At 47.1% G+C, this 120611-nt stretch overlaps 2 protein-coding genes across 2 annotated transcripts; both read left to right on the top strand.

The window, feature by feature from the left end:
• Positions 1–49397: 49397 nt before the first annotated feature.
• CCDC82 (coiled-coil domain containing 82) lies at positions 49398–117888 on the top strand. The gene is made up of 8 exons (XM_088456730.1): positions 49398–49590; positions 68752–69337; positions 93280–93439; positions 101925–102017; positions 102806–102930; positions 115324–115494; positions 115782–115961; positions 117514–117888. Exons 2-8 carry the CDS (start codon positions 68786–68788, stop codon positions 117589–117591), a joined length of 1359 nt encoding a protein of 452 aa, XP_088312856.1. The 5' UTR covers positions 49398–49590; positions 68752–68785; the 3' UTR covers positions 117592–117888.
• LOC148477442 (uncharacterized) lies at positions 56946–59817 on the top strand. The gene is made up of 2 exons (XM_088456731.1): positions 56946–57326; positions 58480–59817. Exons 1-2 carry the CDS (start codon positions 57021–57023, stop codon positions 58783–58785), a joined length of 612 nt encoding a protein of 203 aa, XP_088312857.1. The 5' UTR covers positions 56946–57020; the 3' UTR covers positions 58786–59817.
• Positions 117889–120611: the final 2723 nt, after the last annotated feature.

Genomic DNA, 120611 nt, shown 5'->3' with positions numbered 1-120611 from the left:
CAGTTCTCCATAGGGGCTGTGTCCACTCCAAAGTCCTGTGCAGTGTCCCAGTCCTAAAGGAGTGCTGTAGTGTTGTCCAGGGGGTGCTCTGTCCATCAGGGGTGCTCCCCCCAAGTGCTAAAAAAATAATATATTTTCTGTGTTTGTGAATTGTGTGCGCAGTAGCCGCACGTGCATCAACAAAGTAGTGCCAAGCGTGCGCCTGTGTCATAAGTAAAGGGCCGGCTGGCTTGACCGTTAAGGGTGCTGTAACCCCCGAAAGTACACTCCAGTCCAAACCAAAAAAAAAATTATTTTCTGTGTTTGTGAATTGTGTGCGCAGTAGCCGCACGTGCATCAACAAAGTAGTGCCAAGCGTGCGCCTGTGTCATAAGTAAAGGGCCGGCTGGCTTGACCGTTAAGGGTGCTGTAACCCCCGAAAGTACACTCCAGTCCAAACCAAAAAAAAAATTATTTTCTGTGTTTGTGAATTGTGTGCGCAGTAGCCGCACGTGCATCAACAAAGTAGTGCCAAGCGTGCGCCTGTGTCATAAGTAAAGGGCCGGCTGGCTTGACCGTTAAAGGGTGCTGTAACCCCCAAAGTACACTCCAGTCCAAACCAAAAAAAAAATTATTTTCTGTGTTTGTGAATTGTGTGCGCAGTAGCCGCACGTGCATCAACAAAGTAGTGCCAAGTGTGCGCCTGTGTCATAAGTAAAGGGCCGGCTGGCTTGACCGTTAAAGGGTGCTGTAACCCTCAAAGTACACTCCAGTCCAAACCAAAAAAAAAATTATTTTCTGTGTTTGTGAATTGTGTGCGCAGTAGACGCATGTGCATCAACAAAGTAGTGCCAAGCGTGCGCCTGTGTCATAAGTAAAGGGCCGGCTGGCTTGACCGTTAATGGGTGCTGTAACCCCCAAAGTACACTCCAGTCCAAACCAAAAAAAAAAATATTTTCTGTGTTTGTGAATTGTGTGCGCAGTAGCCGCACGTGCATCAACAAAGTAGTGCCAAGTGTGCGCCTGTGTCATAAGTAAAGGGCCGGCTGGCTTGACCGTGAAAGGGTGCTGTAACCCCCGAAAGTACAGTCCAGTCCAAACCAAAAAAAAAATTATTTTCTGTGTTTGTGAATTGTGTGCGCAGTAGCCGCACGTGCATCAACAAAGTAGTGCCAAGCGTGCGCCTGTGTCATAAGTAAAGGGCTGGCTGGCTTGACCGTTAAAGGGTGCTGTAACCCCCAAAGTACACTCCAGTCCAAACCAAAAAAAAAATTATTTTCTGTGTTTGTGAATTGTGTGCGCAGTAGCCGCATGTGCATCAACAAAGTAGTGCCAAGCGTGCGCCTGTGTCATAAGTAAAGGGCCGGCTGGCTTGACCGTTAATGGGTGCTGTAACCCCCAAAGTACACTCCAGTCCAAACCAAAAAAAAAAATATTTTCTGTGTTTGTGAATTGTGTGCGCAGTAGCCGCAAGTGCATCAACAAAGTAGTGCCAAGTGTGCGCCTGTGTCATAAGTAAAGGGCCGGCTGGCTTGACCGTTAAAGGGTGCTGTAACCCCCGAAAGTACAGTCCAGTCCAAACCAAAAAAAAAATTATTTTCTGTGTTTGTGAATTGTGTGCGCAGTAGCCGCACGTGCATCAACAAAGTAGTGCAAGCGTGCGCCTGTGTCATAAGTAAAGGGCTGGCTGGCTTGACCGTTAAAGGGTGCTGTAACCCCCAAAGTACACTCCAGTCCAAACCAAAAAAAAAATTATTTTCTGTGTTTGTGAATTGTGTGCGCAGTAGCCGCACGTGCATCAACAAAGTAGTGCCAAGCGTGCGCCTGTGTCATAAGTAAAGGGCCGGCTGGCTTGACCATTAAAGGGTGCTGTAACCCCCAAAGTACACTCCAGTCCAAACCAAAAAAAAAATAATTTTCTGTGTTTGTGAATTGTGTGCGCAGTAGCCGCACGTGCATCAACAAAGTAGTGCCAAGCGTGCGCCTGTGTCATAAGTAAAGGGCCGGCTGGCTAGACCGTTAAAGGGTGCTGTAACCCCCGAAAGTACACTCCAGTCCAAACCAAAAAAAAAATTATTTTCTGTGTTTGTGAATTGTGTGCGCAGCAGCTGCACGTGCATCAACAAAGTAGTGCCAAGCGTGCGCCTGTGTCTTAAGTAAAGGGCCGGCTGGCTTGACCGTTAAAGGGTTCTGTAACCCCCAAAGTACACTCCAAACCAAAAAAATATATATTTTCTGTGTTTGTGACTTGTGTTCACTGTGGCTGCACGTGCATCAACAAAGGAGCAGCGCCAAGCGTGCGCCTGTGTCCCATAAGTAAAGAGCCGGCTAGCTCATTTCTTAAAGGGTGGTGTAACCCACAAAGTGCACTACTCTCCAGCAAAAATAAAAAAATATTTTCTGTGTTTGTGTGCGCTTTAGCCGCACGTATATATATCAATATAACATAAATGGAGGACCAAACTTTCTCCGATAAAAATAAAATAGGGAAAGATCAAGAACCACTTCCTCCTAGTGCTGTTGCTGCTGCTGGGAGTTGTTCATCATCCCAGAGAGGAAGTAGGAACATCACTACTTTTACTAAACAATTGACCCTCCAACAGTCCCTAGCGATGAGGATGAAGTACGACAGCAGTCATCCTGAAGCAAAACGTATAACTGAGGCCTTGACTGCTATGTTGGTGTTAGACGTGCGTCCGGTATCCGACATTAGTGCAGTGGGATTTAGACAATTGATGGAGGTAGTGTGTCCTCGGTTCCAAATCCCGTTTAGATTCCACCTGCATCCTCAAAGCAGCAGCGACAAGCGTGCGTCTGTCTGTTAAAGGGTGGTGACACCCTCAAAGTGTGCTACACAAACAATTAAAATATTGTTCTTTTTTTTTCTGTCTTTGTGAAATGTGTGGGCTGTAGCCGCACCTGCATCCTTAAAGCAGCAGCGACAAGCGTGCGTCTGTCTGTTAAAGGGTGGTGACACCCTCAAAGTGTGCTACACAAACAATTAAAATATTGTTCTTTTTTTTCTGTCTTTGTGAATTGTGTGGGCTGTAGCCGCACTTGCATCCTCAAAGCAGCAGCGACAAGCGTGCGTCTGTCTGTTAAAGGGTGTTGTAACTCTCAAAGTGCTCCAAAAAAATCAAAATTTTTTTTTTAATGTGTTTGTGACTTGTGTGCGATGTAGCCACACTTGCATCCTCAAAGCAGCAGCGACAAGCGTGCGTCTGTCTGTTAAAGGGTGGTGACACCCTCAAAGTGTGCTACACAAACAATTAAAATATTGTTCTTTTTTTTTCTGTCTTTGTGAAATGTGTGGGCTGTAGCCGCACCTGCATCCTTAAAGCAGCAGCGACAAGCGTGCGTCTGTCTGTTAAAGGGTGGTGACACCCTCAAAGTGTGCTACACAAACAATTAAAATATTGTTCTTTTTTTTTCTGTCTTTGTGAATTGTGTGGGCTGTAGCCGCACTTGCATCCTCAAAGCAGCAGCGACAAGCGTGCGTCTGTCTGTTAAAAGGTGTTGTAACTCTCAAAGTGCTCCAAAAAATCAAATTTTTTTTTTTAATGTGTTTGTGACTTGTGTGCGATGTAGCCACACTTGCATCCTCAAAGCAGCAGCGACAAGCGTGCGTCTGTCTGTTAAAGGGTGGTGACACCCTCAAAGTGTGCTACACAAACAATAAAAATATTCTTCTTCTTTTTTCTGTCTTTGTGAATTGTGTGGGCTGTAGCCGCACCTGCATCCTTAAAGCAGCAGCGACAAGCGTGCGTCTGTCTGTTAAAGGGTGGTGACACCCTCACAGTGTGCTACACAAACAATTAAAATATTGTTCTTTTTTTTTCGGTCTTTGTGAAATGTGTGGGCTGTAGCCGCACCTGCATCCTTAAAGCAGCAGCGACAAGCGTGCGTCTGTCTGTTAAAGGGTGATGTAACTCTCAAAGTGCTCCAAAAAATAAAAAACTATTTTTGTAATGTGTTTGTGACTTGTGTGCGATGTAGCCGCACTTGCATCCTCAAAGCAGCAGCGACAAGCGTGCGTCTGTCTGTTAAAGGGTGGTGACACCCTCAAAGTGTGCTACACAAACAATAAAAATATTCTTCTTCTTTTTTCTGTCTTTGTGAATTGTGTGGGCTGTAGCCGCACCTGCATCCTTAAAGCAGCAGCGACAAGCGTGCGTCTGTCTGTTAAAGGGTGGTGACACCCTCAAAGTGTGCTACACAAACAATTAAAATATTGTTCTTTTGTTTTCGGTCTTTGTGAAATGTGTGGGCTGTAGCCGCACCTGCATCCTTAAAGCAGCAGCGACAAGCGTGCGTCTGTCTGTTAAAGGGTGGTGACACCCTCAAAGTGTGCTACACAAACAATAAAAATATTCTTCTTTTTTCTGTCTTTGTGAATTGTGTGGGCTGTAGCCGCACTTGCATCCTCAAAGCAGCAGCGACAAGCGTGCGTCTGTCTGTTAAAGGGTGGTGACACCCTCAAAGTGTGCTACACAAACAATAAAAATATTCTTCTTCTTTTTTCTGTCTTTGTGAATTGTGTGGGCTGTAGCCGCACCTGCATCCTTAAAGCAGCAGCGACAAGCGTGCGTCTGTCTGTTAAAGGGTGGTGACACCCTCAAAGTGTGCTACACAAACAATAAAAATATTCTTCTTTTTTTTCTGTCTTTGTGAAATGTGTGGGCTGTAGCCGCACTTGAATCCTCAAAGCAGCAGCGACAAGCGTGCGTCTGTCTGTTAAAGGATTACATCGGTGACAGCATCCAAGTAGGCATGTCAGACAGTCCGTACCTGTACTGGCAGGAAAAAGAAGCAATTTGGAGGTCCCTGTACAAACTGGCTCTATTTTACCTGAGTTGCCCCCCCTCCAGTGTGTACTCCGAAAGAGTGTTTAGTGCAGCCGGGAACCTTGTCAGCGAAAGGCGTAGGAGGTTGCTTCCACAAAATGTGGAGAAGATGATGTTCATAAAATGAATTATCAACTCTTCCAGGGAGACCAGCCTCCAGAACGTACAGAGGGACCTGTGGTTCCAGCAGGGACAAATTAATACTCTGTGAGGATGAGGATGTACACACTGAAGAGGGTGAGGAATCGGTGGATGAGGAGGATGAGGATGACATCTTTCCTCCGTAGAGCCAGTTTGTGCAGGGACAGATTAATTGCCAGCTTGTTTTGTGGGGGCCCAAACGAACCAATCATTTCAGCCACAGTTGTGTGGCAGACCCTGGCGCTGAAATGATTGGTTTGTTAAAGTGTGCATGTCCTGTTTATACAACACAAGGGTGGGTGGGAGGGCCCAAGGACAATTCCATCTTGCACCTCTTTTTTTTCTTTGCATTATGTACAGTTTGGGGCCTAGTTTTTCAATGCCATCCTGTCTGCCACTGCAGTTTCACGCCTAGATGGGTCACGTGGTTGTGCCGCCCACTCGTGTCGCTTAGCATAGTCATCCAGCTACCTCGGTGCAACCTTTTGGACATAAAAACACTATTGTGAGGTGTGAGGTATTCAGAATAGACTGGAAATGAGTGGAAATTAAGGTTATTGAGGTTAATAATAGCATAGGAGCAGAAAAAGCTACAAATTCTGTGATTTTAGCTGTTTTTATGCTTTTTTTCAAAAAAATACAGATCCAAAACACAAAACCCAGAACCCAAAACACGGAAGGGTGGTTTTGGCAAAACCAATCCAGATCCAAAACACGAAGAAAGATCCAGATCCAAAACCAAAACACAAAACACGAAAAGTGGCCGGTGCACACCCCTAATATATTCGTGAATTGCTGATGGAACGTGTACAGTCCACATATTCTTGTGTTATCACAGGGGATCGGTGAATCGGCCGGTAGATGTATGGGGCCCTTTAGGCAAATCTGACCAGTAATATACGCATATAGCGAGTGCAAGAGTGTTTTAGGTTAGGTGATTAAGGTCATGAAACCAATTGCAGAAATTCAATATTTTTTTATATTTTTTTAAGTGATAATTGCGTGATATTCAGGGATCTATTTAATAATGTTATGCGGTAAAGCTGGCCACACACTAGACCAACTTGCATCCAACCAGCCAACTAGTTGAGTGGTTGGAATGAAAATCTGGTAACGGATGGGAGTAACTGATGATCACCAATTTGCTCCTAAATGCCAGAAAACAGCTGAAAATGGCCGTCAGACAAGATTTTTAAATGTTTGATCTAAACAATTTGTTCAAACAACAGTTTTGGTCCATTTTCCAGTGTTTGGGAGCAAATTGCTGATTGTCATTTGCTTTCATACCTTACCAGATTTTCATTCCAACCAATCAACTAGTTGGATGGTTGGATGTAAGCTGGTCTAGTGTGCGGCCAGCTTTAGGCTGGTTTTCTCTCCGCAATAAAATCTGTGTTATCACCAGATCCGTTACTGTGACCTTTTCCACCTGGTATGAAAGTGCTTTGTTCTCTAATATATACAGTACCTTGATTTTCTATACCTCCCAACATTCCTGATTTAAAGGACTATCCCTAGAATGTCCCTATTTTTCAGTATTGACCACTATAGTTCTAATTTTCTGTATATTACAACCAATTCCTTTTAGATTTGTCTGCCGGACCATTTTTGCTGGTTTTGGTTCTACTTTGTCAGCCAGTTTTGGTTTTGCCAAACCGCCGTGACTGGTTTTAGGTTTGATTTTGTATTTGTTTCCAAACATTGACAAAAATCTATAATCACAATTAATTTGATCCTTTTTTTTGTTCCTAGAGTATTATTATCCTCAATAACATTAATTTCCACTCATTTCCAGTCAATTTTGACCACCTCACAGCTCACAATGTTGTTTTCATCTAGTTTAGGCCAAAAGGTTGCACCAAGCTAGCTGGCTGACCAAGCTACGCTGCAGCAGTGGGCGGCACAAATATGTGTCAGTTCAACTTCAAACCTGGCACATGGCTCACAATTTGGCAGGATGCATGACACATCGCACTCGTGATGCATTCCGCCAGTCATCGCATGCATACCGGCATTCGTAACGCCGGTATGCATGACGATCACCGCAAAAAGGACCGCTCTGTTGGTAAGAGAGGCCCTTTGCGGTGGAGGGACTTCCGGGTCTATGACCCAGAAACTCCTCCGATGTCCTTCTGCGCATGCTGCGGGGGGTGCTGGAAGGGATCTGATCGGATCCCTCTATCAGCACTCTGCGGAAAGAAGCCCATAGGCTTCTATGGGTAACGTTACCCACCGCAACCAAGCCCCAGAGTGTATCGCATTCCAGGGCTTAGTGCATATGAGAAATGTGTTCAATGTGTTCAAACCCGCATTTTCGGGGTTTGACCACATTTTTCCCATTGATGCATCTCACCCACTGCATGGAGTCAGACCGCTTTTACGCACATACTCTGGGGTACTACAGCGTACTGGGGTGCAGTGCGCAGAACAATACAAATTTTTAATTTGTATTTATTTTTACATTTTTTTGCTTACAAATATGGAGTCACACTGTGAACGCAGTGGGTGGGGCCTGTGGAGTCAATGCAGAACCACTGTGGTGGGATTAGATTAAGGGGACTGGGCAGCAGCACAGCTAGTTTGGCACAGTGACAGCAGCACAGCCCCTTAGATGGACACAGTGACAGCAGCACAGCCCCTTAGATGGACACAAGGACAGCAGCACAGCCCCTTAGATGGACACAAGGACAGCAGCACAGCAGCTTAGATGGACACAGTGACAGCAGCACAGCCCCTTAGATGGACACAGTGACAGCAGCACAGCCCCTTAAATAGACACAGTGACAGCAGCACAGCCCCTTAGATGGGCACAGTGACAGCAGCACAGCCCCTTAGATGGACACAGTGACAGCAGCACAGCCCCTTAGAAATTGCAGGAGGTGTAGCCACATCCCCTTAAAAAAAAAAGAAAGCCCATATTTGTAGCACCGTGAAGCTGGGGAGGGGGGCGCTGTGAGCCCCTCAGCCTAGCGCAAATCAAGGGGGGGGCACGATCACTGTGATCGCTCCCCCTCACAGGGGCTGGGTTGTACTAAATGGAGAATGCAGTAAAAACCCGTTTTTGGGGTTTTACCGCATTTTCAATATGTATCATTGGATGATTGCCGGGTCTTTGATGCGGAGGGTAATGCCAGGTTTTGCTGGCGTTACCCAATAGAAACCTATGGGCTTCTACCACATCGTGCTGGTATGAGGGATCCGATCGGATCCCTCCCAGCATGCCCCGCGGCCACCACGTCACTCTGCGCATGCGCAGATGGACTCCCGGGTCATAAACCTGGGAGTACAGGGCGCAGCACTGATCGCAAAGGACAGCTCTTACTGAAAGGGCTGTTCTTTGCAGTACTGATCGAATATGTTAGTGCATATGCGATCAGTAACAATGCGATATCTGGTGGGATCTACTCCGCAAGTTTAGTACATCCCGCCCAGGCAGAGGAGACTGCAGCTGCAGTCAAATACAGGGCATCGCTACTATTACAATATACTGCCAAAATGCCTGACCAATGTACCAAACTTGCATTAAGACAGGTCTGATTATGTGGTTGGGATAATGCACACGGTGGTGTTTTTATTGACCAGAGACAAGATGATGCATATAGCACCTTGGTATGTATTTGCCCCATACTTGCCAACTTTATATATTTCCCCTCCAGGTGTTCAGTGACGAAGCGCAGGGCCCACAATGACGCAAATAGCATAGCCTCACCCTGGGAATCACGCAGAAGAGGCTGGGCCACAATGACATCATTTGCATAGAATAAAGTCCCCTTTTTTATTAGAGGGTGGGATATAGGAGCGTGACTTACACTACCAGGAGTCTGTGGGTCCTCCCCGAACTTCGAGAGTCTCACGGACAGTCTGGGAGAATATTACGGCTCTGCTCCCCGATGCCTGAACTTAACCCCCCCCCTTAGTGCCTAACCCTAACCTCTAACCCTCCTCCCTTAGTGCCTAACCCTCCCCCTAGTGCCTAAAGGTGGGTACACACCTGACAGATATATCTGCAGATGATGGTCGTTCACACGCACTGAATGGCCATCTTCTGCTTGTGCCGGGGGGCGGGGCGAGTCCCGCCCCCCTCTTCGCTGTTGCCGCTGTGTGTACATGGGCAGTCTGCCGACCACCCGTACACACCTGCCGATGGACAGATATGTCTGCGGACATATCTGTCCAACAGCTGTGCAGCACAGCCAATGCAATATGTCGGTGAACAACGACGTTCACCGACATATCGCGGGTACACACTGGCCGACGTGCAGCAGATATATTGGCGGATCAATTGATCAACCAATGTATCTGTCAGTGTGTACCCAACATAACCTTAACCCTGCTACTTACCTTCAAAAGTCCAACACTGGCATTCTGACCACCAGAATATTGTATCCCGCTTTTTTTCTAGCCACTTCCATTACCTCCCGCAAAATGCCGACTACCTGTCACTCACTTTGCAAATAAATCCTCTCTGTGTTGCTGTCACCAACCAATCGGGCACAAATTCAGATGCAGTTGCACAAATATAAATATAAGGCTTCACCATCCATCATTTGCACTGCACGCCCGCTAAATTCACTTTTGCAAAACTCTCTTACCATCTCAGTCTGTGACACACAGATGTCATTATTCACCAAGCATTTCTGCGCCATATGGTGCCAGACGCTTGGTGCGACTTAAGGTGGGTACAAACCTAGGATACAGTATATATCTGCAGATCGAGTGATTCATATACACTGAACGACCATCATCTTCCAGGCAGACGTGGGTCCCGCTGGCCGGGGGGCAGGGCGGGAGCCGGAACACACTGGCCGGCGGGCATCGGATATATTGGCCGATTGATTGATCGTCATATTTTTCTATTAAATAAACAAAACTATAGATCACAATATAGAAAATAGATTTGAATGACTTTCTCCCTTTAATACAATTACCATCTTCTCATTATCTGAAGATACTGTAGGAGGCAGCTGGACAAACACCATGAGAAGGAAGTCACTCTGTATATCTACTTCTGTCAAATTAGCATTTGTAGCTATATCTCATGTACAAGTGACCTTGTTGCCTTTGTTTGTTCTGCTCCTGCTCTGATCTGAAAAGATTTATTTCCAAGATAGCTGCCCTCAGCCCCAGGGGTAACAACCTGACCATTTACCACTATTTAAAACATTTGTTTTCTCTTTTATGGACAATAGCTTAGGACAAGCATAGACAAAGGGTCACACGCAGCCCACCTGACCAGCCCTATATTTCTGTGGTTCTCTGATAAGTACAGATGTGTCTCCACATATACCGATCCTCAAATCGCGCCAAATAGCCTCATTTTACACACCACGGACTTCGCAACTTAGCTGCACCAAGCATCCTGCCAGAGTCTTTTTCTCAAAATAAGAGTCTTATTCACATCTCTAGTGCGACTAGAGTACAATGTGGGGTTACCCTGACTGCTGACTCGGGCATTTCATGTAGCTTCTGTGTGCGCCTCAGTCGCTAAACTGGGTAAAAGAGTCGGAGGTCTGAAACGAGTGACCCACACCATGCCTCGCGCTACATATCGTTATGCTGAATCTGCGACTTTGTACCAATTTCTCTGTGACAAAAACACTAATCTTAACGACCTAGGACACTATAATATGTATAATTATTTGTATGGGGTTGGGTTCGGCATCCCGACGGTCAGGGATGCAGAGGGGGGGGAGCAGGTACTATTTACCCGGGCCCGGGCTTCCTGAGGGGCCCGGCGGGGGCCCGGGTCCGGCGTCGCCCCCCCCTTCCCTCACAGCAGCCCAGCACACAGCGTGTTCATCAAGATCTGAAAATAGAATATTGTCTAAGCTTAAGTGCGGGAGCATTTGCCATCTTCAGATGGCAAATTCTCACGATACCAGGAGTCCCGGGTCGCGAAGAGGGAACACGAAAGGATCCCTCCGTCCCTGTCCAACTCTTCCGCTGGACGTCGGGGCTCTTGTGCGCATGCGTGACCTGTAGGTCTCCAAAAGGAGCAATGAAAAGAGCGTTTGAAGTTGACGGCATTTTGACCCTTCGGGATCCTGCAGCCGGTATAGTGAGCGTTAGGATTCTGACTGTCGGAATTCCGACTACATCACTTTGTATGCGGCTACAATGTGAATATGAGGCAACATTCAGGAAGTACAGGAATCGCTACCCGTGGCGAAGCATCTAAGTCGCACCAAGTGTCTGGCACCATATAGCGCACAAATGCTTGGTGAATAGTTACGTCTAAGCAGGGGCGTCTTAAGGGAGGAGGGGGCCCATGTGCACTCCCCTTGCGGGACCCCCTCCTCTCTCCCCGGTGGCCGGCAGCCCTCTGATGCGGCTGGCCATCCACCGGAGCCTTAGTAGACTCCGGGCACTAGAGTGTGCCCGGAGTCTACTGCGCATGCGCAGAACACCGGAAAAATGTCCGCAACTGCCATTTTCCGGTGTTCTGAGCAGCGCTCACACCCGGCGAGGGACCACGGACAGGTAAGTTTAAAATAATATGGGTGCAGGGTGTGCGCTGCGGGGCCCCGCACACACTGCACCCATTATAGATACGCCACTGCGTCTGTGTATCCCAGACTAAGGGCCTTATTCTATTAAGCTAGTTTTTAAGTTTGTCCCCCAACTTTGTACTTTTTCGCCCCCTTTTTCAAAGTCATTTTTGGGGTGCTTTTAAGTTTTTTTTTAAAAACTTTTTAGAAACAGTTTACCTTTAAGGGCCTGTCCCAAGGGTGCAGGGTAGTTCCCACAAGTTTGCACCCCAAAACCCCAAATCTGCATTTTTTGTCGACAGCTTTCATCGGCGAATCTTTTTCGCCTATTTCAATACATTGACTTTCCGCGGCGAAAAGTATTTGGAATTGAATACGGGGATAAGTTTTCGCCGGGCGAAATGACGTCACCGTCGAAACTTTTACGCAGAAACTGGCTTTTTGCACCTAATTGAATACGGCCCTAAGATGGTAAAAGAGTTTTGCAAAAGTGCATTTAGCGGGCGCGCAGTGCAATTGATGGATGGTGAAGCCTTATATTTATTTTTGTGCAACGGCATCTGAATTTGGGCCTGATTCCTAGATGCACGCAATGTCGATGGCGGATGCAGTGGAGCGATTTTATGCTGTTGCTCATGCACCAAGGCCGCACTGCGCACGCACAGCGATTGGTTGGTGACACCAGAGAGGATTTAATTGCAAAGTGAGTGACCGGTAGCAGCATTTGGAGGCGGTAATGGAGGATGGCTAGAAAAATGCAGGCATGCCGGGACTGTTTTCTGGGTGTGCCCTATTGAGCCTCTGCAAATTAGTTTGCAGATGGAGAGGTGGGTGTCTCTGTGCACAGGTCAGCGGCTGAGTTATTGGCATATTTTTGCCCGCATACTGCATACGGGATCGCAGCAGTGATGCACATTGCGCACATCTCTGACTCAGACCCTCACAAGCATAGAATTAAGCCTACATACTGTATGTAACACACTTCTGCTCCCCGGGAGATGCTGAGCAGTGGTATGTAAAGCGTTGGGTATGACTCGATGATGTTATTAGTGTCAACACATGGGCAGGGTAAGTCATGCTTACCTACTCTACCAGATCATCCAGGAGACACCCGGCCTCACAGACTCCTTGTAGTGCCGGTCACCCTCCTACCTTCTCCCTAATGAAAAGGGGACTTAATTCTAGACAAATGATGTCATTGTGGCCAAGCCTCTTCTGCACAATTCCGGGGGTGAGGCAATGCTATTTGCGTCATTGTGGCCCTGTGCTCCGTCACTGCCCACCTGGAGGGGAAATATATAAAGTTGGCAAATATGGGGCAAATACATACAAAGGTGCTACTGTATATGCATCATCTTGTCTCGAGTCAACAAAATCTGACTAAGGGCCTGATTCAGCAAAGATCGCAATAGGGATTACGCACGCAGTCTCACAGCAAAGATATGTTAATGATTGCAATCGCCGCCTAACATAAGGACGCCCACCTTACCTTACACACATCCATAATACTTAGCAAGACTGCGAAACCATCGGTAACATTCAGTACCATCGCAGACTCGCCACACTTGCACAAGGTCTGACCTTACTCAGAAATTGCTAACCTCAGCGCACACAGTGAAAGCCCAAGCTGCGTATGACATCGCAGTGCCTAATATATGCACACCCCTGCAACCACTCCCCCCTATCCTCGGTACTCCCAGGGAATGGGGGTGAAATCCCCCCGTTTACGTAAACGCAGGCCGACGCCACCCCTGCCCCACTTTCAGCAAGTCACTGTGATCACGCAGGGCTCTTCCTGGGCAGGCGCTCCACCATCGGAAATGTATGTAAATCATCAGTTATACGTACATTTTTGAATCAGGCCCTTTATCACCAGTGGCGGAAAAGTGCACCATAGTAAAATTGGAGCTGGGGCCCCACACTCTGGGCCTGATTCAGAGCCGGACGCTCTGACCCACAGCTTATGTGAGCGTCCATGATGATGGTCGCGATGGTCTTGACCATCGCGACCATCAGGCTTGCGACGAGACCCTGCGGTAGGGTCTCGGTGACCGCAAGCCCTGGAGTGCTTTTGGCTCTATCAGAGCCAAAATCACTCCCACTGACATCTTTACTGATGTCAGTGGGGCCGGACTCAGACGGTAGGCATTCCCATGGGAACGCCTCCGTCTGGCAGCCACGCCCCGACACGCCCACCAAAGGGGGCGTGCTGTCACTCACCATCGACAGCACGCCCCCTTTGATGCGAGACCCGGAGCGACGGCCTCCCCGTCGCTCGCCGGGACTCGCGCATGCGCACGACGGAGCAGCCTCCGTCGTGCGCATGCGCATTTGGGTACCATCGACTGAATGAGACCCTCTGCTCACAAAAGGGCAGACTGGGGTCCTCTACTGAGTGTGCACCCACTATGCCTGCGCCGGACCAGCGAATGCTCAGAAGAGGGCACTGTATGGGTATTTTGAGAGCAGAGTAGGTGCTACAGTGAGCTGTGGGGGTAGGAATGTCTGCTTTCCCTGCCAGTGGCGCTGAGGGAGTGGGGGGGCGCAGGTAGTAATTACCCGGGCTTTCTGGAGCAGCCCCCCCCATTCCCTCTTACCTTACAGCAGCTCGCGACAGTCTCCCATGCCCGTGGGGGGGGAGTGATCACACTGATCGTGCTCACCTCTGGCTTTGCGCCGGTCTGCGGGACTCACAGCGCCCCCCTCCCCAGCACCCCTTCCCCCCGACACGGCACGGCTCTCAACTTCCCTGCACCCACTGTAGTTGTGCCACAATTTCCAGCTATAAACCCTCTGCCACCTGATTACAGTCGTGTCAGCCATTTTCTGGTCACTACCAATAACATACAGTAGGATGCAAACAATTAAATATAATTTCCAGGGACACTTTTGCATCTGAGCACATTAGGTACCAAAGTGTTTCTGCAGAATGTGTAGCACAACAATCTCAATTATGTCATGTATACTGAAGTTAATTATAATGGGCTTGCTGCAGATGAATGCAATTCTGTTGGGAGGTAGAGAAAATCAAGGTTTAAGTTTGAGAATAAAGCACTTACCGGGTTGAAAAGGTCATGTTAGGGAAATGGTGATAACTTTATTGCGGAGATAGAAAACCAGCCTTACCGCGTCGTAACATGATTAAATAGATCCCTAAATCTAACATAATTATTCACTTCAATTTTTATTTTATTTTTTAAATAAACTGTGATTTTCTGCAATTGGCTTAATCACCAACCTAAACACTCTTGTACCACTTTTATACCCCTTTTACACCAGAGCAAAAACCTGGGTTTTTGCTGGGTCCACCCAGGTCGCAGCTCGGTGTAAAAGGGTCCCTGAAAAATAACCCAGGTCAAGTGACCCAGCAATCCAACCCAGGAAGCTACCACGGTTGGACCCAGGACGGACCCTGGTAATGGTGCAGTGTAAACGCTGCAACCCGGGTTATCTGACCTGGGTCATGCCTAAAATGAGCTGATTGGTGGTTGTAGGGCATTCACCTCCCACTTTTTATGACCTCACAGGTTTAGCAGGGCAGACCTGAGTTCAGTGTGAACAGGGCTGACCTGGGAGTAACCCAGATCGAAGGTGCAGTGTAATACCCCTTTTACACCAGAGCTAAAACCCAGGTTATTGCAGGGTTAACCCGGGTAGCTCCTTGGTGTAAAAGGGGACAGGGTTGGACTCCCGGGTCGAGTGACCCAGCAATCCAACCAAGGCAACTTGCAGGGTTTAACACGCGAATGACCTTAAGGCGTCCACTAATACACGTAATCTCCAGCAAGTGTATGCAACCATCGGCAACATCGAGTACCATCGGATGCATACGCAGCACTTGTGGCTGACCATACCCTACCGCAAGCACTGCGAGCGCTTCAGTGTTAAATTCAGCCAGGTGACGTGTACTATGACGCTGCGTCTTAATTATGCTGACTCTGAAACGGCGTTAAGACGCTCAGGCACGCCTGTGTTCGCACCACCACTCCCCTGTTTTCATCGACCATCCCGTCACCACCTACAAACTGCTTGTCCTGTCACTCATTCTAGCGAGGTGGCTATGCTCAGCGAGCACTTCGCGTTCTCATGGACTGGTTTGCGCACACGTACTGCGATGCGTACGCATGCGCAGATTGCAAACAATCGGCTGGCTGCATGTGAACGCATCCTTGCGTGCAGGTCTGAATCGGGCCCCATGTTACAACTTCCGGGTCAGACCTGGAATTTAGGTATAAAAGAGGTAGAAATGGGGTCTGACCTGGGTTGGAACCATGGCCCTGATTCAGAGGCGCTCATAAAAGGTGAGCGCTGGCTCTAAATCAGGGCGGGCGCTTGTTTTTTTAGTTGCGGCCTCCTGGCCACTCGCATAGCTGTGTCACCACCCACAGCTTATGCGAGCGGCCAGGTGATGGTCGCGATGGTCAAGACCATCACGACCATCGGGCTTGCGACGAGACCCTTGCGGTAGGGTCTCGTTGACGCAAGTCCCAGGGGACTTCCTGCTCTAATAGAGCAGGAAGTCCACCTACTGACATCACGAGTGATGTCAGTAGGGCCGTCCACAAACGGCAGGCATTCCTGCAGGAACGTCTCCGTTTGCCCAGCCACCCCCCCGCCCCGCCTTCCAAACGGGGCGAGCTGTCGATCAACATCGACAGCCGCCCCTCTTGGATGCGAGCGCCGGAGCAAGTGCTTTTTGAGCTCGCTCCGGGGCTCGCGCACGATCTGCCTAACAGTCGACCCGCTTGCGAGCAGGTCTGAATCAGGCCCCATGTCCAGAAACCCAGGTCGGACCCAGGTTTTTGGTGAAAAAGAGGTATTACATTCTCTATGTGAGTATATCCTGGACAGATTTACCTAACTGCTCTCTGCGTATTGAGGAATTGAAGGAGAGTTTTCGCACTACACAGCGATTAGAAAAAACAAACTGTTGCATATCTCACCTCACGGGAGACAACTAGTTAAAAAAAAGGAAAAGATTGCTGTAATGAGTTTGACCCTTAACACTGCAGGACTACAAATCACCCACATTGTCCTGCCCATAGTCATTCAGCAATAAATTATAACATCTAAGCTGATTACTTATCTATCTCTACACCAACCCATGTAATTAACACTTGTGGCTCTGATGCCGGTCACAGAGGAAGCTCATTTCTGCAGTTTGAATGTCATGAGCTGCTGTAATAATATTTCCTTAGGTTGCATGCTTATCCATTAATTCAGGCAATGCATGTTCTGGGTTCAGACAAATATAGTGGGTCAATCCAGTTAGGTACTTTGGGCTAGGCGGCGCGCTGATGGTACTGCGGGCTATGCGGCGTGCTGATGGTACTGCAGGCTATCAGGTAGTTGCTGATGGTACTATGCGTTACAGTACTGCAGGCTACGTGGCATGCTGATCGTACTTAAGGCTATGCGGCACACTAACGGTACAGCGGGCTATGCGGCACATTAATGGTACTGCGGGCTAGGCAACATGCTGATGGTACTGCGGGCTATCTGGCGCGCCGATGGTACTGCGGGTTACGTGGCATACTGATGGTACTGAAAGCTATGAGGCACAATAATGGTACCACGGGCTAGGCGGCATGCGGACGGTACTGCAGGCTATGTGGCGTGCTGATGGTTTTGCGGGCTAAGCGGGCGCTGATGGTACTGCGGGCTAGGCAGCGTGCTGATGGTACTGAGGACTAGTTGACATGCAGATGGTACTGCGGGCTATGCGGCGTGCTGATGGAACTACGGGTTACGGTACTGCAGGCTACGTGGTGTGCTGATGGTACTGAAGGCTATGCGGCACACTAATGGCACTGTGGGCTAGACAATGTGCCGATGGTACTTTGAGCTAGGTGGCGTGATGGTACTGCAAGCTAGGCGGCCTGCTGATGGTACTGAAGGCTATGCGGCGTGCTAATGGTACAGCGGGCTATGCGGCACATTAATGGTACTGCGGGCTATTTGGATTGCTGATGGTACTGCGGGCTAGGTGACACACTGATGGTACTGCGGGCAATGCGGCATGCTGATGGTACTGTGCGCTACGTGGTGTGCTGATGGTACTACAGGTTACGGTACTGCAGGCTACGTGGTGTGCTGATGGTACTGAAGGCTATGCGGCACACTAATGGTACAGCGGGCCAGACAACGTGCTGATGGTACTTTGGGCTAGGCGGCGTGATGGTACTGTGGGCTATGTGGAGCTCTGATGGTATTGCGGGCTAGGTGGAGTGCTGATGGTACTGCGGGATAGGCGTGTGCTGATGGTATTGCGGGCTAGGTTCAGTGCTGATGGTACTGCGAGATAGGCGGCGTGCTGATGGTATTGCGGGCTAGGTGGCGTGCTGATGGTACTGCGGGCTAGGTGGCATGCTGATGGAACTGCGGGATAGGCGGTGTGCTGATGGTATTGCGGGCTAGGTGGCGTGCTGATGGTACTGCGGGATAGGCGGCGTGCTGATGGTGGACATCAAAGTTAGGGCCTGATTCAGAGGTGGACGCTGCTGTGTCCGTTCTTTGTGTCTGCTGCCGGAGTCTTCCCCTGGCACAGTACACTGCGTCTGAATGTGCGAGCACGGAGACGCCCACTTTCAGCGTCTGTGCACATAGTAACACCATCGGTGATTCTGGACCTGCCACCATCGGTGTACCATCATGTGCACCATCTCACGTACCATCTCGCGCATTATCAACAGCCCCATAGCAGACGCAGCGTCTCCGAACATGGGCCTCTGTGGCTGCGGCACTGCGCCTGAGAATGCAGCTGCTGTCGCTGACACGCCCGCGACACTCCCATAACACGCCCATGAAACAGACTTTTTTTGGTTAATTTCAGGCCACCTCCCAGTAACACCCATCACTTGCCGCCTCATTTCTGATATAGTCTCTCCCGATCGCAACTGCATCTTTATGTAATGCCCTGTGTATCGCATGTGCCGCAGGGGTTCCCAGAACTTTTCACGCATGCATAGTTGCAAATAATCGCTGAACTAATCGCTGGGTCCAGGGGGGGACCACACCGCACATCCTGCACCCATATTTTATAATACTTACCTTTTCAAAGTCTTGCGTCGGGTGTATCAGCCCTGCACGCCGGAAAATTGCCGCCTCGGACTAGTGCCCAGGGTCTACTGCTGCTACGGTCAGCCGTCAGTCTGCTGCCAGCCGCCGGGGAGAGAGCAGAGGGCCCCGGATGGGGAATGCACACGGGCCCCCTCCTCTCTTAATATGCCTGTTACATGCGGATTGTGTGCGTACCCAAAATCAGGCTCTTAGTGTACAGATCGTACGGTCCGCTGGCAAAGATGCACATTGCTCGGTATACAGACGAATATACACTGTATTCAAGCACGTAAAACGGGAGCGCCTGTGTCAGAGTTGCACATACATTCCTACCCTCCCAGTTTTCGTAGGAGGCTCACGATTTTTTGGGTGACCCCCCACACCCCCGGAAGGGTAGGCACTTCTCCCGCATTCTGCCCACTTCCTAGTGAAGTGGGCAGAATGGGGAGAATTTCTGCAGCAATCGTGAGTCCCCGTGTAGGTGGTGGGGCTTAATGACGTGATTCTCCATTTATCGCGTAATTTAGCCCCCCCTATTTAAATTGAAGCCAATTGCGGCAATTGCTGCGAATGGGGCGGGGTTTAATTACGCGAACCATCAGGCCCCGCCCCCGTCACAACCCACCTGCTTCTCCTCCGCAGTCTTCTCCCGGGGAGGAGAAACAAAAGGTAGGTAAGTATGGAGTTGCATAGAACCCTGAATCCGGCCCGTTAGGATTAACTTTAGCATACAATACATAACTAAGATTGTGGTGATATAAACACTAGCACATAATGGGCCTGATTCAGCAAGGATCGCTATTTCGTATATAGCAGCTTCGAATCCTTACGGAATGCAGCTGCAAATGTATACTAATGCCTGCCACATCGCAGCAGGCACAGAGACACCCACCGCTGCTTTCTCACATCCGCACTCCGGCGTATATACATCGTTACCATTGATGCACATCGGCCCCTCATGCACAATTTATACCAGGTCTGACCAGCCGCAGAAACTGCAAGCCTCGTCGCACGCAGTAAGTACTCAAGCTGTGTATACAATCTCAGTGGCTAATTTTACACGCCCATGAAACGGCGTTCGAACTCCCCCGTCAACACCCCCAAACGCTCACAGCCTGTCACTCACTTTGCGATGGCTTCCTCTGTGCGTCCGTGATCTCAGCGAGCGCGCAGTGTGGTGCAGGGAGAGCGGTTCTCTTTATCCCTGCACCTCCCGGAGACACCCACTTTCAAAAGACCATGGCCTCTTCTGGTCCGACGCAAGCATAGTGGGGACATGTCCCAGGCGCACACACAGAAGAGAACCCCAGTCTGCCCTTTTGTGAGCAGAGGGCCTGATTCAGAGCCGGATTCAATTAGCGCTCGCTCGTTCAGAAAAAGGGGGTGGCTATTCAAATGAACCGTTCGCTCTTTGCGGTCTGTTCACGCCTCCATGTCTGAACGAGCGAAGAAAACTTGCGGACGTTTATTTGAAAAATACGCCCCCTGGCCGCTCGCATCATACGTCATGTCCGCTATTTATTGGATTAATCGAGTACATCGATCAGCGTATGAACTGCTCGCTATTCTTGTTGTTGGTTTTTCCTACCACTATATTGCGAGCAGTTCTGACTATAAAACAACCAGGTGACGTGGTCAATGACGCTGCTGTTTTAATTATGCACACCCATAAAACGCCCGTTTTGACCTTTAAGCACGCCTGCATTCTTAGGCCCTGATTCAGAGCCGGACGCTCTGACCAGAGCGCCTGCTCTGAATCAGGGCCCTCCTCCATTAATATGGAGCGTCCTCCTGGACGCTCGTATAGCTGTGGGTCACCACCCACAGCATATACGAGCGTGCAACAAGATGGTCGCGATGGTCTTGACCATCGCGACCATCGGACTTGCGAGTGAAACCCTGTGGTCGGGTTTCTCAACCACAAGCCCTGGAGTGATTTTGGCTCTATCAGAGCCAAAATCACTCCCACTGACATCACTAGTGATGTCAGTGGGGCCGGCTTCAGACGGTAGGCGTTCCCTTGGGAACGCCTCCGTCTGGCAGGCACGCCCACCAAAGGGGAGTGCTGTCAATCAACATCGACAGCACGCCCCCTTTGGTGCGAGACCCGGAGCGATGGAAAGTCCTTCGCTCGCCGGGTCTCGCGCATGCGCACGACGAAGCTCCCTCCGTCGTGCGCATGCGCAGTGGGGACCATTGACCCACTTGCGAGCGTACTGCCGCTCGCGAGTGGGTCTGAATGACCCCCTTAATTCCACTCCCCGTTTTCAAGCACCTTCCCCTGATACCACCCACATACGCCTCCTCCTGTCACTCAAAGTAGCAGGCATTCGCTATATAGCGAACAAACGTTTTTCGGCCGCACTGACTGGTTCGCGCATGCGTATTATAAACCGTAAGCATGCGCAGAAGTGCGAACATCGCTCGGAGCGAGCGTACTGCCGCTTACGAGCGGCTCTGAATCAGGCCCAGAGTGTGCTGCTTGGGAGGCAGAATGGCATCACCAGGCCCCAGCTCCAGTTTTACTCTCCCCCACAGTGCCACCACTGGCAGAAAAGTTACATAGATAATTAAACTAATGCTACGGTGATCCTTAAAATGTGCATATAATTTAAATATATTGTAGAATCTACAATGTAGAGTACATACTTGCCTACTTTTGAAAAAGCACTTCAGGGAGATTGTGAAAGCAACACCTATGAACTCACGTCAAAGTGGGCGTGTACATGTACATGTGAGAGGCGTGTCATAAACCTGACTACATTCAAAAGTAAATGAGCCCAAAAGCAGTTAGTAAGATCTATTTGTTCATGAAAACACACTGATACTTCTCAGAAAATACATGTAGCCATAGGGATTATTGTGCCTCATAACCGATGCAGGGAAATTATACTAATGATCCCATTTAAATGTATATATCTCTGTTTTTCTTTTTAATATAACAGCTTCATAATGGGGGTAAGGTGCAATCAGGGAGATTGGCAGACTCTCCAGGGAAACAGGGAGGTTGCTACTATTTCAGGGAGTCTCCCTGACAATCAGGGAGAGTTGGGAAGTATGTTGTAGATGACTAAAGACACTTGCCATGTCTTGGTCATCATCTAGCTATCAATCACGCCAACATGAGTATTTTTCACTATAGACAACTATCTGCTTTTTTTCACAATTATTTTTGATTGCAATACCTTGCATAATTAGCCGGTGTAAAAGCTGTTTATTTAAAATTGATTTAAAATCAGTACATTAATTTAGCCCAAGTTATTAGAATTAGAAAATAAGTGGCAAAAGTAGAAGTCAAGTTGGCAAATACAGGTCTTTTATTGAGGCTACCACAAAAAATGAAATACCTGACCAATGTATCAAAATGTCCTTAAGACAGGTCTGATTATGGACCTCATTCAGAGCCGCTCGCTATTTGCGGTCGTTCGTTTTCAAAAAAGGGGTGGCTATTCAAATGAACCGTTCGCACTTTGCGGTCTGTTCACGCCTCTAAGTCTGAGCGAGCAAAACTTGCATTCGAAATTTTGATAAATACGCCCCCTTGCCGCTCGCACCATACGTCATGTCCGCTATTTATTAGATTAATCGAGTACATCGTACAGCGTATGAACTGCTCGCTATTCTTGTGGTGGGTTTTTTCAACCTCTATTTTGCGAGCAGTTATGGCTTTAAAAAAACCAAGTGACGTGGTCAGTGACGCTGCTGTATTAATTATGCACACCCATAAAACGCCCATTTTGAACTTTAAGCACGCCTGCGTTCTGATCTCCACTCCCAGTTTTCAAGTACCTTCCCGTTACCACCCACATACGCCTCCTCCTGTCACTCAAAGTAGCAGGCATTCGCTATTTAGCAAACAAACGATTTTCGGCCGCACTGACTGGTTCGCGCATGCGTATTACAAACTGTACGCATGCGCAGTTGTGCGCACATCGCTCAGTGCCAACGAACGGCCGCTTACAAGCGGCTCTGAATCAGGCCCTATGTTTTTTGGGATAATGCGCATGTTCATTTTTTTCCTTGTCAGTTTTTGTGGACTAGAGACATGATGATGCAGTTAGCATGCATATGAAGGAGCTAAAGTGACCGGAAATAGATATATACAGTATGTCCAGCAGCGTCACTATTGGTGGTGGTAACATCTAGTGCAGCACCTAAGTACTCCTCTCGTGCACAAGGGGGAGGATTTTGGTGTGTGACCGCGTGTCTTGGCCTTAGTCTCTCCCAGCACGTGTGTGCTGCCCATCACCACTGCTCTACTAATTTGGTATCACCCCCTTGGATGGTGTCCCTCGGTGTGGCCAGCACCCCCTTAGTGATGCCACTGAATATATTGCAGTTGTTGCTCAGTAATATCTACTTGTTGACAGAAAGATGCTGATAATTGTTTGGGCATGTTCATGTATTGAGTTTTACTCACACGTGGTTCCATATAAGTAGCCACAAGAGGGCTTTATGTGAAAATGCATCTAGCCATAGGGATCATTGGGGTCTATTTACCAGGGCCGTAGCTAGGGTAGTGCGGCCGGTACCATCGCACAGGGCACCACAGGGCGCTGTTTGGGCCTGTCAAATTTCTGTTTATTATCATTCTTGCTTGTAGCTTCCTCTTATTTCATCCCCAGCATCTCCTGGCCTCCCCAATCTCTTGCCTGGTCCTTCCCCATGAAGCCATGGCCTTTTTTTGGGTGCATTATGTCCCTTTGAAAAATGAGGGGGCGCCAATGCTCTTTCTGGCACAGGGCACCAAAATGTCTAGTTACGGCTCTGCTATTTACTAAGCCTTGACTGGAGTTAAAGTGGATCAAGATAAAGTACCAACCAACCAGCTCCTGATATTTTTCAAACGAAATGGGTATGAAGTGCCAGCGACTGACACTGGAAGCCCGATCGTTAGAGATCCCGCAGGGGCACGGAAGTATGTAACCCTACCATTCTCTCCCCCTATCCCTCCCTTGGTGGTGCCTAACCCTAACCCCCCTACCCAACTTCCCGGCTGTCTGTCTTTTAACTACATCCCTTTTCAAACACCGCCAGTGACATGGCAGTTAGGAGCTAATTGGCTGGTGCTTTATCTCCGTTCAATTTATCTCCATCCTAGTTTAGTAAATAGACCCCATTGTGCCTTATAAGCAATGCAGGCAAATGGCACTGGTGGACCCATTTGAATGTATATATCTCTGGTTTCTTTTTTTGCAAGTATATAGCAGCTACATAATGGGTAAGGTGCAATCGGGGAGATTGGTAGACTCTTTAGGGTGTCGGGGGGGGGATGTTGCTACTACAGTATTTCAGGGAGTCTCCCTGACATTCAGGGACAGTTGGCAAGTATATAATAACACCATCAAGTCATGCCCAGCTGTTTGTACCAGTGCTCAAGCGAGTGCCACGCCCGCCGTATTGCACTATTGTGAGACCCTTTTATTTTTTCTCTCTGTTACAGAGTAATTTAGAGAACCACAGAAAAATAGGGCTGGTCAGGTGGGCTGCATGTGCCCCTTTGGAAATATATGTTCTCCTTATAAAGCTAGGTCAACAGTTTGAGCATTCAACCAACCTATCTGACGACTGGTAAGTGTATACACAGGTTGGGTAAGGGATGCCGGCGGTCAGCATCACAACACTGGCATCCCGGGAGGGTTAGGATACCAACACCTGACGGTCAGTATCGTAACCCTCCCCCTCTCCCTTCCCGCTGCCTAAACCTAACCCCCCCAGTGCCTAAACCTAGCCCTCCCCCTAACCCCAGGTCGGGATGACGGCACAGAAAATCTGACAGGTGTCAGGGTTCCAGCTTTCTAAGCATCGGAATCACGGCTTTTGGTATTATGACCGCATCCTGTTTACCCACTTACCAATTGTCTACCCGATGTGCCGGGCTTGACAGCTCAACTGGGCGAACATTTCAATTTCCCCGCCCAGTTGAGCTGTCAATCACCGCCGGGTCCCTGCAGCATGTGTACGAGCGATCGCCCATACACCACACCAGCAGGTGACCGATATATATCTTTCAGATATATCGACCATCTGCTGTGCTGCAGGGGCGATCGGATATATCTGTGAACGCCGATGTTCACAGACCTATCCGCTGTACACACCTGGCGATGCACTATAGCTATATCACCCATTCAATCAGTGTGTACCCAGCTTTAGGTACAGTATTGTCCATTAAAGGAAAAAAAATTATGAAATAGTGGTCAGGTTGTTACCCCTGGGGGGCAGCTATCTTGGAAATGAATATTTTCAGAACAGAGCAGGAGCAGAACAAACAAAGCAACAAGGTTTACATGAGATATAGCTACAAATGCTTTGACAGAAGTAGAGATACAAGACTGACTCATGGTGTTTGTCCAGATGCCTCCTACAGTATCTTAAGATAATGAGAAGATGGTCAATTTATTAAAGGGAGAAAATCATCCAAATCTATTTCATATATTGTGACCTACAGTTTTGTTTACTTAATTAGAAAAATATTATTACATTTGTTGTTTATGCATTTTGTTTTCGTTGCAGCTATTGATATGGGCTGGGTACGGAATGTTGGCGCTAGGATCCCGGCGCACAGAATACCGATGCGGTAATCCCGACTAGGTAAGAATGCCGACACCGGCAGGTAAGTATACTAACACTAACCCTACCCTGCCCCTCTCACAGCCTAAACCTAACCTCCCTTGCAGCCTAACCCTAACCCCAAACCTAACCCTTATACTTACTGTCTGAATGTCAGCGGTTGGGATGCTGGCACTGAGATTCTGACTGGTGCCGACATTCTGAGATAATATTATGTGAACAGGCAAAGTCATGTATAATAATTATTGTAAATGTTCCTTTAAACATCCTAGATAATGTAGTCTAATTTCCCCAGACTTCCTTTATAGGTTTGATGAGATCCCACATCCTACCCATGGTCCCGTATAGATCCCCTGAGTGCATATAAGGGTTGTTTCACCCTCTTGAAACGCATTATCCATGGTCCAGTGACCTTCTTGTGTCACACCGTTTAGAACACTGAATAATACATTATTATACATGACTGGAAAGGTTAAGATCAGAATATGATAGCGTCTTGTTTGCTATCAAAGGGTGGACTGTCGAAATCAAATAATTGGTTATGATCATCATGCAAATTTATAATCTGAACGATTTAGTCATCTATGGTCTGATGACAAATTGCTTGGACGCTGCTCTGTGTCAGCGCATTTCCGATGCGCACAAATACAAGGTTTAGTGTGGAAAACAGGTTTGGTGTGTATGTCTGTGGGTGTTTGCATATGTTTTGGGGACATAGTGCAGTGATACAGTGTAGAGGGTGTCAGTGATATAGTGCAGTGATGTAGTATAGTGTAGAGGGTGTCAGTGATGTAGTATAGTGTAGAAGGTAAGTATCGGGTGTTAGGGAGAGGGTTAGGCATTAGGGGAGAGGATTAGGTTTAGGGTCCGGGGAGGTTAGGTTTAGGCACTAGGGGCGGAAGTTAAGTTTAAGCACCGCAGAGGGAGTGTTAGGTTTAGGGAGCGGGGAGGGGGAGGTTAGGTTTAGGCACTAGGGGGTGGTTAGGTTTAGGCACCGGGGAGGGAGTGTTAGATTTAGGGTGCAGGAAGGGGGAGGTTAGGTTTAGGCACTAGGTGGGGAGGTCAGGCAAAGGCACCGGGGAGGGTTAGGGGTTAGTCTTACCATTTTTCCTTATGGATGTCGGGATTTTGACAAGCGGCATCTCGACCGCCGGGATCTCATACCCAACCCCACTGCACCTCCTCTATACCTTCCACTATACTACATCACTGCATTATACCACTAACCTCCTCTATACACTACACTATACTACATCAGTGACCTCCTCTATACCTTCCACTATACTACATCACTGACCTCTATACCTTCCACTATACTACATCACTGCACTATACAACTGACCACCTCTATGCACTACACTATACTACATCACTGACCTCCTCTATACCTTCCCCTATACTAAATGACTGCACTATACCACTAACCTCCTCTATACTACATCACTGACCTCCTCTATGCACTACACTATACTACAGTACATCACTGTAACTCTATAACCTGCAGAAGATCACCCACCTTTGCATACCCTTGCATTAATAGGTATATCGATGCCCGGGATCCTTTCCGCCGGCATATTAAACGGATCCCATATATATTATTTATTATATATATATATATATATATATATATATATATATATATATACACTAGCAACAATGGACCGGCACTTCAGTATATAGACAGCGGCTACTTGGTTGCCTTCAGCAGTATAAAAGACAATAGAACAAAAAAGCTGCGGCACTCCAAGATTGGTGAAATAAGTAATGCTGTATTTAAGCCGACGTCGGCTTAAATACAGCATTACTTATTTCACCAATCTTGGAGTGCCGCAGCTTTTTTGTTCTATATATATATCTATACATCTATATATCTATATATATATATATATATATATATATACATATGTATTGTATGTAGAATCAACGTTGCTTTCCCCATATATTTAGTATATATTTTGGTTTTGGGCGTGAATTTTCAGCAATTTTCTCTCGTATAGTTTCATATATTATATTATATGATAGGTTCACATGTTATAATAGCAACCACAGCCCAGACTTTGAGAAATTTTAAACTGGTTTATGCAACAATTGATGTCCCCCCCCCCCCTCCTGGTGTAGCTCCGCCACATCTACCAGGGGGGCCTTGCCTATTTTTCAGTGTCGGGCCCCACAATTTCTGAGGCAGCCCTGGCCGTGTTACAGCCGTGATAATCACTGACTAGGATGGCTGCCATCCACAGTTTTCAGTTTGATAGATTGAAAAGAGATTCAAACACACAGCAATAATGTTACACATGGCACAAATGTACATAGGTGAACTGGCTAGCACAATATCCTAGTAGTCCATCCTGGCGAAACTATAGATTCTCTGGGTAGCAGAGTATCATTCAGTTGCCCCGGCGATACATTATTAAATTATTGCGGTGGAAGGTTTTCTTATTGCTGATTTAAGTGGTGATGAAAAACCACCCCAATCACCTATTTTTTTTAATAAACAGCCTCGTATATGACATGTAAATCCTGTAAGAACACAAACACAGGGCCTAATTCAGTTTAGGACGGAATTGCAAAGCTGCTCGCAAGCAGCTTTACAATTCCGTCCTTACAATTACGGTAATGTAGCAGGGGGCATCACGTCTCCTGCATACATGACTTATCCGAGCTGCGTTGTCAAACACTGCATCAGATAATATGCGATAACATTGACACGCAAGCTGGGCGCCGCAGTTACAACAAAGAGGTTAGGAAATCTCTGTCAGAAATCTCCGGAGATCCGGGCCTCTTCCTCCCCCCCCACCCCCCAACGGCGGCAGCACATCTCCGTTTCTGGAAACGGAGTCCGTCGCTGCCCCCTCCCCACCACCAAGCGGAAGCAGACTGCGCAGGACCCGTCATGCATATGTGCAGTAGAGGTCAGGCGCCTGTGCAGATTCCCGTCCATCGGGAATATGCTTTCAGCAATGTACATACTGAATAAGGCCCATAGCACATTATAGAGGGCGGGATGTACTAAAGGAAAAATGCGGTAAAAACCCAGTTTTCGGGGTTTTTACCGCATTGCCATATGTACTAAGCCCCGCCCAGCCTTTTTTCGGTGCGGAGGGTAACGCCAGAAAAATCTAGCGTTACCCTATAGAAGCCTATTGGCTTCTTACCGGACCCCACACCCGACGCTTCGCAGCCGCCCCACCGTCGCCCAGCGCTGGCCCTCATTCACCTGCTGTCCATGGTCACCGGCCCGCACTCCTCCTGGGTCCTCCGGCTCCTCCTCCTCCTAATCTTCTTCTGGGTGCAGGGAGGAGGAGGAGGAGCCCGGGGCTTCCTGCACATGTGACCAGCAGGAAGCTCCCGGGGCTCGGAGGGGACGGGGTCCCACGGAGACCCCGTCGCCCGGCGTTAGCTGCTTCGCAAAGGGCAGCTCTTATCGCAAGAGCTGTCCTTTGCTATACTAATCACATATGTTAGTACATATGCGATTAGTAAGGTTGCAGTGACTGATGGAATGGTCACCGCAACCTTAGTACATCCCGGCCTAAATGAGATTTAACATGAAAGTAGTAACAATGCTTGTTACCAAAAATAATTGAAAAATACGTTGGAGGGGAACTCAATTTGGGCTGTCAGTGCTGGGCACCCAATGGAACAATTACATTTTTCGCTCCGTTCAAGCGCGACAGTTGCCGTTGACGCCGACATTTCTGCTTGCACCCTCGTGAGCTGGTGAGCAGAAATGTGCGATAAGTACCGGTTTGGTTGCCCTAACCAGGACTTTAAACGGGTTTAGCAGTTTTACGCGGCTAAAACCCGGTCTAATTGGGTGCGACAATCTGGATAATTAATGGGCTCCCAAAAACAATTGAATTGCAACATTGGGCGCCCAATAATTAGCGTGCCTTAAAAAAAAAACAATTGAATCGTCCCCATAGAGATATATAACTGCAAAACAGTTTTTAAATAAGATACAAATTAAACACATGAAATAAAATTTCTAAGCTATATATGATGAACTTTGATTGACTCAAAGTTTTTTGGGGTTTTTTTGTTTGTTTTTTCTTTAATAAATCTTCAGCCTGTGCCTGAGCTCCCATAAATTACTCTGGATTGTTCAGCTCTACCATCTGATAACGGGTTCAGTGAGATCAACAACATGACAGTGACAAGACACAAACATTCCAATCTTAAACACAATAACCATTTGATATATGGCACAAACTTTATCTGTTTGGGAAACCTTAACCTATCTTCAAATTATTACCCTGCTTAGACTGTATTCATGACAAGTGCGATTGCTGGACCATTATACCTAAATGTAACCAGCTAGTTCTGTCAAGCATAGGGTAGCTAAATATTTGTATATGAATGAAGTCTTGTATCCGGAAACCAGTCAGCCCAAAAAATTCTGAAATACAAACGACAAGGTAAAAGCTTTAAAGTTACTGCTGGATTTTGGGAATGTTGTTACACGGTACATAAGATCAAGGTTTTCTTATCAAAATGCAAATTGCCGGAAAAAAAAAAATCATATGCATTGCAGATGATTAGTATTTATTATTATAATTTATTTATATGGCGCCACAAGTGTTCCGCAGCGCCTTACAAAGTACATAAACAAATTGTTGACAAGCGACTTACAAAACAATACAATACAGGACATGGATAATATATATTGCTACATTAGCGACCAGAACACCCAGATAAGCAACAGAGCATAAGCAACCAAGTGTTAGGTGCCCTAGTGGGGAGTAAGAAGTAGATGAAACTAAAGTAGGGAGAAGCACAAGAGGGTAGAGGGCCCTGCTCGTTAGAGCTTACATTCTAAAAGATAATGGGCCAGATGCACTAAGCTCTGGGAAGTGATAAAGTGGATAGTGATAAACCAGCAGCCAATCAGCTCCCAACTTTCATTTTTCAAACACAGCCTGTAACATGACAGTTGGGAGCTGAGTGGCTGCTGGTTTATCACTCTCCACTTTATCACTTCCCAGAGCTTAGTACATCTCCCCCAATAAATTCTCATCGTGCAGAGAAAGGTGGCATGGTCACATCACCCGATTGTGACCAGTGCTTAGTTTGTCTAGGTAACCCCCGCACCCCCCCCCAGCCTTTCTCTTTCCCTAAAGTTGCCTTTTGAATGCCACACCTATACAATCCTCGGCCCGATCATTCAATATCGGGTGATCGGGATGATTGTATAGGTGTATATCCGTTACAGGAGAGTTGGCCGATTATCGTCTTATAACGCTCCTGCAACGGTTGGGAGGTTGCATCTTATGTTATTTCTAGCGGTTGCTGGGGACTCTCAGGGAATCGAGCTGGGTGAACACTGCTCAGTGGATCAGGAGTGTTTAACCCGATCAGCTGGGGGTTGCAAAGGTGTACACCCAGCTTAAACCCATGAATTGAGACAGTAGGAGGTATGGATGCCAAACAGGTGACTGACCAAGTGGGGGGTTGGGAAAATTGTAGGTAGGCGTCCCTGCTTCAGAGCTCAGCCCCCTAATGTTGGGGGCGGATACCCAATAGTGCCTCAATGAGCATGTGATGGGCACAGCCACCGCAGACCTCTAATGCGCAATGGTCAGTGCCTGGCGTGAGAAGCAGACTGTACTGCAGTGCTGAGAAGAAGCCAGAAATGGGTGAGATGTGGGCAGGACCCAGGAGGAGTAGTGGAAAGGCAAGTAAGATACTGTAACAGTACCATAGAGGTTCAAGAGAAAGAGGAGGCACGATTACTAGAGGGTTAGGATCACAAAACTCCAGAAAATATTGGGGGTGGGATTACTAATCTTATTATTATTATTATTATTATTATTATTATTATTATTATTAATGACAATATTCATAAAAATAAAAGTGGCACAAGTTATATTGCAAATTATACCAAAGGGGACATTATTTTTATTATACTGAAGAAGAACATATATTTAAAAGCAAAACGTAGTATAGGTTATTACTATTTTAACAGGGGGGGAGGGTACACTACAGTAAACATGAGGGCAAATAATTATAATAAATATGGCAATATTAAAAAGATAAAGATGGCACAGATAATATTGATAAATGTACTAAGGGTGACATTATATTTGTTATTATACTGATAGGACACACATTATATTTGAAAACTAAATGTGGCACAAGTTATTACTATTCTAATAAAGGGGGCACATAAGATTACTGGGTCTCATTCAGACCCGCTCGCGAGCGCTGTACTCTCGCAAGCGGGTCGATGGTGCCCAAGTGCGCATGCGCACGATGGACGGAGCTCGGTCGTGCGCATGCGCGAGACCTGGCGAGCGACGGGGAAGCCGTCGCTCGGGGTCTCGCACCAAAGGGGGCGTACTGTCGATGGTGAGTGACAGCACTCCCCCTTTGGTGGGCGTGCTGGGGGCGTGGCTGCCAGACGGAGGCGTTCCCATGGGAACGCCTACCGTCTGGGTCCGGCCCTACTGACATCACTAGTGATGTCAGTGGGAGTGATTTTGGCTCTGATGGAGCCAAAATCACTCCAGCGCTTGCGGCAACGAGACCCTACCGCAAGGGTCTCGTCGCAAGCCCGATGGTCGCGATGGTCTTAACCATCGCGACCATCATCATGGACGCTCGCATAAGCTGTGGGTGGTAACCCACAGCTATGCGAGCGTCCAAGAGGCCGCTCCAATTTTAGGTAGCCCGGCCCTGATTCAGAGCGAGCGCTCTGGTCAGAGTGTCCGGCTCTGAATCAGGCCCACTATTCTAAAAAGGAAATATTATTCTATGAAAGGGGGAATATTATTATTGTTATAAAAGGGGCCCAGATCACTATGATAAAATTAAAGGGGGTACAGATTACTATTAGACTAAGGGCCATATTCAATTAGACGCGAAAAGTCATTTTCCGCGAAAAAGTATCGCCGTTCACAGATCTCCGTATTCAATTCCAGACGGCTTTCGCCTACGCGGAAAGCCAATAAAATGTAATAGGCGAAAAATATTCGCCTCTGAATAGCAGGTGTAAAGAAGTGCAAAATTTTTATTTTAGGGTGCACAGGTGGGGAAACCACTCAGAACTGAAAGTGGATAAATCAATGGGGCCTGATGGGATACATCCGAGGATACTAAATGAGCTTAAAGGGGTGCTGGTAACACCATTAACAGAATTATTCAACCAGTCACTAGCTCCTGGAGTAATTCCAGAGGACTGGAAAAAAGCAAACGTTGTCCCACTGCACAAAAGTGGAGGCAAGGAAGAGGCAAGCAACTACCGACCAGTGAGCCTTACATCAGTAGTAGGGAAATTGATGGAAACACTCTTAAAAGAAAGAGTCGTAGATTAACTCAAATCCAACAATTTGCAGGATCCCAAACAGCATGGATTACTGGGGGGAGATCATGTCAAACAAATCTTATTGACTTTTTTGACTGGGTGACTAAGGAAATAGATAAAGGGGGGGCCATAGATATAGCTTATCTGACTTTAGTAAGACTTTTGACACTGTTCCACATCACAGACTGTTAAATAAACTGGAAAGCATAGGATTGGATGCAAAGATAGTTGAATAGATAAGATCATGGCTGCAGGATAGGAAACATAGTTGTAGTAAACGGAGTGCAATCTCAAGAAGGAAATGTTACCTGTGGAGTACCCCAGGGATCTGTACTGGGGCCAGTGCTTTTTAATATCTTTATTTGTGACATTGCAAATGGTATTGAAGGGAAACTATGTCTTTTTGCAGATGACACAAAGGTATCCAACAGGGTAGACACACCAGGAGGGGTAAAATAAATGATTGATGATCTAGGTAGACTAGAGGAAAGGTCAAGAATGTGGCAACTACAGTTTAATGCCAAAAAATGGAAGATCATGCACTTGGGTCTCAAAAATCCAAAGGCTAAATATAGTATTAATGGCACTATGCTGGAAAGTACTGAAGAGGAAAGGGATCTAGGAGTCACTATTTCAGGTGACTTAAAGGCAAGCAAACAGTGTAACAAAGCAATGAGGAAGGCAAGACAGATGCTTGGTTGCATAGGGAGAGGAATCAGCAGTAGAAAGAAAGAAGTGATAATACCACTGTATAGGTCATTGGTACGTCCTCATCTCCAATACTGCGTTCAGTTCTGGAGGCCATATCTCCAGAAGGATATTAATACAAAGAAGGGCAACTAAAATGGTGCAAGGTCTACACCACAAAACGTACCAGGAAAAACTAAAAGATCTTAATATGTATAGTTTGGAGCAGAGAAGGGAAAGGGGGGACATGATAGAAATGTTCAAATATATAAAGGGTTTTAACAAGGTAAAGGAAGGAGACATTCTTCAAAGAAAGAGAAGTATTAGAACAAGAGGACATGGTCTGAAACTGGATGGAGGTAAGTTCAGGGGAAATTTGAGGAAAAGTAGTGGTAGTGGACAAGTGGAATAGCCTCCCATCAGAGGTGGTAGAGGCTAAGACAGTAGAGCAATTTAAACATGCATGGGATAGACATAAGGATATCCTTCAGAAGAAGTAAGGATCAATAAGGGTTGAGGTAACAATATTTTTAAAAATGGGGCAGACTAGATGGGCCAAGTGGTTTTTATCTGCCATCAAATTCTATGTTTCTAACCCTTGGGACAGCCCCCAAAGGCAACTGTGTCAAAAAATCCCTGAAAAAAAAAAACGTAAGAACACCACAAAAAAGTACTTCCATTTTGGGGGTGAAAAAACTCAAAATGGGGGGACAAGCATAAAAACTAGCAAAATAGACTTTTGGGGGGGTCTGTAAGAATGGGTCAGGTGTTTTTATGATTGCAGGTGCTTGCAACAGGTACGGTTTTCATGTTTTTTAAAACTTAACTTTAGAGACTTAATGCCATTCTTCACCATTTGTGCAAAGACGCTAATAAGAAGCTATTGAAACAACTTAAGTACCCAAACAGTCCCCAGCTCTCCATCTCCTTTTTTCTTGGATCCATTTTACTGACTCTGACAACCTTCTCCCCTGTGACTTGAGAGGAAGTTAGGGCCCTTATCCAGTCCTCCCCCCCTTCCACCTCTCCCCTATCCCCTCCTGCCTCCTCCGCTACCTCTCTTCTTCTGCCTGCTCCCATCGTGCCCACCTCCCTCTCTTTTGGCACTGTTCCTTCTGCATTCAAGCATGCCCTTGTCTCCCCCATTCTTAAAAAACCTAACCTTGATCCTAACATTCTCTCTAACTACTGACAAATCTCTCTCCTCCCTTTTGCCTCCAAACTCCTTGAAAGTGTTGTTTACAACCGCCTTACCACCTTTCTTTCCTCCCACTCCCTCCTTAATCCATTTCATTCTGGCTTCCGTTCGCTCCACTCCACTGAAACTGCCCTCACAAAAGTCAGCAATGACCTCCTTGCTGCCAAATCCAAGGACCACTACTCCCTGCTCATTCTCCTTGACCTCTCTGCTGCTTTTATTTATTTATTACCAGTTATTTATATAGCGCACACATATTCCACAGCACTTTACAGAGAATCGTTGGCCATTCACATCAGTCCCTGCCCCAGTGGAGCTTACAGTCTATGATCCCTATCACATGCTCACACACATACACACTAGGGTTAATTTTTTATTTATTTTTTTGTTTTGGAGCCAATTAATCTACCAGTATATTTTTGCTTTTAACACTGTGGACCACCCTCAGCTGCTGCATATCCTTCACTCCCTTGGTCTATGTGACACTGCTCTCTCCTGGCTGTCCTCTTGCCTCTCTGACCACTCCTTCTCTGTTTCCTCTGACGACAACTCCTCCCCACCACAGCCTTTTACAGTAGGTGTTCCCCAAGATTCTGTTCTTGGACCTCTATTCTCTCTCTATACTGTACGTCCTCTCTAGGTAAACTCATCCGCTCTTTTGACCTCCATTATCATCTCTATGCTGATGATACTCAGATCTACCTTTCCTCACTTGATCTTTCCCCCAATCTGAAAAGAGAGGGGGGTTTAACCCCCTATTGTTCCTCAGCACACTGAACCATACCAGCAACAATATATGAACACTATATGGTAATAGAATTTCAGAGATATTAGTTGCATGCATTTGCAAATACATGGGATGCTGCTAGGCCTCGTCAAGGCTTCTCTGTCACTAGCAGTCCCTACACTAAACGGTTCACGTCCGGGGCGCAGAGCACCCCAAATTAAGTCCAGCCCAGGACCCCCCAGGGCATCACACGAAAAATGGAAAAAGAGTGACAGTGCAAGTAATTACTAAGTGTTAAGGGGTTAAAATATATGTGAAAAATTACATGAATAATAAACAAACATAAAAAGGTGATGTGAAAAGTAACTATGTGTATTAAGTGGTGATGCCCTCAGGAGGCCCAGCCAGAGCAGCCTCGGGGGCCCTACGCCCAAACGCTCACCCCAAATGTAATGTATGCCAATTAAAGCCTCATAATAAAGGCACATATATATTTTTTGGCAAATGTAAGGCCTCATGATAAAGGCACATACATAAATGCATCCAAATTGAGAGCCAGCTTACCTGGGAGTCACCCCTGGGAACTCCAACTAGCACTACTAGAACCAGCATGCCCTGCTAATGCATAACCACAAACAAAAAAATGGCAGCTGCTCAATCAATCTGGTAGTACTTTTTCAGGTGCATGAAAGGGAGGGGTCATACCAAGTAGAAAAGAGAGGGGGGTTTAACCCCCTATTGTTCCTCAGCACACTGAACCATACGAGCAACAATATATGAACACTATATGGTAATAGAATTTCAGAGATATTAGTTGCATGCATTTGCAAATACATGGGATGCTGCTAGTTTGTTTTTTTTGTTTTTGCTTTCCCCCAATCTACTGACTCGTATCTCTAATACCCCTTTTACACCAAAATCCCCGGGTCTGACCCGGGATTTGGAACACATTTCCAACCCGGATCAGACCCGGGGCAAACCCCTTTTCCACTGCGGTGCCGACCCGGGCTATGCCCGAGTCGGCACCGTTCACACCTGACCCGGGTCAGAACTGACCCGGCTGCCCGGCGAAGGTGAGCAGCGCTTTTTCCCCTCCCTCCTCCGCGACCTACTTACCTTATCCTGCAGTGGTCCGGAGGCAGGGAGAGTGGGTGGGTTGCGCTGCTTCGTGCCACTCGGCCAGGCGCTGCTTGCAGTGGCCGCTTGGAGATGATGTCATCTCCAAGCGCCACTGAAGCCGGCCAATCAGGCGGCATGCAGCGTGACCAGGGACATCGTGACCCGGGCTGCGCCGTTTACATTGCAGGGTGACACGGGAACAACCCGCGGTCAACCCTGCAATGGAGCAGGGACGGATCCGGGTTGATCCGTTCACACCGACGAAATTCCCGGGATTATGCGCGTTCACTTGCATCAACCCGGGATATTTCAGTCGGTGTAAAAGGGGTATAACTGTCTCTCTGTTATCTCTTCCTGGATGTCCCAGCGATTTCTCAAACTTAATATGTCTAAGACTGAGCTGATCGTCTTCCCACCCTGCCGCATAACATCATGTCCCACTATTTCTTTATCAATAGATGGCATTACTATCTCATCTAGTCCCAAAGTGCGCTGTCTTGGAGTCATCCTGGACTCTTCCCTCTCCTTCAAACCACATATTCAGAACCTCTCGCAGTCCTGTCGTTTCCATCTCAAGAATGTTTCCAAGATCAGACCCTTTCTCACCCAGGATGCCACTAAAACCCTTGTACATTCACTGGTCATGTCCAGATTGGACTACTGTAACCTACTCCAAATCTGGTCTCCCCAAATCCCATCTCTCTCCTCTCCAGTCTGTGCTCAACGCTGCTTCTCGGCTCATCTTCCTCTCCAAATGCTCTACATCTGCCTCCCCTCTCTTACAAGCCCTCCACTGGCTGCCCTTCCCTTCCAGAACCAAATTCAAGGTTCTCACACTCACTTACAAAGCCCTCACCCATTCCTCTCCCATTTACATCTCTGATCTCCTCTCCCTTCACTCTTCTGTCCGCCTTTTTCATTCACTTAATACACGCCGCCTTTCATGCTAATTGATTTCTTCCTCCCACTCCCGCCTCCAAGATTTTGCCCGTGCTGCTCCCCACCTTTGGAACTCTCTCCCTCTCCCCATCAGACTCTGCACCTCTCTACAATCTTTCAAATGAGCTCTTAAGACCCACTACTTCATTAAAGCCTTCCAGCTTTCATCCTAACTTGCTGCTACATCTTCCTGCCTCCTAGCCTACCCCATTCTGTATCACTCCTGTTCGTCTGCCCCCCCCTTAAGAATGTAAGCTATTTCGAGCAGGGCCCTCTACCATCTTGTGTTTCTCCCTACTGTAATTTAATTTATCTCTTACTCCCCACTAGGGCAACCAACACTTGGCTGCTTATGTGGGCGTGAAGGTCGCTAATATAGCAATATTTATTATACATGTCCATGTCCTGCTTTGTATTGTATTGTAAGTCACTGGTTATTTATTTGTTCATGTACTTTGTAAGGCATTGCGGAACACTTGTGGCGCCATATAAATAAATGATAATAATAATAATAAGGGCTATTCGGACACATCTACAGTACATTGATCCCCAATTTTTTTTTTTTTTTTTGGGGGGGGGGGTTTCAGGTTGATTTACCCAATTTTGACAGCACTTTCCTCCTGATTTGAATTCGCCGCTTGCCGTTTTTGACAGGTTTGTAATTGAATAGGGCGAATAGCAGGGACGCGCACGATAAGTTTCCGCGTCCAAAACACGCAATGTTGGCGAAAAGAATGGGCAGGCAAAACTTTTCCGCGGATGGACACTGAGTGTTATTCTTCTACTACATGGGTCGCGGGTTATTATTATTAGATTAATGAGGCACATATTATATTATTAGAATATTAGGGCACTGATAATATATATTCCACTCACAAATTATTATTTTACTAAAGCAGCCTTTAAGGGAGGCACATCTACTCTTTCCCCCCCCTTGTACCCACTGTCCAGCATTACCAGAATGGCACCAATTTTACTTTGCATTAGCCTGGGCATGTCTAGGTCTGCGTTCCCTCCCCTCCTCTGCTCACCATGGTATGACAGCCGTTTTCCAGATCATGACTATACCTACCCAATCGCTGGTCAAGGCTCTTCAATGTGCCCCTGCCATTTTAATCTCCTGTTTGACCCTTCGTGTCCCAGTTCATCATTAATCCCATAGAAGGTCTGAAAGTTATAGGAACCACCTTTTTTTTTTTTTCGTGGGTTTGTGATCATTCTGTGTGACATGCCGTACAATATCCGTCTGTGTCCCAATGAATGGGTTACTCATTTGTGGGCTGAGAAGGGGACTTTTTTTTTTTTTTGGAAGCAGAAGCTATTTAAATTTATTTTTTTTATAAAACTGTCCCTGGCACAGCAGTGGAGCCAGATGCTGAAACTGGCAGTAACTCCAGCATGAGGGGAGCCCCCAAACTATCATTGTAAAATGGCAGGTCACGCTTCAATGAAACATACTTACTCTCCCGGAAGTTGCTGGAGACTACCCATTTTTCGGATAGACCCCCCCAGGCCACCGGAAGAGTAAATGGATCTCACACATCCTATCCACTTCCTAGTGACGTGGGCAGGATGGGGGGATAATTGCCGGAATCGCGGGTCCGTAGGGGGGGTTGGGGCTAAAAGACGAATCGAGTAATTTCGTCCCTGCCCTTTCCTCACTGACCCGCAAATCACTGGGCCTAATGACGTAAAGAGCCCGGCCCCGTCCCCTAAGTGGTCAGCTGCATCTCCTCTCCCGAAGAGGGGAATTCAAATATATCGGCAAATATGCAATTAAGAGTTGTTGTAAATATCGGAGCTGTTTCTGAGTTGGGAGCAAAGCAAAGGAAGCCAGTAACTTTGCACCTAGACACACCCTGATGCACTGCATTCAGGGTAAATACTGGCTGCTTTTGCATGTAGCCCACAAGAGCTTTATGTTTACACTGTAGTTTAGATTTGAGTTTGGACACGCCCCTCCCAAATACTGTATAAAGCTTTCTTAGGCATGGCCACCGAAGGTTCACCATCATTGGTGCCAACAGTGCTTTGCATTGCTGGCATGAAATCTTTTCACCCAACAGCATTAAAATTGTGGGGAGCGTGGTATTAAATGGGGAGGCTCTAACCAGCGGGCCAATCAGAGAAGGGGTGGGACCGAGTTTGCGCCCAGGGTGGAGCCAAGCTCCATGTGACTGCACATGTGCAGTCGCATTTGCATATCCATCAGTGTGATGGAGAAGGGCGGCCATTTTCTTGTAGCACGCATCCTTATTCTTTTTCCCAGCATTTCTCCATGGTGAGATGGAGGGAGATTACCGTTTCAAGGATTGTCCCTGACATTTAGGGAGAGACCTGGAACCATGGTTCAGGTCCCATCTGCGTTTGCGTGAATGGGCTTTTCCGGTCATCCCAAACAGTATGAAAACCATGTATAAAACATAATAAACGTCACCAGTGGCTTTCTGGAACACCACTTATCATCATACTTCCCTGTTCTCCTGGAGCGGGCGGGAGGCACCCGACAATAGGGTGCTCCCGATCGCCCCGCAAGAGAGGGGCAAGTCTCCCTGACCGACTGAGGCGCTTACTTTGAGCCTCTGTAGTCATTGAAATATTGCAGGTCTTTAGATGTTCCCACCATCCATCAGCCCCATGCTAGGTGCAGAATCCAATATGAGCGATTAGGCTTCTGAATTTGCAACCAGTTACGCGACTCGCCTGCGACACTCCCATAACACGACCATGAGACTGACCATCACTCGTGCCTCTGAATAGCCATCTCCCAGCACATTTCCGAGGCACTTAGGATACCGTACGTCCATGGGTGTAACTAGCATAGGTGCTCTCAATGGCCACTTCGCCTCTGTGGGTACACCTCGTGATGCGCAGTTGAAAAACATTTACCATTTATGGGACTATCAGCATTGCGTGCTACTTAGAATCAGGTCCACAGAGAGATAACTTCAGTTTGGGAACCTTGACTTAGGGCCTGAGTCAGAGTTGTACGCAAACCCGATGGTGGCCGATTCGCGCATGCGCAGGATCCGTACTGCACATGAGACCGCTCACAGCAGGTTGGGAGCAGGAGGAGGCGGTGGTGGTGACCGGTTTACAAAACGGGGCGTGTTGAAGGCAGGGACTGCGTCTTCCAAAGCAGATTTTCTGGCCCTAAGAGAGGAGTTCCAGCGGCCACTCTGAGTAAGATTAGGCTTACTCAGATGGACAATGGCTATCCGATGGTGATCCGATTCTGTATTTTCGGACGCACCACTCAGATCTGCAATGCCGGCAGTAGGCGTCTTTAGCCTTCAGATGCCTCCTGCAGCATTAGCATTTTCTTACATATCTGCTGCGTTCAAAGACGATGCAAATAGCATACAAATCTGAATCAGGCCCTAAGTACCCTGGTTGTATCTGCAAGGTACTGTACAGTGAGTGACTATGGCTGTGCTATGGTTGTATCTGCAAGGTACTGTACAGTGGGCCATTTACTATGGCTGTGCTATGGTTGTATCTGCAAGGTACTGTACAGTGAGCGGCTTACTATGGCTGTGGTGGACCTTTGATAAAGCTGGGGGTTACCCAGCGAAACGCGTTAGGTGTTCTAGCACCCCTCTATTCCAAAAGGATACATCTGGATCGTTCTGCTACCACTGCTGACATCTCACCTGGAACAGACTCCGTGGACCATACACACTTGTTTGGGCAATCTCCAAGGAACGGATGGACGCATATCATCACATTTAAATCACCATCTGGATTATAAAGTTTCACCACTCCAAGGGACACTATCAGAGCATGATGTCGCTCTAGCATACTGCAGATCCCTAATATCGTGAGTTTGGTTAGAGACTTACCCATTTGGAACATTGATTATCTTACCACTGGCATCCTAAGGAGTTCCAGAGATTATATGCATAAATCTTTCCATTTGTATACTGCAATTGAAGGGGTAGCATTATTATTGGCTAATAATTTTATATTAATCATTTATTCTATTTTACTATTAAATCATTGTATTTTACCTTGATTGCACTTCATCTGGTTAATTATCAGTTCTCATAGCGCTGTAACCATTCATTCTTTTCCCTATATATTGAGTGTGACTAAACTCATTTACTACAGCTGCTGTAGAAAAATTGCCCAAGTCAAGCGCCCGTTGTGAAGTTTTGTCTTCACTTTCCTCTGGTTTTTGCTGCACAGTGAGTGGCTTACTATGGGCTATTTCATACACGCCGGTTTTCATCGGCCGGCAAAAACACTGTCCAAAGCCGGACTTTTTTTTTCAGGTAACCAGTGCCTTTCACATGCAAGGACTTTAAGACGTTTTTAACACTGTGGTTGTTTTTTTAATGCAGTAGGCATGCGCAGCAGCAGATCGAGTTGTGGGCGGGTACAAGACGGTCTGTGTGAATGGCTACATTGCAGACTGTGCTTGACTGCCTTGCAGGGACGGCACGGCAGCCATCCTGCTCAGTGGATATTCCCGGCTGTAACACGGCGACCGTGCTGTATGAAAGAAACCACCTGTTTGCATGCTTGATTCAATTTTATATCCGGCAAAAATTAGAGTTATGGTATAACATACCTCAGTTAACTCTTTTTCTTCGAGGTCCATAGGGTCCACAGGATCTATCTTGGGGTATGTAGTTGGAGAGATCCATTGCACCAAACAGCTGACAGCTTTGAAGCTCCCAGCATGCACTGGTCCTCCTCCCTATATACCCCACTCCCAGCCACAGGCAATCAGTTTGTAAACAAGCCTAACGGAAAGTAGAGAAGTACAATGTGTCCAAGAAACACACGCAAAATACGAAGAGGGAATCAGTGATACAAAAAGGCAAATAACAGATCCCCACTGAGGCCAGGTGCATCAGGGTTGGGTGCTCTGTGGACCCTATGGACCTCGAAGAAAAAGCGTTAACTGAGGTATGTTATACCATAACTCTAATTTTCTTCTTCAGGGTCCATAGGTTCCACAGGACCTACCTTGGGGACATCCTACAGCAGTTCCCTTAAGGGTGGGAACGCTCCTGAGCAGAGAGGAAAATCCGCCGCCCAGAGGAAGCATCCTGGGAGGCAAAAGTATCATGCACAGAATTTGATAAAAGTAAGGACGGAAGACCAAGTGGCTGCCTTGCACAGCCGATGCGCCATGTCTAACCGCCCACGACGGCCCGACAGACCGAGTAGAATGCGCTGTCACCTTGTTAGGAACAGGGAGATCAACCTGTATATAGACCTGAGAAATAGTCGTATGCAGCCAGTGAGCCAAAGTCTGTTTGTTTGCTGGCCAGCCTTGTTTGTGAAACCCATATAACACAAAGAGCGAATCTGATTTCCTGATGGAGTTGGTATGATCCACGTAGATACAAAGGGCTCGAACCACGTCCAGGGAAGCTTCACCTGTAGAAAGGTTTGAAGACTGATAAACTGGGACTACAATTTCCTCATTCATATTGAAACTGGATACCACCTTCGGAAGGTAACCCGTCCTCGTATGAAGTACAGCTCTATTTTGATGAAAAATCAAATATGGAGAGCGACATGACAGTGCTGCCAAGTCAGAAACTCTGTGAGCTGAGGAGATTGCGAGGAGAAAAATTGTCTTCGCTGTCAACCATCTTAAGTCCACCTTATCCAAGGATTCAAAGGGGGGAGCTTGCAGCGCCCTGAGAACCAAGGATAAATCCCATGGTGCTACTGGAGGGGCAAACGGAGGTTGCAGTCGGAGGACCCCCTGCAAAAATGTTCTTATATCTGCCAGGGGAGAAATTCTGCGCTGGAACAAAACTGACAAAGCAGAAACCTGAACCCTCAAGGTAGCCAGGCGCAGACCTAAATCTAATCCAGCCTGCAGAAAAGCAAGTACTCTTAAAACCTTGAAAATCTTTGGGTCATATTTTTTTTTTTTCGAACACCAACGAAAATGTGAATGCCAAATCCTGTGATAGATGCGGGCTGAAGCAGGCTTCCTTGCCCTCATCATCGTCTGGATCACAGAAGCAGAGAAACCTTCGGCCTTTAAGACAGAAGCCACGCCATCAAAGCCAGCCGAGGTAAATCCGGATATAGGCAGGGACCCTGCACTAGCAAATCCGGTTGTAGAGGCAGTGGCCTGTCTATGAACAGACATGTCAGATTGGTGAACCAATGCCTCCTGGGCCAGGCAGAAGCTATTGTATTAACCTGCCGCCTATCTTCTTGAACTTTCTGAGGACTCTTGGGAGGAGGGAGAACGGAGGAAACAGATATGCCAACCTGAAGTTCCACCTCACCACCAGATCATCCAAGAAGGAGGCTGAGGGGTCCCACGTTCTGGAGCTGTACCTGGCGACTTTGTGGTGTGATGCCATGAAGTCTACGTCTGGTAGTCCCCACCTGTCCACCAGGAGTTGAAAGACGTCCAGATGAAGAGCTCATTCTCCGGCGTGTATGTCCTGACGACTTAGGAAGTCTGCTTTCCATTTGAGGACTCCTGGTATGAATATTGCAGAGATTGCTGGACGATGGCATTCTGCCCACAGCAGAATGTTCGCCACTTCCCTCATGGCTGCCGGACTTCGTGTGCCTCCCTGATGGTTGATGTAGGCGACTTTGGTCACGTTGTTGGACTGAATCTGGACAGGTCTGCTGTGAAGAAAGTCCTGCGCCAGACTGAGCGCTCTGTGCACTGCACAAAGCTCCAAGATATTTATCGGTAGGTGACTTTCCTGACTCGTCCACCTTCCCTGAAAGGTGTGATGCCCTGTCACTGCTCCCCATCCTTGCATCTGTGGTGAGGCGTACCCAATCCGGGACCCATAACGGACGACCCTTGTCTAAATGAGTTTTCTCCAGCCACCAAGCGAGGGAGAGCCGAACCTCTGGAGAGATGCGGATCATCTGAGATTTTATCCGATGATAGTGACCATCCCAATGAGACAGAATCCATTGCTGCAGGGACCTGGAGTGGAACTGGGCATAAGCCACCATATCTAATGTGGATACCATGGAGCCCAGCAGCTGCATTGCCAGGTGAACGGACACTCTTTATTTGCAGAGTAAACTGCGCACACGAGACTGTAGTGCCGCAATCTTGTCCTCTGGAAGGAGAATCCTCTGGCCCAGAGAGTCCAGCAGTGCCCCCAAGTGCAACATCCGCTGAGTTGGAGAAAGAGAGGACGTTTTCCAATTTATTATCCAGCCGTGCTCTTGTAAGCAGACAATGGTCATCTGAAGATGACATTGTAACAAGTCCTGCGATTGTACCAATATCAGGAGGTCATCCAAATATGGCAGTATCCTGACCCCTTGACATCTGAGATGAGCCGTCATCACTGCCATTATCTTGGTAAATACCCTAGGGGCTGTGGCCAGCCCGAAAGGTAGAGCCTGAAATTGGAAATCTTTGGTGGGATCATGCAATCGGAACATGTAGATATGCATCCTGTATGCCCAGGGAGACCATAAAATCTCCAGGCTCCATCGCAAGCATAATTGACCGTAGGGTTTTCATACGGAATTTGGGCACATGGATGAATCTGTTGAGAGACTTCAGATTCAGGATATGGCGATGTGACCCATTTGGTTTCTGAATCAAAAACAAATTTGAATAACCCCTTCCCTGTTGCGTCACAGGAACGGGGATTATGACTCCTGACCTCAGGAGGGCCCCAATAGACTCGAGAAAGGCCGAGTACCTGACCGGGTCTAAAGGAAGGGTTGTACCAACAAACCTTTGAGGGGGATGCCTCAGGAACGTAATGGCGTAACCTTGAGAGACCACCTCTCGAACCCAGGCATCTGTCATGGTCTGATGCTAGGCCTGAGAAACTGTAGGAGTCGGCCTCCAACCCTGAGACCCCCCCAGAGGGAGGCCCGCCCCATCAGGCAGTGGGCTTAACATCCGACTTGGAAGCAGGATGATTGGTTGACCAGGATTTCTTGGTCCATCGTCTCCAGTGGGAATTATCCTGTCTAGAGGAAGACTGTCCCTTTGCCCTACCCTGTGGGCGAGGGTGAAAGGACTGAGCTGACGACTGCCTCTACTTAGGGGTAGTCATAGATGGCAACCCTGCAGATTTAGATGTCGCCAGAGAAGACGCTATGTCATCCAGCTCTGGTCTAAACAGTACCTTCCCCACAAAAGGCAAGGGTCCAGGGCTTTCTTGGAACCTGTATCCGCCTTCCAGGTTTTTATCCAAAGGGTTATTCGAGCTGCAACTGAAGCTGCCGATACCCTAGAAGCTAAGATACCTGCGTCAATGACCGCTTCCACCATATCTATAGCTGTGTCTCGCATCTGACAGAGGGAAGATAGCTGTTCTTTGGTAGCATTAGGCATACTATCCTCCAGAGACTTTGTCCATTCTTACATAGCCTTGGCTACCCAGGCTACAGCCATAGCTGGCCTGGTAAACGCTCCAGATAATAAAACACTGATTTTAAATAGTTATCAAGTTTTCTAGCTGTAACCTCTTTCAAAGAGGATGCTGCAGGAATGGGTAACGTAGAGCTCTTGAATGAGCATCTACTGATGGAGGAACTTCCCATTTGCTATATTCACCCTGAGCAAATGGATATCGAGAGGTTAAATTCCCTGTAGTATGGAAATGCTTGTTTGGAGTATACCATTCTTCAGACATGAGATTCTTCAGTTGCTCAGGCTGAGGAAAATAATCTTTAGCCACCTTCTGACGCCTAAAGACTGGAGTCAGCTGGGCATCCACTATACAATTTTCTGTCAGATATCTGTCCAATCTGGCTGGTTTGAATTAAAACCTTAGTGAGTACACGTTACACGAGGCCTTCACCCACAGCCGCCTCTGGTGCGTCTCCTACACCGGAGGCCTGGAGTGCGTCACGCACGATTCCCCTCATGAGAAATCGCTTACCTGCCATCTCCGTGAATCCGATTGCAGTCCGGACCGCAGCGACACCGCTAGCTAAGCCTCGCTGAGGCCCACTGAAATCCCCAGGGCATCGGCGGAGGTGACGTCTCAGCATCGGCGGAGGTAGATGGAGTCGCAGTACTTGCGTTCTATTTGGCGCTTAGTACCGCTCAACTCAGAAGTTCAAAACACTAAGGTAAATCATAAAAGAAGCCTGGGACTGCCTAGGCAGTCCCACTGTTTAAACCATACATGCCTACCCTCCCGGTTTTCACGGGAGGCTCCCGATTTTTCGGGTAACCCCCCGCACCCCCGGAAGAGTAGGCAGTTCTCCCACATTCTGCCCACTTCCTACTGAAATGGGCAGAATGGGGAGAATTTCCGCAGTGATTTCGGGTCCCCGTGTAGGGGGCGGAGCTTAATAACGCGATTCGCTGTGCATCACCTCATTTAGCCCCGCCCCTATTAAAATTTACCACAAAGGGGGTGGAGCTTAATTACACAAACCATCAGGTCCCTCCCCCATCACAGAACCACCTGCTTCTCCTACCAAGGCTTCTCCCGAGGAGGAGAAGCCAAAGGTAGGCAACTATGGCCCGTGTTCAATTTGAGGCGAAAAGTCCAGACTTTTCGCCTGCTGGACTTTTAGCCTCCTTAGCCTGTTTTCCAGGTGGAAAAGTATTGCGCGCGTGCCCGCTATTCTCCGTATTCAGGGCCTGATTCAGAGCCAGACGCTCTGACCAGAGCGCTCGCTCTGAATCAGGGCCGGCCTACCTTAAATTGGAGCAGCCTCCTGGACGCTCGCAAAGCTGTGGGTGACCACCCACAGCTTATGCGAGCGGCCAAAAAGATGGTCGCGATGGTCAAGACCGTCGCGACCATCGGGCTTGTGACAAGACCCTTGCGGTAGGGTCTCGTCTGCCGCAAGCCCGGAGTGCTTTTGGCTCTATCAGAGCCAAAAACACTCCCACTGACATCACTAGTGATGTCAGTGGGGTCGGACCCAGACGGTAGGCGTTCCCATGGGAACGCCTCCGTCTGGGCAGCCACGCCCACGGCACGCCCACCAAAGGGGGCATGCTGTTACTCACCATCGACAGCACGCCCCCTTTGGTGCGAGACCCCGAGCCGGGTCTCGCACATGCGCACGACGGAGCAGCCTCCGACGTGCGCATGCGCATTTGGGAAACGTCGACCCGCTTCCGAGCGTACAGCGCTCGCAAGCGGGTCTGAATGAGACCCTCAATTCCAAAGTAGGCGAAATAGGGAACAGGAGGAACTTGGATCGGCGGAAAAATACGGGAATTTTCGGGAAATAATTGTAGGACCCGCCTAAAGATGTCCAGACCTCGGGGATCACTATGGGTACCCCCGTTTTTGCCTGCAGAAGTCGGGTTTTTAAATAGATGCGGCATGTGGTTATTTTTCCCGACATTGAAGAAGTGATGCAGAAGAGCACTTAGGGTTTTTTTTTCGTATTTAAAAATGGTCCCATCAAATTTGGGGTACATGAAAATGTAGGTAAGCATAGTTTTAAGTCCCTAAAGGTAATTTTAAAAATTCTTTAAAAATACAGCTGCCGCTACTCTGCGCAATGAAAAAAACACTTGCCACATACTTGAGGACCCCACCAGAATTAATTTTGTTAGTTTGGCATTTTGTTTCCCTATTTTTTTTTTTTCACCCCAAAATTTAGAATTTTTTTGGGGGGTGTCCCGGTTTTTTTTTTTTACATTTTTTTTGCACATTTAGTTTTAAGGGGGCATTCCCAAGTGTGCAGGCTATTTTTTTTAAGCCTGCACCTCTAAACCCCAAATCTGCACTTTTTTCACCTGCTATAGGTAATTGAAAAATTATCCCTGTTTTTTTAAAATGACCCTTCACCCCATTTACGAAAAAAAACGGGAATTTTCGGGAAATATGCCTGGGACCCCCCTAAAGATGTCCAGATCATTATGGGTACCCCCATTTTTGCCTGCTGAAGGAAGTCGGGTTTGTAATAGCAGCGCAAGGTGTAATTTTGCGGCTATGAAGAAGTGGTAAAGAATAGTACTTAGATTTTTTGGGGGGGGGGAAATAACTATTCCTATCAAATTTGGTGTACATGAAAATGGGGGTAAGCATTTTTTTAAAGTCCCTAAAGTTATTTTTTCAAATCTGCAAAATTGCACCTGCCGCTTGTCCCCGCAATGAAGAAAACCCCTGCCGCATACATGGGGACCCGACCTGAATTAATTTAGATAGTTTGTCACTTTGTTCCCCTATTTATTTATTTTTACCCCAAAAATTAAACAATTTTTTTGGGGTGTCCGGAATATGTTTTTACTTTTTTTTTTTACGCAGTTTACCTTTAGGGGACTGTCTTAAAGCTGCACGAGGGTTCCCGCAATGTTGAGGTGGGGAGTTTTGACTGGGGCGGTACACCTGTCAAACCGTATCGCAGGTGTCTTAAGGCGAGCTCAGGGAGGACAGAAACCTCCCGTGGAGAAGAAGGGTACAAAACCACAATTCTGCACTTTTTTACGCCTGCTATTCATAGGCGAAACTTTTTCGCCTATTACATTGCATTGACTTTCCACCTAGGAGGAAAGTCTTCCAAATTGAATACGGAGGAAACTCAAAACAGGCGAAAATTACGTTATCGGCGAAAAAGTATCGCGGATCCGGACTTTTCGCCTCAAATTGAATACGGGCCTATGGTTTAAACAGGTGCGTCTGGATACTTGCCACGAACCAAACAAAATAACTGAATGCCTGTGGCTGGGTATATAGGGAGGACCAGTACATGCAGGGAGCTTCAAAGCTGTAAGCTGTTTGGTGCAATGGATCTCTCCAACTACATACCCCAAGGTAGATCCTGTGGATCCTGAACGGCCTGAAGAAAAAAAAACCAGCGGGTGTGAAATAGCTCATACAGTAGCTGTGCCAATGTGCCCTGTGCCAGGATTCTCCAGCCATACGCCAGACTCATGCTGGTGGTTCTACAGGAGCCAGAGGGCAGAAGCAGGTTGGTAGAGATGAGACATGAAGAACATCTGATATTTGGGGCAGGCAGATTGGATTTATCTACTATTTAATAAACTGCCAAATGGTAAGATCAGCGCAACCTGAGTCCTAAACGCAGAATACTACTGTCTGTAGTGTGCACTCACGTACTGCGCAGGCAGGTGCCAAGATTTTAAAAAAGGGTCCATTTTCTTCAGGGACAAATCTTTAAAAAGCTGTAATTGTCCCTACAGATAGAACTGGCAGCACTGTGCACACAGACTATTACCCATAGAGCAGTGGCCGCCATGATCAGAGCAGCAGCGGGCGGGCAGGAGGGGGTTAAATGACCGTTATACACGTGAGGAGCAGAAGATACAATGTATCAGTTATACACAGTAGTTACAGTAGGTGCTGAGCTGCTGCAGCCGAGAGTTGGCGGGAACCCGTGTAGTACACTGAGCTGCTCCCCCTCCTCCTCATACACCAGGCCGGGGAGGAGCTGGAGAGAGGCTGCTGCTGGTTTACTTTCATTTTCACTGCGCCATAACCGAGGGCATCCCTCTACGGTAACAGCTAGGTACCCTGACGTCATCGGTTACTGTCCGACGTCATTCCCTACCATCCACGTGACGTGGGCATAGAGGGGGAATAAAATCTTGTGGCGAGCGAAGCGATCTCTGTACCCAACCTGTAAGTGATGGATGCATTATCACCTGCCTTACTGTACTCTGTGTTGTTGTCACTGCGCTCTGTGGTTATATACCCTGTGATGCCAGCACTGCGCCCTGTGGTTATATACCCTGTGATGCCAGCACTGCGCCCTGTGGTTATATACCCTGCGATGCCGGCACTGCACCCTGTGGTTATATACCCTGTGATGCCAGCACTGCGCCCTGTGGTTATATACCCTGCGATGCCGGCACTGCACCCTGTGGTTATATACCCTGTGATGACGGCATGGTGCCCTGTGGTTATATACCCTGTGATGCTGGGTATGGAACTCCTGGCTGATGATGGAGGGGATGTGAGTTAACTTTAGCTGATTTGCCCAGTACTGCAAAATGTCGTCCCTCAAGAACAGGATTTGCCCTATTTCAGGGTTTTGTGCTGTACTAAATTTTTTTTTTTTTTAATGTTCAAATGTTATATTGCTATTAGTTTGATTCAGTTTCTAATGGGGTTGGTGTAGTGGTTAGCATTATTGTCTCACAACACGTATGGCTCTAACTGTGGAGTTTGTATGTTCTCCCCAGGTGTTCTTCCACACTGCATAAACATACCAGTACGTTAATTGGTTCCTGACAAAAAAAAGTATCCCTAGACTGCTAGAAAAAGTTGCCCAATAAAATGTGTGAGGGTGATTATAGTGTTTTAGTAGTATAATATAGTGTTACTGCCAGTATACAAAGTGGCATATATAGCAGCTTGTCAGTACCCCCTATTAGTAAACAAGGGCAATGATGTATTAAGTTGTACTTATCTCTGTACGAAGACATCCGTTCTTGTCAATGTACTGCGCTAAACCAGCCTATTTGGGCACGAAAAAGCATGGGTACCCAAAACAATTGAATATCGTTCCCCGCTCTCCCATCCCTTTAGACCGGAGAATGAACCAATAAAAACAATTGAATTCCCCCCTCTGAGTTTGGACTTTGATGTGACACCCAGGCATCTAGCGATAGGTAAGCCAGTATCATGACGTGCGCTGCGCAGACCATCTAATTCTAAGGGGTCAATTTAAGGTGTGATATGTATTACCGCCGGGCGCATGGCCGGCGGTTCAATTAACGATAGCGGCTGCCCAACAACGGAGGAAATCCCGATCGTCCTAAAGGTAAGTATTTACTAACCTAACCCTCCTTAGGGGTGCCTAACCCTAACCCCCCCTCTAAGTGCCTAAACCTAACCCCCCTTCCCCGGTGCCTAATCCTAACCTCCCCCCGGGGGTGCCTAACCCTCCCTCCCCCTAGCCTATCCCTAACCTCCCGGGGGGGGTGCCTAACCCTAAGTCCCCCCCGGGAGCCCTAAACCTAAATCCTCCCCCCCCACCCTGCGGCTGCCCGCTGCGGCGCCTGGCATCCGCTCGATCGGGATGCCGGGTGCCAATCTCCTGACGTCGGGCAAATTACAGGCGTCTACATTTAGACGCCTGTCATTTGTCCCTAGTCGGGATAAAGCAGTCTGGAAGCCGGCGGTCGGCATTTAGACCTTCGGGTTCCAGACTACATCCCTCTATTTACTAAGCAGTGTTAGGAGAAGTGAAAAGGGATAAGGTGCCAGCCAATCAGCTCCCAACTGTAATTTTTCAAACACAGACTGTGAGATGGCAGTTGGGAGCTGATTGGCTGGCACTTTATCACTTTTCACTTCTCCTAACACTGCTTAGTAAATAGACCCCTAAGTGCACAGACAAGTAATATTGCAGACTGTCTATTGTGCTTCATACAAGAACGCAGGCAGGATGCTAACTCGTACTTGTTCTGTGTCACTGTCTGCAAAGTGTTTCTTAAAGGTACAGAAGGTAGAGTGCAGCATTTTACTGCGTATACACAATGGGGGGAATTCAATTAGGAGCAGTAATTTACCATGGGCTATTTGATCCCCCGGGACTATTTGTTCAGCCTCGAAAACAGCAGTTACATTTTTATTTCAGATCTGATCAGACCCGTAATGAAATCCCTGATATATAGCCTGTTACCAGATGCTGCGACTCTGTTAACACAGAGGTCCGAGTTACCGGGGTAATTTAACGGGCGAGAAAATGGAGCTCTAATTGAATAGCCCCAGGCTACCACCTTTTTTCACACCCGTTAAATTACCGGGGCTAATTGAATCCCCCCCTCCCCTATATCATAATTGTCAACATTTTAAAATGACTTCCATGTTCACTTTTCTGCTGTATTCTTTGGCATTCTAACTTAATTTTTTTTTATTATAATTATTAATGTATGTTATGAAGTTATAGGTTGCAGGGGGCGCCAAACATCCCAGCCCTGCTTACTGAGAAGAGAGTAATGTGCGGCTCCTAAAGTGTATCAGGTAACCCTGTACACTACAGACCACCTCACTGCATAATTAGGAACATCAGCCGCAATGTTAGCGTTCCTGCTAGGCTGTTTTAGCGGGGCACGGCGCCCTGCCCTTCTGTAGGGCAAAAAACGCCCTGCCCTCACAGCCTGCGGGTGCCATCTTCACCCGCGGGTCGCACTGTCCCGCGGGAGGGGAAATGTGCGGTAACCCCGTCACCGCCGGAGAATAGACGCCGGGCGCATGCAGCCGGCATCTATTCTCCCTATCGGCAGCGCTTGGGGGCTGCCCGGCGCGTCCATAAGTGCCGGGCATGCCCACAAGAGTGATGAAAAGGGGACGCATCTTATAGACACGCCCCATTTTCAATGGCCATGCCCCCTTTTCGAGAGCGCACGCCTTCAGCGCCACACGGAAGTGCCCACTCTAGCTCCGGCGCCCTGCTTGCCACCGGAGCTAGAGTGAACACTAAATGTATGTTTTTGCAAAAGTTAATATATAAAGCCCAAATGAGAGGGTTGCATGCAGGAATCATAGTGAGAGGTAATGTACTTTGCAGTTGGCCAATTTAAAAAAAAATAAAAAATTAGGGACACTTCCAGGGGCATACTTTTACAACATGGTCTTGTCCTATGGGAATTAGATTGACATTTCTGCTGTAGAAGACGCCACCCAGAATATTTACATATCAGGTGGGGGGCTGATCAGGTACTCTGTCACATTGTGCAATCAGCTGCCTGGCAATGAGTTAACATAACTGACTTTGGGGCATATTTATTAACATTATTTTTACTAAAATAATTTGAAACCGGTGATTTTCACATTACTTTAGTATCGCATGAATTTACTAAATTCTATGCCAAACTCTAATTATCACATATTTATAGTAAACTTGTAATGGGAAATGTGATCTGCACAGATTTACTAAAAATATATTGTGAAAAAATATGATTGAGTTGGCATTATCCAGAGTTTCCCGATTACAGCTCTGAGCCGGGCTCCTGTGATCAGCTGTGTGGTCTAAATAGACCACAAGCTGATCACTGCACAAAAAAAAAACCCAAAACACTTACCTGCATACAGGAACCGGAGTTCGGTGCTCCGGTGATGTCCTCTAAGGCTCCGGTCAGCTGGTCTCCGGGCTCCTGCATAGAGCAGCTGACCGTGGTGACAGTGCAAGAGTCGGGAGACCAGCTGACCAGAGCCCCAGAGGACATCACCGGATCACCGATGTAAGTGTAAGCTAGGGGGGGGGGGTGTGTTTGCGGTATCCGATGGCGGTGAATGCGCCAATACAAAATACAGGAGAAGTGTGCGGACGGGATTCGCATGGGCAGAACTTTATTGCAAGTTGTTGGTACATCCATGTGATCTATCCCATTACAACCGCATTTTAAATGCTGTTTGTAGTAGATAGGGGGCCTTTGGGCCTGATTCAGACCCACTCGCGAGCGGCTGTCCGCTCGCAAGTGGGTCGATGTTATGGACTGAGCATGCGCACGACGGAGGGAGCTCCGTCGTGCGCATGCGCCAGACGCGACGAGCGAAGGAAAGTCCTTCGCTCGTTGTGTCCGATCAAAGGGGGCGTGCTGTCAATGTTGATTGACAGCACGCCCCCTTTGGTGGGCGTGCCGGGGGCGTGCCTCCCTGACGGGGGCGTTCCCACGGGAACGCCTCCCGTCAGAAGCCGGCCCACTGACATCACTAGTGATGTCAGTGGGAGTGATTTTGGCTCTGATAGAGCCAAAATCACTCCGGAGCTTGCGGTTTAAAACCTCAACCGCAGGCTCCGGCTCGCATATTCGATGGTCGCGATGGTCTCGATGCACGCTCGTATAGCCTGTGGGTGGTGAACCACAGCTATATGAGCGTCCAGGAGGACGCTCCATGAAAATGGAGCCCGGCCCTCATTCAGAGCGTGCGCTCTGCTCAGAGCGTACGGCTCTGAATGAGGGCCTTTGTCTCATGAGCTTAATCTGTGGATAGTGAAGATGACACCATGCATACAGGTTTAGTCCTTGCTTTACAGTATTAAACTTCTGCACTGAAATGAAACTACAGTAGGGACAGGGGTGTGGGCCTGAGGAGGAGCAGGAGCAGCGGATATAGTGCAGGTGGTGTCATTTTCACCTGGTAAAAGGTGCAGCAGCCAGTGATCACTGTACGTCTCTATCCAGCTGGTAATGGCCTATATTAACCCTAGATTTGCTGGATCTGAACAATTTAATGACATCATTTCTTTTGAGACTTGCGGTGCGTACACGCGTAGCGATCTGGCAGATCATTATGCACCCTCCCTGGTATGCTGGATGATCAATATCGATCATCCAGCACACCACTAACTTGCCGCCGACTATAGCGAGTGACGATCGCGGGTCCCTATAGTAACTTGCTCAAAATCGAGCAAGTTGACCGGCATGCACGGTCAATAGACGATAATCGCTATCGTCCATACGTGGCCGCGCATCGCTGGTCGAAGGTAAGTTGGTAGGGACCATTTAAAAGAACGATTTGAAATAAAATTGTCCTTTTAAATCGCTATGTGTGTACGCACCATTAGGGGCTGGTGGAGTGTTGGCAAAATGGGCATAAACTACTAAAATACAAAAGTTACTGGAGATATAGCATATTTCTACCGCTATACATATCCATACCCAGAGATGCAAATGCTCTTTGTGTACTCCGTCATCATGATTGTGTATTTGCACCTATTCTATAGCAGGTGTAGAATATATTCCTCCTAACACGCCTCTATGCGCGTTCTTTAGGTCAGCCACATTGGCCTAATTACACCTTTATTACACTCTGCTTTAGGCTGCTCCTTACCTCCCTATCCCAGGTGGGCATAAGTGACAGAACTGCGCGTACCTGCATAGGCGTGTGCTTCCTTTTCTGAACATGTGCAGAGCAAAATTACGCAAAATATGCTGCACGGATTGGCACATTACTCTCTCCGCATTAGCCCCTCACTTGTGATAAATTCTTAAAAGCAAGTAGCTAGCAGCATAATAAGCCCAGCCAGTAATAGCAGTGCAGCCAATCCATTCACTAATACCAGTGACATCACTCACCATGTTCATGGCCATGGCTTGTAGTGCATTGATAGGGTGTATAATAATAATATTATTAGCTCAGTTAAGGTGCCTATCCACTAGACGTCTAAAAGTCCAATTTTTAAAACAATCTGCAAATGATTTTCGAACGATATCGTTCAATCGCTCATTTTAATAATCTTTTAGACCTCTATCATCGTGCAAACATGCTGGTCAACCTGACGATAACGTCAGGTTCAGCATGTTTGCAGATGATTGATGAGCCTGCACCGAACGACTGATCGTTCAGTGCAGGCTCATCACAGACTGACAAACGACTGCACGATTACAATGTCGTAATCGTGCAGTCTTTTGCCTGTCTTCTAGTGGATAGGCACCTTCAGTGGTTAGACTCATCATAAGGAAATTAGAACATTAGAAAGCTGTTAGTGCTGCTGGATGGGTATCTGGTCAGAAGGTTGACAGTAACTATGTTGACATGATTCAAACTTTCGACAGGCTACATGTTCGCAATATCGACATTGGAACTTTCACTATGTGTTGACATGGTGAGGAGCCACCAGGAGGGTTGAGGGGGAGTTAGGGATAAGGGGAGAAATACTTACCGGAATGCTGGAGCATCACAGGTCTGCGGTTAAAGTTACTGTCATATAGCCATCGGGAGAAGACGCTGGAACCGCCGTATGAAGGTAAGACCTCACTGAACCACCAGGGCCGGTTTGTTGACAGTTCATCGTGTCGACCTATTATCCGTGTAGACATGATAAATATCAACATGGGGGTATATTTACTAAAGCTTCTAAAACAGACAAGTGGTGATGTTGCCCATAGCAACCAATCAGATTCTGCGTATCATTTTCTAGAATGATAGCTAGAATCTGGTTGCCATGGGCAACATCACCACTTGTCTGTTTTAAAGGCTTTAGTAAATATACCCCCATTGGCTAAGTCAATATTCTCATGTCGACCGGATGACAATCGGCATAACTGTCGACAAATTATACCACACCCTGCTGGATGCCTCAGTTGGAGGTGGGGGGATATATCCAACCTTCTAGAGAGGAGAGGTGAAGAAGTTGCCCATAAATGATAACAACAATCTGATTGGCTACTATGTGAAACTTTTCCACTTGTCCTCTTTAGAATGTCTGATCCATTTTACTGTTTATTCTAGCCTATTGATCGGGCAGGGCTTTCATCGAGAAGAAGGTCATATCTGCGTGCCCGAAAAGGGTGTGTGGCCTCGGGGTGAGGGATGTGGCCTTGTGGCACACACCCTCCAACCCATCTTTCTAGGTGGCGTGCCCATCACTCACAGAGATGCTGGGTTGCCCCTAAGCTCTCCCCGCATTGTGGATGGCATCTATTCACCCTCTGCTCACTGATTGCGGCCCACGAAAGGTGGTTAGGGAAAGGGACAGCAAGAGGTGGGCTCACCGGCGTCAGGCTGTGATCAGCAAGGCACCTTCATAAGGGTAAAAGTGCATTTTATCCTTTTAAAATTGGGAACAGTACATTTCCCCCAAAGCCCGGCCTCTTATGCGGCCCATACACTGTGAGATAAAAAGACGTACAACCTGTCTCATAAGGTTTCCCTTGAAATTTTAGATCTGATGTGTTCAAAAGGTGTACGATCATACGATCCAATGCTTCGTATCACGAACACAAATCGTAAACGATTGATCGGTTGTGCACATAACCATTACGATGAATTTGCTGGAATGTGAATAGGGGAGGGCTTACCTAGAGGGTATAAAAGGCTGCCAGCATTTTAGGTATGCTATACTCTGCTCTGTGACTAGTGAGGCTTGGTTGTATACCTGCTGAACGCTGTGCAGTGCTAGTGTGCTTTGTTAAAGGCTTGCCTTGTACAAAGTGTTGTATTCGGATTTCTATCATCTTCTGATGGATTCCTATCGCCATAAGTTTCTGCTGGCCTATGGCTACTTGAAGCTGAAAGGCGAGGAAGCTGAGGAGACGAGGAGGAGGAGGTCGTGCTGGACCAAGGAGTGGCTGACGAGGAGGGATAGCCGCTCCCATATGCCCCTGCTGATGGAGATTAGGGAGAACAACCCGGACGATTATCGCAACTATCTGCGTATAGATAACGACACCTTCCAGGAGTTGCTGCGTCTGGTAACTCCCTGTATTCAGAGGCAGGACACCAGCATGAGGATGGCCATTCCGGCTGAGGACAGGTGTGTGGATACCCTGCGATATCTGGCTACAGGACGGTCTTTCGAAGACCTGAAGTTTGGGACCCTCCTTTCCGCCCAGGCGTTGGGGCGCATCATACCCGAAACCTGTGATGCCATTGTAAAAGTCCTAAAGTACCAGTATTTTAAGGTGAGTAAAAACACAACACTTTTTTTTTTTTTTGGTGTAAAAAAAAATTGTAATTTTTTTTTTTGTAACCTATTTGCAATCAAATGTTTTGTTAATTAACGTAACGTTAATTACAACATATTACGTTGTAATAAACATAGTAAAATATAAACAATGTTTAATCAAACCAACGTGGTTTGTTTATTACACAACATATTAGCCAGTTTTTTGTCGCCCCCATACCGCTGGAGCATAACTTTTTCCTTTACAGGAACACACATATAAATATTATCAGACATTTTTTGTCGCCCAATACCGGCTGCATGGTATGCGGTGTGTCAGATGACGGATTGAACAGGCCAAGAAGCACATGGCTTGAGGCCCCGGCAAACCTCAATCTGCCCTTGCACAATGCATTTATTGGCCCTGCCCAATCTGCATCATCCACACCCCATACCATGCAGCAGGTATTGGAAGAGAACAAAATGGCTAATAGAGTAAAAAAAAAAGAGCATAAAACTTTTTCCAACATCACCCAATATTATAACATTCGGGATTCTCAGCTCCCTCAGCCAACATGGCACTCTATAAAACCTCCGTAGAGGTGGATGTGGAGGGGTAGGTCCTTTCCGGCCTATTGTAAGTGGGAGGGGGTGTGGGAATGGATGGGGATGGCCCCATTCGTTCTGTGGCCGGATAGGATGGTGCTGCATAAGGAAGTGGAGGCGACAGGAGTAGAGGACCTGCAGGTGGAAGTGGAGGGGACGGGGTTACAGGGTCTAGATGAAGCGTGGAGGTGCCTGTCAGCTTCTTTAATTTACCCTACATAATGACCTGGCAAATTATTCTTTCAGCATGAAGCTGTTGCTCCTCCTCCATCACCCGCATGCTACTTGTAACGCGTGACCCCAGGCTGTCGAACTGGTCTGGGGGTTTACAGAGTCCCTGTCTCACTTGCTGCATTAATGGATCTGGGTTTGGCAGACTCCTGCTTGCCTGTCTTCTAGCTCGGCGGGGAGGCTGTGGTGCCTCTGCAACACTCTCAGGAGTTGTAGCTGTTGCACTTGGTGGACTAATAGAGGGGTCCAAGTCAGCCGGGAAAGACTGTAGGAGTAGAGAGAGATTAATGTTAATATACAGTAAAGTCTAATTTTATATTTTTTCTTTATTTTAGTTTCCTACAACGGTGGAGAACTGGAAGACCATAGGTGATGAATTTGATTGCCGCTGGAATTTCCCAAATTGCGGAGGAGCCATTGATGAGAAACACATACGTATTATCCCGCCTGCCCACAGCGGCTCATTTTATTTTAACTACAAGGGCTTTCACAGTACTGTGCTGATGGCGGTGGTCAATGCCAACTATGAATTTATTTATGTGGACGTGGGAAACAATGGCCGTGCTTCAGATGGTGGATCCATCAAAAATAAGGAATTTAATAACAGACTATCCACCAACCGTCTCAATTTGCCATCTTAAGCGGTTACGAAGCACGGCCTCAACTATGTGTTCGTGGCTGACGAGGCATTTGCTCTACATGAACATTTATTAAAGCAGTATGGACAAAGGGGACTGACCAGAGAGAAACGCATTTTCAATCATCTCCTATCTAGGGCCCGACGAATAGTTGAAAATGCGTTTGGGATAATGTGCAGCAGGTTCCGGATATTCCATACGGCTATAAACCTTTGTGTGGACAAAATTGATTCTGTCGTCATGGCCTGTTTGTGTTCTGCACAATTTTTTGAGGAAAAAATGTACCTCACAACTGCGGACTATGGGCATGGCCATCGACGAGCAGGAGCAAACACACGCGGGTTTACAAATGCCCTCTGTCGCCACACCAACAGTGAGGGAGACAGTACAAGTGCACAGGCAAAAGAGGTCAGTGAGCAATACTTGGCCTACGTTAATGGAGTGGGCACTGTACCATGGCAGGAGGACAGTATCAGATAATAAAGTTGTATGTACTTACCACATCCATAGTAGACGCCTGCTCATCCTCTGGGTTCTCCACTAGTACAGCCACTGGTACAGCCTCTTCCGGGGCCTGTATCTACAAGTAGACTTTGAAGATCTCTGAGGCTCTTCCTCGCGGAGAAATTCAAGAAGGGGGTAGTACCAGAGTGTACTGTTATAGACGTCATCCATCCTGCGCCTGACGCCCGCGACTCGGTCTCCTTCCTCCGCTCTTTAACATACACTGTGCGGAGGTTTTGGATGCGCCTTCTCGCCCAATCTGGACAAGCCTCATCCTGGAAGGGGAGGGAAAAGGTGACCATGTCATCTATCGCCGTCGCCCTGCGATGTTTGTTTTTATAGTCCTTGGACTTCACCTTCCACAGGCACTCGTGAGCGCGATAATGCTCGAGGAATCCACTTATAAACTGGCGTTCTCAAGGGCTATTCATTTCTGTGGAAATAAAAATCAGAAACATTTGTAAATATAATATATGTTTATTTTTAAATGTTTGAAAATGTTATTGTTGATCATTGATTGTGTTATAATGTTTATGGTTGAGTTTTTAGTTAATAGTTGAGTTTTAAGTTGATTTTAATAAAATTTTGAAATATTTAACTGTGTACATAAATCAGTGGTATATAATCAATGGCAGTATGCATTGCTGGCATAGTGGTATATAAACAATGCAGGGCCATGTGGGGACACACTTTGGTGGCATAGTGGTATATAAACAGTGGCAGTCCTAGGGGTCATATGTATTGGCCAGAGACTGTACTGAGTGCCACGATGTATACTTACTTCAACTTCAATCACACTCCACACACTGCAATGCTGCTGCTCAGAACACCGTCTCTCATACAAAATGGAGGAAGGGAGTGGCTAGGGATTTTATACACCTCGTAATCAGACATCGGATCGTATTACCTGTCAAAAATGATATGATGTGTGTCACATTGTGGTAAGATAGGTTGCCCTCGTACGGTTATCCAGTACGAGAGGCGATCCGATTATACGACTGCGGGGATGCGCATCGCCATCGTATGTATACCAAACCAACATACGATGTGTACGATCGATCGGTACTATCGATCTAAATCGTACACATCGTGTAAAAAAATCTTATCGTGTATGGCCGGCCTTACATGCATGTAGGGTCAGTTTTGAGTAACTGAGCTCAGTAATACCCCTTTCACATCGCAAATGGCGGGTCACACCTAGGATTTGTGCAAGTGTCTATCCCAGGAGCGACCCGCCTGAGACCCCTTTCAGACTGGCAGCCCGACCTAGCGCTAATGGGTCGATGACGTCACCGCCATCGCCGCTCAGCCGGAGCTTGGAATTGATCTCCTCTCCCTGTGCAGTGAATGGGACCGCTACCTGCTCGCTACCTGAGTTGAAATGCCGGGTCGCTCGACCCAGGTTATTTCAACTGGCCCCTCACACTGCACAGCAGCCCGGGTTGCTGCTCGCTCATGTGCAGTAACCTGGGTTATTTGATGGCAGTGTGAAAGGGGTATAAAGTGTCTGACATGCGTGTGCATTCCTAACGTTGCTCTCCTCACATCTACTAGTCCCACAGACGGCGTGCTGTAGGTGCACAACGTGCTGCCTGTCAGAAAAGAGATTGCGATAATTGCTCTGCTCCTGTCGCCTCCCATGCGCACTGATGTCACAGGAGCCACCAGGACAGCCGTCGGAGCACAGAGATACGTAACTTTAGCTGGAATGATGAAATAAAAGATCAAAGCATTTTACATTTCACATTGCAGTAAATAAAGCCTATTTCCCCAGCAGGTGGTTACTAGTAACTGGGCAGAACAAATTGTTCTCGTTTTTCCGATCTCTTCTGTAAAAAAAAGAAAATACTTTCGCTTAACTCTAAAGCAGAATGATTTCTTCCAGGTGCATCTTCCCTCCTACACTTCATTTCATTACAAATGATGTTCTATTAATTAGCCAGACAATAAATTGTACTTCTTGTCCTGTTTAGCTGTGATTGCTCCTGCCAGGTGTCGTGTGCGGAGCTTTATCACTTTCTTTTAAAACTGAGCTTCTTTAACCCGTTCTCTGCTGAGGCTTTATTTCAACCTCGTGCTGAGCCCATTTTGGATTTGTTGACTGGTCACATTCCAACATTTTTTTGCTCTAGACACACACATCACCCTTTGCATTGCGATCTCAGGGAGGGCGCGCCGAGTTGCCTCCAGGCCATGCAGAGTTGGCTTCAGACTTATTGTATGGGCTGTGGTGCAAATGCGCATGGTGTTCCCAACCAGGGTGTATTAGGAGGGCGACACGCTTTGCCCGTTCAGTAGATGGGAAAAATGCACCCTGCCCTTTTAGGAAGTGCCATGCTGTTTGGAGAATCAGCGCTGACGTGTTCACTTGCAGAACTTCCTAATGCTGAGCGCAGCAATCTCCTGCCTCCTACATGCATTCATGGATCCAAAACCAATAATACACCGCACAATGGACTTGGCAGAGAGCCTCAAAGTCTGTTGTGGGCAGGTGCCCCAGAAACATCTCTGACTGCAGCTGTCACCCCGACCTCTCAGCATAACCCTGTTGGTCCCACCACTGCTTCCCTGTCCCTGCGATCTACATGTCTCCTCTCCGTTGGCCAGTGGTTTCAACAGTTTTTGTCCATTTTCCAGCGTTTGGGAGCAAATTGCTGATTGTCATTTGCTTTCATACCTTACCAGATTTTCATTCCAACCAATCAACTAGTTGGCTGGTTGAACAGATAATCTTTAGATGTGTGACCAGCTAGAAATATCCAGCAGAATGTCAGTGGAGGCAAGGTGCAGGATGAACAGCAGGACTCAGGTACTCAGGCAAGGGGAAGGTAAAGGAGGATGCAGGGTAGTCCAGTGGGGTTGGAGCAGGCAGGCAGGTAGGTAGCGTTTCACAGGGAACTCTCTCAGCTATGCTGAGAAACACGTTGCACTGGCAATGAAGTGAGGCTCTGAACCTCCCTAAATACCAAGTGCTGTGCCGTGACTGGCCAGAGAGAGCATGTGACAAACCAGGATTGGACGAGCAAATCACATGGCCGGAGGCAAGATAGCGGCGCCCATGCCAAACGGAACGGAAGCACTGCCAGGCCTCACCAGCCCAACGTGACAGTATGCCCGCGCAGAACCATGTACCGCCAATTCCCCTCGCCATACACCAGCATCACCGCCAGACGCCCCCCGCCACAGTGACCTCACAGGTAATGCCCGTTGACCACTATGCCGAGAAACCCTGGTCGTGACAGTGGGTATATATTCGGTGATCAGACAATGGGGTAAATTTACTACATGGTCGGTTTGCAAACTAATGGGATTTTTTAGGAAAGAAACGCTACCCCCATTTGCCCCTTTAGAAGTACACCGCCATATTTAGCAGGCAACGGTTTTTCAAACTGAAATTAAACTGAAGCAAAATTGTCTAAGAAAAAAAAAAAGTTCTTTTTGAGAGGCATGTTTATTTTTAATTGCTAAAAGTAGAATAATTAAAATAACATGCTTATAAAACCACCACTAGGCCTGTAAGCCTAGTGGTAGTTCAAAAATTGGGGGAATAAAGAGTTTGGGGTCCTCCTAAGATTCCCACTATGCTTTACCAGCATACGGCTGTATTCCCGAGAGCAGGCATGTCAAACTCGCGACCTGACCACCCATCCAGCACTCCTTGGTTTGCGTCTTAATATTGCTAGATGGGCAGTGTCCAGGAAATCCCACAACGCCGGTGATATCAATATATGCCAATGTATGAGGGGGCTTTGGGCAGACATAAGAGAGGGGCTCTGAGGCATATAGAGGTGCATGAGGTGGCATTGGGCTATCATGAAGGGGCTCTTTATTAGAGTGGCAAGAAAACTGACAGACATAATGGCTGTAATCCTATTGCAGTTTTGGACAGTTACCTGGTTATGTCCCCTTTCAGGAAACCCGTCCCCCTAAACCTGTCATGATCCCTAACGTACCCTAAAGCTGCGTATCCACTAGACGATAAATTGGACGATTTGAATTATATCGTTATCATCTGCAGTATCGTCCAGTGGATATGCCGTCAACTACCAGCGATGCGTGCTCCCGTTGGTCGTTTGACGGCATCTTTCATCGCCCGTACTAGCAGGGCAACCTGACGATAATGTCGGGTTCTGCAAGTACAGGGATGAGTGAGGGTGACGTCACTGACCGATATATCGCTCAGTGTGGGTGCTCAGTGTCGTTAATGACATTGAGCACATCGCTGCCGCGGAAACACTCATGGAGCATATCGTTTAGTGGATACCCACCTTTAGGGACGATGTGACTTTGACATGGCTGCCAAGTATGGATCCTGCCCGCATAAAAATGCAGCCTCCTTCCTAAGAAAAACCAGCCCCGTGCTGATAGCACTAGGGCTCTTTCCTACACCCTTTGGTAATTGAGTTAACTGTGATTGTATAATTACAAATAATATTTGAATTCACTGGTGCATCACAGCGCCTGTCATTCCCAATTTTAATGACTGCCAGGGCATGCTGGCACTTAGGGCCTCATTCAGAGGTGTTCGTTAGATGCAAGCGGTCGCTCTGAATCAGGGCGGCCGCTTGCATACTGAACGTCAGCCTCCTTGTCGATCGTTAAGCTGTGGGTTACCACCCACAGCTCTAATGACCGACATGGGTGATGGTCGCGATGGTCAAGACCATCGCAACCATCGGGGCTTACGACCAGACCCTAGGGTAGGGTCTGGGCACTCGTAAGCCCCAGGGAGCTTCCGGCTCTGTTTGAGCAGGAAGTTCCCCATTGACATCAGCAATGATGTCAGTGGGGCCGCCCCCAAACGGCAAGCGTTCCGACTGGCACGCCCCCGGCCCGCCCAGCAAAACGGGGCGAGCTGTCACTCAACATCGACAGCTCGCCCCGTCTGCTACGAGACCCCTAACGACGGAGTGCCCGTCGTTAGCCAGGTCTCACGCATGCGTACGACGGAGCCGGCTCCGTCGTGCGCATTCGCTGTGGGGCAACATCGAGTCGGTCGCGAGCGCTCACGGCCGACTCTGAATAAGCTCCTTAATGCCCAGCACTGGGATAACCACACGTGCCAGCATGTCCAGGCATCCAGGGCTTTCTGGCATCTGCAGTGCACCTTTTAAAAAGAAAATATTTTTTTTTAATAAAGACAGGACTCGGACACCAAGTGGAAAATTTTTGTTTAAACAAGGACGCACCCACAATACCCTTGTTTGTATGTATATACTATAAAAAAGCATCAATAAATTAGTGGAAGTCTTTTATACGAATTTGTCAATTCACTACCCTACAAAAAAAAATCCATATCTCGTTTCTCACTGGGTTTCGTTTGCAGAATCAGGGCTGTAACCAGCTGGCCAACACATTCACCATCCTTCTACTCCCTGGCACTGCAGAAGCAAGAAAAAGAGCATCCCACTGCTCTAGAGACACTAGGCACTATGACCACACCCCCATAGTGCCACCATCGGAGCAACTTTCACCAGGTGTGGTACCCCCCCCAAGTGTTGTAGTGGACACAGATACGTTAGATGTAGATGGTACCTTACAGCTTAAACGGCAGCTCCAGCGGATCTACCTTCACCTTTGGCAATGACTGCACAAGCTTTATCCTCGTAAGGCTGTAGCAATAATGATCACCATACATATAACAGGTTGGGTACATTCTTAGACAGTATAAATTCTGACATTGACAATATATAGGGGCATATTCAGTTGGGGGTGAGGTAAAAAATCTTGTGCCCAATTTTGGATTACCATGGGCATGCGTGCTCCCGATACCTGCAGTATCCAATAATAAAAATTGGTTATGGGGTTTCCAGAGCTGAAAACCCTGCGGCGCGTTAAAAAAATAAAATTTATACCTACATATCCAGGGGTCTCCAGTGGTCTCTGCGGCTCCCGTTGGCATCCCCTCCTTCTTGTCACTGGGGAGGGGGGGTTACTGGGAGGCTCCGGGGGTGCTGGGAGGCGCAAGGGCTCCTGGGGGATGTAGTTCTCCCAGCGCTGGCTATGGGGGGGGGGTTATACACTTTCACAGGGGGGACTGTCTCACACATCGGGGGTCGCTCACACACTTATGCACACACTTACAAACACACACAAACTCACTACTCAACCTGCTGCAGAAGATTCGGCTCCCAACGCTGGAGGAAGAAGACAGCACTGCAGAAGTTAAGTACATAAGGTCTATTTAAGCTAATTGAAATCTTCCAATTAATTAGTCCTCGGGGGGGGGTTCTGCAGGGGTCCCCAGAGCATTTCCCGACCATTTTTCATAAAAATATGGATTTTAGGAAAAATTGGTCGTGCTCTGGGACTGCTCAAAAAAAAAAAAAATCTCCTGGAGCTCAAAAAACTAAAAAAAAATAAAAAATGCACCTAATTGAATAGCAAAAATCCTGTACCTGCAGATGTGGGATTTTTTGCTATTCTCGCACCTAATTGAATGTTCCCCATAGACACCATAATGTCAACAGGTACAATATTTATATAAGAATGTTGACATATATGTAGACCACTACATAATTTAGACATTCAATATATAGACAATTTGAAATGTCAACAGGGTCAAAATGATCACTATGATCCACCATGTCAGACCATCTTTTGAGGGGTGACAGGCTGATTTTCCCCAAAAGTGACATGACTTTTCGATACTTACCTTTTCGCCGATTCCTAATTGAATACGGGGATACGCAGGCACGCGCCCCATACTTTATCCCCAGGAAAACCTGCGATGACGGTGAAAAGTCAGACCTCGGACTTTGCGCCTCTGAGTATGGCCCTATGTAGCAAATCGGTTATGAGGTGAATTTGGGGGCGTGGGGCCCCTTGAACTGCTCTGGCAGGACTATTTTAGGGCATCAGCACTTAACACTTTTATTTTTAACTCTTTATATCACTGTTTGTTTTATGTTTGTTACATTTTCACACATTTATTTAAATGTTTCTGTCACTTTCACTTCCTAACACTTCGCTGCTATTATTTATTTTGTGTGGTGCCCTGGGGTAGTTTGGCTGTGGTGGTTTGGGGGTGTCTCACGCCCCAGACATGAACCCCCATAGTGTTAGGGACTTAAGGCCCCCATACATCTGATCGAGGATCCCGCGATCGGATGGGAAACTCCAATCTGCCATTCGGAAACGCCGACTGGTGGGCATCGATGTTCAGCGATCCGTCGCAGGATCGCTGAAATTTTACATATTAAATTTCACCGATTTGACAAACACGATTTTTTGACCGTGATTGTCATTTCTGTCAAGTCCAACATGTTGGATTTCTGCGATCCTGCTGATGCCGGGTTGCAGGATCGCGTCAATCCATTGCTGATGCCTTTACCCGATGAGGTTACCTTGATGCTGGTGGGTAAGCTTATAATTTTGGCCAAATATATGCCAAAAAAACCTTGCACATTACGTATAATTATTAAACGTTGTATAGTGCATCTGGTCTTTTTTTTTATGTCATAATCTCAACGTAGCTGGTGACCAGTAAACAGTGAGCCTGTTGTGTCAGACTTATTGTACCCTCCATTGTAATGCTAATTGCAATGAAACTGTTGGAACAAGGTATGCTGGCATGTGTAGTTCCACAGCAGCATACATTAATTGCTGCGGCCTCTAAAACCCATTACGGTAGTTTTCTAGCGATCTAAATGTAATAGGCGGTAAATAGTATAAGCTTTGTTCTAAATGTAAAATGCTATGGTTAGTTTGTTATTTTATCTTCATAAAATAAACATGGTTTTATGTTCCTGCAGTCTTACAACATAATTTAACGCAACAGACTAATACTGGTGGCAGCCTCCTATATTGCAGCAAACATTGGCTTCTGCCAGAGCCAGGGATATCACACATGTGTCCCAATTCAAGTACCGGGCAAAGTTGGGAGATTACGCTTTAGCAGAGTATAGAGAGCTGGATTCTTGCAATGACTCTTCACTGTGTGTGAGAAATAGAAGCATTTAATTGTTTTGAAATCTAAAAAAAAATGTACATTATATAGAGTCATTGAGACATGAAGTCATTTTTAAATGTTTGAAAAAGCTACCTAATGATTAAGGATGCACCAAATTCATTCACTCCAGGGATTACCCTAATCCAGGGATGGGGAACCTCATTTGGTCTGGCCCTCTGAGCTTTTTTCTGCTAACCTCATCTGACTGCATGGTGCTTAGAATGGCACCCTACAGCCAGAATCTATGCTTCAGTGCTGCCTGGAGCATCCTTAGGATGCATCAGACGGTTACAACGCTGCCCTTACAGCTCCCCGGAGCATCCTCAGGATACTCCGGGCATTGCTGTAATCTCTGGCATTTGTGGCCCCGCCCCTGTGTGACATCACATGGAGGGGGCGTGTCCTGCACCGGGCCCATGAATAATAATATATATATCAAAATGGCCCTCGGCGGAAAAATGGTTCCCCACCCCTGCCCTAATCCAAAGGGGTGTTTAGAAAGATTACGGATCAGGTACTTAGGTAATCAGGCCAAACGAATCCACATTCCAACACTAAAGATTATATTTGTGTGTGTGACTGAATCTGTATACAAAGTGCTGCGATGCAGCAGCCATGGCTTTTTTCCAAGACAAAGTGCCTGGTTCAGACCCGCTCGCTATTTAAACGTTCGCACGCAGCCAGCCGATTTTTGCATTCTGCGCATGCGTATGCTTCGCAGTGCGCGAACCAATCCAAGCGATCGGGAAGCGTTAGCTCGCCGCGCATAGACAGCCCGCCTGAATGAGTGACAGGAGAAGCCGTTTGTGGGTGGTGACAGGGGCTGGCAATTAAAAACGGGAGGGGAGGTGCGAACGCAGGCGTGCCTGAGCGTCTCAACGCCGTTTCAGAGGAGTGCATAATTAAGAGGCAGCGTCATAGTACACGTCACTTGGTTGAATATTACACTGAAGTGCTTGCGGTAGGGTACGGTCAGCCGCAAGTGCTGCGTATGGGTCCGATGGTTGTATACACTTCCTGGAGATGACGTGCGCAAGTGGGGTCTGCATACACAAAGCAATCGCACGCCAAGAAATAGAGTGCTAATGCCTTGTCGTGCGATCGCTAGGCCTTGCTGAATTTGCATACGTATCGAGCGAGCGAACGGGTTTGAATCGGGCCCAAAGTCGCTCACAGATATACAAGTTTCGCATAGGAAATTAATCAGTGCAGTCACGTGAAGCGGTTTGTCATATCGGTTTGGAAAAAAGACCCATTTACGGGCAAATAAAGATGTTCGACGCCAGCCGAGTCGCACGTGATCTTGCAGCTCGCTCCCGGCAGGCATCTCGCGCCGCATGGCGTATTGAGGCTAGGTGTATGAGGACACATCTATAAGGTTCAGAAACTTTTGTAACAAGAGTTTGGTTTTCAGTTCGTAACATGAATTTGGTGCATCCTTTAAAATGTATATTCCATGTAGATACACTATGTGCATTAACAAACACAAAAAATCCCCTTGAAATGTTTTTCAGTTGCTGGTATTGTCATCAAGCTCCCTTTGCAAACATGGCGGGCACTTCCAAGGGTTATAACACCAGACAGAAAAGGAAGTCACACGAGTCCATGGAAAAAAGTAGAATTGACTGGAAACGAACCAAAGTAGACGGCGTGTCCCACGTCCTCGACTCGGATGAGCTAAGCACTTCAGAGGAAGACGTTGTGGAGAGCAGCTCCGCCGGGGAGAGCGAGGAGGAACAGTCAGTAAAACGCACACCTTCTGCAGACAGCGGAGAAGATGACGGTCACATTAAAAAGCCCCGACACAAGAGCGCAGCGGCTGCTTTACCTAGCAGTGACAGCAGTGACAGCTCTGACTTCGGTCCGATTGTTAGGAAAGTCAATTGCAAACCATGGCGCGTGATACAGGAAGACGACCAGGAGACGTTTGTGGGAAAAGTAGAGAATCGCTTGAATCCGTACACAGCCCAGAAAGACTCAGTAGATGAAGAGAGTGAGGCACACGACAAGAAACGGAAGAGGTTAGAGAACCTCCAGCAGCTTGCAGAAAAGAGACGGTCCCGATGCCGGACAAGCAGCCGGGAGCCATTGGAGGAAAAGGTATATCCTCTCGCCTATTTTTTATTTTTATTTTTCCTCCCTTAATACCTTGAACAAATATCTTGATTTTTGTTCAAGAGAAAGTAAGTTGGATGTACATTTTGGATGGATTGATAGAAAAAGTCATCTTGTTTTGCATGTTTTTCATTTTCTAGATCTTTATCTTAACATGAACATAATGAAATGTGACGTTTATGTGTGTATGTACAATAGGAGGGGAAACAATTGTGATCCCGGCACTCAGAATGCCAGCGCCGGTTAGGCTACAAGGGGAAGGTTAGGTTTAGGCACTAGGGGGAGGGTTAGGCTTCAGGGGGAGGGTTAGGGTTAGGCTACAGGGCGAGGGCTAGGGTTAGGCTACAGGGCGGGGGTTAGGCTACAGGGGAGGGTTAGGGTTAGGCTACAAGGGGAAGGTTAGGTTTAGGCACTAGGGGGAGGGTTAGGCTTCAGGGTTAGGGTTAGGCTACAGGGCGGGGGTTAGGCTACAGGGGAGGGTTAGGGTTAGGCTACAGGGCGAGAGTTAGGCTACAGGGCGGGGGTTAGGCTACAGGGCGAGGGTTAGGTTTAGGCTGCGGGGGGAGGGTTAGGCACTAGGGGGAGGGTTAGGCACTAGGTGGGTTAGGCTACAGGCGGGGTTAGGTTTAGGCTACAGGGAGGGTTAGGAAACTTACCGACAAATGTCTAGATTCCAGCGTTGGGACTCTGACCGTTGGGGTCCTGATCGCCGCATCCCATAGCCAACCCCAATAGGAGCTGTTAGTTATAATCGAGGTAAGATAAAATGTTGCATGAGTAAAATATATAGTCTTCCCCGCAAAAATAAAAAACACAGAATATTGGAATGTGATACACCGGTTACGTGGTAAAGCATGGGTGGGGTCAAGGGCACGGGTGACCAGTCATAAATATTAATAGGATAACAGGATTTGAGGAGTCTCGATGTGAGAGCCAAGGTTACCCATATTTTGTCAATTTTCACAACTGAATTCAAGATCGGGCTTCGCAAACTTCTGCCCATTTGCTGTCTGTTTGAATTCTCTCTATATTGTAATACTATTCTTTTATAACTCTCCCAAGTATGGCACCTACAGACACTTGGTGGCACCAAATAAATAGAAGTTGATCGCATTCTGTGCTTGCCACATGTAAAGTGTAAGTTTTTCCAGTGCCTCATTAATTGGTATCCGGGGGGCATACAAATGTGCATTGTAAGGTATTTATTTCAGTGAGTCAGTTTTTCAGAGAGTTTATTTACTCATTTGCAGACCTGGAACCTATTATTATTCTCCTGATTAAACTTAATATCTTTCGCCAATTACATTGAATTTTGGGACAAGTCCACCATATGTGTTTGTATCCAGCAAAGCGGAGATGAGTGGGAAACGTGGAGTTTCATGGGCACTAAATAGTAAATACCATGTGCTATAATATAAAGTTTGTACTTATTTTCTCCTATAGCAATATTCACACTCATCCTAAGCACTGCAGGGGTTCAAATGGGGGGGGCTACTTCAAACTCCAGCTGCTTGCTGCCGTTGGGGGGTGGGGCTTAATGACACCACTCGCCGATGGGTTGACACTATTAAGTCCCACCACTCCAGCAAGTACACTGCTCGGAATTAGGAGGGGGGGGGGGGACTGCAGGCATCTAGAGGCTCTGGGTAACTTAGTTTGAAACAACCCCTACACTACAGAAATCAAAATTAAGTCCAGAAAGAATATTCGTGTATATCAAAGGCACAGGGGACCATGTTGCATATAGATTATATACTTGCGACGGATATATTAATACCTAATGTAATGGATTCTGGAATAGAACCGGTATAGTTATCAGATCATTCACTGATATGGGTCCAGTTGTCGATTACGATGAGATGGGGGACATTTAGACAACGGAGGTTTCCAACAAACTTATCAACATCAATACATTTTTTTTAAATCTTTTATTTTTTATTAATTTTAGGAAACGTACCCAAACAAAATATACATTTAGCTAATAATATCATATCAGCAGGCATGAAATATACAACACAAAATATTGGGCCTATGAGATAATACAGACAGAAATAGTGTAAATCAGGGTATATATTAGAAACATATATCATAGCCATCTCAATTTGTGCGGATGATACCGCGTGAACCCATAGGCGCCATCTGAGCCCACACGGCATAGAAGTTATCGAGAATAAGTTATCTAAACAGACATACTGTCTAAACATTATATAATCTACTCGAAATATCCCATCAGACCAATAAGCAGAAAGACAGAAACCCTTCCATGCCTGCCAACACACACAAACTATACAAATATATATAATACCTATCCTCCCAGAAAAACCCAAAACAAACCACCCTTAAACCCCCCACCCTGTTTGACCTAACCCCAATCTAGGTATACCTGGATACCTTTAACCCGTTACTAACTAACCTAATCTGTCTATCTAAATATCTAACTCCCCCCCTACTGAAAATAATAAAACAGGGGCAAAAAACTAGATGGCCCTGAGCTAGTGGAGGCCGACCCCAGCCCACAAGGCCTGAGCAAAAATTCAATCAAAAACAGATCCACCCCCCCTTGACATAAAAATAGGATCAGAAATATAAAAATCACTTATATATCAGGTTTAAACCCTATCACCTCCCAGCCTAAATACGAACAAAATAATATTTAAATATATATATTAATATAAACATATATAAATTGTACAGGATGCATAATAATTGGCAGGGGCATTGGACTTAAGTAACTAAACAGTAGTCATGCCCCGGCTCCCAGATATCTAAAGGAATGAAATTCCTCATCTTATTGAAGCAAAATATGGTACTTTTGTGGCATGAAAAATATAAACACTTATAGAATCAGGATATATATTTGTATATCGGTGCGGAAAATAAAAAATTAAATAGATAAGCAATGAAAAATAAAACAGGTACATTTAAACTAAAAATTACTAATCCGGCCAAGCCTCAGGTTCTGCCAAAATATTAAAAGCAAGAGGAGCTTTGGACCAACCCACCCACCCAAACATATGCAAAAGAGTACATATAATGCTGATATGTTGGAATCAGAATCTTCAGCTTAGCGTATATGGCAAAAAGATGGGCTTCCTGGAGAGGCATCACAGGTACAGAGGGCCCATAAACTGCAAACCCAACGATCTGGGATTTAGTTGCAGTCTCGATGGAGGATATATCCATATATTGTGCCAGAGAGGCCGCATACGATTCAGAATGTTCAAGTATCGGAAAAGAGTCAATCTTGGAAGAAAATGCAACCACTGAGGAGGATAGCTCCAGGAGCTGGTTGGTTGCTAACAAAGTGGGGTCGCCATATTCAGAAAACGAAGGAGAAATTGGAGAAACAGCGAAGTGCCGATCACTGTCAGCAAATGGTATCTGAGACATCCCGCTCCGCAGCTTGATGGTATTGAGGCAGCCATTCACAGAAGCATTGCTTTTCCCCACGTTATGATCACAGGCCACCTTTCCGGCTGTCTGAGAGACAATGTGCGAGAAATCATAATGTGAAAGAACTAACTCAGAATGTAGATTCATCACCCGTGCTACAAGCCTCTCCTCTGATCTGGTAATTGCTGTAATGAGAAGTTCCATGATAGGAAGGCATAGCCGCTTCAGCAGCTGAATGTAAAAAACAATAATCTATTATAACAGGAATTTAGTGTAAATTATGATTTTGTTGTGAGTAAGCTGCAATGTCGGGACTTTCAGCCTGCAGGCCGTTAATAATTCAGGACAGTACTTCTAGATGGTGTCCGAGTCCAGAAACTACGGATTCAAAAAAGTCACCAGCAAACTTTCTACTTCAGGGTCCATAGGGGTCCACAGGGTGACCTTGGGGTATAGCTGGATCCTCGGGCACCACAGAGTTAAAGCTTTTAGCTGCTCCCAGGATGCACTTGGGTCCAACCTCCCCTATACCCCGCCCCCGAGCCACAGGCACCTCAGTTTAAGATGGTGCCCGGCCGGAGTCGGGTCACCCTGCGGGGGGGGGCTGCAGGAGCAGCCCCCTAAAGCTTTTTATTTTAACTTAGTTTAATTTGTACTATAAGTTTTTTCTCTAGAGCAGCAGCGATGGGCTGTCTGTACAGACGCCCACGCTGCCGCTCCTTCTCCCTGCTGGCGCCGCGACGCCAGCACTGAACTGGGGATCGCGGCGGGGGAAGCCAGAGTCTGTACTAGCCGGACTCTGGTTTCCCCCGGGACTGCTGCCGGAAGACGCCGGGGAGATCAAGGTAAGCCGCGCACCGCTGATTAGCGGCGGTGCGCGGGTTCCTTTTAAATGCAGTCCCATGCCCCCGGTCTAGGAGACAGACCGGGGGGCGCTAGCGGTGGCGGCGGGCCTCCCCTCCAGCGGAGGCATACCCCGCCCGACCAGTAGACCACCAGGGTAAATTAAGCGGCAAGCGGGATGCCGGCAACCCGGGGGTTAAATATGCTAGCCAGGGGAGGAAGCCTTCCCTGTCTAGCGGCTCCTCCCCTCAGCTCAGCGCGCCTTTCAGCTAGTAGTCTGGCGTCGCTGAGCTGCAGATACTCGGGCCACTCCTCCTCTGAGGTGTCCAGCGGCCATTTTCTTCAAGTGGCAGGGCAGATCTTCAGGGAGCACGCGGACCGGTCCCCCTGTGTACCTCTCCCCCGACAAGGACAGTGTACACAGCACTATAGCCCTCCCAGACACTGAATCTGGGCAGGTTGATTGTAGTGGAAAGGTGCAGTGAGTATATCTTCCTGCATGGTATGTGACTTTCTCCTTCATCCACTAGGGGACACTGGAGTTCAAGACAGTGGGGTATAGACGGTGGTAGAGCAGAGCCTGGCACTTTAAATAAATTTGGAAGTGTGACTGGCTCCTCCCCCTCTATGCCCCATGAGCCCCAGTTTTTAGAATGTGCCCGAGAGAGCCGGTCGCACATCAGGCTGTCTCCAGCCTTTCTCATATATATCTTTTTTTATTTATTTACAAGCATGAGGACAGGCAGGCTGCTTACTGTGGCAGTCTGCCTGCTACGTGGGAGCCGCCGGGAAGGGCACCACACGGCTACTGCAGTCTGTGTCCGGTGACCCTGAGGAGGGGGCACACACAAATATGGAGTCATCGGACCCCGAGAGGACCCGCCACTGCTGACACCGGCATGTGTCCGGGTTCCTCTCTGCCCCCTCAGCCCAGTATCCCGGCCGCAGCAGTTGTGAGTATGACCACTGCTCCTGATTAGCAGGAGCAGTGGATGTATAACTGGGCTCAGTGACACTGTCACTGTAGGAGGACCCGACTTCCCCTCCCCCCGCACCACCCTCTCCTTGACTTCGGGTCACCAGGTGCTGTACAGAATTCCCGGTCATTACCGGGGCAGCAGGGGCGGAAATGGCGCGTCATGCATACTAGCGGCGCCTTTTATAGTCGGGCTCTCCCTCACTGTGTGCGCACGCGGCTGTCAGCATTAGTAGCGCTTGCCCTCCCGGGGTTTGTAAGGCGGGCAGCCGTGGCTCATAACTTCATAAGCGCACGGACCCAGCTTGAGACACGCCGAAAACAGTTATGGCGCGTCCTGCACAGCGGCGCCATATGTTTCAACCTCCCCCTCATGAGGGGATATGCTGGAGCAGCAGGTACAGCGCCAGTAGCACTACGGCAGCCTGCACAGGATATGCTCTCCTCTCCTGCTTAGCAGGAGAGGTGTTCTTTTAAGAGCCGAGTTTTCACTCGTGAGCGCTCCCCGTGTCCCGACGCTACACACATTGATGTATGCAGCGCGGACCAGCGCCTGCATGAGAGCCCCGCTTCCCTCGTTAGGGTAGTAAAATCAACTCCCTCTTTTATTAAGAGGGGTCCGTCATGCAGCACAGCGCTGACACACTCCCACTCGGGACAGATATTGAAAGCACGGGGCCCGCCGCCAGGTGTAGCTGGCTGAGTCCGGGTCTCCTACCCCTCCCCCCAAAATGGGGAGATGGGTGTTGTAGCTCCTTTCACTGTATCACAGGTAAGTGTCAGGCGGCTGACTGCGCTGTCACTTACTGAAAGCGCTGGAGCTATCATATAGATAGTCGCTTAACAGCGTAGCTGTTAGTCTGCTGAGGCGGTGCTTTAATCTATATGCTCCGGCGTTAGCTACTTCGGGGCATTCGTGTTAGCGCTTCGGCGCCCTCCATAGCAGTATAGCTCATTGCCCCAACATCTGCTGCACTGATGGTTATTGCTGCCCATCCCCCAACCTCGCGCTTGCGGGTGCACTAAGACTCCGCTTTATGCGGTTCTGTTGAGGGGACAGCGTATGGTAACCAGGATTCCAGGCTAGCATGGACATTTTGCGCACACAGCGCGGTATAATCTTCTACCCTAGCGCAGTGTAAGAGGCTTTCCCTTCACTTCTGCAACACATGTATATGTAAGTGTTGTGTGTGTGTATGTAGATGTATATGTAATCCTATATAGGGTGTATAGGCAGTCAGCAAGAGGAAATAGGCCGTGAATCAGTATAAATGACGTTTAAGCGCCTACTGTCCCGCTGCAAAGAGGTCTTGATATATATAGATTATATATATATATGGCTGGCACAGTGACGTGTGCCCTTAAGTCCCGCATGTCTCCTGGGGTTGTAGTGTGTGTATATATATATATATATATATCTATATCGGGTAGTCTAGTGGAGAGGTGTGTGTTGTTGGACAAGCCTTATTCCAGAAAGGTTAATTAGCACTCTGTGCAAGGATGGCAAGCGTTCCAGTGCACACTTCAGCAGTACTCCCCATTGGGTTGGTTTTCAACCCAGTGTTGACTGAGGGGGCAGGCCTTGGGTCTGGTCCTCCCGAATCATCCATATCAGGAACGGGAATCCCAGACTGGGCTTACCATCCCTGTGGCCCAGCATTAGAGGCTGGGATGCCCACTTCTCTAAGTGACAGGCCTTATCTCCTGTTTAGATGGGGGTAGTGCGCTGTGGATTTCCCCAAGGGACAGGTCTCCCTTTTAATATGTTGGGAGGACTCTGTTAGTACACAGCTCACTTTTCAGGGGCAGTAATCCCTTTAGTAGGTAGATTGTTAATCTTCTGCACACAAATATAGCTCAACTAAGAAGATGAGCACACGAGTAACCGCAGGTTTCCATGAGATACCAGTCTGGGACAGCACGCTGCTACAATATCCTGCCCCTTACACCGTAACAGAATGACGGCCACACGCGACACTTGAGCAGTCTCCCTGCATTGAGGTAAGCCACATATATTTATCCTAAGCCTTGCTATAGAACATACACATGCTGGAGTTAGTCCTGTGGGCTCAGTTCCTTCCTTCCATGGCTCTAACTATTGCTCATGTTCTAATTTTACATATTATCGTTACCTACCAATCTTGTATGTAGGTACGCATATGGATGTGTGGAGAGGTGTGTGTTGTGTGTGTATGTATGTGTGTATATATATATATGTATATACATACATACATACAATCTATATCGCTTCCTATCCTTACCATAAAGGCAGAGGTAGGATCTGTTATCAGTTTTATGTCTGGTACCTAGCATATTTAAAAGAAAGATTCTGCGATCAGAGAATGGTCTCTCCTGATGCGGTAGTTGGTACGATAACTCCGCTTTACACTTCTCTCCCTGGGGTTTTGTATGTGGGTGTATGTGTGTATGTGTGTGTGTATATATATATATATATACATACACCTATATTTCCTAGGATTACCTAAAGCTGTCGGCTTATCCATGTCTGTGTGTGTGTATATGTATATATATTAAATGGTGGCTCTATAGACTAGAGTCATGTTCTGCAGCTTACATAGTGATAGACAATTCCCTAAAGCATTGCTTCTATTATGAACCCTATACATTACTGGGGCCTTCTTGTATGTATATATGTATAGAGATATGTACTTACATCCTCCTGGGGTTGTAGTTCTGTTTTGGTCAGTCCCTATCTATGGCGCCCCCCTTTAGGGGGCTCCATGATTAGTACAACTTTGCACTTGGTAGCAAACTTATAAGACACTGAGTATGAAGGACATATATATATATAGATATATATAGATATAGATAGATAGCATGCTGATCGTCCGGTGCAGGAATCTGACAAGTAAACTTGCTGTGTTGGCACCACTCCTCCTTTCAAAGAGATGGCCTTCTCATGCAACTATGTTTGTTTGTATGTACATGTGTATGTGTGTGTGTGTATATATACTGATCTATTCCCATCCCTGGTATGGATGTTTTCTAATAGGCAAAACCTGGGGTTTAAGCCTATTTGGAGTTATCACCAGAGATATATTCCTTCTTTTCTTGGGATAACTAACGCACTCTGTCTATGTACATGTGCCTTTCTCGGTATAGATTCCGGTACTCCATATTATTATTTTGTCGCATATTTTAATAAAATGAGTCTCTAAAGGGCCCTTAGGTACATTCTATCTGTACATAGAGAATCCAGGTTCTATTCCGTCCTCAGGGCTGAAGGCCTAGGGCCACCCACCGATATAGCCAGGGTCAGGCCTGGGTTGTATTAGATTGGTGGGCGTAATACGCACTTCTCCATTATAAGTGTTAATGTACTGATACTTACACTAGCATACCGTTTTGTGGTATATGTATAAATTCTATAATGGATACACATCCCTGATATAACAAGCTCAAGTATAGAGAGTCCTGTTGTATTACCTTCCTGTCTCCACTAACATTTTGCTAGATTATACAGTGTTTTCTACTGCAACATCTCCAGACTGAAGTCCGTGCTGTGGAGCATCGGGTCTTAGCCCACTGAAGCTACTCCCTATACCTGACAGGGCAGGTTGCTGGGAGATGGAAAAGGTCAGTGACATTCTACATAGCGTCCAGAGGGTTTCTGGATGCTCACAGGTAAGCGGGCTTTCCCCACTAATGCCAAACCTGACATTGCATAAGTTATTCTCTCTTATACACCCTAGCTGCGTTCCTAGCAGCCATCCGCTCTTTAAATCAGTTGGCTGTACACTTTAGAGCTTCCCTGGTGCATAGTTTCAACATAAGATTAGTGACAATGTTCTATTGGAACTAGTGCACATCTTTACATTAAAGTGTGACAGTTTTTATGTCCTACGCAGGGGGCCTGGTGGATTTTCTATTCAGTATTGTTGATGTTTTCATCACATTGACAGGTACCTGATTGGTACCTTCAGGGTTGTCCTAGTACTCTAGCCTTGCAGTATGGAATGCTTACCTATTTTGGTAGCTCTCCCTGGGTGGCTGTTGCAGCTGTGCTCTTTAACTACTAGGGTATGTTCAGGCCAGCAGTTTGACTACGCTCTTCCATCATGTTGGGAGTTGTCTGTTGTTTTGGAGTTTGTGGCTGTGATTTTCTTTTCAGCCACAGGTGTTCGGTCGTGGTTTTCTACTCTGTTTTCGGAATGGGCTGTTCTGTTGTCTGACCCTCTGAAAGGTATTGTAATCTCAATCCTCTCGAAGCTGCCTCGGCCTCACTCCCAGTGTGATCGTAACTCGTTGGAGATTTCTATGGTCTCTTCCTTCCGCTGGTTTACAACTTGTAGTAGTCGGACCTCCAGGCTGGTTCGTGGTGACTGTTCGGCCTTGATTTTTACCTCTCTGCATACTCTTTGTTAGGAGTCTGTGGACAGGATCAACTTTGTTTCTGTAGATTGGTATCGTTATAGTATCTTTATGATTATGTCCAACAGTGCTGGTATTCTGTTATCTGCGACTGTTGCAGCTTCCCGTTTCCGAATCTGGTACAGTTTTCTCGAGTTTGTTCTCGGGTTACTGCCCTTCTCATATGGATTCAGGTTGGAGTTCTCTGCTCCCAACAGTCCGGCTTGGTCTGTTTTGTAGCTGAGTTTACAGCATTTTGATGCTTCTCCTCTGAGGGTGTTTTCTCGCTAGACGCTTATTCCATTCTATTTACGCTGTAAGTTGTGGAATTTCTGTGTCTGTTCCACAAGGAGTTCTGATTGCCTCCTGGCTCACGACATTTGATCCTCAGCTCTTGTCTTCCGTTGAACCTCAGGTTTTTGGCGGTCCCTGTTTCAGTTGGCCTAGGGGTCAGCATGTTCTCTGCGCTTCCCACCCGGGAGGTTGGCTTTGGGACGTCCCCACTGTCTTGAACTCCAGTGTCCCCTAGTGGATGAAGGAGAAAACAGGATTTTGGTACTTACCGATAAATCCCTTCCTCCGATTCCACAGGGGACACTGGACGCCCGCCCAGCGCTGCGTACCTGCCAGTTGTTTGGTTCCTTCTATGGTTGTGTGACTGCATGATTCCCTGCAGTGGTTTCCTTTGTTCTCCTTCGTTCGGTCTTGTTCCGTTCTGTGGTCTTCTCCTTCTCCTCGTTTTCCTGTTGTCCTCCGTCTCCTCTCGGGCTCAGTTCTTAAACTGGGGCTGATGGGGCATAGAGGGGGAGGAGCCAGTCACACTTCCAAATTTATTTAAAGTGCCAGGCTCTGCTCTACCACCGTCTATACCCCACTGTCTTGAACTCCAGTGTCCCCTGTGGAATCGGAGAAAGGGATTTATCGGTAAGTACCAAAATCCTGTTTTTGCTAGTGCTGCCTGTCTGTGTCTTTTTTCTACTTACTGTCAGCCTATACCTATCCCTTTCCTTCTCCTACAAGCCCTACAGGTGTGCGGGGGAAGGGTGTTTCTACAGACCTCACCTATATAAATCACATATTTGTGAGGTCCGTCACATACAGTTGTGTGCTACACAGTACCATATTGTGGGCTGTTGTTCAGCACACTGGTGAGTGCGCACGTTTTCTTCCTAAGTCATGTCTGAGGAGGAGATTGAGCACTCCGGGGCTCCGGTATTGTTCTCCTGCAGGCGCTGTTCTGCAGGAGTGGATAGGGAGGATTTGTCACAGGACGGCCTGTGCGGACGGTGCCAGTCGCTCCCTGGTATGTCTAAACCTCCCATGTCGCAGGAGCCACCATGGGCGATGTTTTCCCAGGTGCTGGTGTCCATCGCGGACCGTCTGTCGGTCCCGACTGCCGCCCCTACTAGGGCGTTGCCCCAGCCTGCCATCCCCCATTCCCCGGGTGTCCCACAATTATTGCAGACTCCCCTGGGGTCTCAGCCTGTTGGTCCCTATGCGGGGTTGCCAATGTATATTCAGTCCACCCCTGTGGCACAGCAGGCTGTGGTGCCGTTTCAGGCTCCTGTGGCAGCTCCTCCACCGTGGGTGGATGCGCTTTCCCACACTGTCCAAGATTTGGCGGCAGCATCTTCGGCTTTTCAGTTGATGTTGCGCAGTGACGTGCCCTCCAGGGCACGCGCAGGCTGCGCATCTTTCGGATTCTGAGGGGTCCTCGGATGATGGTGAGGTGCAGGATGACTCAGCCTCAGATGCCTCAGTCCAGGAGGTAGACACTAAGTCTTCCATCAATGTGCGGGCTCTGGTTAAGGCGGTGCGGGCCATTCTTCTGATTGAGGATGAGGCACCCGCTCCCAAGTCGAGGTATCCTAGTTTTAAAAAAGCTAAGGTTACTTCTGCAGCGTTCCCCTTGTCTGATCAGTTGACTGATCACATGGCGGTGGCCTGGCAGACACCCAGTAAGCATTCCCTGCCACAGAAACGCTTGGCGCCCAATTATCCATTCCCGGAAGCGCATTGTAAGAAATGGGAAACTCCGCCTGCGGTCGATTCCCATGTAACACGCCTCATCAGGAGTGCTACTTTGCAATTGCCGTCTATATCCTCGCTGAAGGATCCTACGGACAGGAAGGTGGAGACTTGTCTAAAGTCTATTTATTCTCTCTCAGGGGCTGTAGCCCGGCCGTCCATGGCCATTTCCTGGGTGGCCAAGGCCATTGAGGGGTGGGCCAACGCCTTGGAGGACACGTTTACGGATGAAGCTCCGGACGTCCAGAGGGCGTTGTTAGGACAGATGAGAGATGCCGCCTCCTACATTGGAGAAGCATCGTTGGATGCTAGCCTGTTGACCTCTAGGGTTTCGGCGGCAGCAGTGTCTGCTCGTAGATCCTTGTGGTTGCGGTCTTGGAGAGCAGACGCGGATTCAAAGAAAGGCTTGGAGGCCTTACCTTTTAATGGAGAATTACTATTTGGTCCGGACCTGGACAAAATAGTGGATACCCTGGCAAAATCCAAGTCAGCCTTCCTCCCTTCAGCTACTACACCTGCTAAGGTCCGGAGCTCGGCCTTTCGTTCCTTTCGGGTTCAGGGCAAGGCAAAGGGTCAGTCCTTCCCGAGGCCTCAAAGCCAAAGCCTCAAAGCCAAAGAAGCAAGCCTGGAGTGCTAGGCGCCCTTCTTCCAAGCAAGAAGATAAGCCTTCTGCGTGATGGAACGGGCCTCCCTCTGCTGGCACAATACCACCACGGATGCCTGGGTGCGAGAAGTGGTCTCCCAGGGGTACGCCCTGTCTTTTCGGCACAGGCCGCCTTGCCAGTTTTTTTGCACAAGTCCTTCTCAGGACCAAACCAAGGCCTTGCAGTTTCAGGAAGCCATAGAGGCCTTGCTGACGGCGGGGGGTGTCATTATACCCGTACCACAGTCTCAACGTGGGATGGGGTATTACTCTACGCTGTTTCTGGTGCAGAAACCCAATGGCTCTCATCGCCCCATCCTCAATTTGAAGTCCCTGAACAGGTTTCTCAGGGTTCCCAAATTCAGGATGGAGACTTTGCGTTCCATCATTCTGGCGATGGAACCGGGGGACTATATGGTCTCCCTGGATATCCAGGACGCCTACCTCCATGTGCCTATAGCAACATCGCACCAACGGTTTCTGCGGTTTGCTATTCTCCACAACCACTACCAATTCAGGGCTCTACCCTTTGGTCTCTCCACGGCACCGAGGGTATTTACCAAGGTGATGGCGGTCATGGCGGCTCACCTTCGGAACCAGGGAATACGGTTGCTACCGTATCTAGACGACCTCCTCTTGCTGGCAAGCTCCCCGGAGGTACTGATCCAACATCTCCACCTGACGGTCGCTTGTCTACAGGCGCACGGCTGGTTGATCAACTGGAAGAAGTCCTCCCTCATCCCATCACAGCGGATGGTTCATTTGGGGGCCCTGCTGGACTCTCGTCAGCAACGGATTTTTCTGACTCCAGAGAAGGTCTCCTCCTTACAGCTGCGGATTCACAGTTGTCTGAGCAGTGGCAGAGTGTCGGTGCACTCAGCGATGAGAGTTTTGGGGTCCATGGTATCGGCATTCGACATGGTGGAGTTTGCCCAGTTCCATTCCAGGCCCCTGCAGGGGCTGATTCTTTCGGAATGGAACGGATTGCCACACAGGATCCGCTCTCAGACGCTGGTGTTGTCCTCGGAGGTACGTGCCTGTCCCTAGCCTGGTGGCTGCAGACGGCTCATCTCCTAGAGGGGCGCCCCTTTTGGATCCCGGAATGGGTTCTGCTCACGACAGATGCCAGTCTCCAGGGTTGGGGGGCGGTGACAGGCTCCTTGTCACTTCAGGGTCGTTGGTCGGCGGAGGAAGCGATTCTTCCCATCAACATCCTGGAACTGCGGGCAGTATACAGAGCCCTGCAGTCGTCCGGCACCGCTCTTCACGGAAGGGCCGTTCAGGTGCAGTCAGACAACGCCACCACGGTGGCGTACATTAATCACCAGGGAGGGACTCGCAGTCGAGCTGCGATGTCGGAGGTGTCCCGCGTCCTGGCTTGGGCGGAGCGCTATCTTCCAGCTCTCTCGGCAGTTTTCATCCCAGGAGTCCTCAATTGGGAGGCAGACTTCCTCAGCCGTTACGACGTGCATCCCGGGGAATGGTCGCTTCATCCAGAGGTATTCCAACTACTCGTGGACAAGTGGGGGCTGCCAGAGCTGGACCTGATGGCGTCCCGTCACAATCACAAGCTGCCTGTGTACGGGTCAAGGACAAGGGACGCAGGCGCAAGTCTGATAGACGCGCTGTCGGTGAAATGGCTGTTTCAACTGGCTTACTTGTTCCCTCCGATATCTCTGCTGCCTCGGGTCCTGCGCAAGTTCAAACAGGACGGAGGCACACTTATCCTGGTGGCCCCAGCGTGGCCCAGAAGGCCGTGGTACTCCGATCTGCGGAGCTTGTCCATCGACGCTCCGTACCTCCTACCTCAACGGCGGGACCTGTTGTCTCAGGGGCCCTGTCTTCCCCCGGATCTGGGTCGACTATCTTTGACGGTGTGGCTCTTGAGACAGCCGTCCTGAGGTCTCGGGGCTTTTCTAGCTCCGTTATTACCACCATGCTGAGGGCGCGCAAGCCTGCTTCCGCGAGGATCTATCACAGAGTGTGGCACACTTACTTTCAGTGGTGCGAGGCCAGAAACTATGATCCCCAGGTTTTCCGGGTTTCGCGTATTCTGGCTTTCCTTCAGTCAGATTTGGACTTAGGATTACGTCTTTCTTCGCTGAAGGAGCACGTGTCTGCTCTGTCGGTGTGGTTCCAGCGCAGGATCGCTGCTATGCTGGACGTACACACCTTTTTCCAGGGAGTTTTGAGAATCTAGCCTCCCTTTGTGCCACCTGTGGCCCCGTGGGATTTGGCGGTGGTTCTTCGGGCCTTACAGGGTCCGCCTTTTGAGCCCTTGGAGTCAGTGGAGCTCAAGTGGCTAACTTTTAAAACTGTTTTCCTCTTGGCAATTGCTTCTGCCAGGAGGGTTTCAGATTTGGGGGCGCTTTCTTGTCGTCCCCCTTTTCTGATTTTTCATCAGGACAGAGCGGTGCTTCGCACTCGTCCTGATTTCCTGCCTAAGGTGGTTTCCAGGTTCCACATTAATCAGGAAATTGTTGTACCAGACTTTCAGTCGCCTGATCTTTCGGCTGGGGAGACTTCATTAGACGTTGTCCGTGCACTCCAGGTTTATGTGGACCGGGCTAGTTCTGTGAGGAAGTCGGATTCTTTGTTTATCCTCTTTGGTTTTCACAAGAGGGGTTGGCCTGCCAACAAACAGACTCTAGCCCGTTGGCTTCGTTCTGTTATTATTGAGGCTTATATGCAGGAGGGTTTACCTGTGCCAGCCTCTGTTAAGGCTCATTCCACTCGGTCTGTGGGCCCTTCTTGGGCTGCTAGCCGTGGCACCTCTGCTGTTCAGCTCTGTAAGGCGGCCACCTGGTCTTCCATTCAGACCTTTTTGAGGTTCTATGCGTTTGACACCTTTGCCTCTCAGGATGCATCCTTTGGGCGCCGGGTTCTCCTATCAGCACAGGAGCGTCCCCGCCCTTAGTTGGACTGCTTTGGGACATCCCCAAGGTCACCCTGTGGACCCCTATGGACCCTGAAGTAGAAAACAAGAGATATGGTAAGAACTTACCTTTGTTATCTCTGTTTCTACAAAGTCCATAGGGTCCACAGGGCACCCGCCCTGACGCACCTGGCTTCATATGGGCTCTGTGACTGGTCACCGGTTTTCCGTCTCCCATTTCTGTGAGTATGGTTCTTGTGTGTTCCAGTCTTCCTTCTCTCTGTTTCGTCTCCTCCTCCGGCCTGGGCTGCTTACCAACTGAGGTGCCTGTGGCTCGGGGGCGGGGTATAGGGGAGGTTGGACCCAAGTGCATCCTGGGAGCAGCTAAAAGCTTTAACTCCGTGGTGCCCGAGGATCCAGGATCCAGCTATACCCCAAGGTCACCCTGTGGACCCTATGGACTTCGTAGAAACAGAGATAACAAAGGTAAGTTCTTACCATATCTCTTGTTTTACACAGCGAGAGGATGATCATCCGCCTCCCCAGCAACCCATATCACTGACCAGCAAAAATATACTCCCATCAGAGGAAGCAGGAGCAGCAGGGAACACTGAGGCCAATCACAAGATGGTGGCCGGGCCCGTGAATCGCGGATCCACAGGAGCCTTCAGAGACCTCTGAGTGACCAGAGCAGGGTCCTCCACCTTCCTACCTGTCCAGGACACCGACCGGGATGAGAATAAACTCAACACCTAAGCCAGGAGCTGCAGCAGTCGCCGGAGAAAAGTCCAAGATGGCGCCCGCGGTGATGAGACGCTGCAGAGGGAGACAAACTTTGCCCACAACACAGCCACCAGAGGGAACAGATCATCCAAGAGGCTCCAGGAGCGTGGAGAGGTAAGTAACCAACAATGCACCGAAGTAGGAGTCTGGTCAGAGGGTACAGGATACTAATGCCGGATATTTAGGCCCAGGAGCTGCAAAGTCAGCCTCCTTCTCCTAGCTCGTCCAGGCCACGCCCCTCAACATCAATACATTTTAAGAGGCAATTAGAATCTTGGTGGGATGAGTTTGAGGAAAATAATGAACAAAGTAAAAAAGATGATATCCTGAGTTTCTGGCAGGCTTCGAAAGCAGTGTTGAGGGGCCGAATAATACATTATGTAGCTAAGAGACGAAAGGAAATGACGTATTTATATAAACAGACTCCAATAACGTTATCAGAGTCCTTTGAAAATTATAAAAAAAAAACCCTCTACCTTTTCTCGTAAGATATATAATGAATGTAAAGTGCACTTTGAAGAAATAATAAACCAAATGGGAGAAAGATATACGTTTAGGAATAGGTATAAATTTCATTTATCTGGGAATAAATCGCGTAGATTATTGTCCAATTTGTTGAAAGAATCAAAATCTGGAAGTAATATCTCCAAAATTATGCAAATCAGATGGATTTTATACAAAGGACAGTAAAGAGATAGTGGAGGTATTTAGGCTATTTTATGAGGAGATCTATACGCAGATAGGGGATGGGGGAAGCCAAAGAATCCTTTTGGGAGAAGGTAAGATTACCTAGGGTGGATGAGGAAGAAGCAAGACCGTTATACGCCCCAATATAAAATATATAGAAGTTAAGGAAGCGATAGCGAGGTTAGAATGACTAATATCACCAGGACCGGACGGTATGTGTCAGGGGAATACTATAAAATCTTAGGGCCAAAAATAGATACAGGTAAAATACCTAAATATTTTAATGATGAAAAGATAAAAATTCTCCCTAAAGCGGGTACAGACTTGGAAATCCCAGGGTCATATAGGCCGATCTCGTTGTTAAACGTAGATTACAAAATAATGACTAAAATTCTAACAGAGAGGATAAAACAACTACTCCCAAATATTATTATGAAAGATCAAACAGGGTTTATAACGGGGAGGCACTCAGTAAGTAACCTGAGGAAGATAATGGCAGCGGGTCAGTGGATACTTGACAAGAAAGTGAAGGAACCGCAACTGATTCTTATGGATGACGTGAAAAAATCCTTTTATTGAACATCTATTTGAAACAATGGGGAAATTTGGGTTCCCGGAGGAATTCATTAAAATATTAAAAACAATATATAATGTACCTATATCTAGAATAACATGCAATGGATATGTGTCAGAAAATATATAAATACATACAGAGGGACAAGGCAAGGATGCCCATTGTCACCAGTGCTATTCGCCATAGCGATTGAACCTTTCGCTGAGGCACTTCGTATGGAAAAAAAAGTGCAAGGGATAAGAATTCAACAGATAGAGTTAAAGGTATCATTATTCGCAGACGATTTGATATTATTTGTCTCCAACCCAAAGTGCTCAATGCTCGCAATCTTGGGAATCATAGGGCAATTTGGACAATTTTCAGGATTTAAGATTAAATCCTCAAAATCGGAAATTCTTCCATTAAATACGGGTATCTTAGATCAAGAAACTAGGAAAACATTATCTAAATTCCAGGGGGTTTCTAACTAAAATAAAATATTTGGGGAGCTATGTGAAATACCCATTAAGAGACTCATATATATATATATATATATATATATAAAGGCCAACTAGATCCCATTAATAAGGAAGATAGAAGATCAGATGAATTGTTGGAAATCCCTTTGCATTGTCCGTTACGGGACGAGTAGCGTTAGTAAAAAGTGTATTATTCCCAAAACTATCATATCTAATTCAAATTCTCCCAATCTGTTTTAACAAGGAAAGATATTAAGATGTGTACGAATGCCTTTTCAAGGTTTATATGGAGGGGGGAAAAAAACACTTATATCTATGGCAAAGATGAGGTTAAAATGACAGGAAGGGGGGTTGGCGGTCCCGAATGTATTGGCATTTACTAGAGCAGTCCACTGGCGGTATATAATGGACTGGATTCTGGATAAATCAATATATATGAACTTAGAACAAGGAACAAGCATTGGTGAGTCCATACACACTCAACGCATTAATACACTCCCCAAGAAAGTTACTGTGACTCAAAAATGTTTGGGAACCACTGACCTAAGCAATATAAATCAAATATAATATTTCAAAGTACATACTCAGTATGGTGAGCAGTGAATAAGGTGCTACAAGGGAACCCAGAATTTTCAAAATTTACAGAGATAAAAGGAAATCCAAATTTTATACCAGCATTAGAGAATAAAAACTTTGAACAATGGAGGGACAAAGGAATTGCAAAGGTTAGAGTTGTTTTTGACCCAGGAGGGGTATTGTACTCTTTCCAAGGGGGGAGTGGAGTATACCAAACAAGGCCCATTCTGGCGTAAAAGGGACATAATTGACCAAACTAGCAATAGAATAGGCACGTATTTGAAGCCAAAAACCACGAATAATGGGGCATGCCCAAAGGCAATGATACAGATCTGCTGATTGAGCTCCACATTTATAACAATTCGAATTTGGCGAGGTTCCTATGAAGAAGCTCCTATGGGGAGATAAATAAGCTCTATGTAGGATATTTAGAAACATCAGTGTGTAGGCTTTGTCATGGGATCAAATAAAGTAATCTGTTGTTAAATGAGGAAATCGGGAGAGCCAAGATCATTATCGGGTACAAATACGGGACGTAGAAGGGTGTAAATTATGGAAATGGCATTTGTTGTCCGAGATTGAGTTTATATGAGGGTATCCAGTGAGTTGTTCCAATTCAAGGCTGGAAAAACTTGCACAATTGAGCTAATATAGTGTTGTGCTTGCAAAAATGCAAGAGGGTATGGTACCAATGTGGGATAACTCTCCCTAGCCTCCTGGAACGTGAGGGGCCTCTTGGTGGATTTATTAACAAGTGTCCCTACATCACCCACCCCATGAGCACGCCACATGTTAAGCGGATACGAGGCCCTACCGTTTTGACAGTTCGGGTTGGAAAGAAAGGGGAGGTACAAAGACTTATGCGCATTCAGTCCAAATTTGTGCCGAAGAATGTGCCATGTTTTTTTAGTCTGCCAAAGCAATGGGTTATCCGGCAACACCAGGGGGACGACTTCCTGATTGTGAGTGTGAAGAAAGCTAATAAGATCGCCACCCTTTGGAAATTCCCTTTCAAGGGAAGTATTAGCATGTAGGTCTCGGCTGCACAGCCACTCCTCAACATATCTGAAGTGAGCAGCGTAAGAATACAATTGTGCACTGGGAAAATTAATTCCCCCGCAAGACCTGAGTTGTTGCAATTTATTGAGGCCAATACATGGGCGCTTGCCGTTCCAGATGAATTTCCTAAAAATATAATTAACCAATTGTGCATCTTTATTAGAAGACAGGAAGGGAAGAACTTAAATAAGGTACATTAGTTAATGGAACAATATCATTTTAATCCAGTTGGCCCTAAGTAAAATAATAGTAAATTCTTCCAACCCTCCAGCTCCATTGAAACAGATCGGATTACTGAAGAAAAATTTAGATCGTAGAGAAGATGGGGATCACTTGAAATCTGGACACCTAAATACATGAAACTGTGCTTAGCCTACTTAACTGTGATGTTGGAGACAAAAAGAGGTACGAGAAGAGGGCTGACCCAGACGAAGCTCCACCGACTTAGTGATAGTGACCAAAAAACCTGATATGGAGCCAAAGTCAGCTAAAGCAGCAAAGATACGGTCAAGGGACACCGAGGGAGATTTTCTTTTTCTGTTGAGAGACTTAGTCCATAATATGTCCCCTCATTGTAGCTTTAGAGGCACCCCAAAATGTAGCAGTCCTATCCCAGAAATCAATGTTCTCCTCAGAGTAGGTCATCCAACAATGAATGAGAAAGTTACGGAAGTCACCTGAAGTGTAAAGATCAGACTGAAAGCGCCATGGACGAAATCCCCCTGTAAGAGCGGGCTTAGTGAGAGTAAGGGAGACCGGAGCGTGGTCGGAGATGACAATATTGTGTACGTCAGTCTAATGTGTGTGTGTGTGAGAGACCAATGCATCCCCTATTGGAAAAGCATCAATGCGTGACCAGGAACTGTGCACCACAGAGTAAAAAGTAAAAGAGCGATCAGAGGCATTGAGAGGGCGCCAGATATCTGTAAGCTAATGGGTAGTTTTTAGAAATTGCATCTGTCTATATAAAGGCATGGTAGGATGCCTAGAGGGAGGTGGTTTGTCTATAAAATGGTTATCTACTGAATTAAAGTTACCCACAACGATCAGGAAGCCATTTTGTCGCTGAGCCAGAATTTGCGTGATGGCATGTAGAAACTCAGAGGCGGACACAATTGGTGCGTATAAGTTAACTAGAGTGTAATTCGTACCCCAAATTGTTGCATCTAATATTAAAAAGCGCCCTTTCGGGTCAGAAACAGTGGCAGTAATAGTATATTGAACATCTTTATGAAATAGAATGGAGACTCCCCCAGGGGGGCCCGTAGTGTGAAATCACCTCCCACTTTCCAGTTAGTTTCTTGTAGGAGTATAACCTCAGGGCGGAACATACGCAAATGGGTCACTACACACTTTCTTTTGACAGGGGAGTTCAGGCTCCCCACCTTCCAGGAAATCAGTTTAAAATGGGTTGAGGCAGTGGAGATAGGGACAGTATTGGGGCTTGTTAACATTCAGCCTATACCCAACTTAGCGAAATTTGAAAACAAGCAGGAAAACCATAAATAAATGACCCTTCCGTCCCAGCCTGCGGAAGAGGTTGACAAGTCGCAGCAAAGAAAAAGAAACCAGGGGGGATGAGGGGGGAGAAGGCGAGCATCACCAGTACATATGCAATGGACACACAAAAACTTCAGAACATTTTTTTTAAATTTTTCCAATACCAAACAAATTTAGAGTGAGTATCATGTTTAGTGAATAAACACCCAAAAATAAACAAACATAGAGAATCATGTTTAATAAAAGAATAAGGGCAACCTTAACGTTGAGGAGACCCAGCTAAATTGAGGACACGGGTGAAGTGTGTTCTGGCAATAAAGGGTTTGGCCATTGTCTTGCACCGTAGCTTGGCAGGATACATATTATTGTTATGGAGCAATTTACTGTGGAATGTAGTCAGGAAGCCGGCGGTCGAAATGCCGACCGCCGGCTTCCCGACAGTGAAAGCCCGGTATGGGACTAATGATAGGCGTCTAAATACCGACACCTATCATTAGCTCCACGCCAAAATCTCGACACCCAGCATACCGAACGTAGTTAAGTAGGGCGTCGGGAGGGTTAGGTTCAGGGACTCCCGGGGGGACTTAGGGTTAGGAACCCCACCGGGAGGGTTAGCGTTAGGCTAGGGAAAGAGGGGGTTAGGATCAGGCACCACCAGGGGGAGGTAAGGGTTAGGCACCCTCCCGGGTGGGTTAGGTTTAGGGTGCGGGGAGGGGGGGTTAGGTTTAGGCACCCCTAAGGGAAGGTTAGGGGAGGAGAGAGGAGGGTTAGGGTATTTACTTACCTTAGTCGGGATCTTCTTCTGCCGGACTTCCGGCGTCGGGATTTCATCCACCAGGGCTTAGGTTCGACGGTAATACATACCGATTCCATTTATTCCATACATCAGCAAATTATTTTCGCTTTTGCGAAACAAATGTTGAAAAATCCTGGAAGATCAAAATACAAAACCTTCAACCTCCAATTGTTGAACCCTATGATAGGCACTCAGCAAAATTCCTTGACTATCGCATGAAAGGAAATTCTATCACAGGACGGGGTCTGGTAGCAGAATTATGTCTATCAGGGCCGAAGCGATGAGTTCGCTCAATATGTGGTAAAGAGGAGTTACCCATAATCTGCTATTCTCTAGGGAGGACAGTCATAAGGAGTTCAATAAGTTGGGGTCCCTTAACAGCTTCAGGGATTCTCTAGGTCGTCAACCTTGGTCTGGAGAGGCTGTATAGAGTTGCCCTGGGAGTTCTGCTAGCTGTTGTAAGGAATTAGGGCCTGATTCAGACCCGCACGCGAGCGCATAACGCTCGCAAGTGGGTCGATGGTGTGCGCGAACCCTCGCTCCGGGGCTCGCTACAAGACGGGCTGGCTGTCGATGTTGATCGCCAGCTCGTCCCGTTTTGTAGGCGGGGAGGGGGGGGTGGCTGCACAAACTGAGGCGTTCTCGTAGGAACGCCTGCTGTTTGTGAGCGGCCCTGTCAGTAGTGGACTTCCAGCTCTATTAGAGCAGGAAGTCCAGTCGGGCTTGCGAGACCTGAGACCCTATCACAGGGTCTCCTCGCAAGCCCGATTGGTCGCGATAATCGTGACCATCGCCAGGCCGCACGCACACGCTGTGGGCGGTCACCCACAGCTGTACGAGCAGCCTGAAGGCAGGTCAAAGAAAAAAAATAGGGACGCCCTGATTCAGAGCGAGCGTACGCAAATAGTGTGCGATTCTGAATCAGGTCCTTCGTGCGATCCTCAGAATCACTGGTCCTTTGCTCTAAAGAGGCCATTCGGGATGTGTTGGTATCGATTTTAGCTAATTCGGCATCAAATGCAGATTGTAATGCCTCAGTCTTTTTGTCAATTAGCGGCATAAGAATTTTTTACATTTCTTGGGCAGTTTCAGTAGCCGAGGGTTGTCTAGTAGAAATATCAGGACAAGAGTGTGCGCTCAGGGAGTTATCCTCAGAGGGGTCACGTATGGTTGTGGGATGGACGGTTAAGGTGGGGGCTTTTTAATGCTCAGATCTCCTCTGTCCTTGCATCAATAAACTCAGAAGGCCCTTACTATGCGGTAGGTCAATTTTAGTTTTCAAAATAGTTGTGCTTTGTTGGGCTATCATTATTATTCCTTCACAGTTTATGCATTTCATTAAAACTAACAAAAAAAATAATCTATAAATCATCTGTAAAAAAAAATCAAAAAACATTCGCTTTCAGGTCAATTTCTTGCAGATTAATTTAAAAAAAAACAAAACACTTTGTTGCCCATTTTGGTAACGTTTTCTTTGCCGTGTGATGAATTATAAAACCATGAATTGTGTATTTATTTATTTTTTAAATTTAAACTCTGTGACCCAGATAGAGATGCACCTCCTTCCTAATGCTGGCCATACACTCTGCAATTATCGGGACGATCCGCCCGATATCGGCGGATCGCCGCGATAATTGCAGCGTGTATGCGGGCGACCGAGGGTTAAATATTGCTCGGTCGGGCATGCTGGATTGTCCAGCATGCCCGTCCGATGCGATATTTACCCGGGAAACTGTCGGCCGCATCGGGCAGTGTATGCCCAGCGCAGCCGACAGACAGACATTTCCTGTGTTCCTTCCTACGGAAGGAACAGGGAAATGTCTCCTCCCCCGGGGGCGGAGCGCGGATGTCGGGCTATACACTGTGAGATTTCTCTCACAGTGTATGCCGGCGACATCTGCGGCTGGCAGGCAGCCAGATAAAATGTCTGTCGGTCTGACAGACATTTTATCTGGCAGTGTATGCCCAGCATAACATATGATACCCTGTAAAAACATGCTTGTGATAATAAGTAAACTATAAATCCGTATTATGTTGTATTATTGTAGTTGTACAACCTTTCATATACTGTAGTAATATAAAACAGTGGCTATATTTAATCCTTTAATGATTTTAGTTGAATTGATCTATTGCAAAGCGCTGAGGGCCCTCATTTATCAACGAGTGATATTGTTGTTATCACTGGTTACTGATCTTAAATGGTGCTCCAACCAATCAGCTCCTAACTGTCATGTGTTTGAAAAATGACAGGAGCTGATTGGTTGGCGCAACATTTAAGATTAGTAACGATTGATAACAAGAATATCACTCGTTGATAAATGAGGCCCAAAATCCCTTGTACATCTTTTTGTTTGATCTCTTACAGTTAAGTTCAAGTGACATGAACCCGCCATTGATTCCCGAAACATTGAGTGAAACTGAGGACAGTGACGATATGGCAAACTTCATAGAACCAGATGATGAGGAGAGCAAGGATGAGAAAGCAAGCTGTCAGGAGCTGTTTGAGAAACATAACCTTTTTCAGTGTAAGCGTTCATTGTTCATCTATTAATAAAGTTATAGTTGGAAAGATTATGACTTTGACACATAGGATACATACATATATGGGATCTATTATCTGGAATGCTGCAGACTTCGGGGTATATATACTAACCAGTAGGCGGCTTTGACTGCTAGATTTAAAACAGCAATAGGAATAAATGCTGAATAAAGCTTGCTTAGCATTTATTTCTACTGCCGTCTTAAATCTGTCGCTCAAAGTCGCCGATGATCAGTGGCTTTAACCACCCGCTGGTTAGTAAGTCTACCACCTAGCGTTTTCTAGACAGTGTTTTTCAGTAATTTGCAACACCACACTGAGGGGGGGGAACTCAGTTGTTTTTTGTGCCCCCTGGCGCCCAATGGAGCGATTCAATTGTTGTTCCAAACGGTCGTGAGTGCCATTGGCGCTCATTATCTCTGCCTGCTCCCTCCTGAGGTGGTGAGCAGAAATGTGAGAAAAGACCGGCTTTTGGGCGCCCAAACTTCATTTTCAGCAGCGCGACCAATAGTTTAGATGGGTTTAACCGCTTTGCGTGCCTAAACCTGCGCGAAAAGTAATGGGCCCCCTTTCTCCCCTCCCCCCCCCTTGTCACTTTAGACGGGAGATCTGGCATTAGGAAAAATTATTTGATTCCCCGCTGAGAATAAAATGAAGTAGGCTTATTAACAGTGTCCCTGTCTTTCTCCTAATTGAAGGCCAATATTTTTTTATTTTTTTTGTCCATTTGTGAACTATGTGTTGCGCTCCTTGGTGTAAAACAGATGCCAAGGTGCTGAATATTGTGTAAAATATATCAGATACAGCTGTATATACTGTACCTGCAAACAGCAGTTGTGGTAACAATCTCTAGTAGTTTGAATCCTATTTCACACATAATTTTTTCTTCTTAATAATTTCAGTCCAGCCCCCACATATATCAAATAGTGGAAGAGGAGGGGCAGGCTGACCTTCTTTGTTTAATTTAATTGGAGCGCCAATACTAAAAAGCTAAATACAACTCATGGTTTTTGTACAAATAGATGTAATATCCATTAATAATTACATAACATGTAGAATATAAAGTTAAAAAAGACTTCAATCAAAAGGACATAAATATGGACATGATATTTTTCAGCAATAACTGTGCAAAATCAACTCACACGGATGACTATCCAATTTAATATGGTTAATTAGAGCAGCTGACTTGATGTAAGTGTATCACTAGAAAAAATATTCCAGCAAACTTACAAATGTCACTGATAGGTAATGGTATGCACTTGTGTTGGCCCAGAACGTATAAATGGGAGCTTGGGAATGTGTACAGTGACTTGCTGCTGTGCTCCTGGTCGTGTAGGACAGAAGAAATGACCTGACTGCTGCTCCACTTCCAGCTATTCTCCCCGTCCGTACTGTCCTTATCTAACCATAAACTTACATTCCCCGCACTCGTCAGTGCTAAAGGGTACTCACACAAGTCCAGAGACGTGCCGCCTGCGGCTGGCCTCCGTAAGATGCAATTAGGGAGGCTGCTCCGTCACTTCTGTGTCTCGGTTGTGAGCAGACAGCAAAGTTCTTTTCTACTTCAGGGTCCATAGGGTATCCACAGGATACCTTGGGGTATAGGTGTGACGTCAGTCGCAGGGCACCAAAGAGTTAAGCTTTCAGCCTCCCAGGATGCACTAGGTCCCCCTCCTATACCCCGCCCCCGGGCCAAGGCACCTCAGTTTAGTTTGGTGCCCGGCCGGAGTCGGGTGCACCTGTTGGAGTGGGGGCTAGAAGAGCCCCTGAAGCTTTTTCTTCATGCAGCTGTGGCTGCACATCTGGATGAACAGCATGGACAGTCAGTCCTGACGTCCATGCTGTCTTCCCTACACCCCTGCCGGTACCAGAACGCCGGTACTGATCCGGGGATGCTGGTGGGCGTCTGGGGTCACAGCTAGCGGTGACCCCAGATGCTCCGGACCATGGCCGGATTCAAGGGGGACAGAGGTAAGCAGCGGGGTCCCGCGGTGGGTCCCCGCTGATCACATGGTCCTAAGTCCCCAGGCAGGGGGCTCCCTGGGGACTGGCTGCAGCGTGGAGCCAGGCGACCAACCTGCGCTTCCACTACCCCCTGGGACAGCGGACCGCAGCAGAGCGGTAGCGCTGCGGCGTCCCAGGGGTTAAATGCATGCCAGGGGAGCGCGCCTTCCCTGTCTCACAGCCGGCGCCTCCCCCGCTGCACACAGCCCTCTCTGCACTGTGCTGACTGGTCCTGTGTCAGCGCTCCTCCCCCAGGCCAGCTTCTCTCTGCTCCTCGGCGGCCATCTTCTCTGCAACGCATGGTGAACGCTGCTGGAAGTCTGGAAGGAAGCATCGTGGTCTGGGTCCCCCCGCATACCTCTCCTCCGCTGTGGCTCAGGTCTGTGTATGCAGCGCTGTGTCCTACCAGGCCCTGTGTCTGTGTAGTTGAGTGATCAGCGCTGTTAGTGCAGGAATTGTTATTTCTCTGCATTGTATGTGACTGTGCTAGCGCTGCCTGTAACTTTTCTTCTCTAAACTGTCAGCTTTATTACTGTCCCTGTTCTTTCTGCTAAAGCCCTTGCGGTGCGGTGCTGCAGGGTGGTCTCTCGCCTATTTAATACTTAATTGGTGAGAGAGGTCACATACGTGGTGCCATAATGTCTGAAAGTGATTTTCCCCTCCGGCTACAGTGTACCACGTGCAAAGTACCGTTAGCGGAGGGGGAGGGTAGCGCGGAGGGCCTTTGCCGGCAGTGTTTGTCCATGGCGCGGCCTATTACGGTTACAGCACCGGTACAGGAGCCGCCCTGGGCTTGTTTCGCTCAGGCGTTAACAGCTTTAGTGGGCCAGTTAGCTCAGCAGCCCGCGTTTACTCCGATGGGTTTGTCCCAGCAGTCTGTGGTGTCGTCACCCATGCAGGGGTTCCCACGACAATTGGTGGTACCCCACAGTCTCCCTATTTCCCCGCTCCCGGGTTCTCAGGAGCCAGCGTGGGTTAACTCCCTGACGAGTTCTGTACAGCACTTGTCGGATGTGTTGCAAGGGGAGTCTGTGATGCGGCCTCATAAAAGGCCGGTGGCGTCTCTGTCCGCTCCTTATGAGGATGACGAAGGGACGTCTGATGATGGGGAGATTCTGGATCCTTACGATCAGGAACCTTTCCATACTAAGGACGCTGATGCTAAGTCCAAAGTATATATTCCTGGACTTATTCGGGCGGTCCGCACAGCCTTGGTGATTGAGGACGAAGTTCCCCCAGCGGCTAAATCTAAGTATACCTTTTTCAAAGATGTGAAGGGCGATGCCACAGTCTTTCCTCTTTCGGGTCAGTTGGTGGACCATTTAGAGGAGGCGTGGAAACAACCTGGCAAAAGATACCAGCCGCAGAGACGCCTGGCGGTGGCTTATCCGTTCGCGGATAATTATTTTGCTAAGTGTGAATCCCCTCCACAGGTGGATTCTCACGTGACCCGTCTTGTCCGTAGTGCCACATTGCCGATGCCATCCATGTCCTCCCTTAAGGATGCTACGGACCGCAAGGTAGAAATCTGCCTGAAGTCCGCTTATTCCCTTGCAGGGGGGGCAGCACGGCCGGCTATGGCCATTTGCTGGGTTGCCAGAGCGATGGAGCGCTGGGCGGATTCATTAGAGGCTTCTTTTGAATCCGACTGTCCGGCCGAACAGGCGGAGTTGATTGGCAATCTCCGTGATTCGGCCACCTACATCAACGAGGCGGCTCTAGACATTAGTACTCTGGTGTCTAGAATTTCTTCAGCAGCGGTAGCTGCTCGTCGCACCTTGTGGCTGCGATCCTGGAAGGCGGACGCAGATCCAAGAAAGGTCTGGAAGCGTTGCCGTTTACCGGAGAAGTTCTCTTCGGTCCGGATCTGGATAAGATTGTGGCCACGCTGGCGGCAGCCAAATCTGCTTGTCTCCCGTCGGCCGCTGCTCCTTCTGGTTCTGGACCATCGTCCTTTCGGTCATCTAGGGCCCAGGGCAGGCCCAAACCACAGTCGTTTCCTCGACAGGCTGGCCCTAAGAAATCGGTCAAGCCCCGGAAACAGGCATGGAGTACCAGACGTCCGGCCCCCAAGCCAGATGACAAGACTGCGGCCTGACGGTCCGGGTCTCCCCTTGGGGGATCCCAGGGTGGGAGGCCGCCTGCTGCAGTTCTCCCGGTGTTGGTCGTTCACTACGACAGACACTTGGGTTCTGGAGGTGGTCTCTCACGGGTACGCCCTCTCCTTCCGGCACAGACCCCCGGCTCGATTCTTCACCACGGGTCTACCATCAGACCGGAACAAGGCTACGGAGCTGCGGAAGGTATTGCTCCAGGCTGGAGTTATAGTGCCTGTTCCATTCTCCCAGAGGGGCCAGGGTTTCTATTCAAATCTATTTTTGGTACAGAAACCCAATGGGTCATATCGTCCGATTCTCAACCTCAAAGCACTCAACAAGTCTTTGCGGGTCCCGAAGTTTCGGATGGAGACCCTACGGTCCATCATTCTGGCGCTGGAACCTGGGGACTACATGGTGTCATTGGACATACAGGACGCTATGGCGGTCATGGCGGCTTCTCTGCGGCTGCAAGGAGTCCGCATGTTGCCGTACTTGGACGACCTGTTATTGGTGGCAGGATCTCCAGAGCTCCTGTTACACCACTTGGACCTGACCATTGCACTGCTGCAACGGCACGGCTGGCTAATCAACTGGCAGAAGTCCACTCTAATCCCGTCTCGGAGGATTCTGCATCTTGGAGCCTTATTGGACTCGGGACAGCAAAGGATCTTCGTGACGGAGGACAAGATCTCTGCTTTACAGTCAAGGGTGCGCAGTTCACAGCCGCCGGGTGTCCTTACACTCGGCGATGAGGTTACTGGGCTCCATGGTGTCGGTGTTCGACATGGTGGAATACGCCCAGTTTCACTCCAGACCTCTGCAGCACCTGATCCTGTCCAAGTGGAACGGGCTGCCTCAGTCTCTGAAGTTCCAGACGATTGTGCTCACCCCGGAGGTTCGCCTGTCCCTTGCGTGGTGGTTAAAGACGACCCACCTCAACAAGGGACGTCCGTTCTGGGTTCCAAATTGGGTCCTGTTGACAACGGACGCCAGTCTTCGGGGCTGGGGAGCAGTTTCGGGTCCACACTTGTTCCAGGGCAGGTGGACACCGACAGAAGCGGAGCTTCCAATAAATATCTTGGAACTCCGTGCGGTCTTCAATGCTCTCCTGCAGGCACAGCGGTTTCTCCAGGGTCACCCGGTGCAGGTCCAGTCGGACAATGCTACCACCGTGGCCTACATAAACAGGCAAGGAGGAACTCGCAGTCGGGCGGCTCTCGTAGAGGTCTCTCGGATCCTGGTTTGGGCGGAGCGCAATCTTCCGGCCATATCAGCGGTCTTCATCCCGGGAGTGCTAAATTGGGAGGCGGACTTTCTAAGTCGCCAGGATGTTCATCCAGGGGAATGGTCCCTGCACCCGGACGTTTTTCAACTACTGGTGGACAGGTGGGGTCTTCCAGAAATCGACCTCATGGCGTCCCGGCACAACAACAAGTTGTTCTCAGACCTTCAGGGTCTGTCCGTGGACAGTCCTCTGCGGTTGCCGCTACGACCGGACCTTCTGTCTCAGGGTCCTTGTCTTCACCCGGACCTGACTCGGCTGTCTTTGGCGGCGTGGCTGTTGAGACGGCCATGCTGAGGTCCTGGGGGTTTTTCCAGCTCTGTGGTGCGTACCATGTTACGAGCTCGGAAACCGTCTTCCGCGAGGATATACCATCGCGTGTGGCATACGTTCTTCCAGTGGTGTCGACCGAGAGGTTATGCACCGCGGGAGTTTCGTCTGTCTCGGATTCTCGCCTTCCTGCAAGCGGGACTAGATCATGGGCTTCGCCTTGCTTCTTTGAAGGTACAGGTTTCGGCCCTATCTGTCTGGTTTCACCGTAGGATTGCTACAATCCCGGATGTGCGCACCTTTATGCAAGGTGTTCTCCGTATTCAGCCGCCCTTTGTTCCACCTGTGGCGCCTTGGGATTTGGCTGTGGTCCTGAGGGCTCTCCAAGGACCGCCGTTTGAACCACTGGGCTCAGTGGATATTAAATGGCTAACAGCTAAGACTGTTTTCCTTCTGGCCGTTGCTTCAGCCAGACGTGTTTCTGAGTTAGGGGCTCTTTCTTGTAGACCCCCTTTCTTGGTTTTTCATGGGAACAGGGCAGTGCTCCGCACTCGGCCCGAGTTTCTTCCCAAAGTTGTTTCCCAGTTTCATGTTAACGAGGAAATAGTTGTTCCGGCCTTTAACTCACCGGGTCTTTCCGTGGGTGAGGCCTCTTTGGATGTTGTGCGGGCCTTAAGGACTTATGTTGACCGCACTTCTTTGTTTAGGAAGTCGGACGCTTTGTTGTCCTCTATGGCTTCTGTAAAAAGGGTTGGCCTGCTTCAAAGCAAACTTTGGCAGCCTGGATCCGTATGGCTATTTCTGAAGCTTATCTTCATGAAGGCCTACCGGTCCCTCCTTCTCTGAAGGCTCATTCCACTAGGTCTGTGGGTCCTTCGTGGGCAGCTCGACGTGGTGCCTCGGCAGTTCAGATCTGCAAGGCTGCTACGTGGTCTTCTGTCCATACCTTCGTGAGGTATTACAGGTTTGACACCTTCGCCTCTCAGGATGCTTCCTTCGGGCGGCGGATTCTCCTTTCTGCACAGGAGCGTCCCCACCCTTAAAGGATACTGCTTTGGGACATCCCCAAGGTATCCTGTGGATACCCTATGGACCCTGAAGTAGAAAATATGAGATATGGTAAGAACTTACCCTTGTTATCTCTATTTCTACGAAGTCCATAGGGTTCCACAGGATTCCCGCCCTGTCGCACCTGTGCTGCAGATGGGCTTTGCTCTGGTCACCGGTTTTCCGTCTCCCTCTGGTGAGAATGTGATTCTTGTATGTGTCCAGATCTTTGTTCTCTCTCTTCCTTCTCCTCCTCCGGCCTATGGCTTGGTAACTAACTGAGGTGCCTTGGCCCGGGGGCGGGGTATAGGAGGGGGACCTAGTGCATCCTGGGAGGCTGAAAGCTTAACTCTTTGGTGCCCTGCGACTGACGTCACACCTATACCCCAAGGTATCCTGTGGAACCCTATGGACTTCGTAGAAATAGAGATAACAGGGGTAAGTTCTTACCATATCTCATATTTTTCACCTGCTCCAAAGCAGACGCACAATTTGGCCACTTCAGCCTTGATGTGGAGTGCAAAGGCCGGCAAAGTAATATATCAGCTGCTCCAAATGCAAATGCACAGTATAGCCACCTCAGCCTTAACTAGTTTCTGTTTACAGCAAAGTTTCTTCAGAACCTTTGCCTGGAACAAAGCCTGCTCTCGCTATGTCTCTAAGCGCTGTTCATAGACTACTATGGTCGTGTTTTTCTGTTCTCGATACTATTGAATTTTCTGAAGAAGCATTTGGATACTAGGAGACTTTTGTGCTTCAATTTGCCTTCATTAGAAAAGTTGCACTTGCGTCCGTATGCAAAACAGCTATTATCCTATGGTGAAGGTCAGTGACAGCGGTAGGTTATGCCCCTGTCCCTATATATACCAGACCAAGCTCTCTCATGCCCCATTATATGGAATCAGAGCTTCTCATACCGCATTATAAGGCATCAGACCCCCTCATGCCCATATATATGCCATACGGAACCCCCTCTTGTCCCTTTTGTATGTCATCAGACCCCCTCATGTCCCATTATATGGTATCAGACCCCTTCATGCCCTACATATGTCATACATTTGGGATCACAGCCTGCTCATGCCCCTATATTTGACACAGGCCCCTTTTATATGACATCAGACTCCCACATATGCCAGAGCCCCCTCATGCACCTTTATACGGCATCAAAGCTCAGTCCCCTCATGCCAGACAAAGGCAGAGGCCCCTCATAGTCATACCCCTTTATACGACATCAGAGCTCAGTTGTCACCTCTGAGGGTTGGAACAGGCGTGGGAGGCTGAAGTGGAGGCTAGGAAGGCTTGATGGAATCTGGGTGGCTTGGTTGGAAGATTGGAAGCAGTGGAACTGCTGGAGGTGATGACCCCAAAGGCGAGGACAGAAGGGAACAACTTTATTAGACTGGAAATTGAATTAGAACTGTAGTGGTAGAATCGGATAGGAACCGATGTAGTAGAATCGATGATATGGAATTGATGAAGCAGGATCGGATTGGAACCAATGTTTGGAGACAATCAGGTTGGAACTGATGTTAGTGAATTGAAGAACTGGATCGGACATAGCACTTTTATTCACAAAATATAGCAGTAAATAGACTAACAACATATACAATAGCATTGTTATTATGATCCCTATGTCATAAAAACTTAATCCATTACGAAAAAAAAAGTAATTTTTCAGAAAATTGGTACATGCCAGCTTCATGCACTCGTCTTTTCATATATTTCCATTAAAATAATAAAAAAACATGCTTGTATGTTCTGCTTTACAGTTGCTGGCAGTGACTTGTACTCTCACCTTCAGAAAGTGATTAGGGCATTACTAATCAATAAAGTGGATAATGAGTTTCTGAGGACACTGTATGGTAAGTAAATTCTCTACTTAAATTTGCCTAGTTTGCATAACTGTAATAGTTACTGTAAGAGGGACGGTATTACTTTTTAGTGGAGAATACAAAACTTACAGGTCCCCATGCTGGCGAGCAGCAGGGTCCCAGGCTAAAGTAGGCACCGCTGCCATTCTGCGAGATTAATAGCAGAAGGAAGGTAAAGGAAGCCTAACAGGGCAAAAATTGTATCACCCTCTTATCCGGGGATCCTTTTATGTGATGCTCTAATCCCAGATATATAGATTATCTATTAGAGTGCTAGATCATACGATCAGGGCTCTCTTCTCCTGCCTTGTACGCTCCCACCTCATTCGCCTGTATACCCTTATGTAATACCTATGGCATGTCCTGTACAGCACGTGTTTGTTTTATATCCTACCTATTACTGTACATGTTATGCGCGGCATCATGCTTTGTGTCTTTCTATTCTTGTATTTATGCCTCTTGTTTTGTATTTTGCCTGTTTATCCTCTACGGAGAAGATTTAACTAACTGTGAGGTTCCATCAGATCCTTGCATGCTAACACAACATGGCATCTGGGCAGGAGAACCTCATTCTTCTTTGCTCACACCTTATAGCGGTACAAGAGGGGGTAATTACCCGCTGTGTGCACAGCGGCACGTCGTCCGTGAGACTGATGAAACCTTGCGTGGAACTAAATCTCCACCTATGTATTTGTAGTATGCTGTATTCCCCCGCTGTATCGGTCTACAAAAATGTATACAGAAATTCTAATAATCTCATGTTCTTTTTTACCCGATAGAAGGAATAAGGGACAAAAGATATGCTAAAGACTTGCTGAAATCACTGAATTACTTAGAGGAACGTATCATAGCACCTCGCCTTGAGAAACTCACTACCAGCTGTCGCTGGTCCACCTCTTATAAGGTACGCTTTAAAGGGGGACTCCGTCACTCCCTCAGGCTTTTTTTTTTAATTATTATTATTATTTTTATATTAACTTTATACATTTTACAAACAAACACAAACCATAAAACAAGCGTCCTGTAGATGAAGCACGTCCTGTTGAAATGAAAAGTGCAAAAGATTTGTGCTTTTTGCATTTAACTGCAAAGATGAACTTTCTGGGGCTTGTCAGATTGTCTGAGCCAATTGTGACGCAACTGTACTTTGTGTTGTGCAAAGATGAAGAGTGTGGGTGACACCCTCATGTCACATCTACTATGGTGCCACCCTATCTGCATACAGGCTCTCAGCCCAGGAACACTGAGGGTCTTGTTTATCAACAAGTTGTATCATTCACAACTAGGGATAAAACTCATTCCATATGATTAATGGTGCTCCGGCCAATCAGCTCCCAACTGTCATCTGTTTGAAACTAGACAGTCGGGAGCTGATTGGCTGGAGCACCATTTATCATACGCCACGAGTTTCATCACTTGTTGTGAATGATAAAACTCAATGAGGCCCTGAATCTTCTCGCGCTTCTCAGGTCATCCTCTAGAACAGTGATTTTCAATCTTTATCAACTCGCGGCACACCAAACACGATTTTAAAATTGCCAAGGCACACCATCAGTCACCCACAGAAAAACACACGCATTGATCCCCATAGGGGGAGAGGACGGGATAACACATACATCGGCTGCCACAGAGAAAATAATCACATTGGCCCCCACAGAAATAAAAATAAAAACACATTGGCCTCCACAGAAAACACAAATAAAACACATATGCCCCCACTTGAAAAAAGAAACCAATCGCACTGGCCCCACAGAAAGCAAATTAATACATTGTCCCCATATACAAAAAAACACAGCCACACCGGCCTCCACAGAAAAATATCGGCCCCTACCTGTCCTTTGCAGAGAAAGGAGCTCCCTGTCCCTCAGCCGCGGAGCCGGTGCAGCCTGTCACACTCACTGCTGAGCAGTGAGAACTTTGCGGGTGGGTCAGCGACACGGTGTGCATGACCTATGATGTCACACCACCGCGTCTGCATTGGTCACGCCCGGGCAGTTTCTAAGTCACCCGGAAGAGCTCAGCGCTGCCCAGAACCAAAGTTAGGAGTTTCACGGCAGACTTAGGAACCATTTGCGACACACTAGTGTCTCTGATCCGTTCCCCGTTCCCCACTGTAGCTGTTACCATCGTCCGTGGCTGTTGCTGGCGTCTCCATTCACTCGCCTGGGCGAGGCTAACGTCTCTACCCTGTGAGGGGCAGTGATAGCTGGGAAGTCACGTTTCAGGGACTGGAGCTCTCGATGTCCTGGGCAGTCTAGATGATAACACTGGTAGATTCCAGCAACAATGTTTAATCCCTGTAGCCGCTTAGAATTATAGCAGTGCATCGGAATCGACAAGCTCCCTTTCTGAGTCCCTGCAGCAAGTGGCAGCAATAATAAAGAGGATCAAAGCAGTCTTCCTAAGGCGTTTCTTTACCCCCTGGTCATTTCGTCAGAGGATTTGCATATAGGATTTCTTCTCGCACCCTCCTGGGATGCGAGGAGAAATACGACACTTTAGTCAGAGAATGCCGGTTTTCACGACTACACACCCAGGTTAAGTCGCGAGAACCGTCTTCCTCCGACTTAACAGCGCGCTGAATTGAATAGCTCCGCTCACTCCCACCCAGGGCAATTCAACATCGCATTGAATTGAATCGCGCTCTGTGTACGATATATTGTTCTGACACGCGTCAGAACTATATATTGAAGGATACATCGAATAGTATGTACCCAGATCCCTCATCTTCTTGGTTCTACCCTGGCTCATATCCTGACTAGTATAGTTTGTGTTGAGTCATAGGAGATATGACTCAAAAAAAGAATTTTCCTTAGTTGATGCACTCTTAATTATGGATAATTATTTCATTAAATATTTATATTGCATAAAACTTAACTTTTAATTAATCAGACAAAAAAACACAAAAAGACACACATATGTTAAATCTGCTCGCAATTGTAGCATATAATGCTACAGATCACTAACTCCCTTTAGGAGTATTGAATGTAGAAACTGGCTCAAGAATTTAATCAAATAAAGGTCTATTACTACACCATTAAGTAGTGATTAATTAACAAATTGTTAAATACACCATTATCCCTTGTATTAATGTTATTAGACCATTTTTTGAACAAGAAAAGGTAGTAAGTGAAATATTTTAGTGGAAAAACCAAGATATTAAGACTTAAATAATAGTCCAATTATTCATGTGGTTTATATGCAGCAGGACTATTCACATCCTCATAATTTACCAACTGTCAGGAGTATACATATAATGCAATAAGCAATATCCAATATTGAGTTATAAGGGAAACCAGGCAATTAATGGTCTATGTTATTATATCCATATATACACATTATATGGTTTATATATAATGACACTGTTAGTATCCTTGTAATCAACCCCTGTCAAGAGGTACACATATAGTACATTAATTATATTCAGCATTATCCAATATCAAGGACACATGGATAGGGCAATTAATAACCTCCATAATCATACCCATGTAATATATTGCCGAATGTATTTTATGAGGTATAGTTGGTAACAATATATTGACTCTATCCAGATAAAAAGTAATAGACATAAAAGACCCCCACCTTATTGGGGGAAGACCTCTCATCCCTAACTCCGTTTACCCCTGTGGGTATTGAACGGGTCAGAGGGAGACGGAGACCTCCTGGGTGCAGGGTGAAGGAATAGAAACAGGGAAAGTGCAGTCGGTTCCTACTTTCCCTGCTGACTCCGGTATCCCCCTGTTGCGAGTGCGCAGTGCAGGGCGGTATAACCGGTGACAGCGGGATGAGGGGGCCGACAGAATTACCTGATTGCCCAGTTAGAGGACTGGCAGTGGGGGGATGATCGGGAGCAGCGTCCCGCTGAATAGTCTAGCCGCCGTCGGAAGCCGGGTCACATGGCCCTGTGATACCCGAGGTCCCGGCGCTGGCTGATGACGCGCGTTTCACAAAGAGCTTGTTCACATCGGAGCCTGTACTCCCCCTGTAACAGCTCCTCCTTAAATAGCCCCAGGATTAGTTAATTATCTCAATTGACATAGATAATTGAGAGACCATTGATCTTCCAATATACATTCATTGTTCTTTTAATAGACAATTAATCAGTTATTATAGTTTCTAGAATACATATCTCTAATGTGATTAAAAGATTACATAACTAGACACCGATTGTACTAAGAACTATATACACTGGGCATCAGTACATAGTTGTTAATTAAATACCAGTATATAACATGGCTATTACACAATTACTTAGCCAAAAGTCAATTATAATAGCTACATATATAATAATTGGCATCAATAAATGCCTTTTAACAGACACAAATATTTATTTACTACCTGTAATAGACATGAAAAACCCTAATTGTCACATTCCAGATAATTAATACAAAATATAAAACAAATAATTAGTATTGAGGCTATTGCTGCAAGATTAATAATATCAAAGTGAAGAAATGTTAGTATGTGATATATTGACAAAGTGTGAAAATATATACGATTCTATACAGTGTTGATAATATAATGGAAGAAGCCATTAGTGTAAAAGGGAGAGATCCTCCAAAAAATTACTAAAAGTGATAATAATAGGAAAAAAAATTTTATTTTTTAATTATATATATATATAATACCAAATATATGTTACAGAAAGATTGTGACAAAAATTACATTTATAACAAAACAAAGTGAAAATTTATATCTAAACTGTTAGAAAAAATGATGTCATTGTGAGAAGTGCATAAGTGACAACCTTAATATTAACTTGCATATTGATAAATATGCTTCCTAGTATAAATATAAACATAGAAGAGAATAATTTTAAATATTAAATGAAATAAATCACATCAAATAAATATTTAAAATATGAAAAATAAAAAAGTGTATATATATATCATCAATTAATATATGGTTAATCAGTCAATACATTATGAACCAATAACTGGTTAATAGAAGAAATTAATAAAAGGAAAAAAGAGAAAAAACAGATCAGAGAATTTACAGTGATTACATCACTGGAAATATTTTTTAGTTCTTTATCCAAAGAGGAAAAAAAAATATATATAAAATCCTATGCCTATAACAACATATATTATAGGCAGAACATCTCAATATGTATGTACTAGTAAAGAGAGAAGAAAGAGGGGGGTGTGACATCCACATTAAGGCTTATGTCGGCAAAAAAACTCCATAGTTATTAAATTCATTGAGTCCTACAGGCATTAATGAACCCATTTTGAAACTCCATTTACTCTCCATTTTTAGAAGTTCTTTAGTAGTGTAACCTCCTCTTATGCCCATATGTAGTCTTTCAAGTCCAAATACTCTTAGGTCTTTGGTATTGTTGGGATGAGCTCGAAAAAAGTGTCTTGCCACCTAGGTGAGTTGTTTATTCTTCCTTAGATCCGATGCTGCATTCCGAATGTTTCCAAGATGTTCCAGGATCCTTGATTTTAACATCCTTGTGGTCAATCCTATATATTGCCGATCACATGGACATCTGATGCAGTATACCACATTCATAGTTTTACAGTTGATATAATCATCGATTTTGATATCCTCGCCATACTTGTCTTTTACCACTGGCTGTTGGATCATGTATTCACATACTTTACATGATCCACATGGGTATGTACCCCTGATCTTACTTCTATTAGTGGGTGTTCTGACAAAATGGCTTTGGACCAATTTATCCTTTAGATTCGGAGATCTCCTCCAACTCATCGATATTTTTGGGTCCAATTTTTGGTTCAAATCTGCATCATTAAGTAGAATATGCCAATATTTATTAAGAACATCTTGAATCTTATACCATTCATAGCAGAAATCGCCTACAAATCTCATTTTCGTGGGTACATTCTGTTGTTTCAATTTCTTCCTTTCACTATCTTGAAAGATCAGGGTATCCCTGTTTGTTTTGTATATTGTACATTGGAAGATCAATGGTCTCTCAATTATCTATGTCAATTGAGATAATTAACTAATCCTGGGGCTATTTAAGGAGGAGCTGTTACAGGGGGAGTACAGGCTCCGATGTGAACAAGCTCTTTGTGAAACGCGCGTCATCAGCCAGCGCCGGGACCTCGGGTATCACAGGGCCATGTGACCCGGCTTCCGACGGCGGCTAGACTATTCAGCGGGACGCTGCTCCCGATCATCCCCCCACTGCCAGTCCTCTAACTGGGCAATCAGGTAATTCTGTCGGCCCCCTCATCCCGCTGTCACCGGTTATACCGCCCTGCACTGCGCACTCGCAACAGGGGGATACCGGAGTCAGCAGGGAAAGTAGGAACCGACTGCACTTTCCCTGTTTCTATTCCTTCACCCTGCATCCAGGAGGTCTCCGTCTCCCTCTGACCCGTTCAATACCCACAGGGGTAAACGGAGTTAGGGATGAGAGGTCTTCCCCCAATAAGGTGGGGGTCTTTTATGTCTATTACTTTTTATCTGGATAGAGTCAATATATTGTTACCAACTATACCTCATAAAATACATTCGGCAATATATTACATGGGTATGATTATGGAGGTTATTAATTGCCCTATCCATGTGTCCTTGATATTGGATAATGCTGAATATAATTAATGTACTATATGTGTACCTCTTGACAGGGGTTGATTACAAGGATACTAACTGTCATTATATATAAACCATATAATGTGTATATATGGATATAATAACATAGACCATTAATTGCCTGGTTTCCCTTATAACTCAATATTGGATATTGCTTATTGCATTATATGTATACTCCTGACAGTGGGTAAATTATGAGGATGTGAATAGTCCTGCTGCATATAAACCACATGAATAATTGGACTATTATTTAAGTCTTAATATCTTGGTTTTTCCACTAAAATATTTCACTTACTACCTTTTCTTGTTCAAAAAATGGTCTAATAACATTAATACAAGGGATAATGGTGTATTTAACAATTTGTTAATTAATCACTACTTAATGGTGTAGTAATAGACCTTTATTTGATTAAATTCTTGAGCCAGTTTCTACATTCAATACTCCTAAAGGGAGTTAGTGATCTGCAGCATTATATGCTACAATTGCGAGCAGATTTAACATATGTGTGTCTTTTTGTGTTTTTTTGTCTGATTAATTAAAAGTTAAGTTTTATGCAATATAAATATTTAATGAAATAATTATCCATAATTAAGAGTGCATCAAGTAAGGAAAATTCTTTTTTTGAGTCATATCTCCTATGACTCAACACAAACTATACAAGTACTTTCTGTACTTTTCCAATGGTGCACCACCAGCAACTTTATAGGCATTATTAAGGAATTATACTTTAGTATTTTCTTTTTAAATTATGCTGGTCTCTGACTATTATAGTGACTACATTGTAAGTGTTATTTTTGTCCTGTGCGGTCTCTAAAAATCCCTCTCCCTCATATCCTGACTAGTTTGTGCCCTGTTGTTTGTCTGGCTGTCTTGAGACCTCTGTCGGCTGTGGCAGTTTTTCTTGCCCTGCTGTCTTGCACACTTTGCTTTAGGAGTCTTGGGCTCCTTGTCTTGCACGCGTAGCTGTTCATTTCATGCATGTTTTTGCCTTGCTTGCTGTTCTTCTTTGCACTTCTTTAGTATGTATGTATGTGTGTGTATATTTATATATATATATATATATATATATATATATATATATATATACACACACTAAAGGTCGATTTCAATCAATTTAATTTCGATAAACATCGATGTTGTGTTTATGGGGCTAGATCACACATTTACTAATACTTAAAAACCAAATCAAAAATTGTCTGTTAGTAAATGTGTGATTTAGCCCCAGAAACACAACATCGATGTTTGTCGATTTTAAATTGGTTGAAATCTACATTTAGTGTATATATACCCCCTAGTCCTTTTTGTGTTCTGATACATGTAATAAACACCAAATGCAGACAATAAAATATACTATAGGTAAATGGAGAAAGCGTACATTCAGTGTTGTTAAATAACGTTTTATTTTGGTGCTCTTTGCACCTTTTTATCTTCATATCAGAAGGTGTTTTTTCAAACACAAAGGTGCATTAAAAGATACTAGTTCCATTATATCTTACCCCTGTAATGTCACAGTCTCTCCAAGGTGCCAATTTCTGCTTCTCTTCCATGCTGGATAACAAAACGTTATTGCTATACATGTTTTTACCTGCCTGAAACTACGGCAACACAGCAGTCAAACTGGCTAATATGAATACAGTGTTATTAAGTTATTCAGACATTGTATACATTCACTTGTCAGCTAATATGAGCCCTGCGCATTAGACGTAATGGTATGCAGTCATATTGACGACATTCGCAGTGTCGGCACTAATGTCGACTGGTTCTGACATTGAAAATGTTGACAACTTTCAGAATGTAGACATGCAACACCGTGACATTGACAAAATGTCGACCTGTTCAAAATGTCGGCATTATGCATGTCCACCTGAACATATTGGTGTTAGGGTTAGATTGTATTGTCTACATTCTCTCCGTCAACATGCACAATGTCGAAGTGCAGACCATGCTAACATTCTCATGTTGACACAGTGAATGTACAAATCGTAAACCAAACACGTGACAAAATCACTGCTAATTCTCATTGCCTGTTTCTGTTGACCACGAAGTAAAAGTCTCGGGTTTGGTATAATTGTATTTCTTCTCCAGGGTCCATAGGCTCCACAGGGAGACCTTGGGGTGTAGGTGGTGGATCTGGAATCCGGGCACCACGCAGTTAAAAGCTTTCAGCTCCCAGGATGCACTGGTCCACTCTCCCTATACCTCGAGCAGGAGGCACCTCAGTTTCGTTGGTGCCTGGCCAGAGTCTGCCACCATTATGTGGGGTGCTGCTTAGGCAGCCCTATAGCTTTTTATTTTATGATTTCTTTATTTTATCTTTTACTACTTAGAGCGCGCAGCAGCAGACTGTCCATAGGACGTCTGCGCTGCCGCTCCGTCCACCCTCCGGCGCTGCCAGTTCAGGCTGGGGATCTCGGTGGGCATCCCGGGGTAAGTGCTAGCCAGGCCCCGTAGGAGGACCCAGACTGCAGCCAGACATTAAGGGGACAGGTAAGGCGGGCGTGTTAGCAGTCATGCCTCCGATCTCCGGGGACAGACCGAAGGTGCTGATTGGGGACGCAGGCTCTAGTCACCACGCTCCACTAGACCACCAGAGACAATTGGTGCGGGAACCTGTGTCCCGGGGGTTAAACAATCAGCTGGGGAGACAGTTTCCCCTTTAAAGCGGCTCCTCAACTCTGGGCGCTTTTCCTCTGAGGTCTGGCTTCTCTGAGCTGCTCTCCTCCTCCGACCACGCCCCCTCTGAGGTCTCCGACGGCCATTTTCTTTCAGTGGCACAGTCGCACCTGTCTCAGGATAACGCGGGTCTGGTCCCCCTACATACCTCTTCCTTGGGGTTAGCGTATGTAGCACTATAGCCTACCAGACACTGAGTCTGTGTAGTTGATTGTAGTGCCAGTTTGCAGTGTTATTGCTGCATTGTATGTGACTGATGCTAGCGCTGCCTGTCTGTGTCTTTTTTTCCTAACTGTCAGCATATATCTATACCTTTTCTCTAATTCTGCCCTAATACAGGTGTAGTTAGGGTGGTTCCTATACCTCACATCTATAGAAATATTTGTGAAGTTTGTCACATACGGTTGTTTGCTGCACTGTGCCATATTAGGCAGTGGGCTCCTGCAGCTTACCCAAGCATCAGACAGGACCAGTGTATTGCTCTCCTACTAGTATCCCATATACTCGTGGTTGCATTATACCCAGTGCCATATTGTGTGTTATATTACTCTGTTTCATTCCAGGCCTCTGCAGTGGCTGATCTACTCCAGGTGGAACGGATTACCCCAACGGGTCAAAGCTCAGACAATGGTGCTCTATCCAGGGGTGCGTCTGTCTTGGTGGCTACTGACATCTCATCTAACCAAGGGTCCTTTTGGATCCCGGTGTCAGAGTTCAGCCGGGGATCGGCCGTCCCTTACCGTCCCGCCGGCTTCCTCTGACTTCCCGGGCAGTCGGGCGGCTGGCGCGGTGACGTGGAAGGAGCTGAGCATTCACCCTGTAGCTGTGGTGTCAGGCGACCCGGTGAGTGGGGATCGCAGTTTCCGTCATGGGCGCTGCCATGACACTTTCCCTATGTCAGTACTTCCTTCCCTGAGTGGCCCGGCTGGTCAGCTGACGCTGTGGGCCTATCAGCAGGCTTCCAGGGGTATATATCCGGCTCCTGTGCTCCAGGTAGTTGCCTGAACAATCATTGTCGCCGCTAGTGTAACTAGAGGAGTCTCGTTCCAGGTTCCCGTGCTTCCAGTGTGTTTCTTCCAGAGCTTCTGAGCTATCTCACCACAGTGCCTTTACTATCAACAGCCTGTGTGCAAGTTTAATCTCCATCTCTCCACAGTGCCTTTACTATCAACAGCCTGTGTGGCAGCTAACCTCCATCTCTCCACAGTGCCTTTACTAATCAACAGCCTGTGTGCAAGTTAACCCTCCATCTCACCACAGTGCTTTACCATCACAGCCTGTGTGCAAGTTAACCCTTCATCTCACCGCAGTGCTTTCACCATCACAGCCTGTGTGCAGGTTAACCCTTCGTCTCATTGCACCCTAGTGCATGATCTCCGGCCGGCAATCCGGTATATACTTCGTGGGATATCCAGCTGTTACCTCAGCCTATCAATAAATCTCCACACCTCTCTAGCCAGCACCTCAAGTGCCTTTCTTCAGCCAGGAGTTCTATCCCACTCCCCACGTGCCTATTCCAGGCATTACCCTTGGGCCACGGGTGTTTTGATTCTGTTTTCCCTGCAGGCCTAGGTCACCAAGTCAAAGGACCGCGACCTGCTTACGGGGAGCCGCACAAGCCCATATCCCGCTTGGAGGGGTCACTGACGAACACCTCCTTGTGAGTTAGACTCCGCATCATTGACTAGGTCTAGCCAACGACCAAGACTTGTGGATGCAGAGATCATACGTCCAGGCCCCTCGCCTTCGCCTCCTCCCACAGCCTCAGACCTCGGCTTTCAAAAACCCACCTCCCAGCGTGACACCCGGACTTGGTATTCCTAACAACGGACGCCAGTCTTCGGGACTGGGGCGCAGTGACCGGTCCACACTCCTTTCAGGGCCGTTGGACAGTGGTCGAAGCAACTCTACCAATCAACATATTGGAACTTCGAGCTGTTTACAGGGCCCTCAAGCTGGCCAAACACATACTTCAGGGGAAACCCATGCAAGTTCAGTCTGACAGCGCCACAACGGTGGTGTACATCAACCATCATGGAGGCACTCGAAGTTGGGCAGCAATTACAGAAGTGTCATGCATTCTGACATGAGCAGAGTGTTATCTCCCGGCCATTTCAGCAGTGTTCATACCGGGAGTTCTCAATTGGGAAGCAGACTTCCTCAGCCGGGGAATGGTCTCTTCACCAAGAGGTGTTTTCAACTCCTAGTGGACAAATTGGGCCTCCCAGAGGTGGACCTCCTGGCCTCCCGACACAAACTGCCAGTGTACGGGATCAGAGGCAACCTTGGTGGACGCTCTGTCAGTAAAGTGGTACCGGTTTCTTCCAGTCTCCCTGCTTCCTCGAGTTCTTCGGAAGTTCAAACAAGATGGAGGCACTGTCCTGCGGGTGGCTCCAGCTTGGCCCAGACGTCATTGGTACTCAGATCTTCAGAGTCTCTCCATCGACACTCCGTTCCTTTTGCCTCAATGTCTGGACCTGTTGTCTCAGGGTCCTTGCCTTTACCCGGACCTGGATCTTCTGTCTTTGACGGCGTGGCTCTTGAGACATCCCTGCTAAGGTTCAAAGGATTCTCTAGCTCTGTCATCAACACGATGCTTCGAGCGCGTAAGCCAGCTTCTGCTAGGATCTACCACAGAGTGTGGAATACATATTTCCAATGGTGTCGTCCCAGAGATTACGACCCCCAGGTGTTTCGTATTTCCAGAGTCCTGGCCTTCCTCCAAGCTGGATTGGACCTTGGCCTCCACCTCGTCTTACTCACAGTGTATGTCTCTGCTCTGTCAGTATGGTTTCAACGTAGAATTGCTCCGTTACCGGATATCCGCACCTTCCTCCGGGGTGTCCTCCGGATTCAACCTCCCTTTGTACCCCCAGTGGCTAATTGGGACTTGGCAGTGGTTCTTCGGGCCCTCCAGGGTCCTCCATTCGAACCCCTAGATTCGGTGGAACTCAAATGGTTAACAGCAAAGACTTTTTCTTCTGGCTATTTCCTCCGCTAGCAGGTTGTCAGAGTTAGGGGCGCTCTCCTGTCGCTCCCCTTTTCTGATATTTCACCAGGACAGGGCGGTGCTTTGGACTCGCCCTGGGTTCCTTCCTAGAGTTGTTTCTAGTTTCCACATTAATGAGGAAATTATAGTCCCGGCCTTTCAATCACCAGACCTCTTGGCAGGTGAGGCCTCTTTGGATGTGGTCCACGCCCTCAGGATTTATGTGGAGCGTACCAGTTCCATTCAGAAATCAGACTCCTTATTTGTGCTTTATGGATTTCACAAGAAGGGATGGCCAGCCAATAAACAAACATTGGCTAGATGGCTTCGTATGAATATCTTACAGGCTTTTACGCAGACGGGCCTTCCTGTTCCGGCTTCTCTTACTGCTCATTCCTCTCGGTCTGTGGGCCCTTCGTGGGCAGCTCGCCATGGCGCCTCGGCGTTCAGATTTGTAAGACGGCCACGTGGTCTTCTATCCATACCTTTCTGAGGTTCTATGCCTTTGATACCTTCGCCTCTCAGGATGCTTCCTTTGGGCACCGGATTCTCCTCTCAGCGCAGGAGTGTCCCCACCCTAAAAAGGACTGCTTTGGGACATCCCCAAGGTCTCCCTGTGGAGCCTATGGACCCTGAAGAAGAAAATGAGCGTTATGGTAAGAACTTACCTTTGTTAACTCTCTTTCTTCGAAGTCCATAGGGTACACAGGGCACCCTCCCTGACGCACCTAGCTTCTTATGGGCTATGTTTCTGGTCACCAGTTTCCAGTCTCCTTCTATGTGAGAATGTGATTCTTGTGTGTACCAGTCTTCCTTCTCTCTTATCCTCTTCCGGCCTTTGGCTTAGGACGAACTGAGGTGCCTCTGGCTCTGGGGCAAGGTATAGGGAGAGTGGAACGGTGCATCCTGGGAGCTGAAAGCTTTTTAACTGCGTGGTGCCCGGATTCCAGATCCACCACCTACACCCCAAGGTCTCCCTGAGGACCCTATGGACTTCGAAGAAAGAGAGTTAACAAAGGTAAGTTCTTACCATAACTCACATATTTCTCTGCTTATTCTTGTAGGAGCGGGTAAACTGCTACCCTCGCCTTTACATAAAGTGCATAAGTTTTGTGGAGAAGTACTGTGACGCATGTAAATTACGCCGACATTGCAGGTTCATGGTGAAGTTATCAGGGCAAGCATACGACAAGAAAATCCTACAAAATGACGACTTTCTGCCACATGATAAACAGGTAAAAACTCCAATGTATCGAAAAGAGTGTTCATAATCTTATATGTACAAATGGCACCACAAGCTGAAATGACTTCGTTGCTCTTGGTACTGCTAGTGCAAAGTTTGCTCTTATCATTGGATTATATTTTGTCACTGCAGATCACGATAATATAATATTTGTTTTTCAATACTATTGAATATCGACTTCTCATAAAGCTCCTGTCTTTAATTAATACTTAATTTGGAGCAGGAATAAAACATTGCGCACACACACAATATCTGACCTGTTTATGTTTCTTTATTTAGATATTGTTTGTCGGCGCTGTTTGTGCAAGTCGTACCCAAGTATACCACCGGCTACAGCACTACAAATACTTCCTGTACCGACGTTGTGCTCCATTTCTGGATGAACTTGAGGACGTTCCTGCAAAAGAATTAGTGGATCGAGCTTTATCGAAGATGGAAGAGGACGAATTTATTAACAAGGTAAGGTAATTAAACAGGCAATGAGGCAGTTCATAGCCATAACAGCGCTGGTAAGCTGCTGCATAACACAATATATACTGGTGTGTGTGTGCGTGTGTGCGTATGTACATGTTATACAGTATTATATAATAATATTTCATGCATATAAAATGTTCTAAGGGACTATTTTTAACACTTCAGTAGTTAACGACAGAAGTTCAATCTCCGATGTTCTAGTGCTGACCGCACAATGATGTCTTTGGGGGAGTATGGTTAGGCCACACGAGACGCTTACTGGCAACCAACCTGAACACAATAGGGCATCGCACCAGGTACTGTGTAGAGCATCCACTTATGGCGTAATCATGAACTTGTGGCTGCTGGGCGAGCAAGTTCTGGATTGTAGTGTTATTTTGCCCTTTCTGACCTTATACATCCACATGGTAGAACAAGTAGCATGGTTTCCTGCACACACTGCTTTTAAGGTATTTATTTTTCCCAGCTTTAAATGGCCCTTCTCTCTTACACTTGTATTAGGGGGTCATTCAGACCCACTCGCGAGCGGCAGTACGCTCGCAAGTGGGTCGATGGTCCCCACTGCGCATGTGCACGACGGAGGGAGCTCCGTCGTGCGCATGCGCGAGACCCGGCGAGCGAAGGACTTTCCATCGCTCCGGGGGGCGTGCTGTCGATGTTAATTGACAGCACGCCCCCTTTGGTGGGCGTTCCGGGGGCGTGCCTTCCAGACGGAGGTGTTCCTATGGGAACGCCTACCGTCTGAAGCCGGCCCCACTGACATCACTAGTGATGTCAGTGGGAGTGATTTTGGCTCTGATAGAGCCAAAATCACTCCTGGCCTTGCGGTTGAGAAACCCGACCACAGGGTTTCACTCGCAAGTCCAATGGTCGCGATGGTCAAGACCATCGCGACCATCTTGTTGGACGCTCGTATATGCTGTGGGTGGTGACCCACAGCTATATGAGCGTCCAGGAGGACGCTCCATTTTAATGGAGGTGGGCCCTGATTCAGAGCGAGCGCTCTGGTCAGAGCGCCCGGCTCTGAATCAGGGCCTTAGTCTCTCTCTCTCCAGAAAACCAAAATTGCACACGTCTAATGCTCATGGTCAGGCTGACGCATTTCATCATAAAATGTATTATGGTATCGCATCTCAAGCTTTTTAATTGAATAGTTCAGAAAACCCTGGCGATTCTCCTTCGTCTATCATTTACACTGCCTTTAGGACAGATCTGAGCTTCATTAGGGATGGCTTTGTTTTTCCTATATCAGAAACACACTTTGTGAAATTTCCATTCATTCAACAGGTCTCTCTCTGTCTGTCTGTCTGTCTCTCTCATTATTATTCACGTAAAATGTTTCCATATACTTCATGGACTGTGATAGTTGGAGACACAAACATGTTATACTTCAGTCTCACCCACAGTCTACTTTTCCTGTTCTGTGGGCATTGCCAGGGCAAAGGAATTCACCAGAAAAGTACTAACATTTTAATTTACAGAGCACTTTAAATAAGGTCACTACAATTTAAGCTCATCACATTTTACTTTGTTGCAGGAGGTTAATTGTCTGGAAGGATATTTGCATGAAGCCGATTATTTCCAGGAAGAAAATTTGGAGTCACTATTCGGCTGAATTAAGGCTGAATAGCCCTTGAAAATATGTACAATATACAGTTGTATTGTTTGTGAAGCCATTTAAAAATGTTTTACATATTTTGTCTTACAAATTTTATCAAATCTTGTATTGGTTTTAGTTCATACTAAAAGCTGTTTTCTTAAAGCAATGCTATACATGATTATTATTAGGAAGAAAATTTGGAGTCACTGTTCGGCTGAATTAAGGCTGAATAGACCTAGAAATTTGTACAATATACAGTTGTATTGTTTGTGAAGCCATTTAAAAAAATGTATATATTTTGTCTTACAAATTTTATAAAATTTTGTATTGGTTTTAGTTCATACTAAAAGCTGTTTTCTTAAAGCAATGCTATACATGATTATTATTAGAATTAAGTTGGGTCCACATTAGGACGTCAGATCAGTCAACAGACCGAGGGCCTGATTCACGGCGGATCGCAACTGCGATTATGCACGCAGTCTGACTGCGATGATATACTAATCCATTGCGATAGCTATGCCATTGCATCACAACATAAGGACACCCACCTTACCTTACACACATCGGTAATGTTTAGCAAGAAGGCGAAACCATCGGTAACATTGAGTACAAGCGCAGCCTCACGCACACTTGCACAATCTCTGACCTTACTTAGAAATTGCTAACCTCATAGCACGTTATGAGTCCTCAGACTGCATATGGCATCGCAGTGGGTAATTTATGCACGCCACTGCAACGGCGTTCAAACGCACTGGCACGCCTGCGTTTTGCCGACCACCTCCCATAAACGGCGCTTCCTGTCAATCACTCTGTGATGGGTCTGTGTACGATCGCAGTGGCCAGTTCACGCACTGCGATGCATGCCCAGAACGCAACTATCGGCGTAATCTCAGTTGCTATCCTTGCTGAATCAGGCCCTGAGATGTCAGTGTCGACAGTCCCTGCAGTAAGTGTACGGGGGGTCGGCGGGTTGGCCATACACACATGCAGATGCACTGATATGTCTGTGAACATTGTTGTGAACAGACATATTGGGCCAGATGTACTAGGGTGAGAGTTTAGAAAATTAGCAGTAAACTCTCACACTATTACATTGGTTGAGTTTTATCTTCAAATGGGAAAACATCTGGACTCTGGGGGTCATTCAGACCCGCTCGCGAGCAAAGGACGCTCGCAAGCGGGTCGATGTTGCCCCACTGCGCATGCGCACGACGGAGGGAGCTCCGTCGTGCGCATGCGCGAGACCCGGATAGCAACGGGCTCTCCGTCTGGGTCTCACACCAAAGTGGTTGTGCTGTCGATGTTGATTGACAGCACGCCCCCTTTAGTGGGCGTGCCGGGGGCGTGGCTGCCAGACGTAGGCGTTCCGATGGGAAAGCCTACCGTCTGAAGCCGGCCCCACTGACATCACTAGTGATGTCAGTGGGAGTGATTTTGGCTCTGATAGAGCCAAAATCACTCCTGGGCTTGCGGCAGCGAGACCCTACCGCAGGGTCTCGTCGCAAGCCCGATGGACGCGATGGTCAAAGACCATCGCGACCATCTTTTTGGCCGCTCGCATATGCTGTGGGTGGTCACCCACAGCTATGCGAGCGGCCAGGAGGCCGCTCCATTTTCATGTAGGAGGGCCCTGATTCAGAGCGAGCGCTCTGGTCAGAGCGTTCAGCTCCGAATCAGGCCCTCTATTACTTGGCCGAGTTTAAAAAGTGACCGTTTACTGACAAACTCTCACATTTTCTACACTCTCACCCTATTACATATGCCCATTGGGTGTACACACCCGGCGATGCACTGGCGATACAGTGCATCCGGAAAGTATTCACATTGCTTCACTTTTTGTGTGTGTACGCACCATTTAGTGTTTTGGGTTTTTTTGCAAAAATCTCAAAAAAAGCTGTGAATACTTTCCGGATGCACTGTATATCATAATAGTAGAAGTACAGACACTTCCGTTATATAGCGGCCAGCATAGTCGCAGACAGAAATCTGCACCTCATTCAGAGTCGGTCGAAGCGGCCGCACAGTCGTACGCCACCGATGTTCGCTATACTGCGCATGCGTAAAGTTTGCAATGCGCGTGCACAAACTAGCCACTACGATCAGAAATTTCTCTCTCCTTGAACACAGCCAGGTCGGTAGTTTGAGTGACAGATTGAGGCGTTTGTGGGTGGTAACAGGGGAAGGTGCTTGAAAACGGGGGAGTGGAGATCCGAACACAGGCGTGCCTCATTATGTGGACGGCGTTTTGTGAGAGTGCATACGGTTTATGGGAGTGCATAATTAACAAAGTAGCGTCATGGCACATGTGAAATGGGAGGTTTTTACACTGACATGATCGTAGAGCTTAAGAGATGGTATGGTTAACCTTAAGCTCTACGACCAGTTCCGATGGTCTCGATTAATCCTTATATGCCCGGAGATGACGTGTAATGCGTACGAGAAGGGGGCGTATTTTTTTGTCTTCCGACCGCTTCCTCCCCTTGGTCGGCCAGCTACCGATCCGAACTTAGGGACGCAACTTGCGAGGGAATCATTTGCATATACGGCCCCTTTTCCCGTACGACCGAGCGGCCGCTTCGACCGACTCTGAATGAGGTCCTCTGTGCTGAGTGTCATACATTATTAAACAGGAATATCACTCTCTCTTATATAAAAGTATTATACAATAGATCAGGCACTAAATCAAACCATAATGGGCTATTTCCCAACAAGAATCTAAAACATGCATCATTTCACAAATTTGCCCGGTGAGCACATGTGAAAAGGCCCACACAGGACATGCAATATTCAATGCAATTGGAAATGACAGATCCTTGGTACCGATTGATCTGCAAAATGATCTCTGTTGTGATCTGGTAAGTATTGTTATATAGGAACTTTATACAGTAGAGCCAGCATAGCTCAAAAACCACAATTGTGAGTTATCAACATAAATCAATGATATGTATTATACTTAGCAAACAGTAAATGGGTGTAAAGGAAACTCGTATGGTTGATATAGGATTAGTATAAGAGAAATAGAACATAGGAAATCA

This window comes from Taudactylus pleione, unplaced genomic scaffold (assembly GCF_031769625.1).
Source record: "Taudactylus pleione unplaced genomic scaffold, aTauple2 ptg000711l, whole genome shotgun sequence".
Lineage (NCBI taxonomy): Eukaryota > Metazoa > Chordata > Amphibia > Anura > Myobatrachidae > Taudactylus > Taudactylus pleione.
The sequence above is the reverse complement of the archived record's forward strand: the minus strand, read 5'-3'. Positions and strand labels throughout refer to the sequence as shown.

Bases quoted from the DNA above. Each gene is read 5' to 3' on its own strand.
- LOC148477442 (XM_088456731.1), top strand. From the start codon at position 57,021: ATGCCCCTGCTGATGGAGATTAGGGAGAACAACCCGGACGATTATCGC. The intron at 57,327-58,479 runs GTGAGTAAAAAC...TCTTTATTTTAG, and splicing joins TAAAGTACCAGTATTTTAAG to TTTCCTACAACGGTGGAGAA.
- CCDC82 (XM_088456730.1), top strand. From the start codon at position 68,786: ATGGCGGGCACTTCCAAGGGTTATAACACCAGACAGAAAAGGAAGTCA. The intron at 102,018-102,805 runs GTAAGTAAATTC...TTTACCCGATAG, and splicing joins GTTTCTGAGGACACTGTATG to AAGGAATAAGGGACAAAAGA. The intron at 102,931-115,323 runs GTACGCTTTAAA...TTATTCTTGTAG, and splicing joins GCTGGTCCACCTCTTATAAG to GAGCGGGTAAACTGCTACCC.